The sequence below is a fragment of the Anopheles coluzzii genome, chromosome 2 (genome assembly GCF_943734685.1).
Source record: "Anopheles coluzzii chromosome 2, AcolN3, whole genome shotgun sequence".
Classification (NCBI taxonomy): domain Eukaryota; kingdom Metazoa; phylum Arthropoda; class Insecta; order Diptera; family Culicidae; genus Anopheles; species Anopheles coluzzii.
In genome coordinates this window covers 30,535,604-30,679,782 of record NC_064670.1, presented here as the reverse complement: position 1 = coordinate 30,679,782, position 144,179 = coordinate 30,535,604, and the positions used below count along the sequence as shown (strand labels likewise).

At 45.9% G+C, this 144,179-nt stretch overlaps 5 protein-coding genes across 12 annotated transcripts in view; 1 reads left to right on the top strand and 4 right to left on the bottom strand.

Annotated features, from left to right (window-relative positions):
• Positions 1-22,412, bottom strand: part of LOC120953614 (uncharacterized protein DDB_G0271670) — a 60,435-nt gene extending 38,023 nt beyond the window's left edge. Inside the window, exons 1-2 of the mRNA XM_040373740.2 lie at positions 21,640-22,412; positions 10,685-12,146 (exon numbers count right to left, since the gene is read on the bottom strand). Coding sequence (XP_040229674.2) covers positions 10,685-11,758 — 1,074 coding nt within the window. The 5' untranslated portion in view covers positions 11,759-12,146; positions 21,640-22,412. The remainder of the gene's footprint in view (positions 1-10,684; positions 12,147-21,639) is intronic.
• Positions 22,413-53,489: 31,077 nt separating this feature from the next.
• Positions 53,490-57,146, top strand: LOC120947577 (proton-coupled folate transporter). Its single transcript, XM_040363017.2, has 4 exons — positions 53,490-53,846; positions 54,635-55,175; positions 55,279-56,696; positions 56,777-57,146. The coding sequence occupies exons 2-4, from the start codon at positions 55,149-55,151 to the stop codon at positions 56,910-56,912; spliced, it is 1,581 nt and encodes a 526-aa protein (XP_040218951.2). The 5' UTR covers positions 53,490-53,846; positions 54,635-55,148; the 3' UTR covers positions 56,913-57,146.
• Positions 57,025-60,625, bottom strand: LOC120947575 (SET and MYND domain-containing protein 4). Of its 2 annotated transcripts, XM_040363015.2 has the most exons (5): positions 59,403-60,625; positions 58,963-59,326; positions 57,975-58,896; positions 57,582-57,596; positions 57,025-57,395 (listed from the first exon to the last, which is right to left on the bottom strand). In XM_040363015.2, the coding sequence occupies exons 1-5, from the start codon at positions 60,256-60,258 to the stop codon at positions 57,246-57,248; spliced, it is 2,307 nt and encodes a 768-aa protein (XP_040218949.2). In that variant the 5' UTR covers positions 60,259-60,625; the 3' UTR covers positions 57,025-57,245. The 2 variants fall into 2 exon arrangements, with proteins under 2 accessions (XP_040218949.2, XP_040218950.2); XM_040363016.2 differs by lacking the exon at positions 57,582-57,596 and having other exon boundaries at positions 59,403-60,624.
• Positions 60,626-61,219: 594 nt separating this feature from the next.
• On the bottom strand, positions 61,220-139,873 carry LOC120947574 (adenylate cyclase type 6). 7 transcript variants are annotated; one of them, XM_040363009.2, is made up of 19 exons: positions 139,501-139,873; positions 137,844-138,184; positions 101,416-101,577; positions 100,776-101,006; positions 94,020-94,116; positions 87,415-87,557; positions 75,676-75,865; positions 73,712-74,111; positions 69,852-70,313; positions 69,103-69,262; positions 68,182-69,000; positions 67,754-68,085; positions 67,566-67,650; positions 67,383-67,499; positions 67,219-67,299; positions 66,973-67,130; positions 63,897-64,137; positions 63,443-63,794; positions 61,220-63,352 (listed from the first exon to the last, which is right to left on the bottom strand). In XM_040363009.2, exons 3-19 carry the CDS (start codon positions 101,527-101,529, stop codon positions 63,093-63,095), a joined length of 4,242 nt encoding a protein of 1,413 aa, XP_040218943.2. In that variant the 5' UTR covers positions 101,530-101,577; positions 137,844-138,184; positions 139,501-139,873; the 3' UTR covers positions 61,220-63,092. The 7 variants fall into 7 exon arrangements, with proteins under 7 accessions (XP_040218943.2, XP_040218945.2, XP_040218946.2 ...); XM_040363011.2 differs by having other exon boundaries at positions 139,524-139,873; XM_040363012.2 differs by having other exon boundaries at positions 87,415-87,554; positions 139,524-139,873.
• Positions 139,874-142,902: 3,029 nt separating this feature from the next.
• On the bottom strand, positions 142,903-143,979 carry LOC120951830 (uncharacterized). The gene is made up of 2 exons (XM_040370788.2): positions 143,865-143,979; positions 142,903-143,799 (listed from the first exon to the last, which is right to left on the bottom strand). The coding sequence occupies exon 2, from the start codon at positions 143,759-143,761 to the stop codon at positions 143,066-143,068; it is 696 nt and encodes a 231-aa protein (XP_040226722.1). The 5' UTR covers positions 143,762-143,799; positions 143,865-143,979; the 3' UTR covers positions 142,903-143,065.
• Between the last annotated feature and the right edge of the window lie 200 nt (positions 143,980-144,179).

Sequence of the window (144,179 nt, the reverse complement as noted above, 5' to 3'; positions counted from 1 at the left end):
CGATAGGCCGTAGCTACACTTTCACTGCCAAACCAATGATTACTTATCAAAACGCATTCAAAATATCATTTTACACTTTCCCCCTCCCCCTCGCACGGTGGTACTGATTGTGGTGTGAGTGTTTGGAGCAGGGAATGTACTCTCAAACTCCCGCTCAGTGTTGGCGATGTTTTGCTGCATTTCCGAAGCGAAACGAACGAGGCCGGTGATATGCCCGTTCCACACTGTGGAAAGCGAATGGTACGTTTGGGGTACTTTGTCTCAAATGAACCGTGAAGTGGAAAATGGACGGGTTCGATGATGAAGATATGGAAAAATGGCAGAATTTCTAAACCGCCATTGACCGGTAATCAGGTCATTAGATTGTCTGTGCTGAACTGCAACAATAGAAACCGAGGGAAAATGTAACGGAGTGCAACTTTTTTTCTCTGTGGCAAGACCTTGGATGGAATGATAAAACGTGGATACGGCCGCTTTATATGGGCAATGTACAGGCAAACTTCAGGGTCTGGTTGCGACCGAGTCGCAAGCAATGGATGCATGGAGCAATGGAGCAATGGCTGTGGTCGATATTTGTATGATCAATTTCCTGCGATAATTCATGCGCGGGCGAGAAAGATCGCTTCGAAAGCACCACAAGCAGAAGGTCGTGTGCATGCTGATCATTTAAATGCCTTCGATTGTGCATCACCGTTTTGACCGTTTCGTGACACAGCATGAAACGAATTATGTCGGGTTCATGCAAATCATACAAACACACACAAACACACACACTTAAAGCAATCGATCGTTATCAGCCCTATTGTGGTTCGACCGTTATGACCGTGCGATGCGACGCGATAGTGGTTGTAATGATCGCACCATTTTGAGCGCTCTTGGAATTGGAGCCTTGGAAAAGGGGGTTTGTGATCCCTTGTGCCTTGAACTGACCTTCGGTTGATGTTTTATGCTAATTCATGCCACGAAAAAAAAAAACGGGTCAATTTCAACAGGAAAACATGTTGCAGCAATCATAATCGAAATGTTTGTCTCCTTTACCGTTCCAAATTGACAGCCTTGTAAATGCATCTGTGTTGGGGTAAGGCCGAACGGACTCCACACTAACGTGCTCCTCATGGATGAAAGGCTTTCCAGACCCTTTCCAGCCGAATATTGAATCTAACCGAACGGGAAGGACGGAGGCGAGACCGTTAATTTGTAGAGTGGCGATTAAAACGATAATCATCACAGTTAGAAAGGGAATGGGGTAGAAAGACTGGGTGCGAAGGGTTTTTTCCCCCTATTTCATTTGAAACAGATACGGAAGGGAACGTTTGGTTTGGGGAGTGTTTGGATAAATCGACCCAAAAACCTATTCCCAGCGTGCGTGTGCAACGGGATCTTTTCCCACAAGAACGCCAGGTAGCTCTGGTGAGGCAAAGTGAGGGATACCAGAACGCCAAGTGCAAACGCGCATCCGAGTCTGGGCAACGCGGAGCATGCGAGAAAAATCAACAAACGGAAGAGAGTTTACATTTTCCATGACTCAATTACATTCGTTTGCGTTTCGGGTTCGACAAGTGTTTGGGAAGATTCCTTCCAATTCACGGCATTGTTTGCGCTTTCGGGTAGATGAAATGCGCATCGGTTGAAGGAAAAGAAAGGCAACATCCAACTTGATTGAACCAGTTCACCGTTTGTCGTTTTGTTCCACCGTCGAGAACGCTTCCGTGGACGCTTGCAAAGTACGAAGTAACGGGAGCGTGTCATGAGAATTTGCACGAAAAAGGCATTCGCCTTTCGTTGTTATTGCAAATTTGGCCTGTCTGCACTGAAATTGCAAAATATTCGTGAACCGAAAGGGGGCTTTAAATTAGTTTTCCCGAACACCTGAAGCGGAATTTAATACGACCGTGCAAATGCATCCATAATACGGTTCGTCGCTTACCGCCGATGTGCGGTATACAAAAACGGTCTGCAAATTCTTCAAATATCCCAGCCCAGCTTTTCGGCGTTCCCACACGCTTAGGGCTTGGACCTGTAAATTTGATACGGTCCGAAAATGGACGAACGTTGTGAGAACCGAAACAAAAATGAAGAAGCGCAGAAGCAAAAAAGCATTTCCCGGCATATTAATAATGCTTTATGAGGTCAGTTTTATGATCTAACAGGTAGGGCAAGGTTGATTCCAAACCCCCTCGTAGCTGGCTGAGCCGGTGACGCACGGTACGGAAACAGTAACGAAGGCGAGTAACAGTACCGGACCGGCGGTGATCAAGCCATGAAACTGACCCCAATTTTAATCACCCTAATCGCTCCCGGTCGCGGTGAGGTCCCGGAAGGCGGGGCGGCAATAATTGTTCTGTGTTACGTACTTCGCCTGGCAGTCGTTGCAATCTGCCCCGGAGTCTGTGTCTAAACATTTATCCTACTTCAAAACAATAGCGGTTTGGGGTATTTTTTTTTATTATTTCGCGCATACTTGCGGATTAAAGGGCCGTGATATTCAGCTGGCGATTCTAAATTTTACCGTACACTGTGTGGTTGTCTTTTGCCGTGAAGTAAAGCTCACAACACATTTCGATTCGGGTGGTTGGGTTAGCGCTATCTTGTGATGGTGGTAGTAGATTTGATTTGGCTCCGCTCTCTAACACTCGGCAAAGCGTTAATGCTACAAGAACGCATTCTCCTCCCAACGTGGTGCGAATCACCGTTCTGTGAAGTGAGCATTTCATTTTAATTACTCGCTCTGCCAGTCCGGACAAAGGCCCACAAGGGTGACTGGACTTGCGGTGTGTTTGCGCCTTTGTTTTGCGTTATTTATTTGGCACGGTTTTTGGAAGTGTTTGTTCGTTTATTTCGTTCCAACCAACCATCCAGATGCAGTCCAGCTGTGTTTCGATTCCCGATTTTATGGGTCAACAGAGTAAATGGTCGCAAATCGCGTCACAATTGCTCTTGTGAGAGGGCATTCGTTTGGTACCGCTACTTTTTATTTGACTGGCGCCGATTGCTTGGAAACTTAGAGGGAATGTAACGTTTTTTTCTCGCCTCAAGTTGTTTATAGAAGCGCCTGAAGCTATTTCTAAGAATAATAGAATTTTACACAAGATTGGAGGCTCGATAAAGTGTGTTCTTGGGTTTCATGTTTTGAGTGCCAAATGGAAGCAAGAGGCAGAACAAAAACGGCAGTGAGAAAATTGTCCAATAACAGCATCATCCGGAAGGGTACAAGTTTTCAGCAGCAAAACCCGTTTGCAGTCACAGAAACTTAGCAAGATGTATAAATCGTTCCCGGGAGTGGTACTGATGACGATAATTGATTTATGCTGTGTTGTATTCTTGCAGAACGGATGTGTAGGAAATGATCTGTCATTTTTATGAAAAAAAAAAATCATCCTCTCTCACAGATGCGGTAAAGAGAATATCCCACAAGCGTAAAAAGCATCAGAAATTGCTGGAAACGATCGCCGGCAAACCGCTGCACTGACGTCATCTGTTCCATTTCCTTCGCATTCTTCGGGGTAAAGTTCGAATGGAACAAGTTCACAAAGGTGTGAACCACCGACGACCACTGCTTCAGGATCAACCTGTCCCCTGGGATGGTTTGCAAACATCGTGGGGAACCGAACCTCGCCCCATCAAGCTGGACGGCGACACTGAGGTTCTCATCATCTGCCGCACCGGCACTAACAATCATCATTAAAGTTTAATTTCAATCGACCCGGTATATACCGCTAATAATACAACTATCCTAGGGATAGGAAAGTGAAGGCTGGCGGTGCGAACCGAAACGTTCCAATTCGCACCCCTGGCGACCTGGCGACGGTGCAGCAGGTATCATTGCAGGGGTGTGTTTTTACACGCTTCGCAGTACACCCCGTTTTGCGACAGTTGAGTTAAAGGCGCGACAAACTCGTACGTTCGATGGACGATTGCGTAGGGCGGGGACTTGAATGCCGCTCGTAGGTGACGAACCCGGCGTGTAATCCGTCCGGGGTTGGGTTAATCGATCGTACTGGAGGCGGGGGACATATCAAGGAAGGGGCAGTACGCCGCATCGCAACGGTTATGCTGTAGATAAACATAAATCATCCCTCGCCAGCATGCTTATTATTACCATTATCGTCTTTCTTGTGGTCAGTTTCGTCTTTGCTGTGACGTGATCTCACATCTGCATCCGATCCGACAACGAGCGTCGTGTGGGAAGCAGCGTTAGTGAAATGTTGCCGATCGAAATCCCAGCGCATCCCAGCATCGACTCTCATTGCTCTCTGTGCGAGTAATTATTAGCAGCAATCATTGCTCCAATCCACCAGCGATTTGAATTGCTAATCAAAACGCTTTCTGGGAAAAGTGCAGAAAGGAAAAAAATGGAAATCTATCGCGGGAAAAACGCGAAATGCTTTCGGAAAGCGGTGGCATTAAAATTCCTGCAAAAATCAATCCCAACCCTGGGTACAAATAATCAGCCATTAAGATGTCAGTTCATGTTGGTGTGATAGTGTGGTGGTGGGAACGGAAAATCAATTTTTCCATCAGCCTAATAATACTGCAGTCGCCCGTCCTCGAGATGGGGGCCAGTTTGACGTCTAGCTTGAAGGATGTCGTTTAGTCAGTGAGTCCAAAGAAACAACGCTCCACTCTCGGCGCAAAGCTGGGCGCCGGAGGGCAGTGATCGATTCGAAAGGGAAGTTTGTAATTGTGTGACCAGCGGAGTTTGGTGCGGGTAGCAAATTCCTTTTCACTGTAACACGGTTCGAGCATTTGGGATCTGTGGGTACGGAGAAAGAGCGCAGTGAACCGCATTTGTCAGCTAAATCAATTTTGCTCTTTCGTTGCTCTTTTACCTCTTTCGTCCCAACAAGTGTCAACTTGTTGTTCCGAGGGGAATTCAACGGGAATTGGTTGGCTGGTACAAACTCTAACTTAACCCTGCAGCAAAAGTTAAAACAGAAATAAAAAGAAAAACCAGCTCACACAGGGTAAGAGGAATGTGCGTACAAGTTGTGTTCTGTCCAGCGATAATGCTTCCCATTCCGAATGATTGCGCAACATCAGTTCTTTCGCTTGCGATGATAAAAAAACAGAGTTAGAAGGAGCGCACCGTGCTGCCGGCTGGATCGTTCATCATCCATTCGCGAGCACATTAATTTGCAGATTTGAAGGCTATTAGCGGTTGGCATGCCGTCACGTTGCATCAAACCGCTCGGCCGGTGGTATGTCGATCACCCGGGATCGGAAGCTGGGGCAAACTCCGGGCGCACATCTGCAACGGCACACCGTTGGGACAAACATCAGGTGCGCAAGCGCAAGCGGGTTGTGGTTGCGCATCGATGTAGTAAAACTGGTCCCCCACCGGGACCGGTTCGATGGGTGGCATCGTTCTGAGGGCGTGTGTGTGTGTGTGTCGGTGTTTGTGTTCTAGGAATGATAGGAAGCAGCACCAGAATGCAATCGACCTTCGCGATCAGGGAACGGGAGCTGATCGGATGCTGTCAAGAAGCACAGCCAAGATGAAGCGATCTAAGGGCAGTAAAGAGAAAGATAGGAGAAAGATCGAGAGTGCCAGTCGGTTGTAAGTGCGTGCGGTCGTGACGATCAATTCGATTTATGCACATCAATTGCCAGCTTAGCGGTAATGTGTCGATCGCAATCGTATTTGATGGAGCAGAAATAGCAAAACGATAGACTCGCAGGCAGCTATATTTATACACACCTCAACGAAATCGCCTTATTCGTTGCGCAACGGCTCGAAATGTTATGTCAGAAAGGGAGCCATTTATCATAAAAGCAACGCAGCAACGGTTTTGCTATACGACAGCAGACCTGCCATTGTTTCTGAAGCATCGCAACGTGGACGGTGATGAGTAAACAGCAACACAGGTTAGGTAAACCGTACGAAATTAAAGCACGATCCGGGGAAAGAAACGTAAGTGCGCATTAAAGAACAACCTCCAGATCATGAGAACTGCTCCGGTTTTATCGTTGCTGCGTCGGTTGCCGGTTGCCGCCAACAAAACGATGCAACATAACGTCCCACAGTGAACGGCTTCTAAAGGTCCGTACAAAATGAAATAATTAAAAGAGTGTGATTTTGATGGAACGTAATCGTCATAAAAGTGGATCGTGAGCACTTCGTTCTGCGTTCGCTTCCCTTGGGAGAGTGCACCATGAAAGGGCGTTTATGATAAACGTTAAATTTTATGCTCAACCTCCGTGGCGTGTGAAGTGTGTCAGTGCTATGGCAGTATGGTAGAATCGACACCGAAAAAAGTATCATCCAAGGAGGGGGACCGTTGTGTGTGTGTGTGACGGTACGCTACCGAAACGGTGCCAGCGTTCCAGTTGTCATCGTTTGCGCTGGCCGGAACTGGCGATCGCGGGAAGAGCAGTGGCATCATGCACAAATGTAGAGAATTTGTTGAACGTTTTGCTTGGAAGCTGGAAGTGGACGGGCCCGTCCACGGTTACAGCCGGAAACGAGACGCCAAAGCGAGCGTGAACTGTCAATTCAATCGACTAACCGTACTCCCATACTGATCGATATCAGCGCAGCCAAAGGCTGGTTAAGGTGGCCAGTTGCTTGCTCTTCCCTACTTACCACGTGCTTTCTTGCCTTGTCCGCGATTATTAGAAGCCCACAAGAGGTTGCGTTGATGAGCGCATAAGAGCGTTCGTCTCGCTCCGTGTTCCGGTTGGTTAGATCAACATCATCGTACGCATCGGAATCTCGGGACTGCACGGTATTGGACGTTGATTAACTGCTGGCGGCCCGCTAGCCACGGCACAGTTCGTACGGGCCTGATGCGACCGTACACGTTTGATTAGATCATCCAATTTTGTTTAATTAAATTTAATTCGAAACTCCGGTATATCCCGGGAGCGGACAAAGCGAAGAGGGAATGGCTTAATTTCGAGCTATCGCACACCAAATGCAAAGAAGAAAAGCAGTGTACGTTGCTATCTGACTGGCTGTCGGGTGCTGAACTGCCGAACAAATGGCACCAAACCATCGCCCAGACCTCTGAGACCTTGTGATTGTGGATCTAACGTGATTCTTTCAGCAGCAGCAGCAGCTGCTGCTGCAAAAGCAGTGCCAGCACCGCCAAGGGCTTCTCCGGTGGCTACTGCACGATCATTATCCAATTAGATGGTACCGTAGGCTGTGAAGGTGATCATCTCCGGGTTTCGGTTTGGGTCATTCTTCATTCTGTCTCAATCCGTACGGGAGTTCCAGTCTCCCGGTCAATTACGATCGCCTAGCCGTAGCAGTAAGGGGGGTCCCCACATCCTAGAACGTTTCGCCAAAGCTCCGTCGTTTCGTCTTTTCATCTAGATCCAGTGTAGGCCAATACCACCCAATAATGGGTTGTGGAAAAGCATCTCTCTCCCGCCCCAGCTGATTGCTCGGATTATGCGCATCCGCGTTTGTTTACACATCACTTTGGCTGGCTGTGTCCCTCGTGCCGAGTGGCGAGATAATTGGACGGAAAATTCACGGTTCGCAACGTTAATGTTCTGGATGCGAATTTGTGTCGGTTGGCAGAAAGGCAGGTGGAATCGAATGAAGAGATATGTGCACAGAACCGGGAGTTGTTTGTAGAAGAAGAAGCAGAAGTGGAAGTATAAGCATTAATAAATGATGGTATACACATCGCTAATCCTGTGCTTCAACGCCCTGGGCTGTTTTGACAGGCAGACGGGAAATAATGGCACAGTTTGGTAGATTGTCAAAACTGGACAGCATTATAGTAGATGTACAGACGTGAAGGAAAACGATCTTTTGTAGTTGAAATGAAGTTAAGCGTACAGCTAATGGGTTTTTGGTATTCTAAATTAGAAGTCTTCTTTGCAGTGAATCTTGAACAGAAAAGAAAAGACTATTATGAACGAAAACGTGAAGCAATCTACATTAAAAGCTTCTTCCATTGGGATTATGACGAATTTCCGTGTCCATTATGGCGTAGAAATTGACCAAAAACGCCTCTGATGTTCACATATATGGTTAATCTTTTGCTAAAGTCAAAGAAAATTGCAATTTTAGAATTTTTATTACATTTAAATCTTCTACCTATTCTTCTATTCTTTGACTGTTTCGTAGTAAACCTTGCGATGTTCTTTAGCTAGTGCTGTTTCCCAATATTTGATTTATAGTATTATAAATCAGTTTAGTAGATAGTCCCTTACCATCCCATTATAACGATTAGGTCGTTAATCAATAAACCTCGTTTGATGAGCAAAACGTACAGCTCATAGGATATCCGTTAGTTCTACAAGCTGTTTACGAATCCCAACAGCACCGTTCATAGTTCTAACGATCTTATAATCAACATAAGCTTTATAGCCCACCAGGCCTGCAGGCTACTGATAACTGTTCACATTCTTCCAACCGCCCAGCAAACATTCTTTGAGAACCTTTCAGACACACGTGGTGATAAAAGAGACAACAAGGGGAATCATTCTACGGTTGCGGTTACGCGTCAAGCATGTTTTACATAAAGGCGCTTTCGCCGCGCGATGTCGTCCTGCCCGGTTCCGACTGTACGTAGTGACACAAATTCTTCACGTTTCGCCACTTCTTGTAGTGCAGAGGAATTGCCTCTAGCAGGACTGACCACAAGACTAACGGTGCAGAATCGCCCTTTTTTCGCGGACGGGTTGGGACGACAGCGAAGGGAACAAATTACGTGACGCGACGTCCAGTTAAAAGTCGCCTCGTAAATCTTGCCACCGCCCAGAACACTGGAGCACAAACGTTCTGGGGCGTTTTGCGGACGTTTTTGTAGCCAGGTACTGGTGGTTAAGCATGCGAGCTTTACGTACCAAGACACGCCTACGGCTCATTATCGGTTCGCTCAACCACTTCCGTCCACTGTGGCCGTGTGCTCCAGAGACCTGCATGCAAGACGCGGAAGACATTCTCCAGGACGGGTTGATGTCACAAGCTAATGCGTCCCTGGAGCCCACTCTCACCTTGATACGGTGGGTGCGATAACGCTTGCAATAGATCAAGGCGATTGATGGGTTCGGTGGATTCGTTTTTTTGTTCGTGTTGTTGCTGTCCATGCACCAACTCAACCGACTGCAGCGGAACGATTTATCTCGTCCGCCGATCCTAACATGCATTGGGACGCCCTTAAAGGCGCTCGATTAATTAGCGTATCGCAGATTGCTTCGGCGGCGGATCGCATGCTGGCGGGCCGCCTCCTTACGGCGATCGTTCGCGGTCAATATTCCGCTGTAATGGAGCTGTTCTCTGCGCCCAGGGGAGTTGTTAAGCTTTGGAGATAGCAGTGCTGACTTGATTAATTCAGCGTTCGGGAACATGGTGCCAGTGTCTAAGGCAATCCTTTTGTCAAGCAGTGAAGCGTCGAAAAGCCGACGTGGCCTACTGCAGAACCACACACAGAACCGACCGTCTGCCAGCGCTCAGTCGAGTGTGCGTTGGTTTTGGCTGCGTATTCATACGGGGCCGAATGAACCGTTAAGGAACCGTTCGATGGGGCGAGCTTAACGAGGTACGAAGTACGACCGCCGTTGCCGGTAGAAAGCATACGGTACGTGGAACCCAAACGCTGTGGAGTTTTGCAGTTAGCCGGACCTGGACAGCGTGTTTTGATTCTCGCAGCAGACGCAGCAGACTATTCGGATGGGCCTGCTTTTGCTTGCTGTTCGTCTAAATAGAGGCTTTGCAAAAATAAACGCACCTACACAGCGGAGCGGAAGAATGTTGCCCACCATCCCTACCCAGTGCAACTTTCATCGGGAATGAAGCGGGGGCCATAAATTCAATGCTAGCCATTTGCCTCGGCATAGTGCACTGGTACACAACCTACTTTTGCGTCGAGAATGGACTTTTCCCCGTCCGGTTTTTGCTCGTAGGTAGGCGATGTAGGTGAGACGATGTTGCTGATTTGTTCTACATTTTACCCGCCCGGAATGATGAGGTGTTTTGCAATTAATTAGAAGCTTTATTGCCGCCTTCGGAAGGCGCTTAAAGTGCTTTAAGTTGTTCTAGCTATCTGGGAGGAGTTATACATCGTAAAGTGTTGCAATGGTGTTGCACAATAAAAATGTATCATTTTATGGTTCGCCAGATCATGGCTTAAAAAGCCCGTACGGTCACGGTCAGGGCAGTGTTATGCAATTCTTGGCTGGCAGTAAAACAAACTCCAACATGTGGAGCCGCCTGAGTAAAGGCAGTAGCACAAACCGGAGGAAAACGCTTTCCCGGAACCGTCGACTTTTCGTACCGTCGATTGCCGTGAGAACCAACACTGGCAGGTCCCGTTGGCTAGATCGACTTTGGTGTGTCATTTGATGAGATTTTTGTTTTCGGCTGCTTCGCTCACCGTTTCCACCGCGCATCGGGAGCGCGGGAACGACGATGATGCCACACACTACTCGGTCACTGGAACAGTTTTGTTTTAGTTTTTTGCTCCATCACGCTATACCCTAGTTTAGGTCGCTTCAAAAATTAGGCTACAATCTACCTCCCGATTACATCGCATTCTGCGAAAGAAGGATGCCGTCCTGCTGTACCAGAATGCTTGCAGACCACCCCGAAGCGTCGCAACGGTTTGGCGAGCCGCTTAGCGTTTAGTAATCGCCACACCGAGTGCTTTCCGGTGATTGGTGATACAATGTTAGAAACAATCTTTTCCGAAAGCTGCCTTCTCATCTCATCCCCTCCAAAACTTACCTTATCTTTATTGTTGCCGGCCGGTCCGGACGCGGTACCATTTTCCGTTGCCGGAATCGTTACAGCTGGTGGGGTCTGCTGGGGCAGCTGATTGCTGCTGCTTGCCACCGCGTTGCTGCTGACACTGACCTTGTTCACGTTGACCGTGCTCGGTCCGGGGCCGCCCGAGCTGCCCGTCGGTTTGTTGGCCTGGGCAGCCGCAGCCATGGCGGCCGTAAGCTTGTTCTTGTTTTTGTTCGAGCTGTTTTTGTGCGACAGACGTCGCGGAGTGCTGGCACGGATCGGGGCTGCCGCCGTCGTCATTTCCAGCGTGGCATTGCGGGCGACGGGAGCCTCCGTGGAACCGGACGAACCGTATGAGGCGCTGGTAGCAACGGTCGAGCTTCCCCGCACGGACGTTGACGTGACGGAGGAGGATGCTGCGGTGGTGGTGGTGGTGGTGGTGCCTGCAGTGGTGCTAGTTCCCGCGGTCGAACTGGCCGTGGACGGTTTTGTTGCCTCCTTGGGCGATTCCTTGGATTTTGCCGGTGTGCTTGTGAGGGCGGCCGCTTTCGGCATTTCGGAAGCGGTGGATGAAGCTGCTGCCATGTCCCGGTTGGAGCCGACATCGGTCACGAGCGGTTCGTTTGCCGTGCTGGAAGCAACAGCCGCGCTCGTCGTGTACTTTGCCGTCGTTGTAGTCGTCGTCGTCGTTGTCGTCGTCGTCGAGGGTACGGTTGAGGCGCGGGGCGAACTTAGCGATTCGTCGCTGCGAAACGCTTCCGGCAGTTCGTTTTCGGCAACATCACGCTTTCGGCGCCAGTTGCTACCGAACGTGTGGGCCTGCAGATCGCTGATCAGCTGCCGGTACTGCGGGTTGTTGAGGAAGAGCTGATCGATCGACAGAAAGTCGTACCCGTCGTCGTCGCTCTTCAGCTCACGATCGTCCCCGGTGTCCGAATCCAGCTGCACGGTGGCCGCTGGTGCCGCTTCCTCCGTCCGCTTCGAGCTGGCGGGCGATGGTATCGCCCACGTTCCCAGCGCTAGCAGCTGCAAGCTTACCGCCAGCACCAACCACTTTTGACAGGTCACCATTTTGCACCTGGATGCGGAATCGGATGCTCGGATGGGCGATGCGCAACCCGGAGTGACACTTTTCACGAGTCGGTAATTATATTCGCCACACAGGGGGTCGCACGAACCACGGCAGGGGGCGTCTTTTATGGGGTGCAGTTTTGCAGCACAAAAACGAAAGGGAACGGAGGTTGAAAGGTGACGCTTAGACACTTTAGGCCGGTCTCAACAGTTCCACATTGTTTCACGTTGGTTGGGCGGGAGGAATAATAATGCTGGAGCCGGTATCTTGAATCGGGTTTTTACAGGCCTCCCCCTTCCAGAGAGCGACAGATCGTTCCGAGATCGGACGAAGGAAGCACTTTTCCAAGACAAATAGTCCACCGGCTCGGGAAAATGGCTGCAAGTTCTGCAACGAGAAAGTGGGAAAGGTAAATAGAGAACAAAATTATAGGTTAGTCTTTGCTGTTAAAAATTATGATGATGATGATGATGACGATGAGAAACGCTTTTTTGTACATTTTGTGGATCGTGAAAAGATTAGGCGCAGCTTGGCTAGGCAAAGAAAAAAGACGGACAGAACAGAGGTAAAACGACGAGAAACAGACAGCTGATAGACAGATGCTTTAGGATAAAGGGGCAGTTTTTTTATTATTACTACAGGCGACCCCTTTCTTATCGAGACTCTTTGGTATCCATCAATCTGAAGGAGGGGATGGCTTTCGGGCACTAGTCAAAACGCATCGTTTATCGATGCCATTACGATAAGATAATGAGTCAAAAATGGTTAGCTTGGCGAGGCACTTTGAAATGAGGGAGGATTATGTTTTAATTTGGGCGATTGTGGTAGTGTTTGAGGGAGAGAGATATATCTTATTGTGCGCTTAATGTGCGTTGTTTTGTTGTATGATCATGTTCGTTTGGGGGTTGGTGATGATTGAAGAAAATAGACAATTTATTTGCAGAACATCAAGATACCAATGTCGTTTGGAGGTTCTAATGTTTCAAGAACTGTTAATACGTTGATATCTTAATTCTCTGCAGAACCCCTCTCTACGGCAAGCTTTTATCGGGCTTTCTTCTCCAAGCTGTATTTTAAAAAGCAAACCACAAGGCGATGGAAAATTGCCAACACTCAATGGTCGGTGGGTGACATTTTCAAACCAGCACGAACTGGAACCAAGGCTCGATCGACGACAGCGACCTAGATCGGGATCTGTCACACAATTTTCAGGTCAAACCGGAGGCTGATTACGATCCGATCCCCGTGCGCTTTCGTCGCGCATGTAAGTAACACATCCAAACCGAATCGTTACTTCCGCACGCCGGATCCCACCCAGGCCCAAGGGCCTGAAGCGTCATAGCACCGGTGCGATCTTCCCATTTGTGCGTGCAAGTCGCACAGAGAGCGATCGGGTTTTGCAAGTGGTGGCCGTGGTGGAACCGCGCCATTCCGAGATCGAGATCCATTTGCGTACTCTAGTTGCTTAATTGACTTGTCATGCTGGCGGCAGTTGGGGTTTGATTTTTTCCTTCTTTTACGCCCTTTTTTTTGCTGTCGTTCCCGATCCGTAGGCACGCGTTTGCATATTTGCTTTGGATCCGGTTGGCTGAGGGAACGAATTGATCGTAGTAAGGCGCAATTGTACCGGTACGAAGGCGCCAGCAGCTTCAATACAGCTACGGCTGGTAGGAGCAGAGCAAACGCAAAGACCTCCCCTTTAAGCCCTGTCAATTGTCGCGTGCCTCTGCTTCTTTCTCAAAAGATAATTTTTTTGTCTGAACTCTCACCACATTTGATGTTTTGTTTTTTTATTTGTTCATCAAACGCAATGCCTCAGTGCGTTGGCCTTATTAGGGAAGACTCTGTTCCCTTTTTTGTGGTAACCTTGCGGGAAGGTTGCACATCAAATAGATACACCTTCCGTGTACTGTTCGTTTCACCAGCGGCGGGGCACGGTTTCGATTCACATTCGTACGGCGGTGGGTGAGTTTTCAATGCTTTAATTACGTCCCACCAGCGAATACCGAAATGAAAACAAAAAAAAAAGAGAGAAGCAAAGTTCATGTTACGTTTCTCAATTGTGAAACCCTCAAAATTGTAGATCACACGATCGACAGATCGGTCGGTAGGTCAACCAGGAGAACGCCCCATTTTCACACGTTGCAGACATTTTAATTAGCGAGAAATTGGGTTCGCAGGGTTAACCCACCTACCCAAGAGGCCCGAAATGTGTAATTACTGCGGGAAGTAAGGGTTACCTTCTGGTAATTAATTAGACCGCGGTAGGTGGATTATTTTTCCTCCTTCTTTTTTGCTTTTTGCTCCAACAGATGTGAAGGTTTGAGTTTTAATATTATGTTCAGTAAAAAGATCGTGAAGCATGCAGATTTCATGCAGCTGCATTTTCTAGAACGCAACATAACTCATGCACCAACCGAATGGGTATCCAAATATTCGCCTATTCATATTTCCCGTATCTTCTCGAAGTGGAGAAAGTTACTTTTGACCTACATTTCCGTTCTCTAGGCATCTTCAAGTGCAGTTACCTTTGCTGTACCGAAAACGCGGCGTAATAAATCACATCTTCAACAGGTCTGGCAAGCTATTTGCAGCACCCATTGCACCTGCTCGAGTGAGGTACGGCTCTAAGAGAAGCGAACGGGCCCCGATCCCAAACCTAGGTCAAGCAGCCGCTTGTTGATGAGTACGGAAATTGGATCCGACCCGACACGGTTCAGTGTTACAACGCTACGGACAGTTTTATGGACTACTCGCACGCAGTTTTACGAGCATATCTTCCCGAGCGTAGAGCATAGATAGCGCAGCAGTAGCAGAGGCATTAAATTTATGACCACTCCTGTGCGCAGCCTCCAGCAGTGGCGTCTGCACGGCTCCTATTTGAAATCGATAGAGGGAAGGTCGTCAGGTTTGGAGTTAAAAAAAAATCAAAATCCAATCGATAGGTGGAAATAAAACAGCCCACTGTTAACCGTACGACAGGTGATCGTACTATAAAGGGCATTTCTCATTTCTAACTCGTCCCGCCCGGAGAAGGTGTCGGCAGCAAACACGTTCAAACAAATTGAGGCAAGAATTTTCACATCCAGTCTAACACGTTTCCTTCGCAGCCGCTGTTGGCAGGAGGCAGAAACACAACTTTTCTCGAATGGAATCAGGTGTCAAAAGGCGGTGAGCGTAAAATATACGTGCTTGTGTGCGTGCGGGTGCATTTCCTTTCCCCATTTCGATTCAGATTGAGCTCGTAAATTTGGATTCTTTCGTAGTGGGAATCGAACCGAAAGCGGGACCGGGAAATAGGCGCCCGGCTCACAGCCATTGATTGCGTTCCGTAATCGATTGGTGATTATGGTTGGGGCCCTCGGGGCTGGGTGGTTAGAAACAGTCGGTTGTGTTGAGGCTGGCTAGTTTTAGCTTCTCGTTAGCGCCCGACGCGTTCTTGCACGCCGTACCAGAAAGGGTGAGAATGGATGAATGGTTATGGGGAGGTTAATGGGAATTAAATTTATGGTGATATATAGTGTATGTTTACAACTTTATTCTGCGTGTCAGTGCTTTGTGCTAACGCTTGTGGAAAGCTGCTATGTGTGACGCTTGCAGTATTAGTGATACACAAACGATCGGGAAAAAGACACAAATGTCGATGGCCTTTTGCAGAAAAGTGCAGAAAGAAGGCAAAAACACAAAACAATGCAGTGATAAGCAGCGATGGTAAAAATTGTTCAGCGCCAGAACTGCGATCTCTCGGCCGTTTCGGGGCTGCAAGGCTCTCCTTCAGAAACAAAACTGTGGAAAAAAACCTCACGGTCAATTGCGAGGGTGTAGTGCAATTAGATCGCAGTTTGCGCTCTTCCTTCCTGCCGCCTGGCTTGGGTTCGTACCGTGCGCAAGATTTTCAAAGCCCGATTCCAACGTAGTTTCGCAGTTAGCGCCTATGGTTGCGGGCCATGGCTGGCATTTGGCTGGCTTCGGTTTCTGTTTCTGGGGATGGGAAAATTGGATTTTTCTCCTCTTTCCGTGCAGCACCAGCCACAACACACCCCTCGAGTATGTGTGTGTGTGTCTGGGGAGACTTGCTGGCTGTTCTCCCACCTCCCTCAAATGGCTGCGGTATGGCTTACAACCGTTCGTGTGCCCCCTTTTCCACACATTCCCGGCCGGCGGGATCGGCAAGCCCACCAGCTATCAGCAGTGCGGTGCGAGATCCGGTGAATTCGGTGAGATGAATTTTACGATCATGAGATGATCATGATTACAGCCGTGGCAGTGGGTGGTTCGTTCGCCTCGTCATAATTCGGAGTGTAAGAAAACAACAGGCGGGTACACCAGCACAGGCACACACACACACACAAAACTGAAAGTTCAACCTTCCTCCAGTGGTTGGGGAGAAACTGGGAATTTTTGTTTTGAGTTTCCATGGGGTTGTTGGGATTAGAAGCGGATGGAAGCTTGCATAAATCATAAAGCCATAAAGCGTTCGTCGAGTTGCGCATGAAACGGTAGAAAAGGTATTGTAATAATTGTAAGCTCAAGCTAGGTGACATTTCGTGTGACATCTCCTGCGCAACCCAGCTCCTGAAACTCTTGCGCGAAAGAGTTGTTGTCTACTTTAACAATCTTAAATTTGGATTAGAAATTGGATTGTAGGTCAACAAAAAAATGTGGAATTTCAGTGTTTGATGTCTATATCAATAATTCGATTGGAGATATCATGAGCATTTCCACTAACAAATATAACTCCTGCAACTCGAACATTTTTGTTCCATTCCACACTCAAGCGATTGCTTCTGGGGCTTATCTTACGCGCACAGGGTGAAAACAATCCCTCTGCGTTATGCTAATGAATTCAACTGTCAGCGCCGAAAAATAGTGACTGTGCGGCATTTATCGCTTTATCGTGTCTGTCACTATCACCCTCAACATCATTCCAGTTCAAGAGCTGCACCAAGCTGCGCTCGCGGTCTCAGTCGACAGATTGTTTTACGAACAAAAACTTGTCTTTCTTCCGTTGCAGGAAGTGGGCTACCTTGGCAGCCGTGCCAACCCCTCGCCCTCGGTACGGTTGTAATCCAAAATGCGTTTAGATGTATAAATGAAAGGGAACATGTATCTCTAACGGGCAGTTGATGATGGAAAAGCAAACAAAACACCCGTAGTCCGAGTGGTTGAAAAGGGTAAACATTAAGATGTCAAGAATCTCGTTTTGGTGGAGCGTTTTGTTTGACTTTTTTTTTGTAGGGAAGAGTGGTATGTTTGTGCGTTTTATTAAATCCCATGAAAACGAGACACTCGTTGCACCACGGATCGTGAGACGGAATACTGCTCCGGAATGGTGTACGGGTGCGTGATTGCAGTGTGCACGAGCAGAAACGTGATAAAAACACTACTACGAGAGCTCATTATTTTTATGCATTTTAATTTCAGCACAATTTAGGCTACCGCCCAAACTCACTCACGTGCGAGACTGTGAACTGATTTATGGAAGGGTTGTCTTTTCGGTGGTTGTGAGCGGCTAATTAAACTACTCCATCATGGATGGTGGAGCAATCGGCAACCAGTGGCAGTGTGGAAGTGTTACCATAAGCTTTAACACAGTCATTAAAGTTTCATCCTGACCGTTCGGCAAACAGTTACTAACGTTTGTAACCGAGCAGCGCGTGGCACATGATGAATGTATCGCAGGGATAGTACTGTTTTCCTTTGCCTCTTCGCCTAATTATTGCCACGTTCTGTCCAGCATGGGAGGGGAAGATAAAGGCAACGCTCTCCGGTGCGAGAGATAAGCCCACCATTAGGTGGATACATTATTCATACAACGCGTGTGCCCGCACAAGCGCCAAATGGTGTTTGTGCCGTTAAATTGTTTAACATTTTAAAAGGCGGCCATTTGATTAGCCCCGAACACCGGCAACACTGGCAGGCAATCAAATCCCAATTTTTGCGAACGCTCATTTTGAGAGATCGTTTAAGCTAACTGTTGTTTGTTTGCATAAAATTTGACACCTTTCGAGGGGGGCCGATGTTTGCGCGGCGCTCCTCATCATTTGTGTAACATAAATAGCAAAATATGTTCTCGTGCTCGTTTTTTGCGGTCGCCAACCGATCATCCCCTGGGCCTGGGCGGGCCTCTGATCTCGATTTACCCTCGATACACACCGGGACGTGAAGAATTTGTCAGCGTCAGTGTGTCCCGTTGCAGCAGCTTTCACCGCGGAGTGGAGCGGAATAAAGTGAGAAGCGTTGCGGGTACGGGTGGCAAATATTGACGAAATTCCGTACCGAACCGTAACCGAAGGGAAGTTCTTTCCGCTTGCTAATAGTGGGGGTGGGGTGAGATCGTTTTTATTTTTTGGCACCATTTTTTGGGTCACTTTTTTCTCGATTCCCCCTTTTTTTAATGTGCAGAATTGTGTGCACCGTCGTGTTTTTTTCTTTTTGTAGCTTTTGTGAAGCTTTGGAGAAAACGATCTAACACTATTTGTATTTTTTTTTCTCCTTTAGTTAATGCTCTTACCGTGACTGGCTCGTCTGTAACACCTTTTGCCATAATTCTCTGTCCAAACAAATGGCAAAGGCCAGGCGGAAATATGTGGCACAATGGCAAAAACTCATTGACGTTTCGAACAATCAGTTTCGTACAGCGTCGTATGTTGTGGTCATACATTTTTCCCCTCTCTATCGCCCGCCCCGCTTTTATTTGCTCGACCGACTCCTAATCGTGCGGCAAAGTAAATGAAATCATCGCCCCAGCCTCACCCTCTGACGCAAGCGACGAAAGTAAAGCGATCGCAGAGGTGTTCGAATGTACCATCCGGAATGTCAGTTGTTCGATGAGCTTATAATTCGGTCATCTGTTTTTTGTATCTTCCGCTTGATCGAGCACACACCACAGAAGACCGCCCGCTCAAAGCATCGGGCACAGATGTCAGTTCGGTTACCAAAGCAATCCGAAAACAATTGGTGTCAGTTTAGAAACGGGTGGCTGTGCCGGAAAACCGGAACACAGCAAAACCGTACAGCACACACCAAAGCCGAAAGGAAACCAGCCCGCGATCGCGATCGCGGAAAGCTCAAAGATCGAAGATTGATCGATATGCCTGCTGTTGGTGCGGCGCGCAGGGAAAGGAAGTGCATTTATGCTGCGGAAAGTACTTCGGTTTGGGTAATGGCTTTTTCTCACACGGCCCCATCCACTGCCGGGAGGGTTTCGCTTTCCCTCTTGCCTGCTGTAAGCTTGTTTTTTTTTGTTTACGCGAAATCGAGGACAATTCCAATATTGTCCGGTTGGCGGCATGCCAGCTTTTACAGCAGCGTTGCTGTTTGGTTTTTATTATTGAATTCGTTAATTCGATCCGTTTTGCAACTTTGGATTAGCCTCGTTCGCTGGTACCTTTTTAAACTTGACATCCAGTTCAGTCTGGCCCAGTCCATTAATGAATTGGAATATGCAAACAACCGAACAGACCGCACACGGCGGGATCCGTTTTTTTGCGGCACCATTAATAGGCTCGTAAACCGAGCGAATCTGATCGGGGCCTTATTTCGTTTGGGTTATGGGAAAACAGCTCAGAAGGAGAGGGTTTCAGCTTTGCAGATATAACTTGTACAAAGTTGTACGGAAACACAATCCATCTGGTGGTTGCTGGTATTTTGGAGCGATTTTAAACCCCGTAAAAGAACTGAACGCTCTTTCAGCGCTTCGGGGAGTCACTTTTGGGGCGCTTTTCCATTGGGTCCGTAATGGCGCAGCTAGCGGAAAGAACTGGCCACGGGAAACTGGCCACGGAATTGGTCACAACAAATTTATGATCCGTTTTTATGGCAATATGGCAAACAGTTTTACATACGCCAGGGGACGCATGATGGGCTCTCTAACCCTCCCGCCCACTCACACGGCTTTACTGGCGGTGCTTGAAACGATTCAAAACAATTCACAGCTTCCGAAATGTGGTGAAAGCTTAAGCGCGTGGTCAAAAGAAAGAAAAAACGTGGATGGTACAGCATCTATTAACAGCTCCTTCCGCTGTCCGTAAACTCAAAGATGCTGTATGTTTGGCTTGCCAACATAAATTATGCACCATTATACCACTCGGTTTTATCACTCAATGTGGTTCTCCAATTTTTGTGCGAGTGAAAGTGCTATTATGGTTGTGGGTCGTTTGGTTTTATAATTGTTTTAAACTTAGCATCCATGAGCATGCGATCGCTTGACGATATAGTCCACAAGATTGTAAAGTTTTATGTGGAGTGGTTGGTTTTTTATAGTGAGCTGTTTTTAATCGATTACTGTTTGGCACATATGTAAATTGAAACAGAGAGGATTTGGCTGCGAATCACCCCATCCTCGAAAATAAACAATAAAATACTCATCATATAAATCGTCGATTCGGCTACACCCTCCGGGTTGGTGGCTCATTTGGTCTTCCTCTTTAAATCTGTCCAACAGTTTCATTCATCGTCTCGTCTGCCGTATCGGATTCCGACACATTGGGAACAATTTGCTCGCATTGTCACCGTTCGGGAAAGCGCTCCCAACCCGATTGAAAGAAGTCAATTTTCTGCCGCATTACATAAAATGAGCCACACCGATTGAATCTGGTTCGATCGTATCGTGGTGTAGTAGCGGCTGAATAATGGGATGAAGAAAAGCGCAGCCTCATCCAAGTAGCCCCAGCCACAGCAGGACAAACGAAGCGGAGGGCGGTAAAAGAGTAAGCAAATTGTAGCAGGCTTCACCGTTCTTCGCTGCCTGCGCACCTTTGATTCTAGGTGGAAGGCACAAAAGCGTAGCATGCACGCTAGCGCGCACTCGGACGTGGTAGGGAAATGAGGCAAAATAGATCTCTGCTCGAAGCACCCTCCGAGGCGAGGCGTTTGCTTTGCATCGATCGCTTCTGTCTGCCGTTGTAACATGTGGCCACAACCGGCAGGACAGTCTCAGTTTGATCTGAGCGCATTAATTTATGCATTCGACTAGGCTAGCAGCAGCAGCAGCAGCAGGTAATGGGGGTGTACAGTAAGCTTTAGGTAATTTGGTGTTGTTTTGCATGTGCGGTCGGAAATTGCATTTACCAATACTACTACTACTCGTTCACTCGTTCGTTCGCCCCGTCAAGAACCAAGGATGTGTGTTGATGCTTGAGAGATGCTCTTTACTTTTATTGGGTCATTACGATAGGCGAATAAAAATGAAACAATTATAACGATCGCGTGTACACGGTATCTCCGTGCAGTGATCGCGGCGTGATCGTTTATTACCACCCAACCATTGGTAGATAATGTCGAAGGATGGAGGTTGTGAGGGTAGTAAAACTTAAAGCCATGTGGAAAATAGAACACATAAAAGCCAATAAATCCATTGCAGGGACAAATTTATTGGTGGTTGCTTCCCCTTTTCACTGGTTTCTCAGCAACGCAGACTCTAAATGTAACCTTAACGTGAACATGAGTGCCGGTTAGCTGAGCAAGATGGGTCGATTTTTTATTACGATAATTCATAACTCCACAATGGGCGCGGATGAGAAGGTTTAATTAATAATTGTAATTGTTCTGTTATCGGGATCATGTACACGTCGTGTTCGAAGCTGTCGGACTATCGTGGCGAACATAGCTTACGCGCGCGTGCAATTGATTTTTATAAGTGCATTTAGCGTTGCACGCAAGAATTGTAACGAACCAACCACACCGTGCAGTGATTAATTAAGATTCTGCGCATTGATAACTCTCGGCTGTCGACGGTCGCTTTGATAAGAGTGAAGAACAAAAGGGGCAATACATTCGAAAAAGGGGGTTCGTCGCTTATTAATCTTTTCTTTGATCGTTCTTCTCCACCGATTGACTAGCAATATGTTTTGTAATTAGCGCACTGCCTCAAACCTACCTTGTTTAGTTTAGTAAACAGAGTTGAGGATTTTCAATCGTTCTACCAAATTGCACAGAATTGGTTTGGTAGGATTTCTGCTGTTAGTTGATCACTGGATTTATAATAAGCTTTCAAACCAATTTGTTATTCTCTTTAGCAAGCACTGATCAAAACGCAACGCACGCTTTCAACACACGGTGAGTAACTACTACGTTCTTGCTTCAGGTGTAATCACTCGTCAGTAAGATTGGAAACGCACAGTTTAAAAAATTAACACGCAAACACAGGGCAGTTGGTAAACGATCCAAAGTGTTACACGGTTATAATCTTTTCGATTGAGCACGCTTCTCCGCTTCCGCCTTTGAGTAGGTTATATCCACCGAGATATTTTACTTTAATGTTTTCACTGCACCAAACAAGGTTCATAAACGACACTACAAATATTCCTAATCCATACGTCCAAACGTGCAAATCCAAACCATACACTGCCGAACGATGCACTGCCACACAAACGATCCAGCGATCGTTCAACTTTCCGTCGCGACAAACTGCTACGCAAGAAAAACAGCCCGCTTTTCCCAAGTGTACCCGGGGAGGAGTGTTGCCAAGATTGACGGTAGAAAAGCAGTCGGAACGGTAACGGCGCGCGCACGTGCACTCTGGCCAACGACAGCTGGAAAACTGAAAGCCCGGTAGGTACGCGGTCCACCGTCCAGGGTTTCGCTCGGTACGCGGTTCCAGCACCGTCCTTTCCCGGGGTTCCAGCGCTGCGCTCCCCGTTATGCTTGCGCGCTGCAGCCGATGATGCCGTCGATGACGATCATGACGGTGATCACGATGATGAGGTTTGCTGGCGAGGATGGCGCTAATACTGGCGCTCTTTCTCCAACCGCTGTGGAGGGTGGGGGGGAAGGGGTTGAGGGGCTGGTGGGAAGGCTACAGAGGCATCGGATCTTGGAATAATCATTGCGAGAGCGGGAAAGTGGTCTAACGGTTGAAGCCGCCGAATGAACACACGAATGAACTCCGCCAGGCGCGCTGTGTACGAAGAGGCGAAGGAAACGGAAGGCAGACTGGAGGGCGTGAGGGCAAGCTAAGAAGCTATGAATGAAACGCTCCGTGAGGCTGCGAGTACGCGCGATCGTAAGCGTTGTAAGTGTACGGATAGACAGAGAGAGAGAGAGAGAGAAGAAGATGGCATGAAGAGAAACAGAGATCGGCGGCGATAAAGGGTGAAAGAAAGGGGAAAAGGATGAAAGAGAAGGAAAGCGTTTGAATCTTGGCAGAGTTAAGGGTTGATCGTGGCTGGGAGTGTGTGTGTGTGTGTTTGTGCGAGTGGCGATAATGAAACCGAACCGAACGGATCGAAGATACACGCGAACGGTGCAGAAAAGAGACGGAGTAGCATAATTTCTTCTTTGATTATGATCGCGAAAAGATGGAGAAAAAATGGAAAAGAGAGAAGAGAGAGAGAGAAAGAGAGAGAGAGAGAGAGAAAGAGTGAGAGAGCATTTTTATGTCTATGTGTGTGTGTGGATGGAAAAGAGAAACGAGAGTAAAAAGCGAGTTTTTAATGTTGGATTAGAGGCCTGGTCTAGGGGTGAAAATCATCTTCTCCTTGTCTAATTCCACCAGCGCAGTCAGCTCTTTGCAGCATAATTTCTCCTCCACAGAGCAATGACTTCTCTCGCTGATCGTACTATCGAGTTGCAGCAGCGCGTTCGTGCACTATCAATCGCTAGTGCACACGATCGCGAGTGTGTTGGCGAATGATGATCATTTAGCATAGCTGGTGGTGTGCAGTTTAGGAGAGCAAATAGTCTCCCTCCACGGTGAATTATGCTCAACCCTGCTCAGCTGTCTTGCCGCACGCTCTACAATCGCTCGCCCTATCAGTCGCTCGCTGTGTATGATTGCAAACAACATAAAGCAACTCATGTGCTCACCGGGAACTGAAATACATTAAAATGAACCGCACATATGCGACACGCTGCAAATTTGTTTCTTTTTTTTGTGTGGTGGTTATAGCAAAGGAAAAAGAGAATGCGGAAAAAAACAGTAACCAAACTCGCCTCTCAACGTACACCGAATGTACGTCCGGAGTGCGAATCGACCCGCTTTTCTCGGGTATAAAAATTTGCATCACAACAAACCGGCACAATGCGGATTCCTCCCTTGAGAGTCGTGCCTATTGGGAACGTGGAGTGTGTTTTAGGCGCGTAAACGCGTTAAGCATCATTGAGAATAGGATTTTTATTAAAAAAAAAATGAGTATCTTCCACATGCACGTGACAAAAGGCTACTCCCAAGTGGGAGGTTTCTTCTTCGGAAGCTGTTAGCTTGAAAACCCCCTCAAAGATCTAACTTACGGTTCTTACAGTCATTTTGGGATGTCCAGACTAGTGAAACCAGTAATTTTGTTAGCATATATTCCACATCTCGGGGAGAAATAAAACACACACACACACACACACACACACACACACACACACACACACACACACACACACACACACACAAATCGTTTCGCAAAGTAAAATAAGGGCCCATAAAGGTGTAAATACATATTGCGTTACACAAGTATGATGATATTTAACCGCTTAATGCAACGCAAGGTGGGCTGCTGATGCTTTTTTGTTTGGAAGCTTTGTCCCACGGGGAAAAAGGAAAAAAACAGACCCCAAACGACGCTTTCTACCGGTTGTGTTCGCATTGCGGAAGCGAGAACATTTTAATATTTTGCCCATTTTTTGGTTTTTTGGTTTTCGAAAACCGCTAACACCGCACTCTCTTTCCTTCTCTCACTCTTTTCATTGCGCTTTCTGATACGTATCTTTCGGGCCAGTTTAATTTTATTTCTTCAATTTGCGCACAAAACATCTCTCTTTGCGGTACGTCCAATCGCGGTTGCCAAACAGCGGGTGAATATCACATCGTTAAAGTGTCGCTGAAACTGCTCGATTGTATGGAAATTTTTCAGCTCCAACCAACCGAACGCAGCTAAGCGAACGGAACGGATTGCTCCGTCGGGATGGTGGGTGTCCGAACCCGAGCCCGTGTTGGGTGATGTGCCCCCGTGTTCGTTTCGCCGTAGTGTCAAAACATAAAATAATCTTTGTTTCTTTTGTCGTTTCTGTGTGCTTGACCATCGCGTGTACCGAGAGTGCAGTTCTTCGAGTTTTTATTGCTGGAATTACTTCCGCTAGCGGGAGGTGAAATAAAAAAAAAGAGAACATTAAAATGCAGATCAAGAGACGTTCGTGTGTGTGTGTGTGTGTGTGTGTGTGTGTGTGTGTGTGTGTGTGTGTGTGTGTGTGTGTGTGTGTGTGTGTGTGTGTGTGTGTGTGTGTGTGTGTGTGTGTGTGTGTGTGTGTGTGTGTGTGTGTGTGTGTGTGTGTGTGTGTGTGTGTGTGTGTGTGTGTGTGTGTGTGTGCAAAAATCGCATATCAATTGCTAACCCAACGTCCGATCGGTGCACCGGAAGCGGTTACCCGCAAAAAGGGAACTAAAGCTCGGAGCCGTTGTGGACGCTCTTGTTTCAGTGTCGATCGATAATTTCGCTCCCGCGGCCCTTCGGACTCGGCTTCGTTCGAGATCGATCTAACGTTTTACCATATTGCATGCACGTCGCTTAGCATTATCCGAATCTTGATGGTAACTGCCCCCAGGGGGGGGCCATCGGACACCTTCAACCCGCCACGGTGGTGGAAGAGAAAGTGTGAAAACACTTTGTGGTGTTTTTAGCTACCTTTCGCCTCCCAAACCCCCTGCGGAATTACACATCCGACCATCCGGCATCGGTGGTGCATCGAATTGTTTGTTTGTCATTAAATAGAAGCAAACCAGGTTGCGGCACGCGGTGACCAATGGTAAAGAAGAAAAAAAAATCAAACCCCCAAAACGCGTTGGCGTTGAATACACTGTGGAGGGAAACCCGGGTGGGAGGTAAAACAACACAAAAAGACGATCTCGACAAAGCGATCTTTAAATGTGTACTTCCTCCACCTTTCTCCATGCCACCCGGGAGGCCAGCGGAGTACACACCTTCGGCAGCTGTTTGCCTCTCTCACCATCACCACCACCACTCTCCAGAAGCGCTACATTCGAAGGGCGCTCAGAAAGCGCAACTTCACTTGCCTTAAATGCCCGACCGGAAGCACCCTTAAATGGAAGGGAGCGATCGAGCAGGGGCTGTGATCGGGCAGCCGAACGGGAGACCGCGTAATGGACCGCAGGGCCGAGGTTAATGATCAAAATGGTAATGCGCGTTTTATTAATTAATCTTACATTACAATCACATTTTTCCTGCCGGCTTTCCAAAACCGACGCCGATGGGTTTTGGGCGCGAATCGCTCTGCAACGGGGCAATTGCATCGGGCATCGAGTGAGATGCGCTTGGTGAATTGATTTCTGGCCCCACTGCGGGTTTCACCCGGGCTGGACGTGTTTGTCTCTAATTGTCTCGTGCGGAAAAAGCTCGGTACCATCCTGCCAAAGCTCGTCCAAATGGTTAGTTTTTGTACACTTTACCGAAATTACAATCATTACGCTAAATCGTCCCCCAGCGCTCGTGAAAGTAAAAGCCATATCTTTGCCTTTTGTCCTCGCGGCAAATGAGCTCGCTTGGAGTGATTTTGATCGTTTACCTTCGGGCGCAATCGGCAGCGCAATGAAACTGTGTGCGCGCGCTTATTCTGCAAATGAAACGGTTTCCTAGGGACGATTCGCTTCACGTGCGTGTTAGAGTGCTGTCCATTTGTTCGCACTTTGTGGTTTTAAATGGTATCGGGCTTGATGCTGGAGATGGCACTAGCCAACTGGTTTACCAACGAAGATTATCCACCGGATGGGGTCGATTGAGCGTGGAACGGCGAGGTGTCTTTTCCGGATCAAATGTCCCATCCGGGAGTGTAATTTGCTGTTGAGGAAATTCCATGAGGGGTCAGGAAATTTCACTCTTTGTCGATGGGGGGGGGGGACTTTCATTTGGGGGATGGTTGGGCGGAATGATCAATATAATATTCACACATGTTTGCGAACACAGCTTTGCAGCGAATTTAGATGCGAAATGTGTGAATAATAGACTCAAAAAGGGACAAATGGTCCGCCCTACTTGTGTCAACCACAATACAATGATTTGGCTGTGCTGTTTCGCTCCCTAACGGTGAGTGCAATTTTTGGCGAAAAACCATTCACGGGAAAACAGCTCCAAAACTGAACAGCCCCCCAATTATCATTATCGATCGACAAAAACACTCGCTACGGGCTGCACGCCTACCGTAGGAAATAGAACGTACAGAAACAGCACCACCAAACAACTGAAATAATAGTCCAATCTGTGTTTGTCTCGTGTTGATTGTGGGTCGAAACTTGTGTTCCGATTTGCACTACCCCCCGTGCTTGACAAAAGCTTTACCCACCACAGATGGAGCTAACGCGCGGTTACGGTAATACATCACCATCACCACCATCACCATCAACCACCGATCGATGGCTTAATCGGCTGGCCGCGAACGATCGCGCACTGCTCTAACGATATCCGCTTGATCGATATCTCACCTCATTTTTGGCAACATTTTCGTAGCTTTTCTTTCCTATTCCACCGTCTGTGTTTTTTTGCAACTCTTTCGCACTGCGGTTTCTAAAACCGGCAACGGCAGAAGCACCCATATCGCATTCGGAAATTGACCACGGTCATGGTGATTTATCGCGTCCTATCGGCAAACCCCTGGGTACACCCTCCTCCGTCGCTTTCCGTCGCCCATCGCAGGCACGGCTTCTCGCGCGCATAGTGTAACTGTTTTTAAGCCAAACCGCTTTTTTCTTGCCTTCAAAACCTCTCGTGAAGTGTACGGTGAAGTGGCAGACACATTCCACATTTCATCTGCTCAGATTGGGTGCAGATCATCTTAACCGGCGGATGGATCCTCCTGGGCGTGAGTGTAATCGGGCGAGCGTAATCAAGACGCTGCCTGACACCGATAACCGGATAATGGCACACTTTTAAAATGGACGAGGGGGGGGGGGGATCGCGATAGCACACTACCCAGCGCAGCGCACGATTGTTATTGGATTCCGTTAAAAGTGGACATCTTATTATTATTGTTTGGGTAGAAGTTGGTCAAGATCGTGCTTAGATTTTTTGGATTATGATTTATTGTCTTCTCGTTATTGGATTGTTATGTTCCCCAACTCACCACCAAACAAACCGGGGGCAGCGCAAGAACAGTACGACGCAAACAGACGTACACAAAAAAAAACAACCGCTAGGTACAAACGAGAGGAAAGTGGTGCCGTAACGAGCAGGTATAGGAAACTTATTAATTAAGAACTACCAGGCGCATGCCTGGAAGTAGCATTGCAGCAGCAGCAGCAGCAGCACCAGGTGCCGGTGCGTGATTACAGTCAGTGTCCGGGCTAGATCGACTACTATCCATCTGTTTATGAGATGATGTTGTAGCTGTTGAAGCTGTCCTGGAAGGATTGACGAATTGATGCGGCATCCTATGGCGATATGATGGTTCAAATTACAGTACTACCGGTGTAGATAATACGCATCGTAACCGATGGGATGCCCAAATCGTACGACGAGGCGTTAGGGTGCAGCAGCTCTTACTAATTCGTGATATCATATGGTTTTCACCGCATAAGCAGGCGTGGCAAGCAAACCATATGAGAAAAGAACTAAATGTGAACCATTGCTACTTAGTATGTATACACGGCATGATGGTAGAACGTTCCCCATTTGCTGTTCGTACATTTCGTTACCGACTGTAGCATCTTCATCCAAAAGGCGGAATAATCTTTTTTTTTTGTGTACAGCAGCTACGCAAATCGGCACAACAACCGTGGTTTGATTCCGATCGTATCGTTTTGCAATTAAATTGCAGAACCAACTATTATGCATCGTGTCGAAAGGGAGAAGAATAAAAACTGGTAGCACAGCAAACTTAAGCTGCAAATGGAAATTGCTGGGTGAGATTATAACATATTTTTCTCTCTACACCTTAAATCGTTGAACAAATTATAATAGGCCATCCAATTAGAGCGCCGTTTAGCACAGTGCAAAGTGAGGCGGTTTGCAGGCTGTTAGTGCCTAGATGTGTGAACGTACGGAGGAAGCTTTGCTGGATTTGTCCGTTTGACGTGAGCAACAAGTTGGCGTTGTTTCTATTAACGGGGCCTGCTAAGTAAGCAAATACACATTATTTTATATATTCACTAGCAAGCTTTTTTGAGTGAGCTTTTTTGAACGAAAGTACATACAGTGACTATATTGACAATTTGTATCAATTATTTTTTTGTAGTTAAAGTTAATAGCTTAAAGTAAAGGTTTGCCATATGTAGCATTATGATATTACATGTTAAAGCTTGTTGTCATCAGTATTTTTCAAGCTGCGAAAAAAAACTTTAAAAAATCAATTTTTGTAGTTGTTTGATTCCTAAAACTTGTGCTTTTACACGTGTTTTGACTCCGATCGTCTCGATGTTGAAATAAACTCATTTTTTATGACATCCCACACAAAATGTCTCGAAGAGAATCACAGTTAAAAATTTGGCTCACAACTCGAAAAGGTTGCTTATCTCCTCTGAGAATAATTATGAAATTTAAAGGACACCGAATATTTCTTCATCCTTAAGCTTCTTTCATCTATGTTTCAAACCTAATTAATGGGGAATGTGAAAAGCTGTGTAGTGAGGACTGTTTTTAAAGCTGATTAACGTTACAATCAAACTGGGCTTCCTGAGACAACCGTAAAATTGCCTTTTAAATGGAACTATTTACCTACTATGTAAACAATAACGAAAACCCACAATCCATTCTTAACAATGTAGTATTTATATTTTAGGTTGGAAGGGTTATTGAAAAGTCACCAGTAAACATGATGAATGACTTCTTATGACTGTTTATCAGCACCGATCAGTTTGTTAATCAAGGCCCTCGAAAAGCCAACCAAGATGTGGTATGTTTCCACAGAAACAGCTGATGCTATCTCCCAATCTGCCTTCAAGCAGTCCCACCGTTAGGCACAACAATTGAAAAAACGCGATAACGCCAAACGATGAGCCAGTACTTTCGATTTTCTGCAGCTTCTCCCCCCCCCCTCCCCTTAGGCCCATCCACTATCGCTCATCTTTTTTCTTCCACGAAAAAGAAAAAAGGTGGAACCTTCCTGGCCGCCCCGAGTACCGTACTGCTGCGCCCAATATTAGGGTTAAGCCGTGCACTTGGTGCACTTCAGCGCGCGCTACGATAAGAAGCGGGTCGAGAGCGCCAAGAGATGGAAGCCCATCGAGCCAAGCCCTTCAACGGGGCCGGGGGAAAAGAAAAATCTTTAATTGAACCCTTCCCACGTTCCGTACGCAAGGATCTCCACCAGGCAAGCGGACAACCCGATTCGTTTGTGCCCAGGAAAAGGTCACAATGGCGTCACGGGCACGGTACGGCACGTCGTGCACCATTCGGCCAATCCCTGCATCGGCTGCTTGCCCCGTACATCTGTTCGTGTGTCAGTTTCGAAGCTCAAAAATGTCATTCAGAATGGGAAAAGTGCATCACGTGAGTCCAACGCTAGCCCAAGCGACGAACCCTCTCTCTCTCTCAGTGCTCGGTGACAGAGGGCCACGGCTGATACCGCATGGTACCGCCGCGGGTGGATCGGAGCGGCGGGCACACAGACACGGGTCGGAAGCGTGCGTTTGGACACGATGGACACTCCATAAATCGGATACGACAGGTAATTTGAGTTAGTCCGAGAGAGCTGTGGTCGGGCGGCCGCGGTACCGGCAGTGCCCGCTGTGCCCCCTACACCACCCATCGTCCAATGGTCATTAGCATTGAAATGGACTTTCCACTTTCTGGCCGGCTCTGGCTAGGCCAGAAGCCTGGCTGGGAAAACATTACGAGAAACAAAACGCACACAGGCGGTGACGGTGGGGGGGTTGAGGGGGCAAAAATGAAATCTGAGGAATGGCCAGGAAACAACGAAACAAAAAAAAAGCTAACTGCTGAAAACATATAAAGCATCGTATGAGATTTCGAGTAATGATGACTGTTAAAGAGGAGCCAGCTAAATTGACTGTGTGTGTTGGTTGTTTTTCTTCTTGCGGTTTTGTGTGTGTGTGTGTGTGTGTGTGTGTCTGTGTCGGGTTTGCCTTTCACCGGGCTCCGCGCCAAAGCGGGTGGAAGGTCAATGAGCAGGGGCGAGCGGAATCGACCCAACTAAATATGAACCAGTGTGAACCCGGTCCGATATGGTGAGCAAAAAAACTGACCGAGGGTCTCCAGACACAAATGGCATTGGATGGTAAATTAAATTTAATGGATGGTTACTATTTATCTAGCAGCGCGCCATTACTGTATCCCTGAGCAAGGAGATGCGATTAACTCGTTTTTTTATTAAAAATTGGAAGAAAAACGATGTATTCAGACCCAAAAGCTATCAGATAACTATCAGAACAGCCGCTCACAGTTTAGAGAAATAGCAACGTCAATTAGTCAGCGGTTAGTCCCAAATTCGATCGAAAAGGAACGATAGTTGCAGTTGCTTAGATACAACGGTTGCTTAAATTTATGTCACGAGTGTCAGGTGTCAAAAATGCGTACAATATGGCAAAATGATCTAAAATCATCCAAGGACCATTTTACCATTTTGGCCATTTTTGGCAACCATTTGGCAACCACTACCATTTTATGCCATTTTTGGCAACCGCTGCGATCGAGTTTGAGAAAGTGGCTAAGTATCTTTTCGCTCTTCCTAGGAGCACAATCTTTATGCTCCGGAACGACCTCTCAGGACACGTGAGCTGTTAAGACCTACTGTTCTCAAGATCTGCGCATTCCTATAATGCGCCTATGAATCAAATGATACAAAGCTTCAACAAATACCAAAGATTCTTTGACTTCAATATTAGTATAAATCAGTTTAAACCCAACTATCTCTCGTGTCCTCATTGATAGTGCTTTAGCTAAGTTTTTAGATGAATTAATGATTAATTATATAACTAAGAGTCCCAACAAGTCTATGCAAGATACTAAATAAACAAATAAACAAAGCACTTGCAAGCTTCGTAACTTGTAGTCCAATCAAGTCATTTGAACGGCAGTCACATGGAACAGCACATGTGGTATTCCACGGTCAAACATTTGGTTCAAATTGATGGTAATTTGAGCGAATTTAGATAATAGTTAAATTTCAAAGACACACAAAATGTAATCTAACAGTGTTTATAATTTTTAACGATATGATCGTGTAGAGCGGTCTTCACGGCAGACGATTCTACGGTTTCTCAAGTTTTCGTTAATATGAAAATCCACCAGTTCAAAAACATTTAAAGATGTTACGTTTATTAATTAGCTTTTTCTGTTCTCTAATGGGAAAAATGACGTTAAGTAATCAAACAAATGTAAACGTTTTTTTCGTTATATTTTATCTATTAGGCTGGATTGTTTAAAGTTTTGTTTGAAAGAGACATCTAGGTACGATAGAAATACAGTGATTCAATGAAATAGCAGAGCTTTTTGTGATTTGATTCGATTCCATTCCAAAGTCACAATTCGTCCAACCCTAAACGTCATATGCGATCGATTACATTGTTCCGTTTTTTGTTGTTGTTTGCTGTGCGTATTTATTTCGCTCGATAGCGTATTTCAACCACGCACAATGCAGACCTCCCCACTAAAAGAAGCAATTCAAAAGGTATGTGTGCGGAAAAACAGCCCACGGCGAAAACATTTGTACGCAGCGCGCGCAGCCCTAGCCCTAGGGAAGGATATGAATAAGAAAAAACGCACAAGAACGCACACACATCCCCCACACACAGTAGAAAGTGCCTCCGGATTTAAGCTGCATTATGCTTCACTCGCGTTCGGTTCGGGGGTGACATTGTTGAAACGGGTAATTTAACACATCCATTGTCAAGCGGAGCAGAGAGCCAAGCGCAGGCCCCAATCTTGTGGCACGTGCCCTCGCTTGCCGTTTGGGTAGACCGAAAAATGCGTGAAAGCTTCCATTCGATTACGCTCGGAAAGGGGGAAAGGGATGGGGGAGCAGCATACCGCGCACACAAAAAGCTTTAAATTAAATTTACTTGCCGCGTACCCTGTGGCCGACAGTGGCTTCCTCCCATGCTTCCAGCCAGCAGCCGTCGCTGGAAGAGATGCAATTTTTGCAAACCACGGGTACCGGGTCGAATGATCGGTTCGACCAAGGGGAGGAAGCAGCTGATGATTGGTTGATGTCAATCATCGTGCTCAAAAGGCTGATAGGATAATAGGCAAATTATGTGGCAAGGGAAAATGTGCGAACTCAACCGAGGGGAGCGGGAGGTTAGGCTGTAAAGAGTTTAAAATATGCGGCCGTTCCATCGAAAGCGAGGAAAATGTGACTGTCAGACTGCCGTGCGAAATAGCCGAAACATCGAACAGGTATTGAAGGTTTTTTTTAGAAACTACACACGCACACAAAGCCACAGTGGACCGCCGCCGTCAATACAAATTACCTTTCGTCGGGAATGATCGCTCGATCTGGTTCGTTACAGAAGCGCATTTCATGGCATTAGCTGTGGGATAGGATTCGCTTTTCTTGCCTCCCAGTGACAGTATTTTTGTGACCGGGCTGGTGCGCCAGGTGAACACTTTCGTTGGATAATATCACGTCTGGTGCATGCATGAGAGATCGTCTGGAACACTTTGTCTTTTTCTGTCCCATTTTTTGAGTCGTGTATTTTTTTTTTTTTTACTTCTTACTTTGGGAGGCTCTCGGAGGGTGAAACATTAGCTTGAGAAGATTAAGGTGGTGAGGCAGTGTTTTGAGGTTAGGTAAAACGGGCTGGAATGCCACCAGGTGCCTCGGTGAGGTGACATTGACAAAAATGGGTCACGAATGTAGCCTGATGATGGGCTTTGCTCGTTAATTTTCACCTTCGGTTGGTATTAAGGTGCACTGACGATCGATAAAAGACTGCTGTAGCATTGCGAAGCGTGAAGTTTGAACGCGGATTGGATTAAAGCAAAGCTATCAAATACTTATAGGAATGGAATGGTTTGTCTTGATAGTGGAAAACAGTGACCTTTGTATCGAGTGGTTAGTCGAATTCTTTTATGGTTCACGAAAACGGCTTATCGGGTTAATGGGTTTGCCTCAAACAAGGTACCGAAATCGGCGGAATAAAGAACTGGCCGCCAACAATGCCGGCACACCGGCGACATCACGAACGGGGTCGATTCAATTTTGGATAACCTTTTCGCTCATGAAAACACTTTTGGCGAGCATGTCCGGTTCATCTAATCTGCGTGTTTTCCAACAAGCTTTCAGCCAATTGTGCAAAGTCGATCACTTTCTCCCCCTCCTTGACTTGCTGCAAACAACAAACAACGAAAAGCGAAACATCCCCTCGATCGGAAAAAAAAGTGAACCTTTTGCCAAATTCGATCCAATGGCCACCCTTCCCGTTTGCGATTGCGTTAATTCCAGCACACACAAAGCACAAGTCTCGGTCCGCTTTTGCACGATATAATTTAGGAATCAAAATCATTCACACACACACACACCACGCGGGCTCGGTAGCGTCTGCCAGCTGTTTCGGGGCAGATTGAGGTTTGAATGGTAGCGAAAGGGAATCGGGCGCACGCAGACGCCGCGATAAAGAGAGTGACCCTGAATCGTGGCCCCAGATTTTGCACAACATCGCCCAATCGATTAACCTTTCGATGGGTTGGGGCCGGGCCCACTACCTAGGATAGCAGCAGCATCCGTTCCGATTATGCCGCCGGGTGGTGCAAGCTTTTGGCCGACATACAATGGCACAGCGGCTGCCGCTTGATGAGCAGGTCGTGCAACTGTGGTGGAGCGCCGCTCGTCCCGGACGCGGCCGATGACGTTTTGACCTCTCGCAAACGAGGGGACTGACCATGAGGGGGGGAGAGGGACCGGCGCAGATTAAATATCCATTTCCGGAACCCCTTTTTGCGGGTGGAAAAGAAGAAGAAACGAGCGGAGGAACGATGACTTTCTGGTTTGGTTGCTGGTAATTTGAAGAGGAAATGACACGGAATGCTATAGTTCAGAGGGCAGTCCAGCCGGGGCAGTCGTGCTTTGTGTGGCGATCTAACAATGAGGAAAAGGCTCCGCAAAGAGAAGGCTGCCTTGTATTTTGCAGCGCACAACGCACACACTTGTCGTGACGAAGTGACAATGGGTAGAACTAATTTCCGGATAAGCTTTTCAGAGCATTTTGGGTGTTGCATCGGTACGTTCCGTGAGATGCGGATTATTAACGATTATAGAAAAACAAACTCATCGACGAAATGTGTTGTGGTGGATAAAGTCAACAAAAGACAGCAACCATCAACAGCAATAAATGCTTAGGAACATAATAAAGGTTTGTTTGATTTCCCTGTCTAAATCTTGTCTCTTTGTGACGGTTCCCATAATTCTGAAAGGGAGCTTTCTTTCTTTACACAAGATTGTTTTATGTTGGCTGAAGACCACCTTCCTTTCGGAGGTGGGATTAGTGTGACATGGTTCGACATGTGTCTTTTTAATTAAAAGCTATCCTGAAGGTGAAATAAGCCTCATTTTATTGGTGTTTATGTGCTCGGCGAGGATTATAAAACAATATACTGTCTCTCTATCATTGTTGATTGTGTTTGGATATTCGTAGTGTTGGGTTATTGTTCTGTGCTTTGTGATGCACAAAGTGGTGTAGGGAAAGGTTGTTTTCAAGCAGGGGGTTTCATGTCTAACTGATGAAAGCTTTCTTTTCCCTTCAAAAATCTTTTTGTATAGAACGTCTATACATTCACATACAGTTTCTATTGAACGCAGTGGCAAATAAGGAAATGAGATGAATATAAGGAAATAATTAGTAACTGTCGTGATTATTAAACAGATTCAGGAACAATAACTAGAAATAAACCATTTGAAAATAATATTACCTTAGTAATTTTCTGCAGTTTAGTTGGAAATCGTAACAATAAATGTTAATTTAAATCTCTTCAATCTGTTTAAATCGTAGTCCGATGTTTGTTTATATTTCCGACTTTCTCCAAGTTAAATCCCTCTCAAAATTATCACATCAACAATTCCCTCTTTTTACCTCATCCAATTAAGCCCTTTAAATTGGAGTTCTACTTATGCATGAGTCACAAGACCATAAAAAAACTTATTTTCCCTTTTTTTTTAATTTACATCATCCTAATATCAACACAACCTTTCGGCTTCCCCTCCACTCATTCGTATCGGAAGTAACCGATTTGCTTCACTTTTCCCGATATTGCTGTTAAATGGCACCCACCGCCCAGGTCGTTCTAGTGTCGTCTAGACGAAAAGAGGAAAAAAAACCTCCTACTAGGGGTAAAAACCCTATTTTTAAACCACAAACATCCCACTGAAAGACATCAGCTCAGGAGGGTGTCGAGGCGGAAAATTGGTCAGTGCATCCAACAGTGGGCCCCCCATTTCCCGGCTACTTCCCCATTTTGCGAATAGATTTCCCCATTTGTGGTCGGCCCGATTGTCAACCGCGGCCGCGATGGGTGCAATCGGTCCCTCGTTTTGTTCGATAAAATCGATTTCCTGCCCCAAACATACCGCGTCATTGCTTCTGGCCGATCGCAAGGGTGGAAGGACCGAACCATAAAACCTACTGCCCTAATCTTATGCTCGAGAACCACTTTCTCTCGCGATACGCGAACACCGCCGGTTGGAATCGGTTTGCCGGTGGTGGTGACGTCCCCTTGCGTCTATTCAGACCTTGGTCCAGATCTAATTGACGGCCATTACATGTGGGACAGCAGCCTCACCCCTGCCGTTGCGGTTAGCAACGGATACGGCCCACGATCGAACGGGTCGTGATGGTCGTGCGCCGGCAAAGACACGGGCGGTGCAGAAGACCTTGCTTCCACTACGACGTTGACTAAGCCTTGTGGAGTGATAGGGTGTTCGGATTGTGGTTGCCTCTGGTGGCATGATGATGCCGGTTTGTGTTTGGTTGTCTTAAATTTCATCCAGATTCACACGCAAACAGGGATGGGAAGAAATAACAAACAAACAAACAAAAAAAGGTCGTTCAAGTTTTTCCGGATCTCATTGAGCGGCAGTTGTGGGCAGTTTGAAATTAATCACGACGATATCGTTGCAAGTCATCTTAGACTAAGCTTTTCAAGTACTTCAAGCACGCTCAATGCACACTTATAGACAAGCACAACATTTTGTTTTACGTATTCTTAAAGTATTATTGCCTGTTATTACTAGGAAAATTACATTACACAAATATTACTAAGAGGAGATACATTTTTCATTCGAATTCGCTCTATCACTCTATTTTTGTTTGTAAATTTAAGTTCTTAAACGATTTTAGTTTTGCAGCAGCTCATAATGTCGCTAATGTGCTTATTAAATAGCGCCAAGTTTAATATTTGAATAATACCATTTTCGCTTGCCCGACTGTTTCTACGATCCACCGAGCTTCCAACGCTATAGAGTTTGCTTCGCCGGAAGATTAGCCCAGAATTACCTCGATTTTTCCGTTTGACCGCTGCAAAATGCCAACGTTTAGCCGGTTTTTCGCTCAAAACAGATGGGGTGGGTGTGACGGGTGCACGTTTTGTGCAAGCTCGTTCCAACCAGGCCAGATGATCGTGCCCACACGCCGCCCCTTCCGCCCGAGGTGTCGAGCGCAACGATATTATTAATGCCAAGTGCGAATTATGGCTCCAAGCCTTGGCTCCAACCAGCGCTCGATGTGCGTGACCACGAGCCAGCAGGACCGGGTTGTTGTGCCCGAATGCTTACAAGCTTAATCGCAGGGAGCAGGGAAAATCTGTACGGGTTGTGCGGAATAGGGGGAGCAAAAATTGAAATCGAAATCCGATCCGTGAGCCGAAACAGGGCCGCGGTCGCGGTGCAATCGAGGGTATCGAGGGTTGAAAAATCCGTACTCCGGACATTTTGGCGTTCAATTTCACGCCGGCCAAGGTGTGAAATATGATTTTTGCTCCCCCTGTGCGGGGGATGCCGCTTTCCCTTTTTTTTCTTCTTTCTATCCCGGGGCGGTGCGGGAAGAAAATATCGCTTCCGTCGATCACGATCCTGCCTGACGGATTGGGGTATTTTAGGTGTGTTTTTTGTGCCATTCGTTCGACTCTGATCTTAGATCATGATGATCAAACTGTTCATTAAACGTTTCAATTTCGAACTGTGTGAGTGTTTGCGTGTTGTACCAGTTTTCCAGGTGCTTTAATTTGGCATACTTTTTACAGTCATCGATATTGAAAGCAAAGTGTTGAGCAATTCGTCTTTTGAAGCAGTCCATTGCGTTTGGATTAACTTGATTTAAATGAGAAATAAGGAATATGGTGGATTGTTTGAAAGAGTTACAGCTTGTTTAGATTATATTTTCTCCATTGATTGGAAGCAAAAACGCGGGAAAACATGCAACAAACACGACCGTTCCTTCTGAAACACGAATTTAAGCACTGAAGATCATCTTTCGTTGGAGATGGTTTACCTCTTCCCCAAATATAACGTTTCAATCAAGCCACCAAAACATTAATATCCCAATCTAGTTCACCTGTCCACTTTTGCCGTTAGCGTCAGCTCTTCAGAGCTTGGACAGGCCCGTCCGGCGCGATCTTCTTCTACCCTCCTGACCGTGCAGGGGAAGCAGAACAGGCCCCCCCTCCCCCAAAAAAGCCATGTGAAGGAAAATTCCACAACGGAAACCAATTTACTAGCGAAGCGTTGAGTAAGCGAGCGAGAATCGAAATGCAACACCACGTTGCGTAAGTTATGATAAATTATTATTATTGTTTGGATCGCGTTTCGCGCGCTGCTTTTGTTCCTGCCGTGGAATGGATGGAACAGTTATAAAGAGGAGTATAGCAAAACAAAAAACCAAACAGAAGAAACAAAAAAGAAAAAGATGCTAGCGCACATCTTCGGGAAGCTGCTGACCTAGCCATGTCTAGGGATGATAAATGAGCAACACCTCCTCTGCCTCTCTGCAACGTTAACAAGCGCATAAGCGAGAGGTTCGATGGGGTAAGTTATGTGTGTGTGAAAGAGTTTGGTGCACTATGGCGAAGGTTACCGGTAGAACCGACTAGGCTGCCAGACGTCATGGAGAGTGTCCGTTACAGGGCCGGAAGCGCACACATGAATTACGGCGGAAACATGAAATACGCATGACCAAGGTGCAGACACGCCGTTTGGGTGCTTCGTTGGGTGCGATGGCGATCAGTAACGGATTCGATCGGTTACTGGAGACAGTTCTGCTCGGTCGGTTTGGTTCAGTATGGAACCACTTGAACATTGAAACTTTTGCACCATCAGTGTAAAGGTACAAAATGTTCAAAATGCTTGATAACGACCTCAATTTATTATTAAACGCAGCCTACCAGAGATTGAATTGCTGATTGTCACCCAATCTGCTTGTCATAAAATTGAAAGTACAGCCCTCACAAAGTCCGGATACAGAAACTGACTGAGAAAACGTGTGGTAGCATTGCAAGCGATATTAAAAGCAAAGCCACTCATGGGAAGGAACGCCGAAACAGTTGGGCAGACCGTTTGGCCTAGTAAGCAACGGGAGTCTGCGTCATTGATCGAGGGTTTTTTCTTCCACAACCGATCCATCCGGTTCGGGTGCCAGCCTGTGCCACGGTGTGCAGTCGCCCTTGATGACATTGGCAGATTGATTTTTGATGAGTATTTCCGATTGTTTCCAGCCCACTAGTATGGCGTCGTGTGTCGTGGTTTTCGTCCCCAAGCGTGCTGGTAATAAATTTCAATTCCACTAATCGTACGGCTTTGGCGGACGTGGACGATGAAAGCTGGCAATTTTTCACCAAAAAAAGGAAAAAAGAAAATAAAAACAATTCACTCCTACCTGTGACCACACGCGAAGTCGGGCTCGTTCTCATGTTCCGTTTTGGTTTCGCTTAAGGAGCTTGGGCAGATTTGGGATCATTTTTCAATTTCCGCATGCTTTTGTCAACAGTTACGGTGGATGTAGCCGTATTAGTACCTCGTGCAGTGGTCGATTTTAACCGAACATTTCAGAGCAAACAGTATTATTTCAACGTTAATTTCTTGTCCGCTGACCATTAAATTAGGTGGTCCAATTGCCACACAGCAGCGCTGAAATGTAGACAGAGATATGTACCAAAGCCATGATGAGTATAGAGAAGTGATCATTTAGCATACCAAATAGACTTAAATTAAATATGGCCATCTTGCCACGATCAAATACTTTCGATGTATCATACCTCTAACTGTCAGTAATAATATTCCTACACTAAACCGATAAACCATTTAATAATTATTTGCCATGAGCAGGCTGAACAGTGACTACGCTAAATAAACAAAGAATAGAAAGCTCAATTTCCAAACCACCAGACCATTATTCACACTTGCATAAATTAATGGGTTAAACCTAAGCCAACCCGAATACGACAGCATTTTGTAAATAAAACACAGTGATTTTCCACCCACTGTTAATACATCGCCCGCCCTGTCATCGTCACGCGCCGGTCACTTTTCATCGGGCTAAATTGATAATTATGGCGCAGAAATGATCTAAAACGATCCGCTAACAAACGGCTGACAAGCCCAAGCTGACACTCGCCTGGTGATATGATTTACTAAAAAGCAACCAAGCGAAGCTTCTCCCACCTGATATAAATGCATAATTTTTGGTTGCCATCCCGGCAGAATTCATTATTAACCGGGCCCGCTCTGATTACGGGCGTCGGAGGGTGAAATTGGTGTGGGAAACTGAAGTGGACACTAATTAAACAAACAATAAGTCTGATAACGCTACAACGTCGTTGGGGGAAATAGCGAACGCAGGCCAATGTCGAGGGGCCACGTGCGCTCTGGCCACCGCGTAGCGTTTCCCTTTTTGTAAACAAATGCTCATTGAAACCTAAACATTAAAGACTCACCATTTGCTAGACGAGATGGTGACCACCAACGGAAACAAACACTCACAAAAAAGAAGAAATTTGAAAATGCCGCATCAACACTTGAATGGAGTCAACGAAAAAAAAAAAAAAAAAACAAGATCGTTAAGCATTCGACAGTGACGCGGGTTCTCAAATACATCATTTACCAGGGCTAGCGCCGGGATGGGATGGAAATTTGGGATGAAAAGTTCATCTCTAGAAAGTTACCGTTTTCCCACGCACGGCCGAGGGCACTGGGCACTGCTGAAGCGAAGCAGCACGACCTGGTAGATTTAAATCCACGAACGAGGGTGACGAATTTTGTTTTCATTTCGCTGCCGGTCCACTGCCGGGAAAGGTGCTTTTGTTTGAGAATGAAAGTGAACAAGTGGGGTTTGCTGGTGGATCGCTAGGAACACGTTTGTGGTGAATTGTTGCATGTTTAAATGATGCTGACAAAGCAATTGTTGCTGACGATGACGTTTGAATTTCAAAACGGAATCATATTTGCTGTTCGATTGATTTCCGTAGCGTTGTAGTAAAAATAAGGTAATAATTTTGCACAAAGGATTGCTTGTAGCAATATCTCACCGACAGTGATCAATATCATCACTAAGCCAACTTGATCATTAACCCCACTTCCCGTTCGGACATGTATTTCCTTTTAAAGTGCGCTATCCCTCCTCGCCACGTACTGGACGGAGCGTGGAGCGGCTGGTTCGTTGCTTGCTGCGATGCGCAAGTCACTCCAACTCAAACGGTCTCGTTTGCAGTACAGCATCGTTTGCATCGCAACCGCACCAGGCAACGAGATTCCCATCCGTCTAACGACCGTTGCAGAACGCAAAACCCGGGACTCTTGGGGGGGAGGGAGTGTTTTCGAACAAACGTACCATTTCCGATTCAACAGGCCAGCCAGCCTTTCGGAATGTGTGCCGTACGGTAAACGGGACGCATGTTGCACAATCCGATCCAACGGCTCTCCCCTCCCTTACTACCATTAGTTTCGGAGAGGTGAGAATTAAGGTCACCCGAACAACGTCCGGAGGAGAAGGTAGGGCCCTCCCGGTCCAGAATGGTGCACCCTTCGGGGAGCCCTCCTCCATGTGTGTGGGTAAGGTGCGCATTAGCGGATTTTTCATCGCCCAGACCACAAGAAGTGAGTTATCCAATTACCGAATCTCCATTAATTCTCGCCTCCCGGCAGGAGACCATGGAGCTGGGCCTGCGACACACCGCTGGGTCCGCGAGCAGCCGAAGCAGCGGGAGGGTGTAGAGTGTGAGCGCGAACGAAGATCCGGAAAACGCTTCAACACGCAGCTAATGGTGTGGCTCTGCGTGCACCACATGCAACCGCCGGGTTTGGTGCTGTTTTGTGCCACACGCTGCCCTTAATAATGCCCCGTTTTGGGTTTGGGTGCTCGCGTTTAGGGGCCAAAGTTGGGTTTCGGAAGCTTTTTTTCGGAAGGAAATGACTGTCGAAAATGATACGATACGAAGGTACTAACTTGATAAAAGTTTTAAAAATATTCTAAAAATTCCTTATCGTTTCAAAACACTATCACTAACCTTAGCTACATAATATGTCCACAGAATCACATTCTAAAAACTGTGAAAGGTTTAAAAACCATGAAATGGTTTGGTAAGACTAATACCAAAAAAAAATCCTTAATGATGATGTAACGTGGAATTTGGAGTTGGTTCTGTCCGATGTTGGGGTGTGCCATCCAGTCGTCTGCCATCGGCTCCGCGGGCGGGCAAAAAGCTGCGTGTAACTATTCCCTACATCTAGCTGCATTGGTCACACACTGTATCATGCTCGACAGCGCGGCGTCAGGGAAGCTTCCGCTTGGTGTCGATGCCCAAAATTCTGTCCGAAGAATGCTGTTGCAGGCGATCGTTCCGTGGCGGATTCCGTGGCTAATCAATGAACATAAAAACTAATTAGGTTCCAACGATCATCAACATCATCAACGTCATGATCAACCGAAAGCCTTTCGCCGCTGGTTTCAACAGCGGTGGCTTCGAAACGATGACCTGATTCTGCTGGCATCGTTGCACGGAAGCCGTTTTCGGTGATCTTCCGGTGTGCTGATCAACACAGTGACTGTTTTATGTTTCTACCGTTTACTGCATTCCAAAGGGAGCTGAAGAGCTCACTAATATGGCGGGAAGTGTAACACACATACAGAGTTTAGAATGGTTCTAGAGGTGCTTGAGATTTCGGGCAAGATGTGTTCTTGAAAGATTCACTTAGCAACTAGCTTGTCTCACTAGGGCCAAGGGGGTACTTTCAATTTAGGCCAATTTATCTCTTTCAGTGCAAGAACACTATTCAATTCCCAATCAAAAGCCTTGACTCATCCAAACAATCGTACCCTCTACGGTGAGTTTAAAACACAGACACATACATACACATGCCCAACAGACATTGGACTTGCTTCTTGCTGCATCATGATGAGAAATTGGACGTATCGATCGCATCGCATCGTTCGAGTGGGCTGAAGGGATACAAGCAAACGATGAGCCCTGTTGAATTCAGGTTACTCTGCACGGCTTTTTCCGCTAAGAGAGCTTAGTTCTTATATTAAATATAAAGAAAAAAAGCCCGTCCAAAGTGTGGCTACAGCGTCGGAGTTAAATGCATACCCTCGTCTTGTGCTACAACTCGATCGTAAGATTCACGGCGAGTGTTTTGAAGAGCAACTGAAGATGGCAATTGTAAAGTGCGATGCGAAGATAGAAATCATAAAATCGGTAAATTATCGTACTCAGGGAAGCACAGGGGCGAAATTTATCATGCTTTGGTTTAATCATGATGATGGTTGGGATCGTACTCTTCCACGCCACTGCTCGTCAATGTCAGAGGTCAGCCAGGCATGGGAGTGTATTGCACCGAGTGCCGAGTGTCTGTGAAAGCGTTCTTCAGTGCGGCGAGCAGGCCCTACCCGTAGAAAGTGAAACCTGTAGGAGTTCGCATTGGCCGGGGCCTCGCTAATGAGCGGTTCGATGCTCAAGCGCCATCAAACTATCAACGCGTCACCTTTCAGGGGGAGGGGGATGAATTGAACGCCACCTGACACTCAAGCCCGCAAGGGTTAAAGTTGCCTGGTGATTGCCGGAGCCAGGCCAAAGACTTGCTGAAGGCCACGAAGATTCACGCGAGATTGATAAAATCAGCTGTGATCAGCACCTGAGCTCCTGGCCGCGTACGTACCGCGGGATGCTGTCTTCCGTTTTGGTCGCCGTCTCGTTTAACTCGGCACCGTCAAACAGCCATGAAGCGCTGTGTGCACGTGCACGGCAAACAAACTGTCTGTGGCAGCTGCAGTGGCCGGCCGTTAGATCCTACCAGTAAGTGCCACTTACAGGCAAGACGAATCTTTCCGGCGCGAGAGCATCCTTACCAGCTAGGTGGCAGCAGAAGTTGAGAGAGCTACTGCCCCGGAGCCACCAGCTAAAAGTGGGAGATCGTTCGGTATTGGCAACCGGTAATTTCATCGACAGAGCACACTCGTAAACGTCAAGTCGAATCGCGCGACTCGCGGACGGTTGCGATCGTAAATCCTTACGACACTCTACCGCTCAGAGGCCGGCGATGGCTTGCATTTCGAGTTTCACACCCGCGCGATCGGGGCAGTATGCAACAGCGATGGCAATTGAGCTGTTCGGTATCAACAGATTCTGCGATAGAACTGACAGTGGTGTCAGTTATCGTGCTGCTCCGTTTTGTGTGCTGCTGTGTGACTTTCCAATGGGGTAGTTCTTCATTGAAGGTAGCCACTGAAATGACTTAAATGTCAGGCGAAAAGGGAACACGCGGCTCGGTACTCGAAATGGGTGGTGAAATTATAGTGCTCTGGTGCACTTGTGCTACAATGCGCGGACTGTCAGAAGGTGTGAGGTGGAGCTTTTGGATGCGGGAAAGATTGTTCCGCTACTGTGCGGAACTGCGGAAGCGTGACACAGCTGTTAAATGGCACACTGATCGAGATCGATCTGGTATCTGGTGATCTGCATCCAGAGGGTGGCGATCTTTGTTTGAACGTAAGATAAAGATGTGGTTTCGTTTGCGATTTGTGGAGTGGGGCTATTATTTATTTCTTTTTATTTATTTATTTACCCAAAGTTATCGAGAGGTATGTGGCTTTAGGAGAGAAATCTTTTTGATGGAGTACATGCATCTCAATAAAACCCACAATAAACAGATCATACAGGGGTTTCCAGGCGTTCTAATAGCTGTGGGACACTTTATTGACTCTTTCTTACGTGAAATGGACTTAATGTAATAGGAATTGGACTCTATAGCATCCTTGTTGAACAAAACTAATAGGAATTTGCAAGGAGTCTGTCCAAAAAGGGTGCCTTAGACTCTAATTATTAAGATATGAAGTTCACTTACCATAAGAAAGAGTCAAGGAAGTGTCCCACAACTATGAGAACCCCTGGAAAACCCTTTAATACAGGAATAGGCTCGTCACTACCTGCTTTATAATGTTTGTTTAAAATTATTTATATTAATAACAATGTTGTTAATGTTGTCCCTGGATAGCGTGGAACGAGTTGGAAAATTTTGAAGGTGGAAGTTGAATGAAATTCTAACAAAAATAATAAACAATAGATAGATAAATCAAAAACTCATCGTTATACAGCAGATTTTATACAGAAGTATCTTCAAGTATTGATGTACATTTAATCTTTTCCTAACCGTTTCTTCTCTCTAGTGTAAAACTAACAGAACGCGTTTGTCCACCTACAGTATTTCCCTCACCCACTTTCTGCTTACCCACCCTTCCAACAGGCCTTGTTGGTCTTGTCCAGTTTTTTTCACACTCATTCGCCATCCACCCGTGCGCCACCGGGTGGATATGTTTCCTCCCACACATCGCGGCCCGATAAATCTTATTCCAATAATCGGTTTTCACCGCGAATTGGCAGCTACGTACGACCACTTGTCGCAGTTCGCCCTCACTAACAACGGGGTTTGCCTTATCCCGTTGCAAAAGCCTCTGTCTCGGACGGCTGGCGCCTTGCTTGATGTATCGGACCCGCACCGGACTGGTGGGGTGACCGGTGATTGTACGGTGAAAGCGAAATGAAAATTGATCTTCGTTGCTTGCAGTTGCCACAGGAAAAAAGGCAACACAAACAGCATAACTTAATTCGTTAATTATTGCAATAAATTCTCACCCACAAGTGTGTGCGCACACTCCATTTCCAGCTGTTTGTAGGAGTCTTAGAGCCAATTCATCGGTGTTTGATTGCAGTGGCGTGTGCTAGAGCGCGATTGGAAAATTGACTTGCTGCGCTCCTTCTAGTCCGGGTCCGGGAGCGTGTGCGGCCCAATTTAATTTCGTCCAGATTTTCCGGTTAGGGTAGCTACAGCTTGCTGCATGACAAAGTGGGGCTTCTCAAAAGTAGTCCCGAGTTGATCTTGTTCCCTTATCGGTACGGGTTTTGGCGTCCAGGATAGAACAGGTTAAGAAGCGCTGCTGCCAAACGTTGCTCCCTCCCGGGAAGAGGCCTTTCGCGCGCGATCGTGTGTCAAATCGGCAAAGCTCCGCGTGATTTGGCGCGTGCTGTGCGTTTACTTTCTTTCCAGCTGTGAGTCCGCGCGAAATCGAAGGTCGAAGCCCGTTGCGAATGAGGCCGCCAACTTCACGCACCGGGAGGAGCGTTCAATCGGGAAGCAAGAAAACTTTTTTTTACCGGACTTGAATAGCTAAATCGATTTGAGAGATCAGCAGTCTTCCTCTTTCGCAGCCATACCAACACCCGGTGGCCTAATGTGTGGACAGGTGGGTCGTGAAATTTTGCACCTTTCTGGTAGGCAAATTGTCTGCTTCCGTTTTCCGGTTCTCCGGCTCCATTCCGGCGCTTGGTCGCGCTGGGAAAGGTCGCCCTAACAAAATACACACATCTGTCATACGAAAGGGAAAATAACAAATTAACTCACACGCGCCCCCCGTTCCGCGGAATGTAGCGTGGGGAGGGAAAAAGAAATGAAGAAGAACGTGGCGTGGCAAAACCTACTAAGGGAGGAAAATGCAAATTAACCCGTGACATCGTTGTCGTCTTTGGACAATCACGACATTCCCACGTTCGACTCGGGGCAGGTTTTTGTGCGAGAGCGTGTGGTGTATCGCGCGCATTTTCACGCCTCGTCCGTTGGTTACAAAAATAATGACGAATGACGGGTCTTCGGTGGAGCAAGGGAAGCACCAGAAGGTAGCAGGAACCTTTTAGGGAAAATGTCAAGCCCGGAACGCAATCAGCGAACGAATGGAGCAAGCTAAGTGACGTTCAAATGCGACACTTTGACATCCGTTGCATCATACACTTTGCGTTCCTGTGGCAAGGTGTTTTGAGCGATTTTAGCTACATTTTATTAAATTTAGTAGTTCTCGTCTTTGAAGACTACACAAATGGGGTTTGGAAAGTAAAAGCTGTGATTTTCTGCTTTCATATTTTACATGCAAATTTGTACGATCAACCGTCCTCCAACACCGCGCTGCAGCTGCAACGGTGAAGCATCCTACCGGGAAAGATTATTCAAATGTATTCCCAACTGCTTTCGTTTGTCAGCGTGATGGTTACGATCTTTTTTTTTTTGTTACTTTTATTTTCCACCCACCTAGCTCCCAGCTCCTAAAAAGTGGCAAAAAAGCGCGCGGACCCTTTTCCCGCGGACGATCTCGATGTAAACATGACCGCGTGGACCATTTGCGCCTTCCCAAGCGTGCGGTACAGTTGCGCGAGAATGTAAGTAGATGCAAATGATCGTTGAACTTAACCTCAGCCAGCCCCAACACTGACGCCTGATTGAGCGTTTTCCCGCGACGAAGGCGCAAAGGTGGTGGAAGAAAAGCAACGAGTGTTTACAATGGGAGCGCCACCGTGGGACAAATGTGTGGTGACTGCAACGCAGCTGCAACGAACCCCACGTGGTGTGCGAGTGTCAATGTCAAAGGTAGCGCAAACTGGTGCTATGGGGAATAGAGCAGTTGCCACCAGTGTATGCCAACGGGAACTGAGTTTTCCTCGGGAGGCATTTTTTGTGTGCTGTTGTTGTGGTTGTTGTTGTTGCCGTGCCTGCCCTTTTGCTTTTGCATTCTGCTGCGATTGGGAAATAATGACGAGCCAGCTAGTGCAGGAAAAGCGCAACGCGCCCCGCTTGATGGCCTAATGAACTCTCGGGCCGCGTGTGCTTTGCTTTGTAGCTGGGCTGGTAGTTTACGGAAACACAGCACAAAAAATACTGTCGAGAGAGGGAAGATGGAGGGGGGGAATAGAAACAGAAGGCAACAGAGAGTTAATGATTTCAATGTCATCCCGATTTGGGTTAGCAATAGGTGAGCTTTCGCTGTTCGCGGCATCGCTGCCGCAAGATGTGTCTCCCCCCACCCTATATTGCGGGCGATTGAGGGATGCTGGGAGTCGGAGTGTGGGGAACCCTGCACGGGTCACCAAAGGGGTAGGGAAAATCGGTTGCCATTTGCCTACCGAACAATTATGGTCCGCGAAAGCGCACTAATGAAGACATTGCGCGACCCCCATTGTGCACTGCGCGCCGTCTCGACCTACGATCGAGGTTGGTGGCCACCTGCAGCACCGTCTCCCGGACTGGAAGCGTCTGTGGGAGGGATTTCAAACTTCGTTTCCCCATTGCTGTAAGCTTCCGTAACCATTCCGTGCGCCAGTATGGTTGATTTGGAGTTTTGTATCTGGCGGCGACACTGGAAACACTCTGAGCCGTCTGCTGAATGTAATCTCTGCCAGATCGACAAATTAAGATGAAACTTGATGTGTGCGCGTGTGTGTTTGTGTGTCTTTGTGGGAAGATGCACGTGAGTGTGATAAGCTGCACGGGGTATGATTAAGTGTAATGAGTTTTTGAATGTTTGGAACGTGCACATTTGGCGCACTGCTGTGAGTTGCGATGTTCCAGATGTGAAATTTAATGTTTATTAAGTTTTGAGGAGGACTCATTGCATGGCGATAATTTCTGGGAAATTGGACCAATGTTAAGAAAATAAAAGGTTTCTTACATTGGTTTTGAATTGGATTCGACGACTGTTAAATCTCTGTTAAAGGCAAAACCAGATTTATTACCTAGAAACTACCTCTCTATAAAGATATTCTTACCGCGAGGCCACATGAGGTGAAATATACAGCGAAATGAACTATTTGACAGGCGAAATATCTGACGGATAAAGCATCATAGCAACCAACTGATGTGCAATGTAAACAAATAACGTCCACAAAATCGTATTTAAATCCATTAATTAACTTCAATATCGAGTACTTCGTCAATTTTGAGTCAACAGTTCATAATTTCTTCCAATTAGGGAATGTTCTGCTTAAGAAGATATTATTTTTAATAGAATTTCGAAAGCGGATGTTGTGTCTCCCCCAACCCTTTAGCTGGACCTGTCAGATATTTCAGCTGTCAAATAGTTCATTTCGCTGTATATTTCACCTCATGTAGCCGCGCGGTTAGAGTCTTTCCGTGGTACAACACAGTTGCAGTACACTTCGAATGTAACATTCCTACTATGAAAGAAATTAGCCATGCAAGAAACATCTAGATACATAGACACATAGATTTTTGGGACAAAAATTGAAAATATTGAGAAACTGTGATAAATTATTAGTTTTTTAACAAATTTTAAATCAAAGACAGTAAGTAAAAATCAAATAAATTGTCATTTCTAGAGCAAAACAAAACCTACATCGAACCAATCGGTAGAGGTAGTGTTTCTCGTACGACTTAACTTCATGCCCATCATGGATTCAAGCCTCGAATAGACTGTGCCCTCATACGTAGGATTGACTATCCTGCTTTCTTCTTCTTCTTTGGCTCAACAACCGATGTCGCTCAAGGCCTGCCTGTACCCACTTGTGGGCTTGGCTTTCAGTGACTAATTGATCCCCCCCCCCCATAGCAGGATAGTCAGTCCTACGTATGGCGGTGCGGTATATTTGGGGATTGAACCCATGACGGGCATGTTGTTAAGTCGTACGAGTTGACGACTGTACTACTGAGACGGCTATCCTGCTATGGTAACAATAAGTCACTGAAAGCCGAGCCCACTTCATTAGTGAGTACAATCAGGCCTTGACCGACAACGGTTGTTGTGCCTAAAAAGAAGAAGAAGAAGATACCGTAACCAGATAGTTTAGGTCCATACTGATAGGGGAATGGAATCCGGATGGGAATTGATGCTCTTCGATCTTGTTGAAATGATTTTCCAGTCGTTGATGTCTCAATGGACCTCAGATGGTCTTAGGTCTGATTCAAGGTCTGAAGTCACTAATCGGGTCTGGCTATCAGATATACTCATGATAGCAGGATAGTCATGCCCTGCGAATGGGAAACTCGGTCCAAACGGGGATGAGAAACCCATGACCCATGACCCATTATATATATGACGGGGATGTTGTTAAGTTCTCCAAATTAACAACAGTTCGATCACACGACCCACCCGATAGCCATTACCAATTCATAAACATGCAACTTTGTTGAATGATCCAACATTTAACTATGTGCTCTAAAATTATGAAATACTATACTTTGGACCAAACTGTTCTAAGATTTTGTTAAATTAATACGTTTTAAGACATCTAATCTTATTCTGGCGTTCATGTGGTGTCTTAGTTGAACTGATGTGTTAATTGGAGCATTGGTTGTAATCTATCACAAATTCCTAATTGATAATATGTAATGTATATATCCTCATATGACCTTTTCACATGCCACGACTCCGTCCGTTATAAAGCAGCTCTAAAGTATGTGCGAACAACAAAATTGTTGTTTTTGACTGGTTTGCCAAAAGAAACATAAACATAAACTACGGTTGCGAAACCGGGTCCCACCCGGGTGCTTTTGCAATAGAAAACAATGCAATACTATCCCCCCAAACGATGCTCCCCCAAAAATGTTCGCCGGCAGGAAAATGGGTTAATGTTTTCGGTAGGCTCCTGAAAGTCGTTTAATGCCAGAGCATTAAAAAAGCGATGGCAAGCTGGGCAATGGGAGGGGGGGGATTAAATTCGCGCGGGATTAGGGTAAACCGATCGCACCCGCCTCAACATCGGGGCCCGTCCGTGAAGCACTGATCAATTAAACGTTTCTTCTTCTCTCTTACCCTCTTCCTCCTGTTCCACCTCCCCCTTCCCCTCCTACCCACCCATCCAACCAAGTGCATCTGTTCCGGCCGGTCTCAAAGCGTGGTCCCCTTGAGCTGGTGCGCCCGAGCTCTGGTGGGGCGTGTTTTCGAGTGCGGTAACTCTGTTCCCGATTTGATTCCACTCGAAGTGGCCTGTATTTTGGAGTGGCCTGTGCGGCAGCTCAGCAGCAGCAATGCGGGGAATGCATGGCGCTTCCCATCCTAGTTTCCCTTCGGAGCGAAGGGAACCGTGCGGCTGCGAGGCCTTCTCGGGCGGGTGGCCAATTGTAGTGCCACGTTCGTTCGGGGAGCTTGTGGTGGCACCAAAATTGGGTAATCAGAAATAAAGCGCCATGCAGCAGCACAATAGTCCGAGCTGCACTCGGAAACGATGGAGGTGCTGCCGATGCGCCCCGGTTGATGTCTGAGGCGGTAATTATGGATAAGCAAGGCGCGGTTTTGGGTGGATGGTGATTATCCACCTGTACTGTGCCACCCTTTGCACGGAGGGGCACGGACGGAGCACTCATTATGCACTGGTTTATGCTGGCTGGAATGCGCGCACCGTGGCAGAACACTTGCCGCGGGAGTACCGGGTTTCAAGTGCTGGTCGACTGTAGGGATGGTTATGTTTTTTTTGTTGAGTTCTCTTTTTGAACCATGCCTCCATACCCAGACCCCAGAATCGCTAATGGGTACGGGAGGAAGCTTCATCCGTGTGCTAGTTACATGACAAATGATGTTTCGACAGCACCTGGATAGGGCAGGCGGCCAGACCGGTGGAACCGATCCGAAGGGTTATATTATGTTGCGCTGCGGTATGTTGGTCAAGGGCAAAAATGGATTTTTGGGGGTAAAAAGGGGGCTGGCAATTCAATGCTCGGTACACAATAAACTACAGGGCTCACGGTGAGATGCCTTTTTTAATATTATTTTTTGCTTTGCGTGAAGAGGAACAATGAACGGCAAAAATTGGGTCCACTAGGGAACAGTTATATTTCACCAGTTGTTTGATTGATGATGAAAAAGTGGGTTTATGCTTAAGACACCATGTTTTCATATTTCTGTTTGTGGTTGTGACATAATTTAGCTGTAAAAAGGAAACAGTAATGTTGATTACTTGCAATATGACAACTTACAAGTAAAATAGTTTGCAAATCCTCAAAAATGTGTTTGATAAATTTATGATGAACAATCGAACAGAGTAATCACATTCAGCAAAATAGTGCGTTCATTGTTTTTTTTATATGTGTTCTCGTGGTACTGTTGTCAACTCGCATTACTTAACAACATGCTTGTCGTGACTAACTATCCGGCTGTTAAGTTACTTATTAATAAGTCTCGAAAGCCTGTATAGGCCGCCAAACCCACGTAGGTCGTTACGCCAAGGATTAGATAGTTCTTTGAGCAAATTGTACTGATTTGACTCATGAATTGTCTGATGCAATACACATTTCTGTTCGAATGTAATAATACTTTCAAGAAGGTTTAAAATTGTAATGTACAGGCGGTCTCCGGGGGCCTAATGTAATGGGGACCGAAGACGGCCTCAAAATACCGCGTATCTCGAATTTCCGCGTAAGTCGAGACTAGTAAATTCCAGCCAAAAGATCACTTTTTTTTGTTTAATTTTGCAAGTTGGGGGTGGTTTTAGCCACTTTATTAATTATTTGATATGATACTGTCTGAATATAATAGTTTCCAACCTTTTTGAAATAGTTTTTAACATTCGATCAAAACCGAAATTATTTGGCATTTTACAATTGATGTGTCAAATCACTACAATTTGCTCAAATAGTTTTCAAATTTAGAAAACTGCGTATCTCCGAATCCGCGTATAAGATGTACCGTGTATCTCGGAGACCGCCTGTACATGTTGTTGTAGGAATAGTTTATAGAGGCTTTGGCTCCAACGGAGTTCTTTCGCCTCTTAAACCTGTACAGTCTGTATTTTATAAAATTATTGATTTATTGGCTAAAACCTATCACGTCAAAATTAGTGATATTTTGGCTGAAAATCGTGAAATTGGAAATTGTGGAGATACGCGGTATTTTGCGGCCGTTATCGGTCCCCATTAACACTTTAAGAGCCGTGTCATATAAATTCGCATGACGGTTTTGCTCACCGTTCAGCTTTGCATCTGACGCTCTGTGATTCTCTTGAGAACGAATGAGTTGGGAAAGAGAGAACGAGAACGACATGTGCTACGCCGCTTATCGCAATGAAACAAAAGAGTGATAACAATGGCACGAAAAACTGTCGCTCTCATCGCTCTCTTGCCATGCGCTACGTGCTCACTCAAAAACTGTGACGTCAGGCCGGCGGTCAAAGTGTTAATAGTACATCTCGGGAACCTGTATCGCATTTTTCGTAGAAAGGGATGAACATTACTCATACAATGAAAACATTTCAGCGTCTTTTGAAAATTTCAAGGTTGAATTGCGCACGATTGTGAAATTTATGTTGCGTACAACTTGTATACAAAAACGTTAACGCTATATTGCCACAAAATTTAGTTCTTTTTTAATAATTAAACATATAAATAATTAATAATCGTGATAAAAAATTATATTTTTTGGTGAAATTGAGCTTAATGGATTACTGGTTTCAAAAAACAATTATAAGCTGATTATTTTTCTAAAACATTGCTGGTTTGGTTTCGATACCAGCATCTCGCGTGAAAAAAGTTGCCCATCCCTGCGACTGTTACGATGCAAGCCAGCAATTATGAAACCAAACAGCTTCCGTGTCTCTTTCCCGCCTTGACGCCTGCTGTGCGTACGCCGACTCCTGGCTAAACAAGACATTTATACTGGTTTTAATTAAAAGTAAACCAAATATCCTTTAAAGAATGTAATCTCGTGTAACATCAGTGCATAATGTTATAGTGTAACTATTTAAAAAAGCGGAAAAGTGTCCTACAGCCAGATCATTTGTGTGAATGCATTGGATTCCTTCGACACAGAAAGAAACGCCAAGGATAAGAGAAGCATACAGCAATCAACATTCCCCGCCGTGCGCTTTCTCGACGTCCGTTATCTTTACACGGCATTGTACGCCATTATTACTACCGTAAACAAATCAACGCTCATCGTGCAGCAACAATGTAAGTAAATCTTGATAGCAGAAGCCCTCTCTAATTGACATGCTCGAAATTGCACTCGAGGGGTTGTTGAAGATAAACGAGTGTCCACTGTTTGTGCAGCCCATTGCTGCACCATGTGTTCAATGGTAGGAGATTTAAGAGCACAATTAAATGGGGTGACACAATGTTTCGGAAAAGGAGCAGCACTTATCATAGACTATTTGCTTATCGTCACAGGCTGTATAATCAGCAAAGGACGTTCCATCGATTTCGGTGCGAATCAAAACAAAACCGACAAAAACAACTTTGACAGCTGGCGGCGAGCACGTGCTTTTCACGCGGGCTTGAATTAACCCTTGAATGGTCAGGAGTGGTTAGGTGGCGTTAGAAAGACTTAGAAACTCTTCATACAGAGATGTCAAATTTGAAGGCGGTTTATTTTTCGAATATTTGAATAGGAATTAGAACTATTCAAGTAAAAATTGTATTATTTTAGATTCAATCTGTTTGAAAGGAATAAATTTGATGCGTATTGAAGCAGAACATTATATAGCTGTTTGGGGCCTTGTTTTATGATTGAATTTAATTAGCTGATAACGAATATCAATTCGAAACTGCGTTATTTTTCGCCTCTAAATAGAAACTATTTACACCAACGTTGTCGAATTACCCACCTCTAACCACATTTGAGCAAAGCAAAACAAATAGCAAAATCAAAAGCCATCGAAAATAGATTTCACCATGTAAAACATAACAAGCCAAAGTCATTTCATTTTCAGTTTCCCCCTTTTTCTCCCAACTTTTATCAGCTAATCAATCTTTCTCGCTGGCGACACAGACACTCACACGTACACTCGCCAGTGCAACACAGCCAAGAACTATCGAACATCGACCACACACCAATAAACGTTCGTCAGCAGAGTGCGAAATTGAATGAACGGCCGTGCACGGTCGGTGTGCTGCTAACAGCTTCAATTAGAGAGGCTGTAGAATCTTCACCCGATTGCTACCCGACACTTCCCGCAGCACCACCGGCGACGAGATAGCATTATCTGGGCATTGCAACTACGCTGGCTGCAGGAGGGCTGGCCCGAGTAGAAAGGGAAGCTCATCCCGCCTGATAGTAGATTCCCTTTCAAGCTATTGCTTGATAAAAAACCATCGCGTGTAATACAATCAGCGTGAGAGATGTCTACGATCACTTGCGCACTGTAACCCAGGAGGGTATGTCCGGCGTTGGTGTGAAGAGCAGTCGTCAGCGAACCGTCGATCAGGTCGGTCACTGGGAGCGTGTCCTATGACGGCGTTAGCGCTTTGCCTACGATGACAATGTCTGCTGAAACTGCTAAGGTAAGCAAAAACAATTCATTCCATTCGTGGAGCGATCACAGCTCGCGCTCGTTTGTGGTAGCTTCAATGTGTTTAAAGTTGATTATTTGTTGCACAATTCTAGCCGGATGGCTCGGGTGAGCACAGCCAACCCGGAGCGCAGGAAGATGGCGATGCAGGCAGCAGTAATGTAGCAGGTGCTATGGCAACGGCCAGCGTACGGGCGGAACGATGGTACGAGAAAATCTCCGTCGAACCGTCGATGTTCCTGTACATGATGGCGTTTATGCTAACGTCGGTGGTGGAGCAGGCGTTCTTCCTGTACAAAGCGTGCACCGTCGATCATGGCTATTCGCACGAGATTTGCCTCAACATCGAGCAGTACCAGGATATCAAAAAGCAGGTCCAGGTGACGACCTCGACCTTTCATCAGTGGAACAACATCGCCATGTACGTGGTGCCGATCGTGCTGGCGTTGTTTCTCGGCGCCTGGTCCGATAGACGTGGCCGCAAGCTGCCACTCATCCTCGGGCTGATGGGCAAGTTTGTCTACTCGGTCATGATCGTGGTGAACACGCGCATGCCCTCGTGGCCGGTCGAGTACATCATCTACACGGCCACGATCCCGAGCGTACTGACCGGGGCCGACATTGCCATCTTCGCCTCCTGCTTTGCGTACATCTCCGACATCACGACGGTGGAGGAGCGCACGCTGCGCATTACGATACTGGACGCCACCTACCTCAGCACCATGCCGATCGGTGTCGCGCTCGGCAATGTGATCTTCAACCACACGGGCAAATCGTACACGATCATGTTCATCATCAACGCGTCCCTGCTCGCCTGCTCGATCGTGTACTCGATGCTGCGGCTGAAGTCGCGCACCACCGAACGCCAGTGCTCGATCCGCGAGCTGCCGTGGTACCGCATGCCGCTGGACTTTTTCGACCGCCAGCACGTGGTGCGCTCGGTGCGCACGTTCGTACGCCGGCGGACGATGCACCGGCGCACCTACATGTACCTGCTGATGGTGGCCATGTCGTTCTACACGTTCCAGCGCGACGAGAAGCCCAAGATGTACCTGTACACGCAGCTGCGCTTCAACTGGGACACGGATCTGTACAGCTACTTCAAGACGTACCAGTCGGCGGCGTACGTGGTGATGATGTTTCTCGGCGTGCCGCTCTTCACGAAGGTGCTCGGGCTGAAGGACACGCTGATCATAATGATTGGTGCGCTGGCGCACGCCAGCGCCCGGTTCGTGTACATCTTTGCCCAGGTCGGCTGGGTGCTGTACATCGGGGCTACCATCTCGAGCGTGGGCCCGGTGGTGGCGCCCGTGCTCCGGTCCATGATTTCCAAAATGGTGCCCACCAACGAGCGCGGCATCATCTTTTCGTTCCTTTCCGTGTTCGACAATGCGGTGCCGCTGTTTAGCGGCGTACTGTACACGCAGGTGTACAACTCGTCGATCAACACGTACCCGCAGGCCATCTTTCTGCTTACCATGGGCACGCAGATGATCGTGTTCTTCATTGCACTGTAAGCAACTGGGTGTTGGGTTGCGGTTGGGATGAGTTACAATTAATTTAAATTACCTTTTCTCTTCTACGTTGTTGTAGCGCAATACACATTTCACTCCGAGGTCGAAGGATGGAAGAATGCACCCCGGCCGAAAAGCCACCGGGAACCGGGCTGATCGACGAAGCGAAGGCTCCAGCGATCGATGACGATGCGCCGGCCGTTTCTCAATCATAGTGGGGCAGGCTACAGTGTACCGCCACCGCCACCTTCCGTTTAGTGCGATCCGACTGATAATCCGTTCGCTTGACGATCGCGATGTGAGTGATAATGCAAGGCAGTTTGGTGGTAAAGTGCTTCAAGTGGTGTGTTATTAGCATTACTTTCTACCGATTCGTACGAAACCATCCGTTAGTGTTAGGGTTTAAAAGATTTGTTTCCTTTTTGCAAATAGATCCGTTTGGTAACATCCAGGTGTCTTTTGGTAATTGTTGTGAGGTGTTCCCTCTCCCCCTATAATGTACGTGTAACCGTTGGCACACAGTGGCAAGGCATGGTAGGCGACAGCGTTTAGTAGCGATTAGCGTTGCCCTTGTCCGCAAAGCAGGATCGCAGCGATTCCTCAGCGACAAGCGTCGGTTTGTGCGGTGGATGGGCGGCTTGAGCGAACAGGGCGATGCCTTTCTTCATGAGCTCGATCGCTTCATCGACCCGCTCGTCCTGTGGGGATACATAGAAAGAGCGGCATTAGCGAGTGGTGGTCGGTAGTCCATAGAGCCCCTCGAAACCGGATCACGGTTTCCGGTTTTCGCGTCATCCCCTCTGTGAATCCCTCGGGTACGGCTAAAGAGCTTTACGACAATGTGTACGTGTTTGGCATGGCAAAGGGGCACCCTAGAAACATACCTCCAACGGTTGAGACTGTAGATAAATAGATAAAAGACGAAAGCACATTAACACGGCGATACACACGATACACAAGGGTACACCAACACAAGCAACATATACTACACCGGAAACGGTAACCGAATGGTCATTACATGGACAGGAAGGTAGGGAAAGCGGATCGAACCCACAAACGCATTGCCGAGTTGTGTGGGGTTTTGCACAATTTTCAAGGGAACACATACACATACACAGATAGAACTTGCCGTATTAGATTACAGATAGCAGATGACGATGTAGCGTGTTATCACACTGGGGGAGATAATTTTGAGCCTCTCCGGGCGGGGGCTGTCGCCGCCACAGGGGACGGTACAGCCCTCGCTCACTCATCCCACCCGGCCCCGCTCCACTTACCGCCATCATTTCCGCCCCGGTCGTGCACAGTTGATCGCTCGCCTCGAGCATCTTCACGTTCGCGTCCAGGTTGATCTGCTGCTTGCACTTGTTGCACTTGGCATTTCGCTGGGACGGTTTGCTCGGGTAGGCGAGTGCATTACCACACCCCTCGGTGGGACAGCGCAGCCGGGGCTTGGCGGGCAGCTTGTCCATCTGCGGCCAATCCTCGGCGCACGCCCGACAATCGCACTTGAACCAGTAGCGCGAGCGTAAGTTGCGCTGCCGAATCGCCTTCGGCTGGCGCATAAAGTGCGGGCCATAGTTTTCCGGCACGACCGCACCGGCCGGTATCGGTCGGCTGGTGTGCAGGATCATGGCAGTACCGAGGAAGGTGCGCGTCACCCCCGGGTAGCACTCGTGGTTGAACATCGAGGCACCGCGATAGATGCCAACGCCGATGTACTGCACCTTGGCCGTGTCGAACCGATGCTCGCCGGTAATGCGCGTCTCGTACACCTCGTGCGCGTTGAACTGTAGCGATTGCAGGGCGGACAGCAGCACCGCACCCACCTCCAGCTCCTGTTCCGTCGGTTCCGGCGCTTCCGTCGTGCGACGGCCGAAAAATTCCGCCTTCTGCAGGCAGCGCAGCAGGAACGCGGTCATGAGCGTGCGCTTGAAGTGATCCTCCGGGTCGCGGTGTTCCGTGTGGGCGCAGAACGTGTCCCGCAGCATTTTGCCCTCCTCGAGCACCTTCTCCGGAGTGCCGGCCTGCGTGACCATGCGCAAGGCGACGTGGCAGAGAATCGACATGCCGGAACCGATCATCAGGTCGAGATACTGACACTCGAAACGATGGTACGTGGCGCACGCCTTGTCCCGGCAGGCCACCGAGCAGAAGGCCACACCGCAACAGTCGGGACAAGCGACCGGAGCTATCAAGCTGTGAAAGGGGATAGTTAATGAGAAGTTAAATGACGTGCGATTACATCTGAGCGTTTGTTGTTACCGTGAGAAGCAGGCACTACAGTGCGTCCCATAGTACTTCGCGTGCAGGCAGGCTGCATAGGCCGGCTCGGTAAGAATTACCTCGCCCGGGCCGAGATCGGCCGCTGCCACGACGTACCGTCCGCGTGGATCTTCCTTACTGCCAGCAAGCTTGATTTTTGAAGAAGCGCCCAGAATTTCGCCATTCTCGCCTTCTCCGGCCAGCTTCGGGAGCGAACGTTCCACCTCCACCGAAGGTGTTTCCTGCTTCAGCACACGCAAATCCTCCAAATCTTCCTGCAGACGGCCAAGGGCGTAATTGTTATGGCCGGACAACTGGTGGAACAGTTTCGCCGCCACCTCAGCACGACCATTTTCACCGATAACTTGAGAGCGAAGAAAGAAACAAATAGTAGTATTTGAAGTCTGTCACACACTCTGTCTCTCTCTCTCTCTACTCACGTGCGTAACACTTGGCAACGCGGGCATAGTAGTCCGCGTTCTGTTTCACCGGCAGGCCACATTTGGCCGCCAGCTGAAGATCTTGCAGCGCCCGTTTGCCGTCCAGCTGTCGAATAAACACTTCGGCCCGCGTCCACAGAGCGAGCGCCAGCGTTAGGCCCTTGTCAATGTACCGATCGACACCCTGGCCGGGGGCGCGCATCACCGCCTGGCAGGCGATGATCAGGGCCTGCTGCAGCTTGTTCTCGCCGAGCAGCTTGAGCGCCTGCTCACGCCGCTGCCAGGAAAACTTTGCATCCTTCCCGCGGAACACCGGCTCCACGTGCTCTAGCGTACCCTGCACCTCGTACGCAACGACCGGATCTTCATAGATCAGGCGCAACCGTTCCTTGTCGCTCGGCACCTTCTGGTACACGTCCTGCAGCCAGCGCGCACTTTTTCCGGTGAAATTTTCCGCCACCGATTGGTAAAACTCGTTGAAGAAACCTTGCTTCTGCGACTGGAGCGTTTTCTCGTTGCACAGCGACGTAAACAGCGGGTCATTGTCGATCGAGGTCATCCTGGTGCGCCTGGTGGTCCCGGAACTGGGTGAGTGTGGAAAATCTGATTCTGAAAATCTGAAGAAATGCGCACACAACCAACACCACGCCCGTACAACTTGTCGAATGGGAACGTCGGAGTAGAATGGACGAACGGTGTTTTGTAAGCGCGAGTGCACTAAATTTAGAATGCATCTCCCGGCATGCCGGTGATGCTCAAACGATCTAATGTGGCTAGAGCGTGAGAGATAGAGAGCGCACGCGCATTTGGTTCGTAGGAATGTCAAAATAGTTTGTTTGGTCAGACGTTTGCGCATCACTTTGTTTACAGCCGCAGGTTGTTACACGAATGAAGTTGTGCATGATTGAGACCCAGAAATACGTCTAGAAATGTCTTTGGAAATACCTTAATTCGAATAGCCATGCTGAATATATCGTCCGGTGAAATGTTGGTAACATGAGAGCCTCTGGTGAACTTGATCCTCTACACGATATTGAGAGTGTCGTAAAGCTCGAAACATTCCTACGAGGCCAAAAGTCTCTCCAATAAGCTTCCTTAGCGAAAAATCAGGGACCATGAAGAATGCGTCAGATTTAGACAAGGTACGTTCTGGCCTCTGAGACGTTTAATATTGTATATTTCATATAAGAACTTCATCTTATTCGTTGAAGAATCTAATGATTTCATCACAGCTCTTGGAAAATCTAATGATATTGATGTTTGAATAGAGGAATAATACTTATTGTTTTGGAAGTCGGCTATATGTTGAAAGTAATGATTCGTTTCGCGAGTAAGGATAATATTTGTGTGATGAGATGCTCTGTAAAATTATTATGAATTATGGATTTTATGTGAGAAAAAGGACTCTGAAGATGTGAGAATAAAGATGTTATTGGGATTGCCTAGGTTGCAGCATTGGAATTCCTTTGGAAATGTTGTAATTTCTGATTCATATCTCAGATTGAGTATCTTTGTCTTGAGTGTTGACAGTGTCCTATAGTTAATTAAACAAAGCTGGATGAAATGGTGATAAATTTAGAGAAATTTCGATCGTACGTATGTTGGATGGAGAAGCTATTGGTGACTCTTCCTTTACGTCAACGTCAAGGATCACATCTAAAGGGTTCCAGGGATGGAGTGGCCCGGTGGTGTAAAGGTTGGTAGCATCTTCTGCCTGGAACGCATCTGTAGGTGATTCCCATTTCCCAGACTTTTCTTCTTCAATATTCAAGCATTTCTTTCTCAAGTACGCCAAAATCTTCTTCAATATCGCATAATACATCTTTAACGTGTATCTGTTTTATTTCGTTCCGCTTAGTTTCCAACAAAGCATTAGTTTATGTTTATCATTTGTGTTTATCTTTGTGTTTATGTGTGTGTGAGATTGTGAGTGTATTCGTGGTTGTGTATCATCGAATTAAATTCCATTCAGAGATTTTTAACATCTTTGGTTTCCCACTCTTAAACAGTAATACAATTTCCTTTCGTTTCGTGTTGTATAGTTTTGCTCCTATAGTTATCCCGTAGTTCTCTTACCTTACTCCGCCATGGTTCATTCCCCATTTCCCGTCCCCGACTCTACTAGCCCATAATGTATTAATATATGTATATATTGATAATGGTTCTCACTATACCGTTGCATCGCGGTGAGTGTTTGTGGCATATCACGCTAACCCACACGTGGTAACGCCGCACGGTCCCCGGCGCAATGATAAACGGCATGGCAGCGTGCGCACGCGTACGCACGGGAACATGTTTCACTTTACAAACATTTAGGCGCGGTTGTAAAAGCGTTCGTTTTGTGACAGCAAGAGAGGAAGACGGTTTTACCGCTTCCTGTTGTGTTTTGTTTTATATCTTATGTTTTCCTTGGTCAAGTTACATTCATGCACCGTAGTAAGATTTGGAGAAAATACATACACACATACAGACATACATACTTGCTACTTTTGCTACGGTGGAAAGCAGATCGAGAGAGATCGAGAGATCGGGTGTTGGTCTTTTCGGGGAGAAGGGAGATCGTTTTGTAGGGGTGCTCGGGAGCTTAAATCGAATCAACTAAATGCTGGAGAGCTTGGTTAAACATGGTTCGAAAAATATATTATCTCATCTGCTCATGCCTGTTCAGTTGCTTTACCGGGCGGCTCTGTTCGACAACTCGCTGCTCTGCTGCAGATTTGGTCAAGATAGTGATTAATTGACTACTCTAAGTTGCTCTGCAGCTGCTCGTTCGATTCCGTTCTATGCGCATTTATACAGACATTACCGAGTGGTATCCAACATTAGTCTTTCTCTCAACGCCTGTTTCAGTGTTTGTCGCCGAGGGCGAACACGTTAATTGAAAAGGAAATCAAATTAAAAAAAAAACGCTTTAAAAGGACAATTTCATTAGCTAACATTGTCCAACTGCACAGCAAATGAATCTGTTGCTGTATCGATACGACCACTTAGAAGCAGCTGAGTGAACGCCAAGCTGTTTGGCGCGAATGTTCTACTTGTACACTTGTATATAATACTGATAACGATTCGATTGTTTCACTTTGCCACAAGGTAGATTGGATATAGGTCTTTATCTTTGTTTCTTTGTGCTACGAAACATTCTAATTTTGTTTCTAATGGAGGGGAATTTCTGGCGCCACGAATTTGAGAGCAATAAAACCGATTCTTTCAGCATTTATTGGGAAAGAATAAGATCGAAATGATTTGGAGAAAAAAAAACTGGATTGAGATTGCCATTTCGCACACAATGCAACCCTTCTCTTGGTTGGGTGGTCAAAGTTCGATGTCACGTTCGAAGGCCTGCGGATCTACGAAGAGGTGTAAAGGTGCTCGAATCGCTACACTAACCCTATACTGTACGATCCAGCATGGATCATTTCGACTGCCCTCAACTCGCATCTCAGCAAAACAGGATCAACCTATGCTCAGCAAAGTAACATAGGAACATTTACTAAACACACAGGAGAACAATGTGTGGTTCGCTCTCTTTCTATCTCCAAACAGAGCTTTGTGTTGATATGTACTGTTCAAATGCTTGAAACACGGTGCCCAATGTGCTCGAGGATAGAATAGGGAAACTTACAGCAGCAACAACAACAACAACCAAAAACCCTCCCATTTTAACGCCTAACAAGAAGTATTCGGCCCCTCCTAGTTACTAGGTTCCTTCGCCAGCCCCGGCATCAGGTAGGTGATCATCGTACCCTTGCCCTTCACGTTGACCGTCCCACGGCACGTCAGGTTGTAGCCCTTGTCCTTCACTATCTGGTACACGTCCTCCGTCACCTGGATGTGGTCCATCAGGCCAGTCGAGTCCATCCGCGACGCGACGTTAACCGCATTGCCCCAAATGTCGTACTGTGGTTTACGGGTGCCAATCACCCCGGCCACTACCGGGCCGATGTTGATGCCTGGAAGCAGAAGCAGTTTCACTGTAACCACCACCACCACCTTTTCAACGCATTTCCACTTGAAACCTTCGCACAGTGCCACCCACTTACCGATACGCATCCGGAAGTTGTTGAAGGAATGCTCGTTGACGTCCGTGATCTTCTGGAACAGCTCGAGCGCGTAGTCCATCATCGCGAACACGTGCTGGAAGTCGTTCTTGTCGCAGCTGTTCGCGGTCAGCCCGGACGCGGCCATGTACGTGGAGCCGGTCGTTTTGATTTTCTCCACGTACCGGAACCGCTCCAGCCCGAGCAGCTCGTCAAAGTCGACGATGATTTCGTTCAGCAGGCGCAAACACTCGACCCCCTCGTTGTTGCCTTCCAGCTCGATGTAGAACTCGGAAAAGTTCGGTATCGACGCGAACATCACGCACACCGTGTCGCACTGTTCGTGGTAGATTTCCTGCACGCGGATTCATAACACATGAGAATGCAAAACGATGATGAGTTAAGGAGACTCTTTTTATTCACTGTTTTACCCTCCTCCCTCCTCCACCGCACTTACCTCGATGTTTTTCTCACGCATCAGAAAGTGGTCGGCCACGTGCACGGGCAGAATGTTGGCCAGCAGCTTCCGGTTGTACGCTTGTAGATGCTCCATATCTTCCTTCTCTTCCGTCGCCTGCAGCTTCCAGATAAAGTCGAGCCGGCGCGTTATCTCCGTCTGCTGGCTGTGCATGATTTGGCCGATCACGAACACGACCAGAAACGCGACGTCGATCAGAAACCGTTCCGTCGTGAGAAACCTTGCGGTGGGAAGAAATGGAAGGCGAACGATTGTGAAAAGGGAAGTAAGAATGGTGAAAGTGTCTCATTGTTGCTCAGTTCGAATTAACTGTAAATTAGAAGTGTCAGGAATAATACTTTCAATACGAATTGAAAAATAAGAAATCTACAATCTGTTGCGCGTAGTAATGCGTGGCGCCATCTGTTGTTGAATAGCGGATCTAAAATTCCATCTTGCTCATCCCTTTGTCAAATCGCAGCAGAGTTTTGCACTTCTAAAATGTAGAGACACTAAATCAGCCATTGAATAAAACCATTTTAGATACTTCCTGTTCTAGTGAATAAACGAACGAGTACAGCTTTGCAAATTGAAATTGCCGTTAAATGAAATTAATCGCATTTTCTTTGCAAATCTTGTGTGGAAACAGATTTTCCAAACATTTAACACCTTGCCATGAGATTCACTCATCTAATACTGCCAATTCCAGCCAGTAATTAAGGTATAATGAAGCTAATGGATGTACCACATTCACTCGATTGCAGCATCCTCATTCATTCTGTACTAATTATCGCTCGGCTCTGGGTGCAGCTATCGCTATCGCTTGACAATATTTCGCACGCGTGGTACGTGCGCCGTGTACGAAATATTTTGCAAACATCCCCACAAGTAAGCATAAACACACACACACACACACCTACCCAAATACGTCCTGCAAATCGTTGGATAGGGTCTGCGTACCGCTGTGCAAATTAACTTTCCGGTTTGTTTGTGGTTTTGCTATGTTGCGGTCAATTTTACAGTGTAGCAATTAGTAGCGGGATAGTAACGGGGAGAGTGGGATGCTATCATTGGTCTATATCAGAACCGGCGGTGGGAAAATCGTTTCCATTTCGGAATTGAATAATAAGTTGGCTACAAATTAAAACGCTCGACAACTGTTGGGGAGCTTTTTTCCATTGCCTGTTTTTGTTAAAAAACAAATACGCAGTCCATCCTAAATTGCACGTCATTGTTACACCATTACTGTCACTTTGCAGATGCTTAAAGCGATAATAAGCAAAAACAATTCGTTCCCAATTGCTTCCACCGATCGGGTTGATTAATCGATGACGATAAAGGAAACATTTTCTTGTTCAGCACACTTGATGATGCTGGTGATGGGGTGGAACATTAATTACACGATCAATGTCCAAGCGGACCCGTAACGTGAAGAAGGGCAAACAACAAAACCGAACCCAGGGTTGAAAATTAATCCACATCCGGTTAGAGTCAACAATGCTGTGCGAAATTAATCCGTAAAGCACAGCGATACAAACAGGAAAAAGCTGGGTATTCGAACGCCCAGGGGTGTTCGGAAAGCTCTCAATCACACAGAAGTGCGAAAGCGCAAAAAACAACCTTAATTCCTTGGAAGGAAAAGCAAAAAACCGGAATCACTTCCGATACCGATGCTCTGAAGTATTGCTGACACGATGCGCGGGCGAGAAACTTTTCTCCAAGGGTGATTAACAAGCTAAAAGGTGAATTTTTTAAGACTCATTCTTTCCATTCTACTGTCATAATCGATTGCTAACTTTCCTTTCCTGCTAAACCCACACCCCACCCACAAAAAGCGCCCCAATTGGCAACGATTGGTGGAGTAATCGGTGATGCGCCAGAACCAGTCTGCGATGGTCAGCGAGGTGGAAGCAATGGTTGTTAAATCCACATTTATTGAGTCTGGTTTGGAAGTTTTTAATCCCCTCTGGGTGTGTGTGGTTAGGGGTTTGCCGACGGGGCGGAAGTTGGCCGCCGGACTTTTACGAATCGATTCCAAATCGGTGAGTGAAGAAAAGGTGGTTGTAAATTTGTTTGGTTGGTTTTATTGCTCCATCCCTTCCGCATCTCGTGACTGCGGTCGCGGTTAAGCAGAAAGGGCAAAGTTGATCGTAATGCTAACATTAACTTGATCATCGGCAGCTAAGGGGAAGAGAGAAGAGTGCTTGGAAGGGGTTGAAAATAATAAGTTCATCAGAGAGGAGAACCCGTGAAAGAGGAGATAATCTTTAGCACAGTTACAAGCCAGGACCGGTGGGCAATGGGAGGGGACCGTTTTATTTGTAATTATGATTTATTTTTAATCCTTCTGCTGATCGATCCCGCCGTATGCTGTGCGCTAAAGTTATGCGGCAAGCTTGCGCGCTGTTTGGGATTCGCTGTTGCTTTTCTTTACCTTCCGGTATTCACATGTTTCTGTTGTCATGCTGTTCGGCACATTAAAAAAGTACTTTTAATGACTTTATTATCATTTAAAACAAAAGGAATATAAAAAATCATTTAGTTTTTTTAAATGCAATGTTGTTTAATATATTTGTTAATATTTTTATTATCTATGATAAAACTAAAAAAAGTAAGAAAATAATGAATTTCAATTGAATAATAATTTTCCTTCACTACTTTGAAACGCAAAAAAAGCAAAAGCAAACGTCATTTCGAATAAAATTCGCAGTCTATTTTCATCCATAACACGTCAAACATATTAATTTAAACAGATTTACCCACTTTACTCAGAACTGATGAAACAGGACCATTCCAATTGCACTCCATTGTTCCACGAACTACCCCCTTACCAGAGTGGTAGGAAAATACAATATTATATGCACCTTAAATTAATAACGTGAGTGCGTTCAATCAATACTAGCTAACGTGTGCCTGTTCAGCTGCACGAATTCCAATTTCCGATTTTCCCCGAACCATCCGCTTCGAAATTTGCGAAATTCGATTTGCGGTAAACGTACAAACCCACCAAAGGCGACGCAGAATGGGTTGGAAAAGGGGGAAGTAGGGCGGGGAGTGTGGCAGCAAAGGTACTTACCATGGTTCGCAGTGCCGCTCGAAGATCAGCGCCAGCACGATGATGGACGCAATGTACAGCACGAGTATGACGATAAGGAGCAAGATTTTGAAGAGAATTTTAATAAACTGATGCACCGCACAGGTCAGTAAGGCAAGCAGGGTAAGCAATAGCAGAATCTGTGAATGGTTTGGAAGGAACGTAGGAAGGTTGTAATCTTGAAACTGAGCCACCATGGCTGCTTCACCGCTTCGCGTCGCTACTTACGTTGATAATTTTAGACTCCTTACAATTACTAGGCCGCACGAGCGGGAACTCGTCGTAAAGGGAAAGATAGAAAATTAAAGTCTGCAAATGGGCAAGAGAAAAGGGCAAATCGTTAGAAGGAGGATGCGAAAATGCTGCAACCCGAACCGCAAGGAATGGCGTACCAGTTTGTAGTAAGATAAACATATCACAGTAATGACGACGCAGAGCGATATCACTTGAGCTATCTCACGGTGGCCGTGAATTTTTTGTGACAATGCACGAAAGAAGGTGGAAACTTTCTGCAAATGGAAGAAAATGGCGTTTAGCAGTTTGAATTAGGAGAGTGCTGATAGCGTCGCACTTACCATATCTTCCCGGGTAAAGACGGGAACGCAGGACACTAGCAGTGTCAGTGACAGGATCCCGTACACCCAGTAGCTGTAGTGATCCCTGCGGAATCGAAACAGATTATTGTGGATAAGTATGCGCGCGTGTGTGTGTGTGTTTGTGTGGAAGAGGAAGAAACTCTCTAGAGGGAAACCTCACTACCTACATGGAAAACACCAGCACCTGTATCGACATGATGCCCAGGAAGATGATGATGCTGCAGTAGAAGTACACGTTCAGCATCGGATCCGGCTCGAGACAGTACTTGCGCTCGATCTCGTCCTTGATGAACGTCAGATGGAAGCGCTTGCAGTGGTCGAGCCGCAACCGGTCGATGCTGCGGGCATCGATCGCCTTGATCAGATACTCGTTCACCTCCTCCTCGGTGCTTTTCGGCTCGGTTTTGTCATTGAACCCCATCTTCGACCAGTGGCCCATCATGCGCAGCTCCTTCGAGATGTTCCCATTTACCGACGAGGACTGTTTGGACATTGTGTGCTGTATGACATACAAAAGGGAAAAAGGAAAAAGAGGAAGAGTTCTGATCATATCCTGTCATCTTCAAAAAGGTGAACCTCAAACCCCTAGACTTACCGGCCGGTAGGATGCATCCTTCGGCACGATCAGATACGTCTGTATCTGGTGATCCTTCAGGTAGCTGTTCCGGTCGGCACCACGACCCTCCTCCACATCGTAATGGTCGCCCAGGCAGCGCAGCGTCTCCTTGGTAATGTGTACCCGTCCCGGCACACCGCCACTCTCCATGTAGTTGGCCAGCGTCACATCGTTCGACCACACGTCAAACTGCCACTTGCGCAGCCCGAGCACGCCACAGTGCACCCGCCCGGTGTGGATGCCGACGCGCATGTTCACATTGACCGCCATCACCTCGCGCACCAGCGCAATCGCATCGATCATGTCCAGGCCCATCTCGACCGCACACAGGGCATGGTCGGGCCGCGCTTCGGGCAGTCCCGACACGCAGTAGTAACAGTCACCGAGCAGCTTGATGCGCAAACAGTGATGCTCCTGGGCGAGCCGATCGAACCGGGCGAACAGCTCGTTCAGCAGCCGCACCAGCTCCTCCGCCGTGCACTGGTCGCTCAGGCTGGTAAACCCGCAGATGTCCGCGAACAGTATGCTCACGTTCTCGTGCCGCTGGATGTAGATCTTGTGGAACTGGGCTTCCCGCGGCTGCCCCGCAATGTCGTTCTTCATCTCCATCGCGACGTGGCGCGGCAGCACGGACAGCAGCAGCTGCTCCTGCTTCTGGTTTTCGCGCTGTATCTTGAGCCGCGCCTCGACGCACTGCCGCGTCTCCATGAACGCTTTCCGCTGGGACTTTTCCTTCGGCCAGTGCAGCAGTATGCCGGTCGCGTTCGTGCAGGCCAGCGTGATCAGATCGCAGTACAGCTGCGTTTTTGGGTGGGGGGAAAGTGGGGAGTGGTGGAAATTCCAGTGGAGATAAGTTGTGGGGAGCCTGAGAGAAGCATTGGTTTGCACGCAAACACTTACCACATCCATATCGTCGGACTCGTTCATGTAGAACATGAGCGCGATGTGCGAGATGGACAGCAGGCTACCACCGACGACCGCTTCCCGCAGGCGTATCGGTAGCATCGTGTAGATGATGTAGATGGCAATCACCGTGCACCCGCCGGAAGAGGTGAACTTTCTGTACGGAGTGGACAATCGAATTGGTGTTTGTATGAAACAACGTGGGATGATCCGTAAAAAACTTTTTAAAACCCTGTGCGATTGGCGCATTTCTTCCAAGGTGTGCAAACGCTTCACAGTATGCTCCCAAGTTGCTTGGTAGATGCGTTCCTAAGGCATGCATACACGTAACTTCAGTAATCGCATTAAACAAATATCGCGTTGTTAATGCAAAATATCTCTAAAATTCGATAATGGCATTTGCGTATTGATTCAGTACATTATGTCATATGGTTTTGTATTTGACAATAAAAGTGTGAAGTCGGTAGATTTGGGTCCAAGAACCGCGTATTTTGGAATTATCAAGCAATGCCTAACAACTATGTTGAATATAATATTTAACGCTCACTTTCACTAGATCACTAACTGAACCATTAAATTCGGGATGTTTTTTTTACCAAAAACGGCAATCAAGTTCAACACAATTTGTTGACAGTTTTTATAAACTTATTAGTCACACGATGAAATAAAAAATAAAAAAACTAACTCTAACTAAGTGCTGTTCCTCTTCAATCCGCTTTTTCCCGCCCCACATTCCTGATACTCACTTGGCGGAGGTGGTAAAGCTGAAGCAGACGTCCAGCACGAGCAGCGTCACCATGATGACGTAGGACACCTGGAACAGGTAGATCTCGTTGATGCGCTGCTTGTACAGGCACATCAGCAGCAGCGCGTACACGGTCGCGCACACACCCAGCACGATGATCTGGGTCATGTTGTCCTTTAGCAGCGTAAAGTAGTCGCGATTGCACAGCGGAATGTCACCGTCCTCCGAGTAATCGCTGCTGACGTTGGCCGGCTGAGGCATGGCCGTTGGGGTGGTGACGATGCTGCTGCTGCTGCTGGTGCTGCTCGCCGTCCCGTACGCTTCACTTCCGGCGTCCAGTTCGCGGGCTTCCGCGGCCGTGCCGTACTTCCGCCTCCGTTCATCATTGTCCTGTCGATGTAGCTCGTTGTCCTGGCTGGGCGGCACGCTGTCAGCGGCGCGTACTGCAACGTCCACGTTGTTTCTGCACGTAGATGGGAAAGCGGAAATGGATGAGTAAAAAAATAATGTACCCATCCAACATTGTGTGGTCTCTGTGCGATAATGCTCCAAGTGTCGGTATTGGTTGTCATACGCTGTGTCTATATGTCTAGCGGGAATGGCAGCCTCTCCAGCAGTGGTGGATGAGGTGTTTCTGAGCGGACCATATTCCACGGCACGCAGTTTCCTTTTTGTCATGGGTAAGCTCAATCATACCGTTCGCATTTTACGGTCTACAACGAGAGGAACAAAAATGTGTATAATCATTCTTGCCTGAAGTTCTATTCGCAGCCATCGTGACGTGCGTCCATGGTCACCCGCCGGCTCGATTATGATGTCCAGTAGCAGCAGCAGCAGCCGCAGGCACTCGATGGCCACAGTCTTCCATGATGGAAAAAAGGGTTTATTCTACAAGGTTTATATGTTCGCAAAGGTGTAAGTGTATTGGAGTGTTAGAGGCAGCTTTATGACAATGATAGCAGTTACCTCACAGTGAAACGCTCTCGCGAAAGGTGAGAAAGATGTACTACTTCTCATTTTACGATTATTACTTCTGTCCTGAGTTGCGCGAAGCTTTCGAGTAATAAAGCTGGCAAACACACACACACACACAGCCACACGAATAACGCTCCATTTTGTGATCAATTATGTCTCATCAGAATGATGATGAAGCGTGTCTTGCCTACGACAGAAACGCACCAAGAAGCGCAAGCCGAGGCTACCGCAACGCAGCAACCACTTGGACACGCAGAACGGAAGCAACACGTTGTGCGTCGTTCGTGGTGACACGGTGTACAGGAAAATGGCTTTCCCCTACTTTTTCCGGTTGAACGGGATGGGCAGGGGATGGGTGGCGCCGTTTATCATGATTAATTACGACAATTTTGGTCATAATTTTCGTACACTCTCTGACCCAGAGCTGCGGTTGTAGGTGTCGCAGCTTCGGATTCGGCTAACGGCCGGATCATAGGGCCGCGGTTAAGATGATCAGCCAAGGGCCACATTGTATTTTTCCTACTTTCCGTTTGAATATTCACTGCCGATCCTGTCGGTGTCGCACCGGCAAAGCAACCCAAACTGCGCTAATTAAGACGCTACCAGCAGAACCAGCTGCTGGTGGCGGATTGTGACCCGTACTGCTAATCCCACGCGGACTCGTTAGGGCTTGAAAGGGTTCCGGTAAACGGTATTTATTGTCAACCGGCAGGCAGCTTTCTTTTCGCTTTTCAAGCGCTTCCTGCTTTCAACTATGTTCGAGGAAGGACAGACAGTGGGAGGCCGGTCTTTAATTTGGCATGCCCGGTGAGGAAGTTTTCACACTAGAGCAGCTTTCGGGAGCGGCGGGAGTGGGCTAGGAATGGATGCGTGGGGTCCAATTACTGTCACATCAAGTATATAATTAGAAAGATTGAGGGTTTTTCGCGGGTAGGGAGCAATGGGTGCGGACGAATTTTGTGGCCATTATAGAATGTGGGTATCCTTGGAATGTAATTTTTTGCAGTTTAATATCCTTTCAAAAGGCTGGGGTGGAGCTTCTGGATGAGAAATGAAGCTATACTGTAATGCTTTTTAGCCATAATACTGGTTTCTTATCAACTTGGAAAGATGACTCAAAAATATAATCAAAAAATGGTTAAATGTATACACCGTTGACATTCTTATCTTGTCAAGAAATAATGAACATTATTTCAAAAGAAGTTCAACAGTGTAATACAATCATATACACAAATATTTGATGGTTAAAGTACAACATGCTCGAATGTAATTGTCAATTACCTTAGGGAAAATAAAACCTGGTTGATGAACGGTTCCACCGACATAGGTTCTAAATTTCAGTTCTCCAACGTTACACGTAAAACTCTCCATTATTACGCCGTGGGAAGGTCAGGCGCTTTTCATCTTATTTCCAAGTAACCCATAATTCGTATCGCGTTTCTAATGCGTTGTTTTTTTCAATTGGACACTATTCTCCACACCCCAAAAAGCAAATCTCTCAACCTTAGCCAAAAGCTTCATTTTATCACCATGCCCGGCCGTAATCCGGCGGGGTGTTTTGATCAACAAATTCACCGCATCGCGGGTCGAGAGCCGCTTTTCTTTTCGGCTTTCAGCGACTTTCGGCGTACAAAACCGACCGACCAACAAAGCGATGATTATCTGTGCCGTTTCTATGGTCAATGCAGTTCGCGGGATAAAAGTGAAAAGCAACCGATCCCTCCGCCTTCACCGAAACCCGTTGTGCCGTCACTTCACCACTCATCTTTATTCGACTGTTAATGGGAAATTGATGGGCTTCCCGTGCAGCCACCGGAGCAGCCGCGCTGTTGTGTTGTGGCCGCCTTAAAGCAGAAAGCAGCGCGATGCTGGATCCACGGTGGCAGCTAAAACTCTTATCACAATCGCACAAAGCAGGTACCGAACGGCCGGGGAACGCTTTCTTGGTGCTCACTTTTCTTTTGCCGTACCTTTACGGGAAAAAGCAACTGTGGCCCCCACAGCCACCCAATCCTATTTTCACATTAAAGTCAACGGGGCTATCTTATTTTTGCGTTCGTCCTTGTGGAAAGCATCCTTTTGCGGTCCCTCCAAAAAAAGGGATAAAAATAAACCAAGACAAATAAAACGCTTTTACTCGAGCAAAGCGTGTGCTCGTACCATTTATCTCGTTGAGAGATAGCAAAACAGCATCCTTTCTACACGTGCTCTTTCGTGGAGAGAAGCACACGAGGGAAGACCAGGGATGGTGTTTTATCAAACGTATAAAATGTAAGTCAATTCATGGTTGTTCGACATTATGTTGGCAGCAGCAGTGCGGGGTGTCTTTGGGTCCATTTGGGCCATCTTCCCTGCCCAGCGCAAGCAGCTAGAATGCAACCCTGCTACGAAAGGGGGGAAAATTCAATTTGCACATCAGTTTAGGGCAATTGATTGCTTAGTTGCGGCACCAATTGTGGGCAGCTGGGTGGGAAAGAGAGAGAGAGAGAGAGAGAGAAAGAGAGAGAGAGAAAATGTGGACGCACCTTTGTGTAACAAGATCGAAACAAGAAAGCTATCTTTGTTGCAACTTTATCCGGTTTAAAGAGCAACACCGGACAGAGCGTTTGGTTGGGATATTTATCGCTCCTGCCGTCATGTTGATAGTGTGCTGTTGATAAACTGTTTCAAAACACAAACGGGGTTTACGGTTATGTGGGGTCGATGCTGCTAACCAGAATCTAACACGTTATTACAGGTTACCTTTATAAATAATGCTACATTCGCTCAATTTTCCATACCACACTGCCCCATTCAATATAATTTCATTGGCGTTGGAAGATGCTTGCTGAGGAGAGTGTAGCATCCTTATCGTACCCTTTCTTTCCGGCTCACTGCACCACTCACCTATGATTTGCATGTCCCCGTGTCCATCGCTTTGCTCGGCCGCCCCCCGAACGCCAACCGAACCCGTCGTCCTCGTCCTCGTCAGCAACAGGTAGCACGACGACGGTACCAGATTCAGCGTCCCAGCGTCTTCTGGTCCTTTGCAAACGCACACCCTCGTTCTGGCCTTCGCTGAAACCTCCCGGGTCGTCCTTTTCGTTGCCCCGGTAACCGCTCAGCCGGTGAGCTTCCGTCGCTCCCTGCTCTTCGGTGCGGCTCTCCAGTTGGGCTCTCTTCGGTTGTTGATCCGGCCGATCCGGTGGTTCCACCTCCTCCGTACGGTTACTCCCGAGCGGGTCCTCGTAGCTGCTACCATTGCCGAATGCAATCGCTGCCAGCGTACTACCGTTGATCTGGGCATCTGCAAAACGGGGGGAGTAGAGATGTAGAAAAGGCAACTACACTAGGGGGTTGTGGTGGCATAAATCGATTGAATGAAATAAAATGGACGCCAGCCAGCAGGGCGGTGTACGCTATGAGTGGGGGTACACGGTGGACGGTGCTCGTTCTGGGATTGGCGTTGCGGGGCAGAAGATTAGCTAAACGGAAGTTAATGCTGAAGCATTATTGGCTGTCTGCCAGTGAACGAGGGATTTTGGAGTTTGAAGAGTTTGAGGAGATTTTTTTACATACTATTTAGGGAGAAAAACTGTGGGCAAGAAGCAGATATGACGAGGGAAAGACGACTCGTGTTTGTAACATTCCTGTTTCTAGGAGGGCAGCTTACTGGCAATGAGATCTCGTTTAGCTATCTGATTTGTTAACGTTTCGGACAGAAAAACATAATGCTTGAAGTATTTTTAGATTAGCCAGAGGGAGATAAACCATGCAGAGGAGCTATGAACACTCAACACATTGTTTTGTAGGTTGAATAAAAAAATAGGTTACTGTATGAAAGATAATCTTGTTTTCATGAAATAGAAAAATGGTTAATGTGCATTTAAATGTAAATCATTTTACATGATACTTTCATGGCGCATATGAACTAGAAATAAATGTACTGGACTATTTGGTATTTTATTCCTGGGAATTTAAATTTCCATCTATGCAGTTCGTCGGCAGAAAACTGAAATGCAAGCTTAAATTTTGAACAATTTCCTGTTGTATTCATTTCATCGTTAGTAAATGCACCGGAGCAGCACCACATACCCCCTTACCAAACGGTAACATACTAACAAGCCACAGGAAATGTTATTATAATTAGATTTTACACTGTACATTCCTTTCAGCGAAATTAATTTCATACATCCAATGAATGTACATACGCGTCCATGGCGCTGTGAGATACAAATAACATACTCAAACTCATTGCGCCCGAACAAAAACCTTCCCCTTCTAGTTAGTAGCACAGTTGGAAGTTGTTCATGTAATTCTCGCATTATGAATGATGTTAATTTTTTATCGCTATACTAACTTCCCACACATGATCACGGGAGGAGCCAGAAACGAGAACGAACTACATCGCCATATGAGCGTGTGTCATTCATGGTGTCCGTACGCGGATGGGAACGGTTTGGCCTCAACATGCACACAGTCACTCACACACACACATACTATTAATCCTTCCCATTAATGTGTCATGCTGTGTTCGCTACGCCACTAAGCTGTCCTGCTGCACGTCCGATCGGGCGCTATCGTACTTAGCGTGTATGAAACATGCCAGGCCGGTCGCGAGCGGAACCGAGAAAAATGCTTTCCGAAATCCGGATCGAGCATGGTCTGTCAAGGATTTACGCTCCTACACACTACTCAGCTCCCGCGAAACGGACAGGCACTGGGCGCTGCGTCCCGGCAAAGTGGGCCCCAGCAAATCCGATCTAACCGCAAGACTGACGCTCGCTCTGTTTTGTGTGGCGTGTGGCGTACTCAACACAGCGCGGGAGCATCTTTCGCTATCATCGTCCTCAGCATGGCCTTCAGCTTACCTTGACCGATACCACCGGGCACACCATCCAGCGGTGACTCGTAGCAGCTCTCCAGCGACTGCTGCAGGATGAACGTAAACACTAGATGTATTAGCGCTAAGATAAATATTAATCCTAACAGAAGCCACACGATGTGAACCGCATTGCTTTGATTCATGCGAAGAAAGTACCGCTGGTACAGCATTTCCACCTGCAAAGAGAGAGAGAGAGGGATAGAGGAAGCGTGGAAGAGAGTAAACAGAAAGCACAGTGGTTAGTGGTGGAATACATCGGGGCGGGAAATCTCATTAGTTGTCGCCATTAGGGCCACATCCACATAGTTCACAGTCGGAGTCGAAGCAGCTCGACACGGAAACAAGCATATTAGTGCCCGGTGGCTGGGACCGACCACCAGCACACGATGTATTTCTCTCCACTGCCACACTATTCCGCCCCAAACGGTGCCGATTATTACTTGCAAACTTCCTCCGGGGACGGTATCGTGGCTAACAGTGTGTGTAGTTGTATGTGTGTTTGTATCGGGTCTTCTGGTGGCTAACGCCGGGCGGCGGCTTGATTGTGTTGATTATTACAAGCTCTTTGCTTCAATCACTTAAGAAAGTGATTGAACATTGATTGCATCATCACCGGGTCCGGCGAGACCTGGTTACTTCTCTGGGAGCAGTATAATTCCCTAGGAACATGTGTTTGTGTGTGTGATTGAAATGTGATTGAAGACAGCCGCCTGGGACAAACAACAAGTGCTCAGGCATTGCTTTCTTGCAACTCGATGGATACTCGATGGAAGTGGGATAACACATTTTAAAGCTCTAATCGTGTATGAAGAAGCAAGAGTTTTTAAGGCTGCTGGTTCGCATCCTAAAGCAAAGTGGTTCAATTTAAATACTTTTTGTATTTAATAAAGCTGAGCATTACGCTACCCCGTAGTGGAAATACCCAATGCTGGATGATTCTTTCGTGCTAAACTTTCAACCCCATACACTTTGAAACTCAATTAAACATTGAATGCTGCTTCTTTCGTAATGGCTTTTAAATGCGCAAATATGCTCGACCATTATCTGCTAGCAATGCTGAAACATGACTCAACTTCTCCGTTGTCAGCAGCAAAAGTTGCAAAATTCCTAGAATCACCAGCGCCACTCCCCCCCCCCCCCATTGCTGCCATAAAGACGTTATTCGCAAGCGAACAAAACAGAAACACGAAACAATTGAAGCTCTTAAAGCTTCGCCGAAATGATTTGTTATGACGTCATTACGGTTGCGGCCGGTAAACGTAGCGAAACGCAAGGAGATAATCATTCCCATCGAAGGCAGTGATTAATACACTCCCTCGTACTAGCGGGCACTTGCGCTAGCTGCAGGGGAAATTGAGTTTCGGATGTGTTCGGAATTGTGGTGCCCACCGGTTTTGGGTAGTAATGGTAACATTCCAAGCGCGATTCGACCGTAACAGGCCGGGAAAGTCCTTACCGTCGTTGTTGTTGTTGTAACAAGTCATAAACCAATCCCGTTGCTTAATCAAGGTTTGATTTCATTTTCACTTCTAAAAGTAACAAATCGGGCCCACGCTGTGAGCAGCACGATGCTAATTAGTTCCATTACGGCAGGCATATTGTAGGCATTCGATGACTGCCCACATTGTATTGTGCTTCTGTTCTTATGATGTGATGTGGCCCTTTGCTGAATTTGAATTTGTGAGCTGATAATCGCGAGTTGTTGGCATTGGCATTCATTTGTCAGCTCAACAGTGGTTTAACGTCACTGGCATCATGAAGTGAATTCGATTCGTCGTTTGAATGTTTTGTTGTTGTTTCGATTGAAGAAGCTTCCGAGGATTTTATAAGTGGGGAAAGTGAATGGAAGGAAGCAGGAACGCTTTGTGACATAATTGGATTGCATTAAGTTCCACGTTATCCTGCGCTCGAATAAAATGATTGGGGAAGAGCGATAAATGTCAATCACAAAATTTGATCTTTTATCGGACACGAAGTGGTGTAGGCAAGAAAATGTGTTTTTCAAGTTGCTTTTTTGTTAGTTGATGGTACAACTCAAGTCAAGTAAAAGACATTGAGAAGTCGTTAAAATTCTGATTGTTAACAGATGCATTATTTCTTAAGCATAGTGACAGTTATCTATGCCTTACTGTTACACAACAATAAGGCAATTCAAAAATATATGTAAAACTGACTTTGTTTTCCCTCCGCTCTATTTTAACACACAACATTTTAGTTTTTTTAATCATTTCTATTTGAATATTTAAATAATTACAAAGATCGTCTCATAATACTCGCCGTACCAAACTTTTCAGACTTTAAAAATTAAAGTCCAGATAAAAAAAATTACGAAAACAGTTCACATAATAATGGAAGCACAAAAAGCTTGTAAAGACGTAACTAAAACAGTAAGATTTTCAATTTCCTCCATCAGGAGCATAACAAAGGTACACGATTTACCCACAAGTACCGGTAAAACATTTCACCGCGAGTAAATTTACCTTTCGGGACACAAACCGAGCAAGCAGAAGCTTGTAGCTTTCTTTGCAAACTCTTTCACGACCCGCTCGATGCTGCGTTAATCCATCCCGTAGCAGCTTAAACCTCAATGGCGAAACACTTCATCGTGCCCGGGGCGAAACTTTACTTTGGCTAAGTTTTCCCACTAACACGAAACAGTTTCTCCGCAGTGATTGGTTGCGTCCATTTTGCGTTTCACTTTTTTGACGTGTTTATCTTTGCAAGAGTGTAGCTTAAAAGAGGTTGGATTTAACGCAAAGTATACATTTTAGAAACATAAATTACCAACAAATCAGTCCCACTGTTTGCTGACAACTTAGTGATGCTGCTCACGTACAACTGCAAGCATATCAATGGACGCGACGAAGAAAACAATGTAACGGTACACGCATTAACAGGGAAATTTGTTTCATTATTTAACTGGGCGGGAAAGTTAGGCGAAAAGTTAGATTGTACGAGAAAAAAAAAACATTTTACAAGCCTTTCAGAAAACCCGGCCCTTTTGTCGTTGTATTCAACTGTACCCTTCACCCGTGCGCCTTTTGTTTTTTTGGATGTTAATTTTTGCTGCAATAAAAGCGTCCAAAAGGCCAGCCAATCAAAGTGCCCAAACCCAAAGAAAAAAAATCCTTTCGCTCCATTTGAATCCTGTGCCTACATCCGTAACGGGGAGGTTGCATTAAAAATGGATGAAAACCCTCAACCACACAGTTGGGCTGACATTTCTGCCAAGGGTTCGCGCGTTCCAAACAACCGGTCAATTTGATGAAATATTATAAACTACATCGCCCGGGAGTGCGGCAAAAAAAATGAAACGGGTCGTTCAGAAAACAAAGAAAAGAATAATGTTTTCATTTCATCCGGATAACTATCCCTCTCCCAAACCAACTCAGCCTTCCCCGTCGCCATTTCAACCATTCGCAGTGGAATGCATGTGAGCACAGCATAAAATGCTTCTATCGCATTTTTGTATGCTTGCTGTTTCCGCTTTCTAGAACGCAGGAGCAGAGAAGCGAACGTTATCAGAGATATTTTAATATGGCTCGCAATGGTGAAATGTGTGTGTGCCACCCTTCCGGGACCTGTTGCTCTTTTTTGCGACGGAAACTTTTGACTGGTAGAAAATGTTCTGCTACTAAAAATTGGGTCACCGGCCTCGACCGCTGTGCTTCCCGTTAAATCACCCTTCTGGGAATCGGTTCTGCCCGGGCCAGTAGGAAGCCAACCCATTGTCAATAATTTATCATAACAAAACAGTGATTTTGAGTGATCCTGGCGACTTGGTCTGCAATCAGCCAGCAGGGCCAGGTACAGGACCGTTTGCCTAGCATAACTTTGAAGGCATGCGCACATTTTTCGGAGCAGAACGGTTCGAACCGTTGCGGGTAAGGGTACGAAGCAGGAGAATGGAATTTGCATTGGTCCCGCGTGGACGGTTGAAATGTCAATTATGAAGCATGTACATGACGGAAGAAGTTATAAGCACAGAGATAAAACGATTAATGTGAGTTATAAGAAAAGTAAAATAAAGCAACAAAAAATAAGGTTTGTTTTTTTCCATTTGGGACATTTTCACAAAAAGTTTTTTGAATGTTCCTGCTTTTATTCAAAAAAAGCACAAAATCAGGGATCCTTACTTACAACGAGATGAAAATTATTTTGGCACGTATTATTCATCCCAAGGAAACGGTAAACATGTATACTAAGTCTAGCTCTGGTGCAATTCTCTCGTCACAGCATTGGTCGCGGGTTCAAAGGTCACGTGCAACTGGCACTCACTATTCCCCAAGCAGCAATTTCAATTGCGGAAACACCGATTTGCATGGGGAATTGAATCGTGCAGCTGTGCCTGCTCAAAAGCTTACCGGTTACGTTAATGAACCGGTTGAAGGAGATGATGATGATGATGATTCTAATGCCAACGGAACGGAACGTGCGTTTCGATGAGTGTCATTTCACCGGCGCATTTGTATTGCACTAGCAAATGACCTTTCACACACTGCCAATGGAAGCTGCCTCGTTGCACTGTACTGGTTAAAGTAATACAGTGGTAATTAGTTTTCACCTATGGCGTAGTCAGGAAAGTACACTTGGGGCAGTGGAAATGCTTAGTTAGTTATCGCAAGCGTAATAAACAAGCGTATGAACGCCGAGGAAGTTAGGGGGTAGTATCAGAGAGGTTGTTAGAACCGAAAAGCTATGATAATTGTATTGGTTACACCTTTTTTATAAACCAAATTAATGAAAAGAAAATAATTAAGTCCATTGTTTTTTGTCTTACTGTTTAAGTAGTTTGGACATGAAATTAATGAATTTAATTATTGATTGGATTTCCGCACTCTCCACCTAAAAACCAAATAAAACATATAAGCCACCTGAACAATAACTTTCCATACGCTAGCATTGCTTATTACGTGATCCACTCAAACACAGCACAGCTCCGCTTACGTGCGAGAAAGAGCGTCAACACTAGACAAGTACGGCAATCGGCTGTAAACACTGTCAAGAACACGATACAAATACACCCAATTTTATGATGTGACAAAGAGGATAACGACAGCGTACAACGCCTGCAACAGTGGAATTCTTCCACGAAACACCGATCCCGAAAGCTAGACGACGGCAACATAAAAAAAAACACACACACACACACAAACATTAAGATGTAGAACGGACCGTGCCGAACGGCAGATTGTTAGGGCTACGGGCACGCCACGGCGCACTCTTTCCCCCAGGTTCCGGTTCGTAGATTTGGGCCGATTTTCCCAGCAATCACTTGGGCGCAAAAATAACGAGCATCAATTTACTTTCCCGCCCTGCGAGCCGAGCGAGGGTGAGGGTGGCCTTTCTTTTTTGGTGCGGCACTTTTTTGCTGTTGCTACTCCTTCCTTGCATCGCCATTTCCTTACATCGCATGAGGCAAGGGTCTGTGTCGCTAGTGCATGACAAAAATCCTGCACCCAAGGGACATTTTGGGACACGGTTACGCAAACTTACCAACGCGCTGGTAAGGTTTACCCGGAGACCGTAAAGCAGAGGAGCAACAACAGTACGGTACCCCATCGGTATGTTGCCGGCTGCGGAAATGGTAAAGGCGCCCGATCCTGGTGCGTAAGAATTCGCAACCTTAAAAAATAGGGACGCGTTAAAGAGCGGCGTCTGCTTTGGCCGGGAAAAAGCCATCCGTTGTCGTGGCCGGCTTTGCTCCTGTTGCGTTCTTTGGCGCTTCATATTTTTTCATTTCGTTAGAAGGGAAGTGAGGCCTTTTCTTCCTTGCTATTATCGTTGTTTTTCCTTTTCCCTTCCTTCCTAAGCCTCGTTTAACTGCTCTGTGGTGGAGCGGTGGGACCGATTTTTTTCCCTATTCGTCGTGTGGTTTAAGCTGATACCATCCAATTTACATCTTAAGGCGAGAGAAAAACGAGACATCGGGGAAGAATAAACATGTAAAAAATATCGTCTTTGTAATGCCATTTCAGTTCGAGTGAAAGTACGTTGTACTGGCATCATGCATTGTTTACATTTTATTTACATTTATATAATTATTGTTGAAGTCTTTACTTGCAACGTTATCATGCTTTTCGATGTTCTATTCCGCGCGTTTGCCACAATTAACTTAAAAGCAATTGGCAGTGCTTGTTCCGAATGCATCACTGGTAAGCTGCAACCTCTAGTCGCTACATTAAACCGGACAGCATCTTATTATTCATCGTCCGTTTCGTACCGTGCGTCCAGCTCACGTAAGGCACTGGCGTGCGGCACGAGCATATAAATCACGGACCTCACGTGGGAGCGCTCGTTCCACGCGCCACGAAAGACACGACATCGAGCAATGGGCAGTGGTGGTCATTGTAGCAAAACGCCCGGCAGAACACGATCTTAGCAATGGGTGTAATAAATTGCCAAATCCATTCGGCAATCGGTTTAACCGGGTGGCGTGGCTGGGCCACAGCATGGAGAACGTACCGAGGTCGAAGGGTAATGAATTATTTAGAAGCTAAATCGAACCATAACTCATCAGACAGCTGAGCACAAAATCACGGCACGCGGTGATGGAGACGCCTGGTGGTAGCACGATTTGGCACTGTTCTAGCACCGGCTATTAATGACGACGCTGTATCGTTGAATGTGCCATTTACTGCCAGCCTCCTGGTTTACCGCAGGGAAGCAACAATATTTAAACGATAAGCTGAAAGTTTGCTCGGCGCAACAAAATAAGCTCCGGCAGCAAGGTGGTTTGCCAGTAAACTAGCAAATGGTAGTAAAACGGACAAACTAACCAAGCTGCTGCAGAACTTTGCCCCAACTCAATTCACGCGCGCATTGACGATGAATGCAATTAGCAGCTACAGAGACACAGTTTCCTTTAATGGCAGCACATCGCACCTCGTTACTGGATGGTGGGATGCGCCATTTTGCGTCCAAAGCACCTGCCCTGGACGAAGGGGTGACGGGTGAAAGTGTGACGCTACTAATGGGTAAGTATATTAAAAACTTTTGCACAAGTTGCACCGCCCATCGGCGGACTCGCGCAGGGGGAATGGGAGTACTGTTAAAGCTAGTATGAAAATGAGGAAATAAAAGAACGGGACGACGTTGAACGGTAAGTGTAGTGGTGAGTGTAAAGTAGAATAAAATCTAACCAAATCAGTTTTTACTGTAAAAAATATTTGCTGATTTATAATGTAGCATGTGTTTGTGAATGAAATATAACTTGTTTTTTCCACAGAAAGTTAAGCATGTGTTGAAATTTCTTTTGCAATGTGTGATATATGCTTCAATAAGCATAGAAAACCAATCAAACATTCAGGAATCATTAGTTATGGAAACGAAATAACAAATATGAAACTGGGCTATCAGGCCAGCTTCAACCAGGCAACGCATTTAACTTGCATGTGTGTTATAGCGGACAAAGAAAAGTAACGAAAAAAATCTCCGTACATGATGAACATACTCTGACGCTGAAAAAAAAAACAAAACTCCACACATCTGAAGCCGTAAAGTTATGGGAAAGTTTGTTTTTTTGTTCACCCACTTTCGCTGAAACATTGTGCATCATAGCTGCAGGGCGGTGTGCATACAACTACGGAATGCATGCACGGCAGCACAATCGTCAGGACGAAGTGCACTTGTACGCGGTGCAGCATTCTCTCTATGTTTTGCGCACCGAGTGCGAATAAAATCTCAACACAAAACCCCACTCGTAAGCCCATTGTAGGCTCCTGGGTCGGTATGTGCGCAGTCGAGTGTTATTGCCCCGGAAGAAAAACTATCTCTTCTGAAAGCCATGACCATCATACCCCCCCCCCCCCCCTCGGGGAGGATGCATGTACGCAGAGAACGTACGCTTGGTGGATGTGTTTCATTCTTTCTCGTTTGCAGCACGTATCAAGAACGCAAATCACTAACGTCATAAATACTCACAACATACTTCTTGCGTCTTTCAGTCGTACGGTACATCTGTGTGTTAGTGTGTATGTGTGTGTATATCGTAGTTGGTAATTTTCCCTAGAGGCAAAACATAAAACCATATACGTCTGCGTTTCGAAACAGCTCGGAAAGGTGCAATGATACTGATGTTGTAGCTGATTGCTCACATATGGATTGAAAGCATTGCTCTTTCTTTTGGCAGCGGCTATCAAGACCAGTTGAAAAGCAAGACTGTGGGATCATTTTCACTTGCATAAAGCACTCCAAACGACCCGCTGGGAATCATCTCGCTCCTGCTGAGCAGCGGTGCTAAACAAGCTGTCAAATGTCCAAATGGTTTGAAAACAAAAGCGTAACCATTTTCATCTGCCATTTAGCAAGCGTTCCATTTGTTGGGGATCTGAGTGTGTGAGTGCCTTGGAGGAGGGAATAATTATCATCATGAAAAGCTTCTGATGTGGGAATGTGAATTTGCATTTCAATGTGCGAGAGCTACATCGAGATGTATATCTGAAGCAATGAAAGCTGAGTATTGAACTCAATACGCTATGGAGGGATTTGGAAAATGAAATCAAGTTCAAATGACGGTTTAATTATTAAGATTGATAGCTGAATAGTGAAGCGATGTAAGCAATGTAAGTGAACAGTACACTAAAGGAGCGAGATGAAGCATCCCCGTAATCAGGGTGATTGATTTTCCAGAGCAAACATTAACCCACGTTTGGGATGGTGGAAAGCCTGAAAGTATTCACCACCATAATGTATTGAATGTTTGTTGCATTTTACAATTCCATTTTCATTAATTATTATCGTTTGATTACGAAATTTTACAGCATCACGCTTTGCAATGTTTGCAACAATCAATTTTGCTTGGCCACGATGATCATGGTTATAATAAAAGCAAATTAATTTTAATCATAGCTTAAAGCTCACGTTTTAAAGTCCACATAAATACAAATATTACCATCAGCCGAATGATGAGAGGTGAATAATTTAAAACAGTTTACTTGTTTTGTAATTGAAATTCCACTTTATTTGCCGCACATTTCGCCTAATAAAGACCCCCGTGGTAGATTTGTTTTTGTTCAACACGCACGAATGGGCCTAATAGCAGGTGTATCAACCTTTCCAGTTCGGTTACGTCAATAAAATTCCAGCACAATATCGGAAAATGGAAATGTACTCCCTTGAAATGCTAATTACCATTACTTCAATTTGATTTACCCGGAGGGTACCGAAACAAAATCGCTCCATCGACAAATGATGTGCTTAAAGCTCAGATACCTTTTACTGATTAACCAAAACCTTAATATCTTCGCTCTATCAAGCTATTAAAGACTATTCGGCAAAAGGTATGGTAAATGCAATCGGGAAGGTTTCAACTACCCAACGAAATCCCAAAAGTGCGTAGCCCAGCATCGATTGAAGCGTAGTGATTAGATATTTCCAGCAGCTGTAAGCTTTCCTTTCCTACATTCTGTCAGTAGTGGCTGTGTGGCGGTGTGAAGGTGAGCAGCACACAAGGAGAAATAAAGTTTGCCTTCATGTGAAGCAGTATTGAAGCCTCGTTCGCTGGGTTGATGACAAAGATTTCAAAAATTCACACAAGCAGAATGTCATCTTCCATTGTCCTGCCAGGCGACGCTTGTGCCCATCAACGTCAAGCCAATGCTCACCCCAGCACAGCTCTTCCCTTTAGTCCTTTAGTGGTAATGTAGTAATGCAATAGAGAGAAAAAAAATGCCCACCGACCAGGCTATTGCAGAAGGGGTGCTCAAAGGCACTGGCAAAATGGATGTGTATGTGTGTTGGCGTTTTCTTCCAACCGTAATGGGCGAAAAAGGATCGGCGGTCTTGTGTCGAGTGTCTTCACGACTGTGGATCGTACCGAAGGCAGCGCCTCGGCGCACTGTGCATTGTGCAGGAATTGGTTTCCTTTTTGCTTGTCCGCTCGTGTTGCCTTAATGTAAAGCGAAGGGTTTCTTCGCTGCTATTTGTGCAAATTTTATGTGGGAAAAATGGATTCCTTTTTTCCTTCCACCTACCGGACAAAGCTGCTCCCGGGAGAAGAAAGCAAGCGAGCTTGAGTTGGCTTCAGCCACTGGTTCAGCCCAGCGACAGTCGTGTTGAGTCCAGAACCTCCAGCACCGAAGCTGGGGCGTGCAGAGTGTCAGCACCAAAACGGAGTATTTCATTTGGAATGCATTCCTCGCCGCTTGTGTGCTTGTGGCCCCGCGAACGGAGGACTGTCAGATGCAAAAGCTCATGTACCTCCGGTAGCGAGTGCTTCCGGTGCGAGTGCACCGGGTGCCTGCCGGAAGGGTTGCCACCCTGTGCTTTGCACTTGCTTGTGCACTGCAGCCAGTGGTTCGTTCCATTGACTTATTTCCACCATATAAATCTCATCCCATTCCGGTGGGAGTGCGACGGCAGGAAATAGGATTGGTAAATTAAAGTGGAAAACATTGCAATAGTTTTTTTACCATCATCACCACCACCACCACCACCATTACCAATTGCCGGCAATTGAGCGTTGTGCTCAGATGGTATCGGGAGCCCGGTGGCTCGAACAAAGCGATACAAATATCGCAGGTGCAAAAGTGACTACACTTCAATTCGATGAACAGCACCAGACAAGGTTTGTTATTTATTTTCCATTCCCGCTGCCCGTTTTATTTGCACACCAAACTCGTCGCTGCTTTGTCTGCCTTTGTCTGGTGTGCCACCAATCTCCGGTTGGTACAGTTTTGTGCGAAGGCGCACAAAATATCCAAGCACCAAACAAAAACCATTCAAACGACTTCCCCAGTGCGAATGGATAAACACGAATGCGAACACAAACGCAGGGCGTAAATCAAAATGCAATCGCCGGCAGCCTTTGATCATGCAAGGGGCGAGAGGTCATGCTGTTGCATTGAGTGCATTGAAAATCTTCCACCGCACTGAAGTCTTTATGGCTGCATTATGCCGTTTTCAATTATGTTGATCGTATTTTTGCGTTTTCTTTTTTGAGGGAAGCTTTGCATAGTTTTGTAAGCATTAAGCGATCGTAAAACAAAAATAACTGTCGCAAAATGGGACACCCATTTCTTTACACTTTCTTTGCTTACCTCGATGGAAAAACTTTTCCCTCCCGGCAGTGTACAAAATGGAATTAAAATACGAAATCGGGGGATGCAAAACTTCTACACGACCGCGCCGGTACGCGCGGCTACTGGTAAAAGTGTCATGGACTCAGTTCCAAACCGCGACATTTCCCCCGTGCCTGTAAATAAAATGTAATTTTCCCTTCTTGGGTGGACGGAGGAAAAAGGTGCAAACGGAAAATCTTATCGCATTATCCTCGCGCCGCACACAGTCCATACCAATGGAGCTGGGGAGATTGTGTGTATGTGTGTGTGTGTGTGTGTGTAAGGTAAGCTACACCCGGACAGTTCTTCGTGCAATTGCAATTTGACTATGGCTAAGCCAGTTCTAGTACGGCGTTCTCGGTACTTTTCCATTCCCTTTCCTCACTCCATCGTTGTACTCCATCTTTTCGATGAGTCTAACTTTGATGAGAAGATTACGTGAGCTGTTATTTAGTTGGCTTGCTCGGGCCGTGCGTTCTGTTGCGCTGTGGCTTCAAGATTCTGGTTTTGCATTTTCCATTCCATTCCGTTCATCTTCTGGCCCTGGCCAGCGCAAACGTAGCTGAATGGTGTGGGCACTTGTGGGAATATAAAACATTGACTTGACTTGACCCGACGACACGACGGAACGGGTCCGTGTTTACTCGCCCAATGGCCCCGCTTACCTGGACATTTTTAAACTTGTGCGAACAGATGACACCGTTGAACAAACATTTGACCGTGTTCCAGCAGCGGGATGTATCGAACACGCCCTCGGCCGCGTTGTTGATGTTCAGGTTGTTGAGCGGTTCCAGCTCTTCCTGGGCTGCTGAAAAGATAAGACCGGAGGATGTGCAAAATAAACATTAATTATAAATAAACAAAAAGTTTATACACCCACCGAGCCACACAAACTGGGGCGTGTTTTATTGCTAGATTAGTTGACTGATTTACTGTTTACTATGTTTGTAGGCTTGGTGTTTGTACTTTTCTGAAGTTATTTTTGAATTGTGCAGCGAGAATATTTGGGTGTTTGCATAAAATTGATTGAATTTGCTCAATTTTATGCAACAGAAATTTAAACAAATTTTAACTTGTTCTTGTTGCAGCAATTAGAGATATTCGTATGAGTGAGTTGAACGCTGCATTTTTATGTATGGTTTGACCACAGCACGAAGACTCGCTTTAGCGACTAGCTTTTAAAGACTCTGTTTCACACTGATGCTGCGAAAGGATTCCCTAAAGTGTGAGAAGCTATACAATGCGAAGAGTGAGTGAGATGAATCTGAAAAAAAGTTTGCCACTAGTCGCAGAGGCGAAGAGAGTGATTGGTTTGAGTACCAAAACGGCTAGTCAATAGTTGTAGTAGAATGTGATTCACAAAATAACCGTTGAACAATATCAATAGTACATTATTTGAGTTGACTTCATTACGAAATCTCTTTTATTGTTTTGTGTCTTTATTTATGAAATGACGCTTTAGATTTTGGCGTTTATTTGCTTACTTACATACATTTATTGAACAAATCTTAAACATTTGGTAATGGTATTCTTCATTTGGAAAACAAAAACCCATTTAATATCTCAACTACAGAGATACCGCAGTAAATCTAGGTCAAGGCGTCTTACATTTCAAATCAGAAACGCATTAAACCCCTCTATACTAGGCACTGGCTCTAATGAAGCTCGCCGTTCAATTGTTCGGTCCAATTGTGAGATGAGCACACTTAATTGTTACACAAACGTGTGAGCCCCGAATCATTTAACGTTTGACCTCAGCACAATCCTTCTCCTTGCCCTATGCCACGACGTCGCACTTGCACTTCCAATTAGTGTAATTGGCATTTAATTGCCGTGTAAACCGGTGCTACAGCCGTTTTCTTTTCCAATAGACGTAAACTGGTACGCAGATCGGGTTGCCAGTTTGCCTCGGCAACCGCAAGGCAACCGTCTCACTGTGCAAACACGAAACTATTCGCAATTCCAGTTTGGTTGTGTGAAGCTAGCTAATTACATATCGAGGCCTAGGCAAGATGGACACGGAAGGCCCGAGACACCGGATCCGAAGCAGTAATTGAATCACACCAAAGCAAACGGAGAAAGGAATGATGTGAATTTGTGCAACCAGAGCGAGGAGGATGTTTTAACTGTCATGAGATTAAATGCACCATCAAATCCTACGATGGTTTTCCATCCGCTGCACTCTGCGGTAAGTGGGAACGCAAATATGCCTAACCAAATAGGCACTCAGCGCTACCAAAATCGCACTCCGTGTGAAACTCAGACCGGCTTTTACCGCTGCACACATCAACAGGTGTTTGCGACGCAAAGGGCACCCAGGAAAACCCCGCGGCACAAGCCCGGAAAACCGTGCTCGTCTGCAGCATCGCTAACAGACGCTCAAGCGGCGCTTACCGTCGCCTCAACAGTCACTAATCGCGTCCTTGAACCGTTCAGGATCGATTTTGTCGATTCGCCTGGAGATGGACTGCTTTTTGCATTTGCTCTCTGTAGCGCTTTCGTGAATGTCTGCCACTCGTTTTTGTCAAAGACTTAACCACTCACGTGAAGAACGACTTTACTATTAGGAAAGGAGAGTTTAGGAGAGGGGCTGAATAATAGGAGGGATTATATTTTACTTTTCTGCTGGGGACACTAGCAAACAAAGGGACTTTGTTCGGGAGTGTTGTGATTATTTGAAATTTACATTCTCTGTGGCATACTTGTACAAAAAGCAGAGCATGTTCTTGACCGGAATAGCGTGGAGATAGCTCTGCACTAGCTCAGTGCTATGTGTGATGATTTGTAAATGTTCAACGCTATAACGACGCCAGTTGGAATCTAACAAGGCACCGTTCCGATAAACTAAGCTGATAAGTAGTTTTAAAACGGTAAATCATTCACTGTCATCCTCCTGAAAATGTCAAGTTAGAGCAACATACCTTCACAGTATGATGCCTAATCCTCTGTAGTACTATGTAGCCTCATACAGCCGAATACAATCATACAAAAATCAACGTAGAAGATATTCGGAAGCAATTCTTCTAGCATCATACATTTATGACTATTTCTAGCTCCTATAGCATCTCAGGCTTGTCCGAACGAAAGCTTTACCTTCCTATCCACACATTCGAACATAATCAAACACTACCAAACTGGAGCAACTCAAGCTGCCCAAAGGCATCCGGGGAATGTACATAAACATCATCAATTTCATAACTGCACCGATGCCTTGCTGCCTTCCAATCTCACCGTACGTAACGTGTGGTGCTTAGCTCCAGCTCGGTGCAGCATGGATGGCAGGCAGCAGTAGAAAGGTCTTAAAGATTTTCCCAACACATTTCAGGTTCGGTTCGGGCCCAACGCTTCACATACGACCATTCAGCACAACAAAAGCCCAACGGTAGGATGCAGGGCTAATAGCGGGGCCTGGGAAGCGTTAAGCACCGCATGTATATCATACAACGATAATGCGCCCGTTGCCGGCGTAACAGGTACATCGGCCTGCCGAGAACCGGCCCCAATGCTCCATTAGGCTTTGGCGCGTGCGGTAATGGATGGATTTTAGAATGCCAGTACCCGCCGGCACCGAACATCTTGGTGGCTCGTAGTCCCGGTGAAACGATTACCGCTCCCCCCGAAGCCCTAAGCGATGTTTATCCGATACAATCTCGGGAACCATTTTCCAGCACAGTGCCTTGCCCTTGCCCTTTTGTTGTGTGAAATGTCTTCCGCTCGCTACGCTTATGGCGGTGTCAAAATAACTTTGGCCACATAAACTCTATTAAGCATTTACTTTCTGGTTCGATGTGGAGAAGGAAAGGGAAAGGGACGATACAGGCATCTTCTGGTGTTCGAGATCAGTTTGAAAATTGATAAAAGAAGTTTACAAACTCAATTATCTTCTTGATAGAGCGAGAAGGAGAAGGAGAGAAAGAGAAGGAGGGAATGAGGGCGAGAGAACCAAAGCTCTTGCAACGCCGCGAAGTGAAGAGTTGAGAGCACACTCCAAGGCCCGCCACAAACAGTGATAAAGAGCTTTCATTATCCAGGGGTAACGCTCGCAAAGCAGTGTAGCAACAACTGGCCATGTGCAGGAATGGAAAGTTTGGATCAAACTTTTCCTGTACCATTGTCGGCGGGAATCTATATTGCGATCGACACAAAGTTTTTGCATTCTTCGCAAAAGTCGCCCCAACTACGGCGCCCATGTGTCACATCCATGATGGCAGAGCGTGTGTTTGGTAAGTTGTTCGATCATAGGGCAGAATGGCTAGCAATAGTGTGTTTGTTTTTGATGCTATTCGGTTTCTTTTCCATCGCTGGTGCTCTTTCTTGCAACTTTTCTGTTTTCTTGTTGCCACTCGTCACTCACCGATGTGAAGCGGTCCTTTGAGAATCACACACATCGACGTCTAAAGGTTATTGCAGGACGCGCTGGCACGTCGCAAAGCAAAACAAACATGACGGGGTACACGTGTAACTTTCATCTTCCATTTAGATATGAATCTATCATCTTTGCTGACCGTTGCTTTCAATTCCTACCATGTTTTCGATGTTTAGTACAGTAATATGTAATTATTATTGAGCATAGATTATGTCACTTCTTTTCAAAACAAGTCTTGAAAAACAAATAAAGTAAACTATCCCATTAGACGAGCCTTTCGTTGACCTTTGCCAGCTTCAGACTGTTGCGTTCAGTACACTCAATCGCAAAACCATTGGCAAACCGAACCGAATATTGGTATTGGCAAAGCGCTTCAGTTCAGCAGAAGCTAACGGCCACATCGGTGGATGGTGGAGCAACGTAAACAAGGGCAAACATGGGCATGATTACATTTGCTTGTGCTATTTGCCTTCAGCGGACCGATCCGTTCACTTGTCTGTTTGCGAAATGCGATTCCTTCTGCTGCGTGTAACGAAGAAAGCCAGAAAAAGGAACCGCTCATACGCACACACACACACACACTGCCGCAAGCTCGCGAAGTACTCGTGCTTTACTGTACCTACAGCGCTCTTTACTTCAAAGAAGTTGCCTCCGGGAGGAGATGCTTACCGCTAACAGAGGGTAAAACGAGCGCACAAAACCATGAACAGTAGTAGCGTTTGAATGCATTCGAAGAAGCGTACGGAATTGGTAATGGTTCGAAATAAACCATCATCCGATTGGGCGTGTGTATGTGTACGTCTGTCGTACGCTGTGATACGCTGTGGAGCTCAAACACAGCATCAAGTCAATACTTTCAGCAGCCGTCGAGCGAAGCGCATCCCGCGCACGACAATAGCGAAGCGTCCGAGCGAGCGAGCAAGCAAGCAAGCATGAATTCAATTACGGAAAACTTTCCACCCGGTGAATGCTGGATGGTGCTCGCCCAGTCAGCACGTGTCGCATGACACTATGTTTGCTTGTAGCACCGTCATCTAATGACTGTTGGGACAGTTTGGCTACAATTGAAAGCGGCGGAGCTTGTGCAATCTCTTGCCGGTACACCCGAGGAGCAAACCGACCGGGTCGGCAACGTGGATGGTCCAGTATGGCTGTGTGAAAGAGTACAAAAAGAAAGGGGTGAAACTGAACCCACTCTTGTTTCTTCTTTTATTTCGTCCGCTCTGAACCGGTTGGAAATGGGACAGAGGACAATTTAATAATGTATCACGCCGACAATGTCATGCATTGCAAATTGAGCAAACATTTCGTCGTGTCCAATTTGTACGACACGATTGTACAAAACTCCCCCTAAGCCCCGAAGATGCATACCGTCTTGGCCCCCGGACAAGGGGCGTGCAAGGTTCTTTTCCGCACCATTGCGTTTCGAGCGGCTGTAAATATTCATACCATGGCATAGTTCAATAAATGCTGCCCTTTTTATATATTGCATGGCCCACGCATGGCCCACCATTCACTGTGTGTCTAACCACGAAACAACCTGCTGACAGGACAGGGTAGCTCACACAGAGAAAGGGGAGAGATTAAACGCACTTCCGGGCAAGAGTAAATACTCACATCAAAAGGGGTTTCTGCTGATAGCTTTTACACAGGCGCCTGGCTTAGGCGATAAACCGTCGGTTGATGGCAAGCATCCCGGTGTTAACAACCTTTCAGTCGCGCGTGAAGATGACGTCCTTGCAGCTGACTGAGAGCGGCGAGGGGGTAAGCTGTTACGCAAAAAGCTGCCGAAAATTTCCACAACAAAAGGAAAGCCACCGTGTTAACCTTCAGCTACTCGACTCGGCCTCGGCTAAATCGGTCGCCCTGCCTGGCGCATGAAAATGTGCCGTTTATGAATACTTTAGTGTGGCAGTGTACATGCCTGCACGTGTGTAGCTTGTAGAGGATAGTTTAATCTCGATTTACATATGTATCTCCTTCCTGTCCCGGCTGGAAGCCGCGTTCAGGCTCAAAGCTGAACTGGTTGGAAAGCTAGCTACAAAAATCAGTTTGCTAATTGCAGTCACCTTGCCGGAGCCTCTGCCAGTGCTACCCACTGACTGACGCAACTTACACACACATACATACATATCCCGTACCAGATGGTTTAGTATTAATTAATGTAATATGAATTTTTAATTAATGCCACAGCACGAACCACCTCCCCAATAGCTGGTACCGTGCATGCTAACTAGCTCGGTGTCTCGGTGCGCTATGTAATGATGTAGGTTGCTGTACGTGTGTTCACTGGAGTAGCATACGTTTGCTTGCTTCACCTTGTACCAAGGGGAAACGGAAACTGGGATAAAAATAAAACAGAACAGCAGCCAGTCTACATTCAGGCGTGCATCGAACCGAACGATCGGTTCCTTCGGGAGCACTCCACTCCACTCGATTCCCACGACGTTGCCAAGCAACGGCGTAACTCGAACCGCTCCGGGAGTGCTGCTTACGGGCCGTGCGCAAAAAAAAGATGCTCAACAGAAATTATTATCCTGCGAAGCGATAATTCCATCGCATTCAATTAGGCAACAGCTATGATTAAAACAATTTGATAATGATTTCCCCGGTGGGTCCCGGTCCCGTGTACCGAGGGGCGCCCGCTGGAGAGCACCTGGCTTGGCGAACGTGAAAGCGAATGTCTTAACGAACCTGAAATTCGTCAAATTTTCAAGCGCCTCATCCCCTAGGATCGTCGTTTCACCGTTGTGCCCAGAGGAGAGAGAGAGAGAAAGAAAAGAACAAAAAAACGCACAAACGCCAGTCCTGGTTTGGCAGCGCAAATGAACGTCCTTGATTGTTTGCTTCGCCCAATTCTTGGAGCAAACGGAGCTGCCATTCCGCCCCGTCCAGTCCACTTACCTGCACCGCTGTAGATCTGGAAGCTTTTCTTCCTTATCGATGGTGTGCCGGAGTAGTTGGAGGTGGTATCGTCCAGGTTGAACGCTGTCACACCGGCCTGCCGAGAGTACCAAAGGGAAACGAAAGAAGTTAGAATCATCAAACATGCTTACAGTTAGTCGTCGGAAGTAAAACAAAAACAAGCTTATCAAATTTGTACGAAAGTTGAAATGGCTCGATGAACGGTTGACCTAATATTAAGCATCTCGCGGGAGAACAGGAATAGAAAAAGTACGGTTTTGGTGCTTTTTTTTTTTGTTTCTTTAGTCAGACACCAGAACGTGCGACACAACTAATCCCAGTAAGTCATCCAGCGCATGGGTAATGAATGGTTTGCTTGGCATCCGCTGCACCGCAGAACGGGCACAGGAATTACGCCATGCTCGCGCCGAGACATCGTTAAATGTTTCATAAATCACACAAAAAGTTAATCCAACGTGCTAAATTGAGTTGGCGAATAATTTTCATCAGTCCCTCCGCTCTCCAAACAGAGCAAAAAAAATCCATTGAAATCCCTCAAGACACTGTTTTGTCCTTGGAACAGTGAACTCGACCGACCTTGCCGTTGCCGGAGCTGTTAATATTCGGTTATGGAGGCTACTTTTATGACACTTGATCACTAGGGCAGTTACGTTTGATGAGGCGCTCATGGCAAGGAAAGAACATTACCGGATGGTAATGAAGTATGTAGGTCAAAACTCACCCAAAATTAATAATTAATACTGGACTAGACGCACCTACTCTATTATCAAGAACAAAACAGAGAAGCTACATTGCAATTACTAACAAAAAGTGGATAGTCCTCTAACCACTTTCACCATATAGTCGCTCACTTAAAATCAACTTAACGTGACCCGGTGAACGGCACCCAGAATGTGTTTGGCAACAGGCAAGAAGAAAAATGGAAAGATAAACCCATTCATCACACTGATTTCGCTCCTTGTTAACAGCGTTATCATCATTAGCGTGCGCCGTTAGTTTTCTTTACGCCGGTGTTTCGTTTACCAGTTTGCAGGATGGAACAAAAATGGCGGCAAACTACACCGCGTAAGGTATGTGCATGGATGCGGCAACATTTGCATCGTACCAAGCAAATTGGTAGCGGCGAATGATGGTAGCTCCAACGCCACTGAACATTCTCGTTAGCAACTGCAGAAGCTGGCTAGCTGTATTGGGAAGAGTAAGAACAGCATGAAAGAGAATGTTATAAAAAAAAATGGAAAACTTCATTTCCAAAATGTTCAGTGCATTTTCCACTCATCCTTCGCTCTCATTCGCTGCACTTATAGCCCGGAGGAAAGTGGTGCGAAATTGTGTACATACTTGTCATAGAGAGCTAGTTAAAATTTTTGCACATACCAAGGAATGGGGAAAGCTTTCCGGGGAAACTGTTGCTTTCGTGTTTTTGCTAGCATCTGTATGTACCGGATTTGCTAGAACGGTTTTAGTAATGCGAAGGACGTTCACGTACACCGATGTGCAACACTCTACGGAAGCATTTTCTTTGGATTGTGAATAGACCATGCAACAGACAGAAATTTGAAAATGTTTGCAATCTCTGGATTTTTTGTGTGTGGTGAAACAATTATATTTCTGGGAGATTTGTTTTATCAACAATCCTGAAAAGTAAACTTGCAATATCGTTTGTATAAAAAAATGGACAAAAATTGTAGATTTTTCATTAACTTATGATAGTATAATAATAATACAGTAATGTAATGATATAGTACAATAATAGTATTCCATGAGTAAGCAGACAAATCTTGACCATTCTATCAGACATATTACAAACGTGATGGCCAAAAAAGTAAAACAATCTCTTTCAGAAGCGTGCGCGATCAAAGAACGGCACCCCATCTCGGACATTGAGCGGCACTATTAGTCAAAAATCAGGGTATCGAAAGAATGCCGCGTTCTGATTGGCCTACGACCCTGAGCTTCAAGAAGCTTCAAATGATGCCGAAAATGAAGATCGTGGGAAAAGTTGCTACATCGCTGCGTTAGGTTGGCCGGGAGATCGATGCAACCGGTCAAGCATTGAAATAGTACCTGGAAAACATAAAAAACACATCAGAAAGCAGAAATTACGTCCACTGGATTTAGATTTATTGACTCGTAGCTTTATTTTTTCAAGTAAGCTTGCCGGCCTCGTGGTACAGTCGTCAACTCGTACGACTTAACAACATGCCCGTCATGAGTTCAAGCTCCAAATGGACCGTGCCCTCCCCCGATAAGTAGGACTGATCATCCTGCTATGGGCAATCAATAAGTCTCTGAAAACCAATCCAACTAGTGGTACAGGCAGACTTTGATCGACAAAGGTTGTTGTGCCAAAGAAGAAGAAGAAGAAAAAACTTTCAAAACACTAAAAGTTTTCTTTTTCACTTCCAACGTTATATACCTTAAAGACAACTAAAAAAAACTTGGATTGTATCAGTTGTTTGGAAATTTAGTTTTTTGTTAGCAATTCGCTATGATTAATATCAAGCACAGAATCAAACCAAATATTAACTTTAAAATTCCAAGCCACTACCGGTACTAAAATGTGATTAAAAGCAACCCAAAATACTAATTCCCATGATTACGCCTCTCTGCATCAAACGATTGTTTCATAGTTGAGAGGTTTAATTACAATTACGACCCGGTCGAACGGCACCAGGAACGACTTTTGACTGGGGATTTAATTACCCTTAATTACACCGAGATTTCGATGACAATAAAGGCAAGCTTGGCTTCCCGTCCGATGCAACGAAAAGTTCTAGGCGAAACACAAGCGGCGGATGCAATAAAAGCTCGTAATTACCTCGTAATTCTAGCCCTCGCAGTGTCGCCCAAACACGGCACAAAAGTGCCGTTGGTTGTCGGCGTTTTTTTACCGACCGCACCGAAAATGGCTACTTTCGTTGTTATAAAATTCAAGAGTAGCATCCATAAATGGCCCAAGACGCGACGCGCTTGGATAAACACGATCAAACAGCACAGGCCCCTCAATTGAACAGTAAAACGTTTTGTGATTGGTGAAACGAAGAAATGCCAGGGCAAGGGAGCATAGAGGAAGCGGCCCATAATCCACAAAAGTATACTTAAAGAAGTGGCGCTGTGGATTCCGGCGGCACTGGTAAACACCACTCAGCGAAATGGGGCTGAGTGACTTTTATTGCTTCGCTTCTTCCATTCGGTGCTCAATTTTCTACACCGCTTCCTGCTGCATTTATGAATCGTAATAGCAATAGCTTCAACAAAAACAACAACATCTGCAAAAAAAACCTACAAAAACACAAACGCACACACACACACACGCGAGCGCGCGCCTCAAAACCGGCTGTAACCACAAGCGACGGAAAGTTAAGCGCCTGAATGGCGGCAATGTAACGCACCGTCGGAGCGCTGCCGAAAACAAAAACGGACAAGCTTTATGCACCGCGTGTCTGTTCCGTTGCGCATCTAATCGGACATTATGGGTAGTCCACCATGAACAAACACTAAATAAAAAGAAGCAACGCAGAAAGATTATAAATGATGCCGAGAGGGATTATAAAAATAGCACCAACATCACACGGTATGCGTAGCGTTGTTCGCTTTACGACCTGCCGACTTACCGGAATTGCTTCCTTCGAGTGACTTGGGGCGACTTGATTTGAAATGAAAACTCTGGCGACACACCGTACAGAACCGGGCTGACGCTTCGCTTTGTACAATGTTCGCCCCCATATGCCCTCCCGATGGATTGGAATGTAGCGTGCTGAAACCGTTTTGCAAACACACCTGACAATGAAGCGCGTCGGAAGAGGCCAAACAGTAAAAAAAACAACAACACCAACAACAATAGAACCAAAACTCCAACGCCATCATAAAGAATAGATGGAACCTACATGTGGACATGCTGCCACATGACACACACACACAGACACAAACACATACGCGCATCAATAGCTGTGCACGTTGGGACGCGTGGGATGAAGTGTCATGCATGGAAAGACGCTCTGTTCCTACAATAGCGGGCTACTTTTAATGCTTGGCTTGTACTTTTATGTTCCCGACGTACACCGCCAAACACAAAATCGTGCTCCCTCGTGCCGATCCGATTGTCCTGGCAACTGGGCGTACCGATCCCGCCGACACGGTGTGCTTCTGAGCGTAAAAACCATCCCGACCTACGCAAGGTTTCGGGACAAAAACGGATCCCACTTGTCCGGGATGGAGGGAGCGATGACGGCGTGTCGGCCGGAGGTTTTCACCTTAACACGCTTTATCGCTTCGCGTGCATAAAACAATTACTTGCCTTAAACGCTTTGCACCAGAGTCATAAATGCTCCCACACACACAGAGCACCGGCTCGAATAAAGACACCTTTTCCGCGTGACACTCGACAAGCCAACCGGGAAGCATGTGTGACCGCGTGGAAAGGAAGTGAAAAGCGGATTCCAATCTCCTGTTTGGTTGCCGCACGGCCTTTGTCGGTTGCAGCGCCGTAATCGCACACCGCTGGTTGATAGTTGCCGCTCTCTGCCAAGGTAGCAAACAAAAGCAACGCTTTGCTACGGTTGCCATGGGTACGGGCGCTTTGGAGTTTGCTTAGGTGGACCAAGCGCAGCATCGCACGTGCCTGCCTGTGTGTGTTCATGTCGTTTGAAAGGTGTCGTTGGATCGGTTTGCCTTCGGGCAGGCGGGCCACGGTGAGCGGCGTGGTTGACGCGACGTGGCTCAAAGCTTCCCCGGTTTCGGTTTTGCTGTAAGCTCTAATAGCTGCAGATAGTTTGCCCACGATAAAACCAACAATGTTGAGAGGGATTTCTTTTGATGCGCACTAGCACTGGGTAGAACGTACGGGTAAGTGTTCGCTCGCTTCCACGAAAACGTTACGCTGTTAGATGCTGGAGGGAAATGCTCCGACTGAAAAGTGCTCGTGCAAGTTGATTGTTCTGGTAAGCGCGCCCGGCGATAGACTGATTTAACGTTGTTGATGGTGTTTTATATAGCAGAGGTAGGAAGATAAACTAAAGCTGTGTAAGCAGCTTACCGTTCGTTCGGTGTAAGTCAATGAAAGGATGAGCATAAAGACATGTGTATTACATGTGACATGAAATTGGGGAATGAAGTGACGAGACCTACTCTAAAACGATTTTTTTAATGTTTTCAAATCCTCACATGATAATTGATATAACATTTGACCTAAATTCAGGATGGAAAGGTGTTCCAATACGAAAGTTTTATGATATGTATACATTGTATTCCATTTTAAATCCAACAGGGTTTATTAAGATATTTTGCAATGTGTACTGTATATTTCGTCGCTCACGAAAATGATTTTAATGATGTATTTTGACTGGCTAAAAAAAAATCTCCCGTTTAATATAATGTGTTTAACTTTGACCTCTTTGATTTTTGAAAATATTCATTCGGTTTGGTATTCGTGATTTATTAAAATTCCCTTTGGTTTAGATTTGACAATTCGTGCTAAACAAAATAGTGAAAAACGTGTATAACAATTTATATGTTAAATAAATTAAGCAAAGTCTTTCGAACCATGAATTTTAGTGTCATGTTGTTTAACATCTGCATAAATTTAACCTGATCAATCTTACCATTTAGATAAAATTGGCACTGATAAAACATTTTCCATTCACGAAAAAGAACGATGCTACTTTCATAACATTCCATGCCCTAGCCGCAACCTACACGCCAAATACTGAGCTAAATATATACGCATATAGAACTATCTCGTTCCGCATCACATCACATTCCAACGTATCAACAAAAGCCACCACAGCGTATCCTTTCGTCGGTTCGGTATCGGTTACATTTTATTAAATTTGAATACGAAAACGGCACGCTTCAAACGGCACCGGTTTTGCCATTACGTTTCCTCGACCGAAACCGCGCCTGTGTCTCCTGACTGCTGCCGAATGCTAGCGACACCGATCCTACGTCGTTGCGTCGTAGGAAGGTGAATGAAATCAAACGGTACAAATCTGATGGAAAAGCGTGTGGAAATATTCTACGCACGATTGCATCGCCGATTTCAGTGCGGAATTTCACGTCCAACATTGACTTTCGTGCGGCGAGAAATGGAATGAAATGGAAGGTGCTGGCAGGGGAAGTGAATCGGCGTGCTTGTGGCTTGGCGCACCGACAGGAAGGAAAAGTTTCATCACGACCGATTGATCATCGGCAGCCTTCCCCATTCCGCATTGAAATTCATCTCGCGAAAGCACTCACGCACACACGTGCCGTTGATGGTGGCGGAGGTTTTACGTTGAAGGATCATCAATTATGGAGCACTCCTTATCGTACCTTTTATTTTAATTAACGTTTGTTCGTTCAGTGGCAGTTGTTGCTTAGTTTTCTTATTTTTCACAATCACCTCACAATCATAAGCTTCTTCAAGCAGGACACTCAATCTTCATTCAGGTAGTCAGCGTCAAATGAGGCCGCCCGGCAACGCAAACTCTCCCACAACTGTCCAATAGAGCATAAATCATACTTTGTTATTGTTTGCTTACGTAGTGCTCAGTGCTCGGGTGCTCGGGGAGAAACTTTCTTTATCGGGAAGGGAGAGTTTTTCTACTACCATATCGGTTTGCTGTACAAACAAGCCGCCAGCAGCCACTAGCTGCGCACTAGTAACAGAGGCAGCCATCGCAGAACGACCCTCCGGCCAGGGAAAAACAAACAAACAACAACCGCTAGTGTGTGTGTGTATATGGAACTACTTACCGCTATGAGACTGCTGCTGATCGACTCCTGTCCCCGGACGTTCGATTTGAAGTGTTCGATGACCTCCCACTTCGGCTTCTTCGGCGAGCTGTTCTCGTGAATGGTCATGGAATGTGCCGGCGAGGCCGACTCCAGCTCGAGCGTGACGCTCGAGGTGGTCTGCTCGGTGGGCTGCTGGCGAAGGGACGAGCAGCGGCGTGCGAACTTATTCTTGCGCAGCGAGGCAAAGTCCTGCGCGGTGCACCGGGTCGATGGGTGACAGGGTTGGAGGTGTTCGTGATGGTGGTGGTTTTAGTCATGTGCCGGTGGTACGTTTGGGAGTTTCGGAACATTGCACCAAACGGGAGAAAACGTAACACAGGAGAGACACAAATGAAAAGAAAGAAAAGAAAGTGAAACAGAGGGTAACAGGTGAGCGTGCGCCATGTGAGAATGCTATAAACTTTAGACAATGATTCGGAGGGAGAGAGGAGTGCGTCAGTGAAAGTGCCTCCCTCCCCAATCTGTTACACATACACATACTACAAGGGACGTGCAGCCGGCTCAAGGGCCAGACAGGTTACGCTTGGGAATTGTAGGAGCGAAGCCGGCCTACCAAAAAAGCGGAGCTGACCGAGCTGGCTTTCGCATCGGTACTTACCAGTTTGCCATCGTTGCTGCTTTTCTGCTTGATGCGCAAGGAAAACCGCTTGCTCCAGTCACGGTTCTGGTTTTCGGTCGAAAACGAGCGCAGCAGTGGTAGTGGAGACGTCATGCTGACGAAGGATCGTCCAAAGAGGTCGGTTCACTGGTGCGATGTATTCTGTAATTTAAATATAGATAAGAAGCAATTAAAAAAAGTGTTAACGTAGTTTTGATGAAAAGATTTGCTTAAGAGTTATTATTTTTGAAGAGCTTAATTGGCTAGAGCCTAAATGTTATACAAGAAATGAGCCGAAAAAGAGACGCCTAACTGAACGTAGCTTTTATGTGAAATAGTGGAGACGCCCAGTGTTTCACTGCTTATAGACGAAAAGTTGGTAGTCGATCTAAAAAGTGAAATCTTTCACAAAATTTACTCGACATTCAAGTTATATAGTTTTGAAATCAAAGAAAGACTGTGATCATAATTGCTCAAAGCGAAATTGCAAAAGACTTCTGCAAAATTTTGCAATTCATCTAGAATCAAAGTCTCTAAAACTGAGTCACTAAGTTAGGACGCAAAGCGCGCACAAAATCAGCCGGAACTTTGAGAATACGAAACAATAAATTCGTATCCAATCACCAGAATTTCTGGCTAAAGAACAGCTAAATGTTTAGCCGTCGTCGAAACGACTGTGCTTCTTTTAAGAGCAACATCATACGCTGTTTCCTGGAACTACATATTATGCTAGGAGCAGAGTTTTGTCAGGTACATTTGGCGCAAACTAATAATTACGTTACGTATAATTCATTGGTGTATAATTGATGAAGTACCATTTGTTTACCATCAAACCGTTCCGACATTTTCTGCTTTTATGTGAAGTATGTTTATGAATAGCGTATAATTATTCCATAGCAACAATACAACGGATTTCACATTATACTGCTTTTCTAGATTCTACGAATCTATTTCCTTTCGAATGCAAATTTACCAATTTTCAGCTCAGTCATGTGTTAACAGCAAACTTCGCATATTAATTCGTTATTGAGCACCGCCATTTACTAAATCAGCTTTTAACTTGCATAACTGTTGCATTGAAGAAATCAAACACATCTGAGAGCTTGAATTCGATTAGGAACACCCCCAAAGAACCCTTACGAAGAAGTAAAATGAAAAGACAACCAGCTGTAAGCTATTTTCCAAGTAAAGCATGCTCCCATCCAACACTGTCACCGTCGCCTTCGGAAAAGCGAGAACTATGATTTAATTGCGTTGCCGTTTGCCACCTGCTTAACAGCATCACGCGATCAATGCGATCTTCCTTATCATCGACACCACCGATACCACTTTGGCACTTCATCGGAAACTTCCTCCGGGCACCGCAAAAGTGACTAGTCAAATAAACGCAAAATGCCGTCGCCCCTAGGCAGAAAGGTGTGAGTGAGTGAGTGTGCTTGAGTGAGACACGCGAATCCCCGAACGGGGCTCGATAGACGCTACTAAGATGGCAAACGAAGTTGTTGATTTTGTCGCTCATCTGGAATCGAAATTCGTCACGGGAATGCAGGCACATGACACTAACAATAACAGAGGGTGCCGCCTGTTCGCCCGTCTCTAATTGATTTCGGGTCGGTTCTGCTAGCGTCAACCATTGGGAAACTCTTCCCATGCCAAGTGTGCCGATGCGATGGTCGTGGAATTCCTCGTGGCGCTAGTAAAACTGCACCGAAGCGGTGGAAGGAGCAAAAGCTTGAGTAAATATTTGCTTTTGTCAGCTTAACTCATTGCATGATCCATGGCGGACCTGTGCGGATGGAACGATGGTCGCTCCAACTGGTCATTACTGTATTTTCTCGCAAATTTTGCTGTTGTATTGTTGTTTTACTTGGTTCTTTTGCTGGTTTAATTATTTTTTCACAGAAGTTCCCTAGAGGTACGCAGTTTGTTCTCAGTTTTGCGAGTAAAAATAATTACCCAATATTCTCGTAAAACATTTGACTGTGTCAGAACTTTCTACGTTAGTGCATCCATTGTAAAATATTGCTAACATTGTTCGAGAGGGCATTACTGTCCATCGATAGACAAATAAACATGCACATAAACATGAACTGAGACTTAATCAAGTAAAAAAAAAACAACAACATTTTAATAATAATTAGAAGTTTATAGTATCAGATGCCAATATAATAAGTTGATTAAGGCATATAAAACATTCAAAATCAATTTTCCACATTCTTCAAGGTTGGTAGTATTGAGGTTACCAAAAACATTAACTGCTTTTTTCAAACCATGTACGACTCATTAACCATTTCTTTTGAAGTCAAAAATATGATTCATTTACCCCACAATGTTCATGAATGTTTAACATAATTTTTGCTCATTTATAATTCCAAGCCCGAACAAAATCCAACCAATTCAAAGGAAACATTGCTCATTAAATAAATTGCATATGTTAAATCAAAGAAAACAAAACAATCATACGATTATGTTTGCGGTTTTTCTGCTATGGAATTAAATGCTCTATCCGTGGTGAGGTGGCTTTGTTTTAAAAACTCACTGCACGGCCGACGGTTTGAGCCATTGCTAGTGGTGAAACTGTTGTGTTCGTAGAACGACGCTGGTACAACCGAGTCCGGTGGAATTTGTTTGCCAGCTCTGGATGCTTTTATTTGACTTTCACTTTTGGTCGACTACGAGCACGGCTTTAGCGAACCGCTGGTTGGTGGCCATTTTGTGGTCGCGTAAATATTAGCTAGAGATCGAAACGATGAAGCCATTTGCGGCGAACTTTTGGCTTCGTTTCTGCACCCTACATGCCAAGCTTTTATCAATACGAAACTAACCCAAAAATAGAAAATAAAGGAGAATAGAGCAGCCGAATTGATGGACGAAAAAAAAAGGAAATGGAAAGAGTCGCGCAGTTTGATAGCTTCTCGACGGCTTTCTTACAGTTGGTTGAATAAAATGGTTCACTGATGGATGGAGAAAATGTATGCCGCGTGTGAGTATGCGGGCGCAGGTTGGCTTTTGGCTCAATTTCCATCTGATTTGTACATAAAATACGTTCGATTGTGTTGATCTGTAAATAAAGGAACGCAAAAAAAACTGCACACGCTAGGCACACACTTTGACATTGACAGTCAATCAGCAATAAACTGTGTCTGATGAGTTTTCCACCCTTCATCGACAGTGCACACGGGGGAAACCACCCCGATTGATCATCTTCCATCGCCATTCGCTTCATTGCCTTTCGCTGCTGCTTCACAGCTACCCAGACCTCACGTGATACGTCGGAAGATACGGCGAAAATCTTGTAAACCAATCGTCTGCTCGTGGATGGGATTTTCGATTATCCTTTGACGGTGGACGGGAGGAGTGTTGGACGGGAAAGCGCTAAAGAACGCAAAAAGGAGTGTTTTCTTTATCACACTTCACAAGAAAACTTCACTCCTTGTGAAGCGTTCAACAACGTTTTTGCCCGAGCCGGCAAGCATTATCCGACGGCTTGTGCCATGCTTTACATTCTCCTTTGAAAAGCCATCAAATCGAACCGGAAGATTCCACCGAGCAGTATCGTCCCATACGCTCGTCCGCCACGCTGCTTCCGCTGCTGTGAGCAGTTTAATCTGACAGCCGAACACACATCGCACATCACTGCGATGGCAGAAGGTGCTTTAAGGTGATTGATGCGTAAACGAAAGCTCTTTAAATCGCGATCGAACACTTGCGCAAAACCCATCCGTCAAAAAGTAAGATGTATATTTTGCCATTTGCTTCACTAACCTTGAGAGATATTCTGTTATTCTGTGCTAGAAACTTTTTCTCAACTCGTACCGTAGGTGAAAGACCCTTTTTAAGTAAACAATCGCAACAGGATGGTCCATGCAGACGCCTTGAAGTCTCTAATTAAAAACAAACAGTATACGGTGGTCATTAAAGTGTGATTGATTGGAAAGCTCAGCACGAAAACGAAACCTTCAATCGGGGTGGGACGTTTGAAAAGAAAGTCCTCTTTTTTTGCAGATACCCCACGAACAAATGGACATTAATTCGTTGGTTTGTTTTTTTGTGAAATCGTAGAACAAATTGTGTACATCGAACTAATGAAGCAAAGACTGGCAATACAACAAAAAACGGAATTCGAACTTCTACCAACCAACCTTTTGAGATATTATTTAAAATTCGTCTGAAAGCATAACGCACCGAAACTGGACAGCTGAAAAATCAATCACCATTTGTCACCGTACCTATGGGGAAGGGTCGAACCGTTCGCTTCGTCGAATATCGAAACCATCCGGACGGTGCCAAGCGTAATGGGTAAAAATTAAAACGGCACTAAAATAAAATAAAACAAGCTCAACCGTTTGCAAAATATGTATTGATTGATGATTGCTGTTCGGGTTGTTCCACCTGTTTCGCCTGCCGTCATTTGGGTTTGTTTTTGGCCTTTTATCATAAATATAGCCTGAAAATGTGTGTGCTTTTTTTACAAAAGTCTCGAGTTTGGATAGAAGGGTGCTTCCCCGGAAACGGTCATCGATGGAAAATAATTTGATTTCCGTTGGTGGCGCATTTTCCGCTGCCCCGCCAATCGCCAAGTAGACGTGCTGTGTCAACCGGCATCGGCCGAAATGAAATTAGTCGAAAATTGAAGCATGCACACGGGCCACATACGCTGCCATCATGAATCGGTCGATTTCGTCGGTGTCGAAATCAATCGAATGGAAATGACACATTTCGCCGAACCGTCGGTTGCTGCCATGATGCGTTAATTTTCCAATCGATCATTATTATTGCCGACCAGGTGGTACAGTTGTTATACGCCCAAGGTTGTGGTAGGAAACCAGGAACAATTAACAAAACGTAGCCCGTGGCTGGAGATAGTTTCAGGTACCTGAGCTTACCTGACAGATGCTGTCTTATCGGTACAGCACATACAGGAACAGACACACCCAGCACCTCTTCTGGGGAGGAGTCCTGTATAGCGCATCAATCTTGCGATCGTATTGAAATGAACCGAAGCGTAAACTGTGTCTAGCGCGATTCACATATGCTGGCGGCTGGAATCACCTGCGACCTTGGAGGATTGATAGACGATAGCTTCAATTTGTCTTCATATGATTAATGAGAACACACACGCACACATGCGCGCGCGTAACTTTAGCATGCTCATTAATAAATTGTACTTTCCGTCGGCGGTAGATTGGGCATAATATTATCGGCCGTCACATGACACGGGAGGGTTGTTAATCGTGTTATTTCATCGGCCAAAAGTTTTCATTCAATTAAGGATATCTATCACACTGTGCCATTTTATGTGAAGAAGGGCTGAATGATGTCACATAGATATATTTACTGAATGATGTTACAAAGGGATTTACTTTCATAAGCTGATTTTATTCTTATAAGAAAAATTCTATGTGAATGTTTTAGTAATTTCCAACTCTTCTTTTGCCTCATTTATTTACTTTGATCCAATAAAAGCGCCATAATCATTGTTGAACTATAACAGTCGAACGTAATAGATCGTTAGCCTAACTTCATTAATACATTTAAAACGAGCTTTAGTGATTTTCCTGCCATACAATCAAAACTTAAGTGAATGTTGAACGTATCCCCAGCCCACCGACATGATTGCGATATCATCGCGCTCCTCCCGTGTTTTAAATTCTCTACATCGACGTCTACGTTCCACGAATGCCATCGGCATTTTTCCGCAAACATATTCCGAGGCAATGCCTTCCACCATTGGGCCCGCGTGCATTCCTTTCGCCCCCGCACAGGCTGATATCAGAATGTGGTTCATTTTCAGTCAATTTTCAACGCGCTCGCCCTTGATCTTGCCCTTTTGCTTCCTTCACTGTCGCCTTCCCGTTTCCTTCATTGCCGTGGTACAGCCAGCGGGCAGCTGCGGTTCACCGGCTAAAGCCAATTTATTATCTCTTCTCAGATTAAATCATTGCTGGAAGATGAAACGCAAGGGAAGCGCAAACAGCTGCTGAGCGGTACACCGATCTGATCAGTTGAGAGCTGCTGAAATGTGGTTGGCAGCAGCAAAACGGACAATCCGGCTTCATTTGCTCGCTCCAGCCCCCCAGGAACAATGCAAATAACAAAAGCTTCGCCATGCGAGCTGCATGAATAAAACATGTGTAGTGATGGTACCAAAAAAAGAACGAAGGCGGAAAAGAAAACTATACATAAAACCCTGAACCCTGCAGTGGCGTACATCGGGCTCGTGTGCACTTTTTCGTTTCATTTCCGCTGTTCGCTCTTGCACTGACCCGCAGGGAAGGTGTTGTCGGTACGGCTCGGACGGTTCCAGTGCCGTCAGGCGTTTGCTGCTCTTAACCTTTCATGTTTCCGTGTATGTCGTGCTGCCGTTTGCAGAGAGCGGGAGGGTGCACTGTCACATCGGACCGACAGCGTCATGTATGGGAAAAAGTGCCGCTGTAACTCCGTCGGCAATGGAAACCGTATGAAAGGCAGGATAAGCGAGATTAAAACACACCACCCCGAAAAGTAGTCCGGGAGGTAAAGTCAGAATACACCTAGTCACACACAAATTGCACACGATGAAAAAGATGTGTCGAAATGTCCTCTGATTGGCGATGGAATTTATCAATCGTGTATGCAGGAAAAATAAATTTTAACCAATCTTACATAATACATAATTTCACAAGCGACGTATGAACCCTTGAAACTTTTATACTCCTTGCGATTTTTTCCGCTTTCCGTTTTACGAAAAGATTGATGGGTGTGTGTGATTGTCCAACAAAAGCATGAGGTTTGCCTTTTCATGGAAGAAAAATAGAACCCTTTCATCTGGACCCTTTCATCGTTGCGGAATGTTTGTTCACAAAGAATAAAACCTTCAAACCCACACGGTGCTCCACTTAGGGAAAACAATTTTGAAAAATTTCCCAAAAAGGATGGAAAACAGATTTTCCCTTCTCTGGGGATGAAGAATAAAATACCGCTCAAACTTAGGGCCAAGAATTGTTGTCTTAAATTTCATTGGAACAGTTACAGAACAGGACATCAGTTAACGAATCACTCAAACAAATTCTTGTATTTCCTTGAATTATTGGATCGCATGTGTTTAACGTGATACGGCCAACTAAGCTGGTCTTAATAACAATTACACAAAAATATCATGTATTTCATAATTTACCAATCCAATTTGATGGTCCGAATATCCAACGCTCTACAACAGCGGCGTAATGTGTCCCTCCAGGACATGTTGATAACAAATCGTTTGCAAAACTTTCCCCACACAAGAACCAATCTACCGCTACCGCTTTGCTGAAAAACCTCGACCTACTTTGGCAACTATCGGCAACAAATTAGCTGCAGATGATTCCCTACTCCAACTCCATTCTGGCATGTGCCAATTGGCCGTCAATCAGTTTGCACCCCCGCTCGTTAAGCATTTCCAGGCGCAAGCTGTGGGCTTTCCACATCATTTTCACCTGCTCAAAATCGAACCATTCGTTTCGAACGAGACGGCAGCAGCAGAGGCAGGCCATTCTTCATCCACACAAGGGGAAAGGGTTTTCGCGTGCTTCAGTTGCCGCAACGCTACGGGAAACGAAAACGTTATGGCAGAAGTTTTTGAGCCACCCTTTTTCTTCTCCGTACCACGTTCTTGGCGTAAAACTTTAGAAATGGAAGCACGAAAATCGATGCATGATGAACAGCGCCACAGCGAATGAAAGTTGCTCCACATGCGTCCCAAGCAGCAATCGTCCAATCGATGCCGTACTTTGGCACTGATGGTTTAGATGATGAAGGGTATCGATTTAACGTTCTTCCCGCACAACCACAAAACATGCTTCGATTCATATTTCCTTCCGTCTGGGAAGGCACGGGCGAGTATGGGTGAAGAAAGGAAATGAACATTTTTTGAATTTTACTACCGTACGTGAAACGATTTGCTATGTTTTTGCACCAGATTTACAGATTTTTATCATCCCGGATTGTACAGATGGGAGTGTCTTTGATTCTCGTTAAGAAGGACTGTTTTCTATACGTTTTTTTTTTTTGCTAACATCGTTGAAACTCATTCACAAATGCTTCGGAGCGAAAAGCAATTCCAATAAGAAATCATAAAATATTGACACCACTATCGGTACAGTGTACACTACGAAATGGTAATAAAACGGCTGCAAAAAAAGCTCGTTCAACCCTTTCCTATTGGTACACGGTACTTTACGCCATCCACGCCAAGTCTTCTGACAAGAACAGTACTGTGAGGGTAATATTTCATCGTTGAAAGTGCATTCATAACCGAGCGCTTCCGATGCTCATAAGCTCCGGCACTCGATCGGAAATCTCAATCCGAGCTTATCATGTTTTTACACCACATGTAAAAGGGCATTCATAAAAGATACATTAATGGGGTTGGGGGTCGGTGCTGACGAGATAGCGGAAACCATAACTCACCCGTAACCCCTTGCGGTTCCGTGTTGCGGTTTGCCTCATGGCTGACGCTCGAGAAGAAATCGAAGCATAGGAAATCCATCCTAAACATACGATATTGCATGCCAGCTTCCGGCTGTATCAAATCAATCTTCATCCCTGTATGCTGCAACTTATGAGAAACTAGGTACTGACGGTGTTTTTCGCAATAAAACACTGAATCTGAATAAATTTCCTTTCCGTCATTTAATACGGTATCAGCTGCTATTTCGATGCATTAAAAAATGTATCAACAGCGTTTTTCGCCGCCTGTTTTAACGTCAATTTCTAGCTATCGAGCAAACTGTAATCAATATGGAGCGTAACTGCTCTTACCTCTTACGTGAGAACACGATCAAACGATTCTATTTCAATTGCCCTTAAATGCAAACACCTCTAACGCTTCAATTTGGAGTGCTTCTTACCAGAAATCACGCCAACACCTAATTTCCTACAGGACGTATTAAAATGATAAAATATATGTTTCAATTTCCGAGTAAGGAATCAAGGGAAATGCTAGTTTCAAAACTGGAAAACGAGAATTTACTGCGAAATAGTTGTGAATTGAAAGAGGGAGGGAATTGATTTTACTTCACGAATATTTTACTTCACGCTTTTACACGTAATAAAATTTAGAATGTGACTGATCGGATCCTAATTTGTTGCACTTTTGATCGAATTTCAGTCAAAGTTCCATATCAATGTAATCGTCCCGCAGTTTCAACATTAAACCGTATACTGGAAGTATCATCACATGCGCTCTACAATGTAAATAATTTTGATCACGCGAAACATGTTACTAACTATACCCAAAGGCAAATCCGATTAGGTAACCGCTCCTTACTGGTTACACAGTGATTAATTGGTGTGATAATGCTCTGCGTGACTGCGTGTAGGTAACATTATGTTTACATGAACACAGTGAGGATTATTTTACATTCTCGGAAGCTATACATTGAACCAAATGTTCGTTTCCACACGATACCTGTCGTCAGTATAATTTGAACAAAGTAAATCACATGTTCGTCAGCCGCAAAACCCGAAACTATTTATTATCATCCTACTGCAGCAAACCATAATACAGAATAAGATGTCATAAACCACAGGAGCGGAAATGAAGCTCACTGTACATCCGATTGATATGCATGGGAATCTGAATCAATACATCCTCCCAAAACCGATCATCCGATTGGCACAGAATACGCAATAAGCTTCCTGTACGTGATTCATCATGGGAGCCGGTGTGCAGCCGCACCAGGCGAAAGAGTAATTAAATCTTTATAACTGTAGTGCACCCATAGCACTGCCGGTCGAGCACAAAACAAGCCAAGAGGAGCCGTAAAATATTTTCTCATATTGGCTTGTTAACAACTCCGTAAGGTTTCCCCCTTCAATGCTGCTCAGTGCGAGTGCACTGTTGATCCGGAAAATACATCTTCGTGAGTTTATCTTCTGTAACGTGCACAAACCAACGTTCGACGCTTTCCGACCGACAACATTAGCATGCATTTGGCAAACCGTACCCGACAACATGATGCTGCTCGTCGTTCCGAACGTTCCCCGTCATTACTCCCCGGGCACTATTCCGGGCCGTGCGGCAAGAGATACAACGAAGTGCTGCTCAGGCCGAGGCTCCATTTGCTGAGGTTTTGACAACGGTGTAAGGAACGGGAGGAGGATGGAGAAGAACGAGTGTAACAGCTAACCATTGCATCAGACCATGCCTGCCGGGCACGTTCGATACGGTATGTGGGCTTTGCGAGCCGATTTTGATTGACATTTCCGTTATTGCCAGCAATGCACCGAGTGCAACCGAGCTTGATGTCGAGTCGACACGGCTGGCCAGGCTGGCCACGAGCGGTGCGGGGTCTAGTGTTGCATTCCGTGGCTTTTCGGTCCATTGTTTCGAGCGGTAGTATATGGGGTAATCAACTTGGCACGTTTCCGTCCCCATTCGCTCCCCCAACATACGGAAACCGATTCAGCGCTTATCCTTGTACGTGTTACGCGAGGAGCTAGATCCAGTGCGCCATCTGGTGGCGGGGATCCGTCCCAATGTACGGTTTCGGTGGGATAAGCTTAAGCCCCGTCCATGTATCACAGGGTTGAAGAGTGTTCATCGGCATGGCGCTTGCAACCGAAACCCGACTGCCGTTGATGTTGTCATCGTGTGGACAACCGCAATACCTCATCGTCCCTTTTCCCATTCCCCAGATCGAACCCATGGGAAAAGCAGACATCACTAAGAGAGACAGAGAGAGAGACAGACAGAGAGAGTGTGATAAAATTTTGACATTGATCAAATATGCATTCGAGACTTCTTCAACCGTCCCGAGATTCGATCCGTCGTCGATCATCCGCTACACGAAACCTTCGGGACATGCGGGTACCGATTGTCACTGCATCGAAACCACGCCGAGTGGTCACCGTTGGGAAATGCGAGCACACAACATACTGTCCTGCACAGCCCAAAAAAAAATGGGGCCGTTTTGATTCATGACACGCTGTAAATTATGTCGAAACGGTGACTACAATGCAGCCAACCGTTCAATCAGCCAGCAACGCGGGAACTGCAGACAGCGGAGCCAATGTGGTGTGTGAGTAGGGAAAAGTGGTTAGCCAACGGGAAAAAAATGACGCTCACCGGAGTTGGAGGTTTCTGGTTACGATAAAAGCGCTCCAATGCGTTGACGAAGAAGCGGTGGGGTTTTTTGGGCTTTTGAGCATTCATTTTTGGCAACTACGTCGTGCGTCGTTAGTGAGGTATTGTTTCGAAATTGGAGTAGTGTGGTTGGAGGGAGGAACGACTCCCGCGACAGCCGCGACTGGCGTGAACTTGCGTAGTAAAAGCACACACTGTTAAATTGCACCAGTTTCAACGGAAAAATTAGGGGAAAATGAAACCATTCAACCAAGGCACAGTGTTGCTAAATGATGCTTTTCGGCGGTTTAACATAGGTGAATTGTGTGTAAGAACTAATATAACTATTACCAAACTGTTCTTACCCTAAATATTACATCATGTAGAGTACTTTCAACGACTGTACTATCATGATAAAAATAGCTTGGTCTTTCTAACATTCCAATACATCAATACAGCCGTTCTAGAAGAACTATTTCTTCAATTTTCACTCAACATGTGTGCAGTTTTAAGCCGCTTTCATGCTATTCTGCACAATTATTGTGTTCTCATACTGTTTCAATCTCAACAAAACTGCGTTCCTAGGAGCACTGCTACTTTGTAGATGAAAAAGTGAACCTGTAATAGCTGACCAGTGCCCAAGCTGAGGCCACTCTACACCAGAACCGAACGCAAATAGCAACCAAACCATGGCAAAAACGACACGACAGATCAACCCAGCCACGCTACCCATTCCGTTTGCCCTCGTGCTACAGAGCCGTCTGGTTTGTTTCTCACGGTTTTCCTACATTCCGACAGCTCCGAGCGCAACCCAAGACACATACAGTAAGCACCAGACCCTGGCAGAGGAATTGTTTTACCGGTGCCTTAGCAAGAAGCTGTCCAAGCTGATAATACTGAAATGAATCATTAATGCGGGCAATCGTGCATGATAATATTCTCCGTAGCCGTGCTGCACACCATTCTCTCGAAGGATCGTTGTACCTTTCCACAGCTTATCGTACGTATTATTTATTCGTTTGATTGTTGATCGACAAACACTGGTAACCGCAGGTACGGATGATGCCGACGTATATCCGGGTGTCCGAACGAATATACGTATGTTTCCCGCACACGCAACGTCAAACCTTTCATGTCAGAATATGATTTGGGCCACGTGGATCAATCGAGCGGAAAGGTTGATTGACAGTTTCTCGTTAATACGTTTAATTCGTGCTCATTGCTTACGCACTGAAAATGTACGTTTAGGGCGAGAGGATGGGCGGGGTGTTTAACCCTCAAACAGTTTTATTTTTTTAATTTCCCTACATTGAAACATATTGAACAAGGGCAAGTTAAATTCGTCCTCGGGTTGAAATACCTTCACTTAGAATGTTTCTTGTTGGAAAAAAACCCCCGATGATGTATGATTATAGCTTTCATGCTCATCCCTGCTTCATGCAACTGAAATGTAAATTGAAATGATAAAATTGTATCTAAGCATTCCGAGAACACCATGATCAAATAGAACTCATCTTTCATAATAAATGGTATTTGTGTGTTGTAGCGTTCCCATAAGAAAACACCCTTCCGTGCAGCTATTTCTTAATAATCCAACCATCGCTCGTTTAATCCTGGCCTGGCTGTTCAACGTCGCATCCAACACTTCGGGTTGTACCCGCATCAAACACTGTTGCCTTGTCCTAGAAATCCCAAATCTCCAAAATGGAGCAGCCTGGTGACGTGTTAAAATTCCTTCTAAAGACGATAAATAAGTCAAAATCACGAAGATTAATGACAACGGTATGTTGGTATCCGTCTGATCTCCCCGGTCCTACGACGCAACCTTTTTTTTATTTCCATTTACTCTGAAAAAATAAAACAATTTTAAAATCAGTTAGCATTCACCGAGCTGGGCAAGAGTGGAAGCCTTTACCGAGCTGCTACCGGTAAAAAGCAAAAGCACACAACAGCACCACCACTACGAACGCTGCACTGCCCGTACGAAACTTGTATGTGCGTAAAGTGTCTGAATTATTAACCACCTTCCTAGAATGCACTAGAACTTCTCTGTCTCGGCAAACACGATGGCACGCAGGGGAGTGCCTTTGCCTCGTGTTACTTTGTTTGTAAGCTCGCCGTATTTTTCATCGTCATCTTGCTCCGCATAAAAACTGCTGGCTGAAGCGCTGTGATTAAAGATGTTTGTGCCGCTACCTTCGTTCGCGCAGAGCGAACCGTTTGCACCCGTGAGTGAGCCACCTCTTTTTTTATGTTTTTTTCGGGAGCTTGAGCGAAATGGTTGCTCCACGTAATCAAACTTTTTCGATCACTTTTTGCATCAGCACGCACGCACAAACCCGGCATGGTTGCTGGTGGTGGCACCGTTCCCTCAGGGAAGTTATGAAAAAAGTAATCATATGTTTTTGCACATACTTGTAGCTGGTGAGGATTTTGGAGTGTGTTTTCTTTCCCCTCCCTTTCTTCTCGCACGCATATCTCAAGCGTTCCTGCCAAATAAACACATGCGGCTCTTCCTCCCCTGTGGGCACGGTTTGCTTCCCCGCAAAGACAAAGCGAAACCAATGTGGGCGAGAAAAATGTATTGTGCATGAATTTCGTAAGTAAACCAGTCCCATAATGTTTTAAAAACTGTATCGTGCTGTGAATAAATCGGCACACTAAGGCATCTGGATGGGGTTTACTTGCTGCGGGCCAAATCGGTAAACTCCCACAACAGTTGCTCACTTGGTCTTCCGTACCGTTTGGTGAAATGTTAAATGCTGTGTTTGTTCATTTTGTACCGTGAAGAGCGATAAGAGCATGGCCGAAGAAAAGGGAGCATATGTAAAAAGTTTATTACAATACAATTAGTTTATGATTGAATTTCTCTGCTCTGATCTGTAACTGACGTGCCACTTTTAAGTTAGAAATATTCACACAAGAACAAAGCAGGTAGTTATTTTCCCTGTTTTAGTTGTATTTAACATTAATTTACATCAAACCAGACAGCAAAAATTAACCCAATCGTGCTTCCTTCTTGGCAATTTATAACAACGGCGTCTCAACATGCTGCACTAGTTTAACAATACTATGAACATTAGAGTAAATCCTTTGAAGTGTTGAGTTGTTCTAAGAGATGGAGCGCAGCGATATTTTTCCCTGATATTTTAAATCGACCCTCTAGATTTCAAATAGCACAGGACGTCCCAAATATCGTTGTAATACAAAAAATATCTATCGGTATTGCTCGCAATTTATGAAGACTTTAGAATCTTTGAAAAACTTCTAACTCATTACATAAGTAATAATTACCAACAACGCTTGCTTAACATCAAAACTGAAGTATTCCTTTAATCCCATCTATTTTCAAACACTAAAACTAACTATCGTTACAAGATTTTCTAGACTAATTAATACGTTTGAATAGTTTTATATGTTTTAGATTATGAATGAGCGTTTCAGTCAGTGATTACAATGTTAATAAAACTGACAAGAATGGAGTTCTGTTTGTTTTATCTTTCCTTGAAAATTATTCCTACCTGCCACTTCACATAATAAAGTTTGGCCTCAAAGATTGTGCCGATTGAAACATTTTTGCTCTGCTTCCGGTAAGTTCATCGTTGCTCTTGACTACTTAATGTTGATCTTGTGCCTCGTTTTACCTGCCGGAAACTATGATGTGATTTATTTTTGAACAGTTCGTTTTTATATTACATTTGTTTTACCTTGCAATAAAACTATCCAACTACTAGCTTCCCTTTCTTCCGTTTGCTATCGAAAGATCGTCAGCACTCAAATCACACACTCACACGCACCCACATTGGAATATTGCAAAATGATTGCACTGCAACCCTCACTATTTTAGCCGGTCGTTCATAGCATCGGCTGCACTTGCCCCGCCGATACGGCATTGCTGCCAAAATGAGAAAACTTTCACGCTTCAAAATTACCACCACTGGCAGTGCCAGCAGTGCAGTTGGGTGGGCGAGGGTTGCACTGAAATTTCGTCAATTAGACTTCCAGCAGGAGTAACTTTTACTTGTTGAGTCTGGGCCGTTGTAGCTGGCACCCTCATACCATGTGTTCCATTCTCCGGACCTGCTCTTTGAAGTGGCTTCCAGTACCATCGAGGAGTCGATACCCATCCGGGATTTTCCCAACCCACACCCAGCAAAGGGAACAGCACAGGGTTGAGGTGAAGGGTTTTATGTTTGTTTTGTTTGCTAGCTGAAATGTGAATAATTGTTCTGCTAACTGCTTAAAATGCGGCCAGGAGATGCGGGTTCTCACACTCATCCGTCACGAGTCAGGGAGCATGCGACACCACACGCACCCCAGGGGAGATGAATTACGTACGGGTGGCACATCTTCAGAGAATTGGCTCAATCTGGCAGTGAAAGTAGTTTTGGGAAACTAATTTTGTTGCCAGCTAATTACGCTCAGGATATGTAAACTTTTAACGAAAAACCGGTCCTGTTTATGGGATAATTTAATAGATTGTTCACACCAAGCATCACGCTGTGAATAAACCCGCTTTTGAAGTTTAAATCGGTCGAAAGCGGCGATGATAAATATAAAATTACTTGCTATGCGTCTCCGGATTTCGCTGTCGATGTCGTTGTCCGAAGTAACGAGTTTTTTTAATGTTTATATTTCGAATAATTTAAATGAAGCTCACAGCTATACGACACACACATATCGAAGTTAAATGAATATTTGATACCCTGTTCATAAATGTAAAATAAACATGTTTTTTTTTTCTTATGAATATTTGAAGTCAAACTGCAAATTTTCGTAAAATATGTTTCCCAATTCCATCGTTCCGCGATATGTTATACATATTCCATCGCCATGCCGAGAGCTATCAATTAACGGCTTATTTCTCATCAGCGTTCAGGAGCTTATTTCATAAAACCATCACGTCTCTACGGAGTGAAAAACGAAAACCACTTTCATCTCTTTTTCAACTCAAAATGATCTTTCCCATCAACCGCAAAGACCACACACCCACACGAAGCACACGGCTCATGTACACCGGCTTTGCTAAAAATGGCTCAATCCTCTTGACAATTTCATTAATATAATCTCACGATGCCGAAAATTCCGTGAAGTGTGTCACACGAAAACCGCACGATATCGTACACGCGCCTCCCTTGTACGTGCCCCCCTCCGGGATGCATAGAGAGTGTATTTGCCACAGGTGATACCAGCACTCATGCCAGCCGCACACACCGTTGACAGTGCAGCCAGCGCCAGCTGGAAGGAAAAATGTGGCCAATAATATGCCACGCACCACAATGCGTAACAACACGGCACGTCTCTCCCGACTCTCGGGTTTGCATCGGCGATAGAAGTCCCGCTCATTTCCATATTTTCAATTTGTAGGGCTTTAGTTTTACACTGACTCGGCTCCCCGGTTGCCCCGAGCGCATCATCGATATCCATCACACCATCTGGCTGAACTGAAGGGGTTCCATTATGCGGAACACTCCACTTACCCACTCCCAAACGGAGCTCTCTCTGTTTCTCTCTCACACACATACACACCATCATTACGCTTGGAACTGCTCGTTCTAGCCAAGTACCGGGGGGGGGGGGGGGGGGGTGTCGGAATGTGCAAAGCCCCAGCGAAGATTGCAAGCTTGCCGGCAACCGTTCGCTTTACCCGCGAGCCGGAAGTGCTCGACATAAGCCGGAGCGGGAGCCTGGCGTGGCGTGTGATAGGAAAGACGCGCGCTGCGCTTTGGCCCCGTTAGAATGCATATTTCCACGCCTAATTAGTATGCGATTGTAGTGCTGTGCAGTGGCAATTGTAAAGCGCGCTCGTGGTTGCACTTTGGGGGAAGATGGAAGGAAAAACATTCCCATGCATTCATAATCGGTAATTAATAACGTACGCTTAAAGCGCCCGCAACGCCGAAGCTCAACTGTTAAATTGGCGGTTCTGTGTGCGTGTGCGTATTTTGGTGTGCAAACAATAAAATGATGCCCCTTGCCCCCACCGAGTCGGGCACGGATCATCGGTAATCAGTTCGGTGCGTTTCATTAGATCTGTTTCAGTGTGCCGCGACGGCGTCCGTTGATCGATAATGGCGGATGCGTGTTACTTGCGGACGAGCGCATGTTCATCATTTGGTCAGCTGAATGCTAGAACGCAGAACACACTACTGAACACACTAATTACAGCGCTTTGGACAATAATCATTGAGCGGATCATCTCGGCCGGATGGTTCATAGTGATGGATTGGATGAACTAATGAAGATTTGGCGGTTCGCAAGTAATGTAAAGGTGGAAAATAAAAGCTTATAGCTGCATAAACTGTAAAAAAACCTTTTTGTTCTGATAATTTCAATTTGTTCCACTTGTTTGGTCTAACAAATTGCTTGAATGTGAACAAAATCTCCAAAACAATCAGCCTTCATTTGCCACCAGCTGCATGGTACAGATTGCAACTGATTTAATTACCTTTTTTCGCTGTTTATTTTGTCAATTCACCAAACGCTAACGGTACGCTAGATCTTTCGCAAATTGAATAATTTTCTAATTTAAACTTTCAACAACCGACCCTTGAAAGCGTACCCGGATGTCCATCCCTACATAAAGCGCCCATTTTATGCGGTGCTTTCTTTGCTATTTTTTTGGTAATGTTTCGCACGGCCACCACCAGCACACAGTGTGTACGCGTGAAGGCAAATTCATTTACCCTTTGGAGGCAAAAAAATAAAGGTTGCAACCGAGGAAAGCAGAGGAAAAAACCACCCTGCCCCTTGTTTACATTGGACAGCGTCCAGCGGTGCTTGCTAATAAAACCGACCACAAGGAAGCACCTTTTAGTGCTGTTGCTTTAACGGCCGCTCGTGTCCCTTTGCTGCGAACCGACAGCACGTGCAAGCTTTTAAAAACCTTCCGCGATTTTGTGTATGTGTTTTTTTTTTTGCTTGCTCCCTGTAGTCTTAAAGATATTTTAATTTAATTTTTGTACTTCTAACTTGACCGCAGCAGACACGCTGAACAGATGAAAGCAAACTCATAAATATGACCTTCATTCAATGTGTGCGCCCGAGAGTGAGCAATAGATTTACTGGAAACACACAGTTTTCGGAGAAAGTGGGTGATCAAAATTTAGAGAAAAAAAAATCTAACCCACACACAGCGAAAAGGTACAGGAAGTTGAATATTCCAAGCCGGCTTACAGCAGGACAGGGGAGCTTACGTAAACTTTTCCAGCAAATTAAGTCCGCTCCGTAATTGCCTGTCCAAAATGTTGGCAGGCACAGGGCCAACGCAGCGACTGTAAGCCCCGTTGATGTGCCGGTGCACTGTACACAGAATGTTAAAATAGACCCCCTCCCGCCTCAAATGACTGGGCGACACACGGGGCCAGCACGCCAATCTATAATTACACCGGGCTTTACAGGCCAGCTCAAGCCACAGTGTCAAGGTTATGGTTGAGGTGAAGGTCACGACAGGCGACGCCCGGTTGTCTCGATCACTGTCCATAAGGGCGGGGAGAGGAGCTATTGGGATTCTCATCGACGCAACACTATTCAGTTTTGTAGCCGGAATCGTTACGATTCTGTCGAGTGGTTTTTTTTACGCACAGCTATCGTAAAGTTGACGCAATGGGTTTGCTTGTAGCAGAGATATTTGATGCTTATCAGCGCTATGAAACGGCTGTGCGGGTTTTGTCTGTGTTTACTTTCTGTCATGATTCAATGCAGAGACATTTTGTAGCAAATTTACTGCCAGTGCCTATCGCTTCACAAAAGCTTGTAGAAGTATCGAAATATTTTAAACATGCACGCAGAGGATGGAAGAAGGGTAGTCTAATGGTGAGCGTGCCGACTGAACGTGGTTCGATGCGTATCAGTGTAGTAAACCTTTGTAAGGTCGGCCATGACCATGTAGATTGTTTGAGGCAAAAGAAAGTCATAATAAAACAGAGGATTATACAATGTCTTATGCTGTCTTTCGGTTTGTAAATAAACAGCCAGAAGCAGTTCTGTGACGACCTACTCTCATTTTAATTTGATCAAATTTGGATTGTCCCGAACAAAAATGGAAAAAAAATACTTAGATTGCGCCTGTTTATAATTCAGTCTCAAGACCGTTGTAGAGTTTAAAAACAACAAAAAACCATTTTGCTATTTTTTATTAGAATCGTTCTTCATGTTCTCCATCTACCCTTGATAAGCTGTTTTCAATCCATCTTTCAGAAACTGTCACGCCCACAGCATCCGTGGAAGTTATTGCTTGATTGTTGAGTTTGGAAGCAAAAAACCTCAACTGACCGCTGCCCCGAGGTAACCGCTGGATTGGCAGACAATCAAGATCGGACCATCTTGGCGGAACATCAAAGTAGCATCGCCCCTTCTAACCCACCCTTTCGTCCCGTGTGTACTACACGTGCTGGAATTTTAATTGCATTTTTATCAGCTAATTATCTCGAACCCATCCACCATCGCATACCCGTCATTCATCCGGAACCTGGGCTCGTACATCCCTTTGAGCCGTAGCCGGGTAGAGCTTGGAAGCTCGCACGATAGCCAGTAAATCACTTGACCGGATTCCAATCTTACCAGCACACGTGCGATTGCCCATCTGTCCCCGCAAGGGCCCTACGAAGAAATCCAGTGTTGAAAGGCAGTAGATTGCTTCGACCGTACCTTGTAATTCCTTCGCCCCGAATCTGATACAGCAAAGGAAAAGGAAGGCGAAAATGAAAACATGTTTCGGGGGAAGGGGGAAGGGGAATATTCTCCTGCAATGGAGGTAAACATGTTCCCACATATTGCCCCCATGAGTTCATCAATATCAACCGTTTGTTTTTGTTCCTTTCATCGTTCAATTTTGTTTGGACAGTTTCGTTGTGCGCCCGTATTGACGACGGTATCATCAGCAAACCATGTCGGCATCCCCCAAAACCGGACAAAAACACATCACCCTCAACCGCTCCCGCAATACTACTGGTAAAGGTTCCAAATCTGCCGGAAGTAACCTTTCGTTGCTGCACGCTTGGTTACGAGCACCACTCACCGTACCACGTCTCCCGACCGTCGGCTTAGCTCGGACGACCTCGGCTACTACTCCCGTGGGATGCCGAACGTGGAGCGCTGCGAGTGGCGAGCTATTTGGAAATTAATTTCCGCTCCCGCGATTGGCGATCCTGGACGGACGCCCGGTGGCGCCCGGTGAATACGGCCGATCGGAGTACAGTTTCACCTATCGATTTCGGTTTCGGTTTCTGCACATCCGGCACGCAACGGCACGCAAACACATCGATCTATTACGGCCCACCCACCCCGCTAGACACGAAGGGCTGACATTTGGTTCGTTACGTTTTATTTCTCCCGACCATTCGCTGTTGCTAGGAAAATCAAATTTCGGTTGCTGCTGCTGTTGATTCTGCCCCAATTCGTCCCATGGGACCCGAGTCACAAAATAAGCGGAAAGGCAGGAAAAAAAATCCCGTTTGCTTTCACCGTCTCATTTTCCTCCACTCCAGGTTGGAGAACACTTCTTTACGCACGGACGAAGCCACCCGGCAAAGCGGAAACATTAATGCGCAATCGAATTTCCACCGAAAAATCAACTACATCCGGCCGTTTTTAACTCGAACGACCACTCCAATGCACTAGGGACGGTAAACATTCATTCCAAACCGGTTGGCCTTTGTCTGTCATTGTTCGGTAAAGGGGTACGGGAGCGAAACGGTGCAGCGAGACTGCTACGTGCGGCAGGAAACAATTCGCATTCGGCCTTCCATCAAAGCGTTGCCCATCGGCAACGGGAGTAGAGCCGTATGCACACTTTTCCTCCCCATTATGGTGAGATATTCATTGTGGGTAATGGAAGGAAAGTAATGAGTTGTAACCGCTCGTTACATTACTCGCTATTATGGTCCATTCATGGGGCCACCGCCTTTGAAAAGAACGTCCCAAGGATGGGTTTCCACCCTGTAAGCACACGGCAGCATGCGTACCGTACGCTTCGGAATCCGCAATGTGTCAGTAAAAGTGAAATGAGGGTATTGTGATTTGATTAGACCCGGAGCCGCCATCCGCAAGCAGTTACGCGCACCGTCGACGGAATGGGGAACCATGCACAGGGGGAATTTAATAATCACAGCATAGCAGGTAAAGATTGGACCACAGTTTTAGTTTATTGCTTCATTCAAAGGACATAATTAGAGATTATCTCCTGTGTTCGGTGCTGTGCACGACCCATACTGGCAAAAGCTAATGGAATCGTAATGGGAGTAGTAGCTTACTGTGTGGCTATCGCTTCTTTGTGAAGCTTTGCAGATATTTGTTTGGCTTTCATATTCAATAACGATGCTCTTTTATCACGTGACGTGAATAAAGGATTCGATTTGTATGTCGAGACAAAAGCAATGCTGAACTGCTCTACAAATGAGATAAATAATACTTAATGGAAAGCGAGTGTTTGCATGGATTCAAATAATTCTTCTCAGAAATGTTGATGGGGTTTGAGTGAAATTAATGACCATATTACTGTAAATAGCTCCATACCACAAACATTCAGTTTAAGAATAAATCACTTTTATAGTTTTTTTCCTTTTCAAACACGTATTTAAAAAAGAGTGAGAACAATTTAATTTTTTTTTTGGTGTTTTCTATAAAAAAGAGAATATCTTGAAAAGTATCTAATAGAAACGCTAATAGTACACACGTGCCAAAGCTGTAATGAGGCTTATTCATACAAACGGATTTGTATGAAGTACATCGAAAAGTACGTATTTTCAACATTTTCATCCTTTAACGTGAAGCAATGTGATCGCGGCACAGAATTTCAGCGTCAAGTGTTCACGTTGACTTGCAAGAACACTTAAGCCTGTGAAGCCTTCGAATACTCAAAATTCTTCCACTTCCAGAGATCAGAGCTTCAAGCTCAGCTTTGCGATGTTGATGAGTTTGAAATATTGCTCTGCACAAATTGTTTCATAATTTTGCTTCTCCGAAATCTCCATTGAGAGATTCGCTACAGTTCACGTGATTGATCGTTTCCATCCATCCCAGTCACTGAGCAATCTAACTGACATTTAATAACACATTTCATTTACCCGCCACACAGTACACACCTGCATGGTCAACAGAAAAAAAAACTGATGAGCTCAACATACAATCCTGCCTATCCATAATCAACACGTCACAATATTTCAAAATATAAATCATCCTAATCACAGCATATATTACCCCCTGGACACGTTGCTCACGTTTCCCCCGCGGCGTATCAATCGTGTAGTTCAAATCAAATGTTAATTTGCTTGCTTTTTCCCGCGTCAGCCACTGCCTAGCCGCACCAAACGCGCCCTCCAAAGCCTCCCGGTAGGTGTGTAGGTGTTTGCATTTAATAATAGGCTCAGAATAAATTGGTTCGCAATGAAAATTGACATTCTACGCCCGCCGGCCGCCTCTACCACCGGGACAATATTTAGCCGAACCGAGGCAATAAACATGATTTCTGATTGACGTGATACAGAGTAGCTGGTGGGGTTTTATTTTATTTTACATTGGAATTGATTTTTGTGACATTTTTTAAAAGCAAAAACATAAACACGTGACCGTTTGAGTCCTAGCATCGTCCGCAGTCGATGCAGATGAATCTATTTTATCATTTCCGTAAACAATCCGTATTTGCTGTTGCTGTGTTTACTTGCGCATCACTGGTTGTCCGGCAAACAGTGTGGAATGTTTCCAACCAGAGTTTTTATTATAGCATGTCCAACCGTTTTGAGGCCCAACAAAACGGGAGCGTAGCTACAACTGCTTTCTTTTTAGTGTCCAGAATTAACTCTCCGAATTGTTCTTCTTCGGCCTTTTCGGAAAACAGGCCAGCGTTGGTTTTTTTGGAATGTTGCCAAACGTTGTGTTACCCTGCGGTTCTGAGAAAGGTCACGAACAAAGACAGAGTGATAGCAGAAACTGCTCGATACCCTTGAACAGTGCAGACAAACTAGACACTTATACAGCCGAATCGAATAACCTTACCCTTGAGACTGATGGTCACTACGGCAGGAGTGCGTCCGGAATTTAACGGACCCTTGCCGTCCCTGGAAAAACTATCCCCATGCTTCTCTGTGCTTCTCGGAATGACTTTTTTGCCCAACGAGAAAAGCTGTTGTTGCCTCCTGCACCCCCCGGCAGGGCTTCTAGAAAGGGATTGCTAATTAAATTTGAATCACTACGTGATAGAAATTAATCACTCAGCAGGTTCGGAATGGTTCGCCCGACACTCCCATCACGCCAGACACAAAATATGCTCAACATGTCGCGCAAAATTGGCCGAAAGATTGGCTTGCTTTCGGAAACGCACCAGAACCAACAACGCGGCGCAGGGAGTGGTGACGACGTGGCAAGATGAACATAAATTATTTCCCCATTTCAGGCGCGCAGCAGCGTGCGCCCCTCTGAGGAGCTATAAATAATTGTTCTTGTGCGGTGCTCCGGAGGCTGCACCACAGTCTAGATTTAATCCACGTGGCCAAGTTAAATAAAATGATGTATTCAGCATGTTTTTCCCCCCGATGAGCAGTCGGTTTCTTTCGTCGTCCAGCGCTTACTTCCCCGAAGTCATCCAGCGTGAGCGCTAATCGAAATTTTTGACACGACCCGTGGATCTCTGCATCGTGCTGTCGCATCGTGGCGCAGGCTAGCTCGAGGACTACCACGGACAGCCCTGCCTCGATACGTGATATCGGACCTATGCCCGTCCCGCACGGTCTGAGATTATAAATTTATTGCATTGGACAATCGGCTCCTATCGACCTCCGACGTTCAGCCGCCGTCCTTGTCGGTTCGTCCTGGTCGTCGTCGACGCTTCGGGCAGGCCGAACAAAACATGCTTGGAGCGTTATGTTTGTGTTCCGCCGCGTGCAGTCGGCACTGAAGGATCCGGGTGCCACTTTGGGTCACTTTAATCGTTTTTCGACGACAAAACTTTGTCACCTGCTGGGAATTGCTGCTTTCGGCAGCGGTCAATCGAAGAAAACGAAGGAAGAAAGTGAGAGTGAAATTCAATCAACGGTGTTAGTAACAAAGAAAGAAAAAAAAGGAAACACTCTACCAGCAGCTGAAAGAAATTTGTCAATCTCGAAGGTTCTGACCTAATCCGAGGTCCGAAAACTTTGGCGTGTGCGATAATAAAATATCTATTAGGATCGGAGCGCTACGGTTAAGCTTCCGCGTCATCGGCAATTGAGTTATTGCTGCGTTGCTGCCCCGCCATACCGATACCCACCACCCACAAAAGGGAGAGGGTGAGCTGTTTTTTGCACATTTGGAGCTAGCGAAGAAGCGAGAAGCGAGAAAGCACGCACACCGGAACGGCTGAATACAATTTTGGGCTTTAGGCGCACCGGCTCGGCCCAGTAAAGCGAAAGCTTATGTTTAAACGGTTTTTTATTAGCTTTTGGCGACGAAGAGAAGGACGTAATCTTGAAATAATTTTCCACCCCAACTGGAAGGGCGTGCAGGGTACGCGTTCGCGGGTTGAGATTGCACCCAGCACACTCAACCCAAGGATACGCTAAAAAATGAAAAATAAAAAAATTACCTGTCGCATCATTAACCACGATCGGACAACGATCGGTATGTAGCAGAGCCGGTGGAAATATTTACTGTGCTATTTTCTTGGAATAAAATTTCCAAACAGCTTGATAAAAGATAGCTCTGGGTATGGAGTGTGTTTGATGTAATGCTAGAAATGCGAACGCATCACATTAACGAGCACCGGAACCAGCACCCCACTGCCAGACAAGTTCGGAGAAATCCAGCTCCGCTTGCTGCTGCTGCAACAAACGGAGTGGTTCTAGGCCGGTATCGCCCACTAATGGGCTTGGCGATCGATGGCATGATTGGCTTACCCACGGGCAAAAACCAAGCAGTTGGTAAAGCCGGCAACGAAAATAAAGGAATAATTATTCAGAGAATTATGTTGATACATGAACTAACATGCATGATTAAAATTTTCCAATAAATCTGATAGATTGGGTGGCTTGGTATCGATTCATCATAAAATTAATTTACAAAAAACGCATAAACATGAAATGTACTTTATATAAATATACGTATTTCAGCACAGTTTCACAATCAAACATACACTCCAAACGTATTAATATGGAGCTCCATTATTTAAACACTTTAACAAGAAACTCAAATGCCAGCAGTAGCTGTTGTGAAAACGCTGACACACCAATGCTTCCAAAAACTCATTTCGATTCAGCACATTTCAATAGAAACGTTGCTTTGGTAAGCATTTCTCAAGCAATAATTTATTCATACATGCTAGAGCTTCGGTCTGCCTGGTTAGGTGAACGTGAAATCCAACCCAATCTCGGCTCACCAACCAACCGACTCTCCACCAACCGGTGAGCAAGAAAAATCGTAAACCAATCAATTTCGTGCTCCGTGCTCGCATCGAAAAAGTCACCCCGTCGTAACCCGATGATCCATAATGAAATCGACAACACAGAGTTTGAAGCAGAGCTGAAACTTGTTCTGCTTTTCGTTCGAAAGATGAGCATAGCAATCGGAATGATAAAACAAAGAAGAAACACACACACACTCATCCCCAGGGGATAATGGGTCCTCGAAGCGAGCCACAATCTTGTCCTCACCTCGTCAACCGGTAACGCGTAACCTGGTAAGATCGCATCATACAAGAAACTGCACTTAACTAGTTAGGAAAAGAAAAACGCGCAGCAAACGCTTCCAGCGCACGGTGCTTTTCTTCCAAAAATAAAGCGATCTTCACATGCCGCTCGGTGCCCACTTGTAGAAGAGACGCCGCACCCCATTGCACTCCCATTCCTACCTACCGGTGCCGGAAGAAAAACAAGGATCCCCATTAACAATCGCATTTCAAGGGGTACGCAAATTTGTCCTCCCAACAAGGTACCAATTTCGAGCGCGCGCTGAATCTTTACAATTCTTCTGCCCCCTTCCCTATGCTCATCCCATTGCCAAAAGCCAATAGCACAGTGGGTGGTTGTGAATGTGTATATTCGTGTGTGTGTGTGTGTGTGTGTGTGTGCGTGTATGAAAACCATGGGGAACTTTTAAACACCACATTATCCCGTATTTTCTCTGCCAAAGGCAATCTTGTTCTCAGCGTTCCGTACTTTCCTGAGCAGCACAAAAGGAAGCTGTAGAGAGAAGGGCAAAGTAGTCGCTTGAAATGGTGTCAGCAAGCTCGAAAGAGACAGGAGAGCAGAAAGAAGGCTATGAAAAACGAAAAGCATACGATCGCCTGTTTAAAGCGGAAAGCGTTACAAATTTTACGTTGACTGACTTTTAGCCGTTTCCGAGCAACGGAGCCGGTGGAAGGTGCTTTGCTGGCAGCTGTGGAATGAGACCGCTCGAAACCATATCGAGCTGATGGTGAACGTGGGAACCGCCACAGTTTCCGCGAACGGTATCCGGCGTGCTCCCCCTCCAACACACGAATGCTATGCAGCGACGGTTGGAAAGACACACCGCACAAGGACATTCTGTCGTGTCTCTGAACCGCTCTGTCCCTCTTCACATTGTCTTGCTCAACATTTGACGGTTTGACTCTATTTCTCTCTCTCTCTCTCTCTCTCTCTTTCTCTCTCTCACTCTCTATATATCTTTCTCATCTTATTCCTCAAAACCCTCGAATGATCCCCAATCTGCATTCGGTTTCTGCCCACTGAGCGTTAACTCAATATGCTTAATGTACGAATAAAAGCAATAACGCTTCAAGCGCATTAATATTACAGCAAGAAAACACTCACCGTCTCGCCCTCGCCGAAAGCCCCCCCCCCCTGTCAGGATCGCGCTTTCGTCTTCTTTGGGCCTTTCTGCCGAATCGAGACCGATCCAATTTCCCTACCGAAGGGCACCGAAAGGAAACCATTGCTCCCGGGACGTAATAACCCTCACCCTCCCATTAGCACCATCATCGACATCATCGTCACCATTTAGCATGGGACGGGCGACGAGACTCCGGCGCGGAAAGGGTTGGCCTATCCCTTTAGCTGGCGAACGGGACAACTGAATGGGAATTAGGGTAACTCCTTCACGACTGCCAGGACGCTAACCCAAGATATTCTGCCACACGGTTTCTTCCGGCCTGCCGGCTGCCTACCACTTCAATCAAGCACCGGGCAAAACACTCCCGCCCCCCCCCCCCTCACCCACTCACAAGACAGGGGGCAGGGGACGGGTAGTGCAGAGCACTGTGTGCTAACGATGTGATTTCTTCCCGCTTGGAACGTATTCACCGTGGCATTCGATGAACGTTCGATGAACGGTTCCGAGCTGACGGGCAGCTGGGGAAAGCCTGTTGCGAAAGTTTACCATTCACTTTGCTCTTTAAGAAATAATTGAGCCCATTATGATACACATTTGGGTGGGAACGTGCTATAAATATGCACCCCAAGCGGATAGCCCGTGTTGCTCACGGTGTGGGAAAGGTTAGCAGGCTGGCACTCAGACTGGGGTGCTATGAGTGTAATTTTCAGCTAATATGACGGTACTTTTGGAGATTTCTGTTAATTTGATTACTGCTTTCATGACGTTCGTTAGTTTAGCAAAAGTTTTTGCAACTCGATCAAATTATTCGCTTCATCAACATGTCAACAGTCATTCGTAAAATTCTCCTTTTTCTTTCTGCCATGTGAGCATTATTCTCACCAAACTCTCTCAAATGCACTTTACGCTCTAGATTGCGCTCTACCCTGTTTCTATTCGTTGCTAAGGTGAATATTGCCTTCTTGCTCTATTGTTGTTCATCTTTGTCCCAATTGATTTGGAGCACAGTTTTTGAAATGATTCAAATAACCAAATGGTTTTCTGAACAACCATAAATGTTAAGTCATGGTACAATGTCTGATGATATGTGTTATACACTAAAACAAATTAAAACACGTTTAAATGCACTAAAATTAAAAATAAATTTGCTTTAAAAACGTAGTTTTTATTATTTTTTATCTTTTTTTATACGACTCAGATTACAATATCATTACGGTTCTTCATTCATCAAACCGTACCCCCATTTTGGCATTTAAATGGACCGGGATGAGTGTGGATTTTTCCAGCCCCCCCCCCCCCCCCCCCCCCCCCCAACAACACATAATCCGCTCGGGCGCAAACAATCTCAGGCTAGCTTTGCTGCTCTGTGTCATGCAATCCGAGCTGCTGAAAAATCAACACCAGCATTCATTGTGACATTTCAAATCAACCCTGAGCTGAAAGGCAGGGCCAGAATAAACTATCCCGTACATACGCTCCGTCGTGCACATGCTCCCGATTGCATTAAAAACAAACAGATGATGGTTTATCCGTACATGTAGGGCGAGTGTATGGTATACACTGATCCTCTCCGTATTCGCCTCTCTGTGTCGGAACAGCTTGCTTGCTTCGTGTGTTCCGTGTGTTTGGCTTAGCACTTTGCACTGAATAAAACAGGATGACAGCTACACTAATCCTTACATCGTACCGACATTCTACAACATTCGCAACATGTACAAATGTCAACCTGTCCGGAGCTTAATTCTGCGCGTTTTTTCGGCACATCTTGTAATTTCCGCTACTTCTTCATTTTTAATGAATATCAAAGTAAATAGTTTACCTTGCAAAATGATAAAGCGTAATTTTTCAACAATAAATTAAGATATACGTTAGAAAGTATAGCCATCCAGCATCACCTAAAGCAATGTTGTAGTAGACAAATTCGCATAGTGTCGAACATTTCAGGCCAACCACAGCGCTGAAACCATTCGTGCTTGATACATTCTAATGAAATTCGCATCAATCATCCCGACTGCAGTCTGGACTGGAATGCAGATAACACCGGAAAAGCTCATTGCGCTGAGCCCATCCCCACACAGTGGTTCCACACTTTACCGTTCGCCGAGCAGCGAAACGACGATGAGGTTCGCATGCACAATTGTACACTAAATCCGCTAGCTCAATCAATCAATCAAACTTGGCCACTTCACAGCCCTGCCGGTGTATTGTCACGGGGTTCTTTCAACGGGCGGTACGCGTTTCCCGACCCGATGGAGACGCCCAGTCCATCACGATGACGCTTCGCTATGGAGTGGAAAAGTCACCCGTACAGAGCTGGGAAAGCATCGCCTTGCTGAAAATTGACGCCTCAAAAGAACGCACCATCCGCGAGCGTTTCGTTCAATTTTTTGCAGTACAGTGCGTACCGGTGAACGGTCATAAATCTTTAGAGTTTCGGCAGACAATGGTCTGCAACTTCAAGCTGCTCGGTCAAACAGCGTGGTAGAATGTGGCGCCATTTAACAGTTCGCCAAAACGAGCTATTGTGAGACGGCTATAGAGTGTCATTGCTATCCGTTATGGCATCTCAATACGTTGGCTTTCGTCTGGGGCAGGGGCACTCGCAAAGCAGTGGCATTAAATATTCTCTTTCAAATTTTCACGAAAGCTTTGCGTCGGGGACGCGAGGATGAGGAGCTATCGTCGGAGTGAAGCGAATTTGATTACAGAGTTCCAGTTTTCTTCTTCTCACGTTTTTCTGTGCAAATTGACTTATTACGGCTTACAGTCTGCCGTATGTTAAAGACATTTTGCGCTTTAAAATGATAAAACAGATGCATTCACGGTGAGAAAAAGCTGTTAAAGAGAATTTGATTTAATAACGCAAATATCATATCTATTATTTATTACGCTTTGAGTTGACTGCATTAAAGAAAGTAGTTTAATGCACAAAAACGAGTTGAAGCAAACTATTAAATTGTATTGTCCTACCACAATCTTTTATAAAATACAACTCTACTTTTCCTTAACATCCATCTTTAAAGATGAATAGAAAATCAATGCGTCCGTACAGTTTCGATGTTCATCCCCTTCTATAACGACGCTCCAAACGTGCATTCAGACCACTAGAGACCAGCAATAGATACGCGGCTCAACAAGCAGTAAGCTTTTTTTTTTGCCAAACTATGTCGTCCAAACATCAAAAGCCCAAAATCCTCTTACGAATAAGAAAGCACCCGAAAGGGTCCTTAAGGGACTTCGAACACGAATGGTAGGTATCAAATGTCAGCACACCCCGGTACCGATCATCGAGCGGGGGAATGCAATGACTTCCCAGGGCGCATAACTGCGGTTTGCCGCCGATTTGCCATTCCATTTGCGGCCACTACTTCCAGCCCGCAGCGCTAGGGTTTTGTTCGCGTTCAATACATTCGGTTCAGAGTTCGGTGGCCGGGGCACGCAATGGGACAGGGTAACTTTTTCATTTTCCTTAAGCGCTTGCACAATCTCGAACCCCAGCACAAGCACGTCGATCGAACCTCATGGAACGCACGTGAAACGACACAGAAAGCTTAAAGCTTTCTCGGCCCAGGCGATTCGTCGTCTGGTTGGCTATGTTTTGGTTTAAAGCACTCATGCCCATAAACTGCTGTTTGCTGTTTCGATTTTCGTCTGCAGTTATGGTTTGGGGAATCAATATTTTCACTTCTCTGTTTCTGAGTTCGATTGCTTTTGAGTGGCCATAAGCTTGCTTTCGCTTTTTATTTTAAACTAATAAATTATGTTTTAGTTCTCCTACGAGTTTCTATTGTTAAAGTTTCATTTCAACACCATCATTTGTCTTTCACTTCCTGTTTCTATTTGCAATTGTCTACAAAAATGTGAACCGGAAGCATTGTTTCGCCTCAACACGTCTCTTAAAAACATACACACACGCTGCCACTAGAGCTTCTTCTTCGATTCGTACCACCACCTGCATGTCTTTGTTAACAGATTAAAATAAACAGCTGCTAACATCCAACGACACTCGCGTCGAATGCATTCGGAAATGGCTGCAAGCCGGTATCACTTGTCACACTATTGCCATTGCAAGCGGTAACTCCTTTCTTCTGCGCGGTAAGCTTTTACCATGGGTTGCAAAGTTCAACCCTGCACAAGCAGCACCACACAAAGAGCCATCCATTTGTCTCTATCGCCCCATCTCCGGCTGCCTTGAGTTCATTTTACAAAACGACAAACCGTTCGCTTTATAAACGTAATTGCAACCCTCCGGTTCTTGGGTGCCATTGCCAGTACAGGGTTTTCGAGGATTATATAGACATGTTCAGCGAGTTGTAGATTCGTTCAGGCATATAATAGACTCTTTCAGCGAGATATAGAATTGTTCGGAAGTAGGCGTAGACATGTTCAGCGATTCTGTAGAGCTGTCATTTGTTTTGTTTACACACTGTGCCGCAGGGTTCAATTTTTCATTCTTAAAAGTCCTAAAAGTAGCTAATAATCATTCTCCAAGCTGTTGAATACATAAATTAGTTGAAAAAAGCATATTTTTTCGAAAACCGTTTGTTTACCTTCTGATGAGAATGATCCAACTTGCAGTCCAAGGGGAACGAAAGTGACAGCTCTACAGTATAACCGAACATGTCTACGCCTACTTCCGAACAATTCTATATCTCGCTGAAAGAGTCTATTATATGCCTGAACGAATCTACAACTAGCTGAACATGTCTATATAATCCTCGAAAACCCTGTAAATGTGGCGGTACTCGACTGCCACACAACACGAACGGCAACAATGCGGCGGAAAAAAAATACAACTCCACCTTTGACATCGGACACAGAAGCCACTCGAGCGGAGTGTCAAACGAAATGTCCCTTTTTTGTCAATTCATGTCTGTCTGCGCTGTGCCTTTCTTTCAATGCTAAGGAAGCTGGTGGGCAACAGAGCCGGTGTGCCAGTGCCATTGGTAGGGCACACAAAATGGATTGGGTGTGCCCCGGTGGGTGCCCGAATACGACCTCAACGAACAGGGGACCACATGCATGACGCCCTGTACTTTCGTTGCATTGTTTTAAGATGCACATTGTCTTTCATACTCCGACACACACACACACCTCGTCCATTTGCCACTTACATGGGAAATGAAAGCCCCGTAACAGCGGGCGGTCAGCCGGACAGACGAACGGTTCAAAGTCAACGTGAAATAAGAGAATCATTTCATTACAACTTTGCCAAAGCTGGCGAGCACTCCCAAACCACCGTTCCCTGGCATGATCAAGCAGAAAAGCTTCCCGAGCAGACGCGCCCGGATAGGCACACAATAGAACACGGCCAACCTAACCGCTACCCTCGCCCCCCAGCTGCCCCCGAACGGGTTACACAGCGAGGGAAAACTTTCGCCCATCCAACCAACCGAACATGGATTTAGTTTCGATAATGGTTGTTTTCCCGGTGTCTGTTTTACTCGCTGAGCGCCTCGTAACACGGTGCTGAAGTCCTGCACCCTGCCCGTTGTTGTTGTTGTGTTTGTCTGTTTCCTTTCAACAACAAAAACTTCTTGAAGTTTTCGCTTTGTTTTAACTACGTTCCCCTCCATTTCCCTGCTCCAGCTGCATCTCTTCTTGCGGAACCCAATCGCACACTCGACCGCTGCACCGGTTGAAAGCGATGCGGAAGCGTAGTGGATGTGGTCCGTCATGCACTTTGGTTTGGATTTGTAATTTAAGAAGTTTTTTTAAGAAGCCTGTACAAGGAAATGGCTCCGGGGAAGCAAATTAATACAGCCATCGTGCAAGCTGCATTCCTGCGCACGGTGTGCTACTTACGATGGTGTTCACAAGTAGCACAGAATCCTGTGCGATGATGGTCGGTGGTAAATGTCGGAAGAGTCAAAAGGTGCAGCGAAAAGTTGTTCAGCCGAGCTCGATGCATCTCAACATGTCCAGCATTCGCCACGACGAAGAGGGCATGAACCGGTAGCTTTATAGCTGGCTTCGGCAAGCCAACCACCGATGGGCGGGTTTAGTGGTTTTACTGGAAATGAGCTTCGCCGAGGTCAGCCGCACGTTGTGCAGTTGTGTTAGAGAGTATCTTCAATCAACTTCCTTTCAGGGATGTACTTGTTTTCTAGTTATTTTCGATGTTTTGCAGTCTTACAGGGTTTCCCACGATGTATTGGTCAGTTCCCATGATTTTTTGGTGCGTTCCCACGATTTTATGGTCGTATCCCATAGATTTTTGGTTCGTTCCCATAATTTTTTGGTATTTTCCGATTGGATATCAATACAATTGGACCAAACAATTCCGGGAAACGACCGAAAAATCGTGGGAACGCACGAATAAAATATGGGAACCCACCAAAAATTGATGGGTACCAACCAATAAATCGTGGGAAACCCTGTAATACCTAGTGCAAAACGATTTAAGAAACAACTTGCTTCTTGATGTGGCAAACATTGGGTAAATAAATTATTTTAATTCGAAACATTTGTTGTATGAGAGAAAACAAAGCCCCAACCAACTACAACAAACGGGAGCAAGGTTATCTTTTTTGAAATAATTACTCATGCTCCACAAATGTAAGTGCCACTTTAACGCCGCACTTTCCATTTCCGAACGATCTTAAAGGGTTCTACAGTCAGCAGAGATGGAGAAAAAAACTAGAACATGGTACGTATGGAAAAGATATTTATAAAGCAACCGTTGTGCAGCGCACTGTAGCATGATTTGTTCTGCTGGGTTTAAGGTTATTTCCATCCGTTCGAGTCACTCGGATGCCCAAGGACGCAGGGTCGTCCTTGCAGCTGAACAAAGACACTGTACCTTTGTTCTGTGTTGTTCGCACCGTTGCTGGCCAAGGACAATTGTTCCGTTAATGTTAATATAAAGCGAAGAGTTAACATACTGGGGTGTTTATCTTGTTTTTTTTTTTGTCTAATTTATTACTGATGTTCAAAGACAACAAAGGAGGTCTAAATGGAATGTCGCTTTTTTGTATATTTAATAGACAGTAGTGTTTTGCCTTCAAAAAAAGGATAAAAATTGTCGATTTTTCATAGATTTACCCGCATTGACGAAACGTTGATTTCACTTTCAATAATAGTACCCCATAGCAACTTCGTTTAAAAGGGTGAGCAATCAAAGAAGGACACAACGCTACGACAAAAACGGACATCGTGCGGCAGTTTGTGAACGATGAATAAGGCCGTTCTGGCATCTACAGCATCTTGGCGTTATTAAACAACAATCAGGGCATCGAAAGAAAGCTGCGTTCCGAATGGACCTGAGCGATAAGAAGCTCCAAATGAGACTGAAAATGAAGCCTGAGGGATAAGTCGCTACATTGGCCGGGAGGTCGATGCAGCCGGTCAAACAGTGAAAATAGTACCTGAGAAACATAAAGAAGCATGCAAAGAAGAAATAGCGTCCACTGGTTTTGTAGCAGCAATCACCGACGTCTAAACTCAATGCGATTATGTTAGGCCAATTTCGGCGGAATTTCCATATGACACCCTAGTCCGCAAACCGGTTTAACATCTCCCAGCTGCGTCGCATCGAAGTTTTCTGAACCAACATTATGCAATAGCTCTACTCCAACAATTTTGTCGGAAAAACTGAGGAATTGATAAAAAATCGAAGGTAGATCTTAAAAATTTGCCTACACACATGTCTTCGTCCGCCTTGGGTAAAATTCCCAATAACTAACGAAAGGCACCTCGCAAGATCGTAAATGCGTAAATGTGTTTCAGATTTTTTCTTCAATAATTTCCTTTCAAGGGATGTTCATGGAAAGAAATAAGCTCTCTTAGTTTTGTTTTTAGTTCAACTACCAGCGATAACCGATAAAGCGTCTAAACGAGTAATGTAATGTCTAAAAGAGAAACCCCAGCTCACGGGAACGACTCATAATACTGTCGACGTTTGGCGCCATTTTTGAACTTCTACCACCATTCACACTTTCCAGCGGGAGATTTTAGCTTTTTGTTTGTGGTCCACAGCTTGAACTTCAAACCTTAACCGAACCGACACAACCTTCACCCCGCCAGACACCCTCGTAGGGGTGGGTGAGATAGTGAACGAAGGGGAAGGAAGGGACAACATGCAACAACGAAATGCGGGCGTATCTGTATGTATGCATGTAAAATGAAACCTATCATCGATTACCATCAATAAAACAAACTAAAAATAGCAAAGCAGCGAGGCAAACGAACGGATGAACGTGTATGTGTGTGTGTGTGTGCCGCCCGGAGTGTTTGTGGAGGAATGAATTCATTGTACCGCCCAACCATTGGCGGCAGTTTTTCTCCGTTTCCATCGACGTTTGCCTCCTTCATCGCTTCTTTCCATTGCTATTTCTGCTCTCAGCAGAATTTTCTCATTCTTTACAGCCCCCTCTCACTAATAACAAGACTTGTGTTTGCCTAGCTTTGGTGCCCACTGGCTGGCTGGCTGGCTGGGGGTGAATCGGGTCGTCAAGAGGATCGGATTTGCTTTCGGTTTCCTCATGTTGGAACCTTTCCCCCAGAACAGCGCGCGTTGGATTGCATCACCGGTTCGGTAGTAGTGTCATACCTGAAAGCGGGTTGGAAATTTCTTATCGATGGCACACGCCTACCTTCCCGTTCCCTTTTTCCTTCACCCATTTCCACTCCCCTGGACAAACGCCCTTTCGGAAGCCGAAGCCGAAGTGAACGAGCTCACGGCGGGTTTTGGGTGGGGTTCATCCATTCGACCCGTTTACCTTGGACTTTATGGGGACGTAATTACATGCCACACACACACACAGACCTTCACATACTGTACCAGGTCAGGTACGGGCCGTATCGCGTGGGCTGGGGTGCCGGGCGGGCACATGGTAAGATAAACACACCCGCAACTACCATGATTCATCAACTCCGGCCAAATTACACGCGCGATCGGGACGAGATTTCAACGCCTTGCCACTGTGTGTTCCATCATCAGAGGAAAATATTTGGCAAGAAAATATGTTGTTGCAACGATGGATAGAATGTTGTTTTTTCTTCCTTATTATTATTTTGTTGGTCAGAGGAAACTATTTCATCATGCTCCAACATTCACCCCCCCCCCCCTCTATTTTCCGGTAGATGATACAATGTTACTGACTGACGTCATGCTGTGCGGAGGACAATGTGCATATGTCCTGCCATTCACAGGTGTGCACAGGACGAAGATTCCATTGTGCCTGATGGCGATCCTTCTCGGAATGTGTGTTCTTTTAGGGCTGCTGGGTTGAGCTTCATTGCATACCAGTGCGTCTCTCGTCGGTCCTGTCGCATCGCAAACCCGTTGTAAATCGTTCTTGCTTCCACTATTCCTCGGCCACCAAGGATGGAAGCAAGCGTACGCCCTAGCCTACTGGTGAAATCCAGTCAGCCAGTGGGATTACCCATTTGCGAAAGCATGTCTCTCAAATGGATTGAAACCGAGACAGCTCGAGATGTAATCGAACCGAGAGGGCAGGCAAGCGTGTGTGCTGACAATCCTCGCCCTGTGTGGACTCAAGGACACGACGCTCCTACAATCATCGTGGAGACGTGGGGAAGACATATTTCCTACCGAACGTACCTGGTGCTTGAAGATTGCTTGCAGCCACACCACCCCACCAGCTCAGAGATGGTACCCCTACTCGCCGTCGCTGAATGGCACTCACAGCTACGGTCACGAGGGACCTTCGCTTCAGCAGTACTTCGATCAGCCAGAACCGGCACAGGTGTAGGTCGTAGGCCCAGCAAGGATGTTTTTCTTTTTCCCTGTTGGCGCAGGGCTTTTGCTTGACACTTTACTTCTGGAAACACTAAGCACAAACACACTCACACACGCACGCACACACTGATCGTACACGGACGCACAGTTACTGGTAGGGGAGCAGCGCATGAATCATGCTATTCAGCAAATTTCGAACGAACCTGTGATTGTGACACCAATCGGAAGAGAATAGAAATCAATCACCTTTTTTTTGGCGATGAAAGTCACCGTTTCCTACTCGGTTCCCTTTAACACTGCATTCTTAGTGAGACGGTGCAAGCTGTTCAAGTTCTTAAAGAGTAGTTGGACAAGATTTTGGAATTGTGTATTACTGGTAACTTTCGTCCAATTTTTTTTTGTGGTTAAACAGATCTATTCAACTTCACGCATTTTTCACGACGTCCTTTTTAATTTTACTTTAGATTTTTTTTAAAAAGCTTTAACACTGTTTAACACCCAATTTGTGGTGCAAATCTCCCGCAAGCATGAAATAAACAAGTGATGAGCGGCCGTGTCAAAACAACCCCTGTCACTGCAGTGCACACCCCACGGCGTATCCCATAGCAACAAGTACCGAAACGGTCAGCCTGAAACACTGCGGCACAATTGCTCGCAGCAATCGTCTGCTAGCCAGGCCCGCACCACTGGCAACCTTTCATCATTTTCACCGCATAGATGTCAATATGCGATTGCATATTTATCTTTCCGGTTTGATTTGAATCGGCCGCGCTCGATTGCTCCTTTTTGGCCAGACCAGAATTGTAGGGACGTAGAGCGTACGGCCAGAAGGTTTCGCCGCGACCAGACCAGATCCAGAGCTGCAGGTCACCATCGATCCAGTCCAGAGTCCAGAGCGATCGATAGGCAATATCGTAAAAAAGCAGAACCACACACAGGCCGATCCCGACTGTGTTTGCAGAGAAAATATTTATCTGTTGTGCGCGAAAAGGGAAAATGCGCGCAAAAATCGCACACTCCCTCGCCCACTGTTTGGACGTTTGTGGGCCAGCCTGAGCCAGGAGATGTATTTATTTGCAGCAGCACCAAGAATAGACACAAGCACACACACGCACACACGCACACCGATGAGCTCGATCGTTCGATAGAGGCGGCGTTGTAGTAAGATCGAAGGAGTTTTCGGGATGATAGTTTAGACACTGCCGCGGTGGCCAAGGTTCGGCCGTGCTTGTAACAAACGCCGGACAAGTTCAATGTTTTCTTTTTGTTCGCCCTCTCCCTCTCTCCTCACCAATCCCCTTTTCAGTGGTGGTTAGCGGGCTGGGTGGGATGGATTTGGAACGGCCAGGCGGTAGGCGCAACACACCAACAACACAACACAACGGGTGATAAAAGAAACCTCCCATCCATCCCCCCCCTCACATGTAACAACTGACATGGGGAACACGTAGTAAATTTTGATTATTTACACAACCGCGGCAAAGACAGAGGATGGAGCACAAACCCCCTTCCACTTTACCCTCCGTTTTCCCCCTCCCTCACCGGAGCTGGAATGAAGAAGCTGGTCGCGCACGAAATAATCTCGCCTCCGCCGGCACCGCCGTGCTCCGGGCGGGCGGAGTGCAAATTAGCACCGAGTTTGGCGATTTCGAGCCGGGGCCGGGGTCTTTTACGTTTGAATCTTCGAGTCCGATCCCAAAGGTTTCCAACAGTCGTCCACGGGCTAGCACACACACACACAAACAAGCACACACACACGCGCGCGCGCTCACACACAACACGTCCGGATGGTCCGACGTTCACGGATTGAATGGGCACGGACCGACGACATCGACTGACTGACTGTCGGAGAGCCCCGAACTCAAACCCGAACTCGAACTTAGTAGCCTCAGCATCTTCCGCTGCCGGGGCAACGTACCGCGGCGGGGTAGTCTGCTGGTTGCTTGCGCGTAAACAGGGCAGGGTAGCAAGCGGGAGAGGAAAAATATGCATCTCATCGAATTTCATCGAAAGCTCAGCGACGCGCCACCCGAACAGCACACGACGCGTGGAGAAAAACATCGCGCGAGAGGGGAGAACGCTTTGAGAACTTGCAGGAATAGATCCATCCTAACCATCGCGAGTTTCGGAAGTAGGAGCATTAATAAAAAACGAACGGAAATTAAGTTTGTTAACATTAATTTACACAAAAAATTGTTTAGTTTAAAGCCGAATCACTCTGCGCCATGCGGTAAGCGTTTTAAGCGTTTCACCACGTGGTTGTCGAAGCGTTTCGCGGATTTTCCGAGATCTACTCTTGTTGCTATAGAACTCTTGTAGTAAATTAAATCTGTAATACTTAGAAACAATATCTGCGAAACACCAAATACAAAAAGCGTTACCAATTTCCAAAGGCGTTTGGAGTTGGCATTAGACCAATTATTAAGCCGACATTTTGTTGCGGGCGTTCAGTTATTTTTACTTAGTCACAACACACCCCTCAACAGAGATGCAATTAGTTAATACAACCGCATGGAACTGATTTCAAGGGGCAATTGCAAACAAATGGCTTTATTAAACCTGTTTGCACCGTTCTTTGAACATCTTCCTACCCGCAGCATTCATACTCCCCCCCCTCTCTCTCTCTCTCTCTCTCTCTCTCTCTCTCTCTCTCTCTCTCTCTCTCTCTCTCTCTCTCTCTCTCTCTCTCTCTCTCTCTCTCTCTCTCTCTTTCTTTCCTCTCTCTCTCTCTCTCTCTCTCTCTTACCCACCAGCAAGCACAAACGTGAAGCTTATCTTGTGTTATCATTATTATCACTTCACCTACCCCTCCAAAATACACTAACACACACACACACACACACTTAAAACAGAAAAAAAACTGAAGGCCTAAAGCGGCAAGCGCAACAAAAAAAAACGCAAACAAGGAAGACAACAGGTTGCCTCCGCTTGGCCATGTCCAGCTGGGCCGACTCACAGTCCGCCCAGACGAAAACGCCGCAGCAGTTCGGTTCTGCTACCTCCCCCACTTTTTTGTGTGTGTTCCGAACTCGGGTTGTTTACATTTTCCCAAGCATCTGGCGGCGAGATTGTTCTCCACTCGATGCGGTTGGAAGATTTTATCTCCGGCTGCGGGTGGGCCGGTGGGTCGTGCTTTTTTTGTTGTTGAACGAGTTTCATCTAACAGTGCAAGCGGTAAGGGTAAGCGCAGAGAATGCAGGTGTGTGGGGTAAAAACGCAAAACCTCATCGATCTCTCACGTGCGTGCGTGAGTGAGTGAGCATTGAGCAAGCAATTTGAAACGATTCCCCCACTGCTCCACACAACCCCAACCGCCCTCAATCACATCCCTTCCCTTTTATACAGCAACTACATGCTACGCAAGTGTGAGAGAAGCAAATTTAGAATTACTCAGCCATGCTCTTGAATTTCCCGATCGGATTACTGGGGCCGCATGGGGAGAAGAGGGCAAGTAGGGGGACAGAATTTTTGGATAACCTGTTGGACCTGTTGGTGGGCTCGATGCAACAGCCGACAATACCAACAAAAAAAAATCATCCCCAATCAATCACAAACCCGAGTGAAAGTGTTCCGACTCGGTCTGTGCCAGTGTGCAGGAAAACATCGCACAGAGAAAGTGCACACGACGACGAAGTTTCCTTTTCGTTGGCGGCGTTTGCGCACTTTGTGGGTGAGCTTTCGGGGAGGGGAGGGGGGGGGAGATTCTCTACTAATGCGTTGCGAAAGGGGAATGTTTGCCTTTCGAAAGCTTAACACCAAAAGCTTGTACCTTCTTTTATCAGAACAAATCGGGCTTCAAGGAGATGTTACGAACAATTTGTATTAATTTAATTATTTTATCCATTTTAAAACGATCGATCATTCTCAAATCGTACGATTTTTTAGCTAAAAATAGAAAAGTTCGATTGGTAGATAAAAACGAGAAATGTTTTCACAAAAACCATCCTCATTCAACGTGAGCAACCATGAACTTGACCGGATTTCCGCGTGTCTTTGTGACGTCATCGCATAATTCACAAGTGCATTCCAGAAGCAGCAGCAGCAGCATGTGGCAATCTCTACATCGTAAACCGTACCAGACCTGTTTCTGTTTGCATCTATTTGCTAGTTAAAAATAAGACGAAAAACGACATTATTCTCGCTTCCTGCCTCTATGAGCTGTCGAATGAGTGAATGGGTAAATCATGCGCGCAGTATCATCATTTGATTGCATTTCCTGTGCGTTTGTGTGGCTTGGTGTGCTATTCCAACGGCCACGCTGCCATGGTTCGCTGATCAGTTTACAACCAGAAGCTAATGTATCGCTCGTAACGCTGTTTTACGATTTCAGGCACATAAGGGACACGAGTTGCTATTTTCGTGTCCGTAGTATTGATAATGCTACCAACAGTAGATGAAGGCAGCCCTGCAAAGAAGATGATTATTGCGGGATGATCCTATGGGACACATTGAACAGTCAACGGCGTCTACGGTGGTCTCTTTTGAATACCGCCAATATCTCTATTCTGGAGCGTCCTAGACTATAGTCTACGACTTCCGCAACAACGAGGTTTTTTTTTTTTTTTAATAACCAGTCCTAACGAAAAGGCATTCCAACACTGTGTTGGTAGAGGGTCGGTAAAATACGATCGTAATTTTTTACCAGGCTAGTGTTAATCAACGTTACACGCACAACTGGTTCGGCACAACCGTCTTCTATCTTCGGCGCTCAGCAGGCGTAACGTGTCGAGTGTCGCATATGTTCTCGACTGCTATTTGTGTCGTGCTCCCTATATAGTGCCTGTTTCGGGGACATTTGACCATGACCCTCACTAAACACTGGGAACAATTCAATCTTTGAGCTGTGCTTTAGTCTTAGTCCACGTCTGCTATCATGATAATAGTTGTTTTAGTTTAAAAAAAAAGACGAAACAAATCAACATAACGTTATTATTATTCCGTACTTTATTCGCTGTTACTTCTAACGACGGGTATACAAACGAGTTAGCGGATGCCTGTGAGGAGATAAGATGATACGTGCACAATTCCTAATACGATACATTTAAAGACTCATTTACAAATAAACCCTTTGCTGCGTGCCTCCACTACCTGCCATCGTCTTCCTCTTCTTCGCTTGTTTCACCAGCTGGTTCCGTACTACCCGTTACCAGACCCTTCTCCTGGATCGCCGCCGCAACCGCTGTCTCGAGGATGAAATTATCCTGCAAGGCACGTCCTGCTGCTGGCCAGCTTGGTCCTGGCTCGACCGGATCACGCACCACCCGGATAGCTTGCGGTTGGGATGACGATGTCGATGGTACCGTGGACGGGCCGGCCATGTCGTCCGTTCGGGGAGCAGCAGCAGCAGCGGTCACTGCAGGCAGCAAACCTCTTGCACTGATGGCCATGCGAACCGCTTCATCCTCAAACAGTTCGTCATCGTTCGCGGCCGCCGGTTGCTGGGCGCTGTTCGGATTGTTTCGACGCTCGAAGAAGACCAGGTACCGTTCCAGCACCATGTTCAGTATGTTGTCATCGATGCAGGCAGCGATTTGACTTTCCTGCCAGCTGCGCAGATCGTTCGCGAGCTGCTCGCGCCGATTGATGTGCTCCAGCGAGCTGGACGAGGTGCTTGCCATCGGCATGGCAACGTCCCGCTCGCCCAGGGCCCGCGAATGGGAGCTCAGCCCCTGGAAGGACAGCAGGCGGGGACGTTTGTTCAGCATCGTTTCTACGCAGCTTGTACGATGGTCGTTCGCAGTGGTACCGTCCGTCAAATCATCGCCCCTCGGTCCACTCATGTTCAGTGGCACATTTTAGTACGCGTACGCGCAGGTAGCTGTAAAACACAACATGCTAAAGTTAATGCACTGTACTGGGAAACGGCACGGTAGCACCACAAACCTTGTGAAAACTAGCCTTGCTTTGTTTTTGTTTAGTGCTCTTGTTTTCACAATTTTCCAACCAAAATCGATTGAAAACAATGCGCAATTGTCAAACTTCGGCTGAGACGTCAATGTTCGGGCTGTTACGTCTGTCAACGCCCAAGCAACAATTTTCGCTTGACGACGCATGTAACGCATGCAACGATAACGCATGGTATAAGCAAGAATATATCCCGCTGCGCAAAGCGACGGAAGGCGTTATGGCGTTCTGAGAATTTTATCATGCCCTCTTTTTCTCTCCAACGGCAAATTTGTCGAGCAGCTCGTCGAGCTG

Excerpts from the sequence above, each read along its gene's own strand:
- LOC120947577 (XM_040363017.2), top strand. The coding sequence starts at position 55,149 with ATGACAATGTCTGCTGAAACTGCTAAG. Across the intron at positions 55,176-55,278 it reads TGTCTGCTGAAACTGCTAAG|CCGGATGGCTCGGGTGAGCA; the intron begins GTAAGCAAAAAC and ends GCACAATTCTAG. Across the intron at positions 56,697-56,776 it reads ATCGTGTTCTTCATTGCACT|CGCAATACACATTTCACTCC; the intron begins GTAAGCAACTGG and ends ACGTTGTTGTAG.
- LOC120947575 (XM_040363015.2), bottom strand. The coding sequence starts at position 60,258 with ATGCGCAAACGTCTGACCAAACAAACTATTTTGACATTCCTACGAACC. Across the intron at positions 59,327-59,402 it reads CGTTGCCAAGTGTTACGCAC|TTATCGGTGAAAATGGTCGT; the intron begins GTGAGTAGAGAG and ends TTCGCTCTCAAG. Across the intron at positions 58,897-58,962 it reads TGTAGTGCCTGCTTCTCACG|CTTGATAGCTCCGGTCGCTT; the intron begins GTAACAACAAAC and ends CCCCTTTCACAG.
- LOC120947574 (XM_040363009.2), bottom strand. The coding sequence starts at position 101,529 with ATGACGTCTCCACTACCACTGCTGCGCTCGTTTTCGACCGAAAACCAG. Across the intron at positions 74,112-75,675 it reads GCCCGGTGGTATCGGTCAAG|ATGCCCAGATCAACGGTAGT; the intron begins GTAAGCTGAAGG and ends CCCGTTTTGCAG. Across the intron at positions 67,300-67,382 it reads GTTTATCTTACTACAAACTG|ACTTTAATTTTCTATCTTTC; the intron begins GTACGCCATTCC and ends GCCCATTTGCAG.
- LOC120951830 (XM_040370788.2), bottom strand. The coding sequence starts at position 143,761 with ATGAGTGGACCGAGGGGCGATGATTTGACGGACGGTACCACTGCGAAC.